This window comes from Blennius ocellaris, assembly GCF_963422515.1.
Source record: "Blennius ocellaris genome assembly, chromosome: 14".
Lineage (NCBI taxonomy): Eukaryota > Metazoa > Chordata > Actinopteri > Blenniiformes > Blenniidae > Blennius > Blennius ocellaris.
Window position 1 is genome coordinate 8924379 of NC_137663.1, and position 142114 is coordinate 9066492.

The window sequence follows — 142114 nt, forward strand, 5'->3', positions numbered from 1 at the left end:
GGAGGTGGGTGTGGCGCCTTTGTTTCTACCTGAGGATGGAGGGGAGGTGGTGCCCAAGCAGAAGTCCTTAAATTGCACAGTCCTTAATGTAGAAATGAGGATGATGTAAGGTCAACTCGTTCTGTCAGAGATTATTTAGAGAGCAGTTTTTCTCCACACTTTACAAGAAAGCACTGACAGGAGAGGATGAGCACTCTTTAGTTTCAAAGGGACGACGTATTGTTTTAATTGATTCTGACGCTGTCAGGATGTAGATCATCTTTGTCAAGCAGAAAGAAGGCCTCTCACACAGGTTGCACACACACTCATTCAGCTAAATGTGTCACACCCCAGATGGGACTCAAACCCACAATCCCTGGCTTAGGAGGCCAGTGCCTTATCCATTAGGCCACTGGGGCTTGACACTCTGCTGCTGACCGATGCCGAAGAGACCCTTCATTGATAAGGCCTTGCATCTTTGGGCTATGCACATGAAGGAGCACACCGATTCTAAATACCGTACCCATAGGTAGACCATGGCCTTGCTCAAGAAAGACAAGTATTCTTTCTTGATGTTACCACAGAACTGGAGGGCTGGACTGACAAGTTCTCCCTGGATGCTGACGTCCTTGTCCCGGTGGCAAACTCTTGAGTCCACTTTGATGCAGAAGGAGAAATCCTTCTTTCCCCAAAGTCAACGAAAGGCTCTCTTGTCCCAACATTTATATCCTGAACAAGCTGTACGTCACTACATCAACTGACAGTCACTGACTGAACAGGCCAGACCTTTATTCTTTCATATTCACGGTGGAGGGAGAGGTAAGACAACAGACAAGCAGAGACACAATAAAGCAGGCTTCCCCAATTCTGGTCCTCGAGGTCCGGTGTCCTGCATGTTTTAGGTTTCTTCCAGTTGCAACACATAATAAGGGCCTCATCACTTGTCTTGTTTACATTCTTGACGATGACGTGAACATCAGATTGAGGTGTGCTGAAGCTGGGAGAGAGCGAAAACCTGCAGGACTCTACAGCAGCAGCAGAAGCTGCTGTAGAGTCATTGAATTATGCACACACCTTTGAAAAGTTGAAAGAAGAAACTTGCACATAGTAGTGGAAGTTTCCCTTTTTTAACATGCTTGTCGGATAGTTGGGTTGTTTTTGCAAATAATACACTTTGCAGTGTATATCGTTTTGTTTTGTGCACAACATAGACAGTCTTATGACTCAGTCAACCATGAATGAAATAGTTTAAGTGATAAATACTAAAAGTAAGAATGATTACCGGAGGATTCAGACAAACGTTGGGGAGATTGGACTAATCAGGAGGAGGTTGAGGAGGAGGTGGGTGTGGCGCCTTTGTTTCTACCTGAGGATGGAGGGGAGGTGGTACCCAAGCAGAAGTCCTTAAATTGCACAGTCCTTAATGTAGAAGTGAGGATGATGTAAGGTCAACTAGTTCTGCCAGAGATTATTTAGAGAGCAGTTTTTCTCCACATTTTACAAGAAAGCACTGACAGGAGAGGACGGGCACTCTTCAGTTTCAAAGGGACGACGTATTGTTTTCATTGATTCTGACGCTGTCAGGATGTAGATCATCTTTGTCAAGCAGAAAGAAGACCTCTCACACAAGTTGCACACACACTCATTCAGCTAAATGTGTCCCACCCCAGATGGGACTCGAACCCACAATCCCTGGCTTAGGAGGCCAGTGCCTTATCCATTAGGCCACTGGGGCTTGACATTCTGCTGCTGACCGATGCCGAAGAGACCCTTCATTGACGAGGCCTTGCGTCTTTGAAGGAGCACCCCGATTCTAAATACCGTACCCACAGGTAGACCAAGGCCTTGCTCAAGAAAGACAAGTATTCTTTCTTGATGTTACCACAGAACTGGAGGGCTGGACTGACAAGTTCTCCCTGGATGCTGACGTCCTTGTCCCGGTGGCAAACTCTTGAGTCCACTTTGATGCAGAAGGAGAAATCCTTCTTTCACCAAAGTCAACGAAAGGCTCTCTTGTCCCAACATTTATATCCTGAACAAGCTGTACATCACTACATCAACTGACAGTCACTGACTGAACAGGCCAGACCTTTATTCTTTCATATTCACGGTGGAGGGAGAGGTAAGACAACAGACAAGCAGAGATACAATAAAGCAGGCTTCCCCAAATCCGGGCCTCGAGGTCTGGTGTCCTGCATGTTTTAGGTTTCTCCCAGTTGCAACACATATAATAAGGGCCTCATTACTTGTCTTGTTTACAAGCTTGACGATGACGTGAACATCAGATTGAGGTGTGCTGAAGCTGGGAGAGAGCGAAAACCTGTCATTGAATTATGCACTCACCTTTGAAAAGTTGAAAGAAGAAACTTGGACATAGCAGTGGAAGTTTCCCTTTTTTAACATGCTTGTCGGGTAGTTAGGTTGTTTTTGCAAATAATACACTTTGCAGTGTATATCGTCTTGTTTTGTGCCCAACATAGACAGTCTTATGACTCAGTCAACCATGAATGAAATAGTTTAAGTGATAAATACTAAAAGTAAGAATGATTACCGGAGGATTGAGACAAACGTTGGGGAGATTGGACTAATCAGGAGGAGGTTGAGGAGGAGGTGGGTGTGGCGCCTTTGTTTCTACCTGAGGATGGAGGGGAGGTGGTACCCAAGCAGAAGTCCTTAAATTGCACAGTCCTTAATGTAGAAGTGAGGATGATGTAAGGTCAACTAGTTCTGCCAGAGATTATTTAGAGAGCAGTTTTTCTCCACATTTTACAAGAAAGCACTGACAGGAGAGGACGGGCACTCTTCAGTTTCAAAGGGACGACGTATTGTTTTCATTGATTCTGACGCTGTCAGGATGTAGATCATCTTTGTCAAGCAGAAAGAAGACCTCTCACACAAGTTGCACACACACTCATTCAGCTAAATGTGTCCCACCCCAGATGGGACTCGAACCCACAATCCCTGGCTTAGGAGGCCAGTGCCTTATCCATTAGGCCACTGGGGCTTGACATTCTGCTGCTGACCGATGCCGAAGAGACCCTTCATTGACGAGGCCTTGCGTCTTTGAAGGAGCACCCCGATTCTAAATACCGTACCCACAGGTAGACCAAGGCCTTGCTCAAGAAAGACAAGTATTCTTTCTTGATGTTACCACAGAACTGGAGGGCTGGACTGACAAGTTCTCCCTGGATGCTGACGTCCTTGTCCCGGTGGCAAACTCTTGAGTCCACTTTGATGCAGAAGGAGAAATCCTTCTTTCACCAAAGTCAACGAAAGGCTCTCTTGTCCCAACATTTATATCCTGAACAAGCTGTACATCACTACATCAACTGACAGTCACTGACTGAACAGGCCAGACCTTTATTCTTTCATATTCACGGTGGAGGGAGAGGTAAGACAACAGACAAGCAGAGATACAATAAAGCAGGCTTCCCCAAATCCGGGCCTCGAGGTCTGGTGTCCTGCATGTTTTAGGTTTCTCCCAGTTGCAACACATATAATAAGGGCCTCATTACTTGTCTTGTTTACAAGCTTGACGATGACGTGAACATCAGATTGAGGTGTGCTGAAGCTGGGAGAGAGCGAAAACCTGTCATTGAATTATGCACTCACCTTTGAAAAGTTGAAAGAAGAAACTTGGACATAGCAGTGGAAGTTTCCCTTTTTTAACATGCTTGTCGGGTAGTTAGGTTGTTTTTGCAAATAATACACTTTGCAGTGTATATCGTCTTGTTTTGTGCCCAACATAGACAGTCTTATGACTCAGTCAACCATGAATGAAATAGTTTAAGTGATAAATACTAAAAGTAAGAATGATTACCGGAGGATTGAGACAAACGTTGGGGAGATTGGACTAATCAGGAGGAGGTTGAGGAGGAGGTGGGTGTGGCGCCTTTGTTTCTACCTGAGGATGGAGGGGAGGTGGTGCCCAAGCAGAAGTCCTTAAATTGCACAGTCCTTAATGTAGAAATGAGGATGATGTAAGGTCAACTAGTTCTGTCAGAGATTATTTAGAGAGCAGTTTTTCTCCACACTTTACAAGAAAGCACTGACAGGATGAGGATGAGCACTCTTTAGTTTCAAAGGGACGACGTATTGTTTTAATTGATTCTGATGCTGTCAGGATGTAGATCATCTTTGTCAAGCAGAAAGAAGGCCTCTCACACAGGTTGCACACACACTCATTCAGCTAAATGTGTCACACCCCAGATGGGACTCGAACCCACAATCCCTGGCTTAGGAGGCCAGTGCCTTATCCATTAGGCCACTGGGGCTTGACACTCTGCTGCTGACCGATGCCGAAGAGACCCTTCATTGATAAGGCCTTGCGTCTTTGGGCTATGCACGTGAAGGAGCACACCGATTCTAAATACCGTACCCATAGGTAGACCATGGCCTTGCTCAAGAAAGACAAGTATTCTTTCTCGATGTTACCACAGAACTGGATGGCTGGACTGACAAGTTCTCCCTAGATGCTGACGTCCTTGTCCCGGTGGCAAACTCTTGAGTCCACTTTGATGCAGAAGGAGAAATCCTTCTTTCCCCAAAGTCAACGAAAGGCTCTCTTGTCCCAACATTTATATCCTGAACAAGCTGTACGTCACTACATCAACTGACAGCCACTGACTGAACAGGCCAGACCTTTATTCTTTCATATTCACGGTGGAGGGAGAGGTAAGACAACAGACAAGCAGAGACACAATAAAGCAGGCTTCCCCAATTCCGGGCCTCGAGGTCCGGTGTCCTGCATGTTTTAGGTTTCTCCCAGTTGCAACACATATAATAAGGGCATCATCACTTGTCTTGTTCACATTCTTGACGATGACGTGAACATCAGATTGAGGTGTGCTGAAGCTGGGAGAGAGCGAAAACCTGCAGGACTCTACAGCAGCTGTTTTCAGAAAGAAGGCCTCTCACACAGGTTGCACACACACTCATTCAGCTAAATGTGTCACACCCCAGATGGGACTTGAACCCACAATCCCTGGCTTAGGAGGCCAGTGCCTTATCCATTAGGCCACTGGGGCTTGACACTCTGCTGCTGACCGATGCCGAAGAGACCCTTCATTGATTGTTTGATTATAAATACCGTACCCACAGGTAGACCAAGGCCTTGTTCAAGAAAGACAAGTATTCTTTCTTGATGTTACCACAGAACTGGAAGGCTGGACTGACAAGTTCTGCCTGGACGCTGACGTCCTTGTCCCGGTGGCAAACTCTGAGTCCACTTTGATGCAGAAGGAGAAATCCTTCTTTCATCAAAGTCAACGAAAGGCTCTCTTGTCCCAACATTTATATCCTGAACAAGCTGTACGTCACTACATAAACTGACATGGTGGAGGGAGAGGAAAAAAACGATGTGAACATCACAGACATATAAATACTGTGCACCAGTAACAACAGACAAGGAGAGATACAATAAAGCAGGCTTCCCCAATTCTGGGCCTCGAGGTCTGGTGTCCTGCAAGTTTTAGGTTTCTCCCAGTTGCAACACATATAAAAAGGGCCTCATTACTTGTCTACAAGCTTGATCATGACGTCAACATCAGATTGAGGTGTGCTGAAGCTGGAGGAGAGCGAAAACCTGCAGGACGCCGGACCTCGGGGCACCAACAAAGCATCACTATCGATGAAATAACGAAAGAAGTGCTGTCTATGTGTACAATGGTGAATTTCCATTTTACATTTGTCCAGAAGAGGGCACTGTTGCGAATGATGCTGACATGTATGATGTTGCATTGAAGAGAATTGATCAAATACTGGTCAGGTGGAAGACTGGCCTCTGACAAATTAACAACTCACCCCAGATGGGACTTGAACCCACAATCCCTGGCTTAGGAGGCCAGTGCCTTATCCATTAGGCCACTGGGGCTTGTCACAATGGCAGGCCAGTGCCTTATCACGGAAACATGGACCAGGCAGGTGGTGGCTGCTGGTGCTAGTATCCTTGGTACTAGTATCCTTCGTACTTGTATCCTTGGTGCTAGTATCCTTGGTACTAGTATCCTTGGAAGAAAGACACAGTCATTAGAAATGATGCCTGGACACATGTGATTACTTTGTGTCTCACTTCATGTCATCTGATGACCAGAATGAACAGGGTTCACTATGCTGAACATCAATAATCCCCTCTTTGGTACTGTTTCTAATTCACAAAGTTAGCAGCTGAAACTCTGGCAATGACTGATTTGATCAGTTGTATTCTTATTCTGTAGTTTTTTTTTTCAGTGCATGGTGCTTAAAAATGCGGTACAAATTGCTCCTGGAAACTCTGAAACATTCTGTAAGGAGTTATTCACAGCATGTACAAATGAATGATGTTTAGTGTAAAACATTCTTGTTCAATCCTTCATTACCTGACAATGATGGATGAGTGGAGTCACCATGGCGAGAGGGATTGTGAGGAGGGGAAGTGTCCATGGTGTCCCACAGTGGGCTGCTTCAGGCGGTCTCTCACAGAGATCAGCTGATCATTTATTGTGACATCAGGACATTCCTCCTCATCCCACACTTCAACCTGCAGATCTGGTCCAATGATGTCCAGTTCACTGTCCTGTTTGGGGAGCAGGTCTCCCTGTTGGACTGTGTGAGAAAGTGTTCCACAGCGATGGTTCGCCTGTTGTAAAAAAAACAAAAACAAACAAACAAACAACACATAGAGAAGAGCAAAGAAAAGGGAAGAATGTTTTTGTGAATGAGCAGAATACACTTTTTTTTTCACCAAGTCTATCTCTGTCTTTCCTCTCCTATCCTCTCCTTTATCCTCTCCTCTCCTCTCCTCTCCTCTCCTCTCCTCTCCTCTCCTCTCCTCCATCCTCCACCTCTGAGTCTGATTTCTACAAAGTTTCTCCCTGTTGGGGGAGTTTTTCTTTCCACAGTCGTAAACAAACCTGCTTGCTCATGTGGATCTGTTGGGCTTTTCTATTTTCTCTATAAAAGCACGTTGGAATGACTGTAATGTATTTAAAAATGTCTTCTCTTTAATAATAAAAAACAAAATACACATGGTTGAACCCAGCCCAGAAGACACACTGGGCTGTCAGAGAAGAAAGAGTTACGTGCCTGGTGATGCTTCCTGCAGTAACTTACCAGTAGACCTACCAGGAGGCGTAAATTCTGGCACAAGAGAACCACCAAGGACTCTTATGAAACCATTTGCATATAAGTACAGAATGAAATAAAAGACAATGCTACAAAAACAATCAGCGGGGGATTTTATTTTTTATTAAAGAAATAAGGTCTGTCTTTGAGATTTATCATGTTTTATTATTATAAAATATATTATATATTATTATTGAGTATAATAATATTATTATTAATAATAAGAAGAAGAAGAAGTAGAGGTAAAACTGAAGTAGAAGAAGAAGAAGAAAAAGAAGTTATTTATATTATATTAAAATAATAACTATAACGATAACGATAATGTAACCATCTATCACCCTGTGACAAGATAAGGCCCTGAGCTCTTTCGTATTATTTTAGAAAACTCAGTAAATCATCATGATATTAGTTCTGATTAACTAAAAACTGAAAACACAATGAAACAATAGCAATGAATTGCGTATAAGTGATTAATGTTTCTGGACTTTCAACTCTTGAAAAGCCAGTTCCATCAAACAATGTCACACAGGAATCATTTTAAAAGTCACCAAATAATGTCTTACTTTATTATGAACAAAAACAAACATTATTGTCACCAATAAACAACACAAAAGGCTCGGCTAAGCCGGCATAATAAAAGTTCTTTAAATCAAAATAACCCGTTGCGGGCCTGTGACTCTTCATAGAGAAAAAACAAACGCGTATGGATCGTAATAACAATAATAATGGTAATGATAATACACGATAATATGCAATATTACTATGAAATCCATACACTATATAATTCATATACATTACACATACTATATACACATACGAAATATTACACGAGATATACCGGTAAGTACATATATAAATTTTATATTACATTGATAATATAACCTATTTTTATTTTTTGAGTACAGTCGTCATAATAAAAGAGCAAATTAACGTAACCTATTGTTGCATATCATATTGCACATGCACGCACCAATAAAAAGAGTATAGAAGTCTTCTATGGAGTGGGCACATTGCGATCGGAGAATAAATAATGCTCATTAAACCGTAATCCACCGACGGTTCGTGATAACGTCCCGCGAGCAGAATGAAAAGCGAAGGGAATTCAGTTAAATGTTCCTCGTACAGTCCAAGACATAATATACATGTTTGCATACGAGTATATATATATATGCATACAGGACATATCGATAAAGATGTCTACTTATAGATATATACATTTATATTTAAAAGTGAACCACCTCCGATTTTTTTCGGGATTCATAATCGCGCAATTATGAATGATGAAGCAGTTATATTAGGAGCGACTATGACGGTAGTATGACAACACGAAATGGAATTAGACTTAGGGAAAAGAACAATAATTAACTCACTGGACGTACCTTTTAGTTTTCTTCCCTTTTCCTCTCCTCCTGGAATGTTCTGCAGGCACGTCTCAGGGAGGCGGAGTTTTGATGACGTGACGTATTGTACCACGTGACCCGTTAGGACCTGCTAGGACTGCGTTCGGATATGTTAGGATTTGTTAGGACTTTGTTAGGACTTGGTTAGGATATGGTTAGGACGTGTTAGGACTTCATTGGCAGTCCGATCGGTGGAAGTGGCCACTGGGGCTTGACACTGCTGCTGACCGATGCCGAAGAGACCCTTCATTGACGAGGCCTGGCGTTTTCATGTTATGCACATGAAGGAGCACCCGGATTCTAAATACCGTACCCACAGGTAGACCAAGGCCTTGTTCAAGAAAGACAAGTATTCTTTCTTGATGTTACCACAGAACTGGACGGCTGGACTGACAAGTTCTCCCTGGACGCTGACGTCCTTGTCCTGGTGGCAAACTCTTGAGTCCACTTTGATGCAGAAGGAGAAATCCTTCTTTCACCAAAGTCAAAAGGCTCTCTTGTCCCAACATTTCTATCCTGAACAAGCTGTATGTCACTACATAAACTGACAGTATGTCACTACATAAACTGACAGTCACTGACTGAACAGGCCAGACCTTTATTCTTTCATATTCACGGTGGAGGGAGAGGTAAGACAACAGACAAGCAGAGATACAATAAAGCAGGCTTCCCCAATTCTGGGCCTCGAGGTCCGGTGTCTTGCATGTTTTAGGTTTCTCCCAGTTGCAGCACATATAAAAAGGGCCTCATTACTTGTCTTGTTTACAAGCTTGATCATGACGTCAACATCAGATTGAGGTGTGCTGAAGCTGGAGGAGAGCGAAAACCTGCAGGACGCCGGACCTCGGGGCCTGGAATTGGGGAACCCTGCAACAAAGCATCACTATCGATGAAATAACAACGAAAGAAGTGCTGTCTTGTGACTTTTTGGATGTGTACAATGGTGAATTATCCATCCACTCTTTAAATTTTACATTTGTCCAGAAGAGGGCGCCGTTGCACAATTGTGAATGATGCTGACCTGTATGACCTTTCATGGAAATGCATTGTTCAAAAAGTGGTCAGGTGGAAGGCTGGCCTCTGACAAAACAACAACTCACCCCAGATGGGACTCGAACCCACAATCCCTGGCTTAGGAGGCCAGTGCCTTATCCATTAGGCCACTGGGGCTTGTCACAGTGGGAGGCCAGGGTCCAAATCCTGGACATCTTTTCAATAAGTCTCTATTAAATGTGCAGATAGAAAAATGACATCAAGTTTACTGCATATAAGAAATTAAAAAAACAAAACAAACACTTGATCTATTACACCCTAGCTTAAGCTCAATGTGCATATCTTGATGTGAGTGACAACCCACATGATAAAAAGCTGTATGAATACAAACTGCAAATTGGAGACATATTACAAGCTTATCTATTTATCCATCTATTTGAATGGATTGTAATAAGGAACTGAAATATCAATTGGTATTATTAATCAATTGTCTTCTCATTGACAAAAGGTATATAAACCATATGCGGAAGATGTGTGATACCAGTTCAGAAGAGAAGTGAAAACATATAATAGGAGGTTCGTTACATCATTGATATCCTTTCAATTTTTTTACATTTCAGAGGTCAAATGTGTTGTACGACTTGATTTCAAACACTGCTGATTCATGAAGAAAACAAACAACAAACATAACATCCATCATGTGCGCAGGGGTTTCCTCCAGATACCCCAGTTTCCTGCCACAGTCCCTTTGGCTGTTACTGCTGGGTCAGTTATTTAAACAGTTGTTTAAATAAATAAATCTCCCCCAACCCCCGATTGGTCAAATCTTGAAGAAATATTGAACAGGAGGCGCCATGATTGGTTCAATGTCGGAGCAAAGGGATCAAGACTTTGGTGTGAGTGCACACTAAGCATTCACAATCACAATGATAGGACACCAAACATGCATATGATTAAAATTTTGGTGTGTGCGTGCGAGAAAGTCCGTCTGATTTTTCACGCTCCACCTGTTACAAAATCTTCGAATTTTGCCTGCTATTTTACTATTGGTCAAAGCGAGCGTCAATCACATTCACCCGAGCTGTGATTGGTTAAGGGGCGGGGCGACCTCTGAATGAATACAGGAAGTGGTCAGCGTGAGACTGCAGTTTGACGTTCGCCGGAGCCGCTCACAAAATCAAGGTAACGGGATTGTTGAGTTCAGTTTTACCTCTACTCTTTCAAGACTGTGTAATTGTAAAGGGACAGCAGTGCAGTCGAGATTCTCGGAAGAGATTTCCCGCCTACACGTTTTGCTTCCAGAAGTTGCAGCGGTCTCAGCAGCTGTTGTAGCCACGGTTGTAGCATGCACGCTAAAGGAGCTAACGGTGCTCTTGTTAGCTGGAGCCACTAAATAAAACAAGTCCTCCGTGAACTTTAACGTCTCCGTTGACTCTCTGTCGTCCTGCTGTGAGAGCAGATCTGATTTAACAGGTGCACGAAGCACGTTCCACCTCGCAGCTGAGTTGTGGAAAGACAAAGTGAAACCAAACCAGTATCGTGCTTAACTCGTATCAACTGACTGGACCTGAATCTGAGCCACAGTCTTACTGTTCAAATGTTCCACCTCTGAGTCACTGACATCTGAACTGCTTTTGTTGTTTTATTACCCTGAAATAACCTTTTAAATGATCGCTCTTTTTCTGAGTGCTTCTCAGTGCTTTAAGGAAATCCCTAAAAATAATAAATGGCCTGATTACTCTTAGCACTTTAAAGTGGACATTTTCCATTTTTCCCTTTATAATCTCTGATTTCAAAGAATATTCCTCCTCCCCCTATTCTGCTTTTGTTTAAAATGCCTTTTCACCTGGTCATCATGGTCAGTAACTAATTGTATGTATATGTGTAGCAGCTCCTTTTGAAAATGAGCTTGTCTTAATGAGAGAACCAAATAAACTACGGTTTAATTGTCCATTTACAGCAAATCTCATCAAGGTTAACCCAAACCGTCTTGGTGCCATCCATCCGGCTATTTATTCTGATTGGTTAAGTAATGTAACTGTCTGTGTAAGGGGATAATTTCTGTATTAATCCATGGTGGTTGATAAGACATTGTAAGAGTAGTGTTATAAAAAGTGAATCATTAAGTTAAAACCGCTTTGGCCATCTTGACTGAAGGGTTCAAAAGGCAAAACAATGATTGATCGTTTGCTAAGTAACATAGGAAGCTAAGGAGTAACGACTTGATAAATGTATATCAGGCAGTCATTTTTGTCATCTTACGAACTATTAACAAAAAAGCCTGTAATCGTGTGTTTGGAAAGAACTCTGACTCTATTTATCTTTGCCGAAGCAGGCAGGTGTGTAAATACTTTCCAGAGCCCACGGTTTAACAGACTACACCAATGTTCGTTCTGACTTGCGGTTTCATTTTTCTGTTTTTGATACTTTGTGGGGGGGGGGGTTTTTGGGTTTTTTTTAAATCAGTTTCATCTCATTTAACTTTCCTCCCCCTCTTCTGCTTTGCCCTTCTTCCTCTTAGCCCAGTACCTCATTTCCCGTCTTCAATCCCAGACCCAAGATGGTGGACTCCCAGTACTACCTCCCAAATGACATTGGCATCTCTGCTCTCGACTGTGGCGAGGCCTTTCGGTTGCTTTCACCTCAGGAGAAGCTGTACGCCCACTATCTGTCACGCGCCGCTTGGTATGTAACACAACCTGGTTTGTCGCCAAGTAGAATAAGCCCCATTGTAATCGGCAGAAATGCTGCATCTAATGTTGACGAATAAATAGTTCATCGAACTCTCCTAGGTATGGCGGTCTGGCAGTGCTGCTACAGACGTCCCCTGAGTCTGCAAACATCTTTGTGATGCTGCAGAAGATCTTCAGGAAGCAGACGCCTGCACAGCTGGAACAGGTTGCGACGGAAGCTGGACTGAGCTCTGAGGAGTACCAGGTGCACACCTTACCTTTTTTTTTTCTTTTTCTTTAAGTCTTCCTTTTTGCTATTTGGATGCATGTCTTTATGCCTTATTTTGTCCTCTGTGTGATTATTTAGGCCTTCTTGGTGTATGCAGCCGGTCTTTATGCAAACATGGGGAACTACAAGTCGTTTGGAGACACAAAGTTTATCCCAAATCTACCCAAGGTAGGAGAGCCTGTGATGTTACGCAACGCTGGTGCAGTGTATCACACTACAGTTGAATAATAGCAGCTACAAATTGTAACATTATTCTCTTAATAACTCTGTAGTTTAGACCGAATAAGGGCTCAAACTATCTGCCGCAGCGATGCACTGACATTTCCGTACCTGTGGTGTTTTCGTCCAGGATAAGCTGCAAGCTCTGGTGAAGGCCAGCCAGGCGTTTCAGGATCAGCCTGCTGAGATGGAGGCTCTGTGGGACAGCTGCTCGTGTCTTCTCTACTCGCTGGAGGACAAACAGAAGCAGCTTGGACTCGGTGACAAGGTGCAATCTTGCTTCATTTGACGCAGATTTTGGGCCATCTTTGACCAAACGTGCCGTCTTTTTCATGAAATAGTCACTGATTGTTAGAGGCTGTTTTGCAGCAGAGACTTGGAAGTTTTGTAACGTCTGCGAGAGCTTTGGGAAAGTAAACCTTCAGGAGACTGTGACCGCTGTCAGAGGATGCATGGCGAATAAAGTATTTCTCCTTTTGTTTTCGTCAGGGAATTACGACCTATTTCTCTGGAAACTGCTGTCTGGAGGACGCTGAGCTGGCTCAGAAGTTTCTTGACTCAAAAGTAAGCAGTCCCGACTTGAAATAAGTATTTTTCCATCATTTGAAGTTTCTCTTGTCGTGTATATTCAGTATTCTGACCTCTTCCTTGTTACAATAAAATATATATATAATTACAAATGGATTTTTCACCTCTGTTCTTCCGTTTGAATTTCAATGTTATGTTTTTTTTAAGAGTGTTTCAGCTTTTTCCTCCTCATATTGTCCTTGTAGAAACTGTCTGCTTATAACACCCGCCTGTTTAAGAAGGATAATGGAGAGAAAGCCTGCTACGAGGTGCGCTTGGCTTCGGCTGTGCAGAAAGGTCAGGGCTGTTATATTGTGAGCACTGTTGCTTTTCACCCACAATACTTGATTATCGCTGACGAGTAGAGGTGGAGTGTCTCTGTTATTAATGACTTTGGCGATTAAGTCGGGGGGGTAAAATGTGCATTGGCGCCCCACAGACTGTGCGGTGGACGGGGAATGCGAGTCTTGCTGCGGCAGCTTCCACTTCGAAGACAAAGAGTTCACGGTGAAGAGAGGAGACTACGGTCCTCTCATGGAGAAAGTTTCCCATTACCTTCAGGAAGCGCAGGTGAGACGGAAGACTGCAGCGCAAAAATGTTAGATTATCATTCAACAGGTTTCACACTTTTCACTTCACATTATTACAGTTTTCAAAATATCGTTTGGGTTTCTATGTGATTCGTGTAGATTTTTAAGTCCCATGAAGTGAGACATCGAAGCCTTCTTTCTTTTCAGTGGATTGTATTGGTGACTCACCTTTGTGATAACCAGAAATTAATTGCTTCCTTGATTGGTTTAAAAATCCTGATTTTAAACGTGTTTACCAAAGAAACAATAAGGCACAAATGTGAGGGACAAAAAGCCACCAGAGATGCAGCAGATGAATTTTATTTTCACTTCTACTTCACTGGATTCATTCTTGATAGGAGTTCTTCTTTCTGATCTTTGACAGGCGTACGCTGCCAATGAGAACCAGCGGAAGATGCTGGAAGAGTACAGACGCAGCTTCACCTTGGGCTCCATCGACGCCCACAAAGAGGGCTCCCGGTACTGGATCAAAGACAAGGGTCCCATTGTGGAGAGGTAAGACCTGCGGCACAGCGTCGGAATCATCTCATCAATATAGTCACTGTCCACATCACCACATCGGTTCCAAACATATTGGTGGAAGAATTGTCATTTAAACCAGATGCTTGTAATTACTATATCAAATGGCTTTAAGGTTAATAAAATATGTGGATAAAAAATCTCATTAAGATTATGAGGTTTTCTGTCACTGGTTCACAATGAAGGTCACTGTTTTTCCTGACATTTGGAAAAGTGACTTTAAAATGTGGTTATGCGCATCACTCAGACCGGGAGTCGTTTCTATTGCATCATAAAAGTGATGAATTCCCATTTTAGTTGTCGGCAACCGCTAATTCTCAGTCATCCACTTCCTCGTAAGGGATATTCTGACCTTTGCACTGACTGTTCTCTGTTATTAACCCCTGTCTCTCTGCTCATTCCTCCTTCACTTCCTCCTCTTGCTCGCCTTCTTTTAGCTATATAGGCTTCATTGAGAGCTACAGAGACCCATTTGGCTCCAGGGGAGAGTTTGAAGGTTCGTAGAAACATTTGAAGACATTAATAAACTACTTTCACATAAGACTTCACATGTAAAACGACTCCCAACTAAAGTGAAAACTGTATTTTTATTTTTTAGCCTCTTCTTTTTTCTTTGTTCTTTTTTAATCATTTTGTTGTCTGGCTTTATGGTTTGCTCCTGTCTGTCCAGGTTTTGTTGCGGTCGTGAACAAGGCGATGAGCGAGCGCTTCGCCAAGCTGGTGAGCTCGGCAGAAGTGCTGCTGCCCGAGCTGCCTTGGCCCCGAGAGTTTGAGAAAGACACATTCCTGAAGCCAGACTTCACCTCGCTGGACGTCCTCACCTTCGCTGGCAGTGGCATACCGGCCGGCATCAACATCCCCAACTGTACGTACACCCAGGTGTTGGTCTGATGATGTGCAGAGCTTCCTGAATGCATATCAGTTGGAATGGCATGTTCAGGGTTTAGAGCCACTGCAGAAGACCACTGTGATTTCCAACTTGCGACTTGCCAGTTGTGACTGAGGGCTAAGGCTGCGTCTCAATTCTACCCCTTAGCCCTTAATCTTACCCCTACCCCTTTGAAATGTGCGTTCACGAGAGTCTGAGGGGTGTCCCATTTCACTACTGTGCAGAGGCGGAGGGGTGAGGGGAAGGGCTATTCACCCCTCGAAACGAAGCGTTTCCAGATGCACACTTTAAACCGAGGGGTAGGAGGACATGGCGCCGAAGGACTCGCATTTCACATGTATACGCTTCTAAAGTTATATAAACCTGTTGTGTTTTATGCTAGTAAGAACGGTAGTAGCACTGCCATATGTAGCTTCTGTGTGTATTTGTTTCATAGAGACCGTGTTTATAACATTTTATTATTACACTGTATAGTTCCAAAGTCTTCTAATATGGGTGTTTTGAAACCAGGGGCCCCCGAGCAAACAAGGAAGCTCATCCGCTTTCGCATGGTGAATGAGGAAATATTTCTGAAGTCCAAATACAGCGCAAAAACTGAAGTAATCCATGTCTCCGTCTATTTCTTCGCCTTGATGGTGGAAAGGTGGAAAACGAAACAAAGCAGCCAAGCTACTGCAACGCGTTGAATTTTGGACGGCATGACGATGCTCCTGCTGGAAAATCAACAAACATCCGTGGCTCAGCTCTGCTGATATAACGGCGCCGTATTATGACGTCAAAACTGTGAGACAGAGCGAGAGGGACGGGGCTGAGCAGAGGGAGAGGGGTACCTTTGCCCTCGTTTTGGAGGTGAAGGCGGAGGCGGAGGGCTAAGGGGTAGGCAGAGGGGTACAAAATAGAATTGGGATTGGGCATAAGAGTATTTGATATTATGAATTTTCATCGCAACAGGAGAGCAAAACCTGTTTACTGCTATTTTGAGTGGACCCTTACGCAAGTGAAAACGGAAAACTATGCATTTTCACAAGTACCACCCTTGTGCAACTCAGAGTTTCCCTTTGGAGTAGAGACACTGTAACTTCTCACCTGATGCAGTTTATGTTCTACATGTTGTGTTTCTTGCTTGCAATAGATGTTTGGGGGTTCTTGTTTTTTTCAGATGATGACATCAGACAGTCGGAGGGCTTTAAAAATGTCTCGCTGGGTAACGTTCTCGCTGTCGCCTACGCCACGCAAAAAGAAAAGCTCACTTTCCTGAAGGAGGACGACAAGGTACTGAATCTTGTCCTGTCACACACCAGCTGTCTTCCAGTCCCTTGATCTGACACGCTGTCTCCTTCTGTGCGTTTATTCTTTTCTCCTCAGGATTTGTTCATCAAGTGGAAGGGCCCGTCATTCGAGGTGCAGGTCGGACTTCACGAGCTGCTCGGCCACGGAAGCGGCAAACTGTTTGTGCAGGTGACAGCTGCTGAGCCCTCTGGCTGCTTTTATTGTAATGATGGTAAAACGTATTGTTTTAACGGTGTGTGGTCATTCAGTTTGATTTTTCTGAGTTGTCAAAATGAATTTTGATTTCTACTCATAGGATGACTCGGGCAAGTTCAACTTTGACCAGACGAAAGTGATCAACCCAGAGACCAAAGAGCCGGTGAGTTTTGTTTACCTCCGTCCTGCTTATTTCATTCACTATGTACAAAGTCGCTGAAGGTCTGTTTCTATCTTAAGGTGTCCACTTGGTATCGGGGCAGCGAGACTTGGGACAGTAAATTCTCCACCATCGCGTCCTCGTACGAGGAATGTCGAGCCGAATGTGTCGGACTTTATCTGTGTCTCAAGAAGGAAGTGCTCAGGTCTGTCACGTTGATTCTTATCGATTGGCATCACAATACACTGCGCTGCAGTTGTTTATGGGCCTCCAAAATATATGTCAACTGTTGCACTAAGACCTCAAAAAGATTTCGAAAGCAGTTGTTGAGCTTTTTCCAAGCCACGATTGTATCGATAATATTTAAAAACCTCTGCCGTTGTAATGTAGTTGGTATTAAGTCTTTTTAAGAGAGAGATGCCTGATTGGCTGTTGATGATCAGTGTGTTGACGTGTTTTGGGTTTTTTTATTCTCAGTATCTTTGGCCACGAGGCTCCGGAGGCTGAGGATGTGGTGTACATCAACTGGCTCAGCATGGTCCGAGCCGGACTGCTGGGCTTGGAGTTTTACACACCTGAGAGCAAGAGCTGGAGACAGGTAGATCCATTTTCTCCAGGATTTGTTTCCTCAGCATCTCATTAATGGGGAAACCTCAGGAATCCGTAGTGTCCTGCGCTTATTGTTCATAAGAGCAGCCGACATGCATTTTGAGTAAAGTTTCTCTTCCAAGCTGCAGACATGATGTACCTGTGTGTGTGTGTGCCGGGTTTCCTCCAGGCTCACATGCAGGCTCGTTTCGTGATCCTGCGGGTTCTGCTGGAGGCCGGAGAGGGGCTGGTGGGCCTGGAGGAGGTGACCGGACAGGACGGCAAGCCAGACGCTCGGATCACACTGGACCGCAGCAAGATCCACACCGTGGGAAAGAACGCCATCCACAGGTTCCTTTGTAAACTGCAGGTATATCCACACTGAACCAGCGCATTGGAAAATGCATCACTGGTCTATTAACATTAAGATAACTGCAACGTTAAGATAACTGCAAATGTTAAAAGCCACTAAATAGCAAACGAGTCTCCAATAATTGATAGGTAAGTTAAGCCATTTATATGGAAAACAGTGGAGACGTGGTTGGTTTCATAGTGAAACCAATCAATTACTGTTAAGGTCCTGTAATTAAACCACAAAAGAAAATGTACATTGAGTTAACTTGGGAAATTCTGACCTTATTTTTTTTAATATATTTGAGGTTTTAATGTCTGAAGATTTTCTGTCCTAGAAGTCTCTGCAAGCCTGCTGATGTCACTGTAGCAACTCCTCTTCAAGTCCTTCATGGCTTTGTGGGTTAATCAAAGATATTTATGTGAAAAGTGATCGGTTTTATCCAAAGTTCAAAGAAAATGATTCAACACTAGCTAATTACACAATACCGACCTGAACAGAATCTCGATTCACTGATTAGAACAGTTGCAGAATAATCATGTTAACCTAACCTGTAAGATGATGGGAACATGTGATATCCATTCATTCTCAGTCATCTGCAGGTGAAATTCATGACCCCCCCCCCCCCCGTCATCGAGCCTCCCTATAGCGTGTCATTATGACTCCACAGGTGCTGAAGTCCACGGCGGATGTAGAAGGAGGCCGAGCTCTCTACGAGGGCTACTCCGCCGTCGGTGACAGCGGCGCTCACAATTTCCTGCGCCTGCGGGAGACGGTGCTGCTGAGGAAGGAAGCCCGCAAGATGTTTGTTCAGGCCAACACCAGAGTCAGCGGTAAGGAGCACGAGATGTTCTCCAGCTTGAGGGACAGAGTTTGACTGCACATATCCTCTCCGTTACTGCATTTATTGCAAATTGTCTTGACTTTTACCAGCACAGACCGGCGTGAGAGAGTGTGTGTGTAAAGTCGTCCTAATACTCATTATTGTACGTGTGTTTTCCAGGTGACTCCGTAGAGCTGGTGGAATACGAGGGCAGCGCGGCCGGCTTGATCCGCTCCTTCACCGACCGTTTCCTGGACGACGCGGAGCAGCTGGAGGCAGACCTCTTGGCGCTGAACAAAAGCGATGCCCCCTGCTGGTGTTGATGAATAATCTACACTCCAATAATCAAACTCCATTGTCAGATTTTTTTTTTTTTTGTCTTTAAGACTTTGTGTATGTAAACTGATTTCAAATAAACAAATGATTTGCGACACCTTCTGAAGTGATTACATTTAAGTTTTATACATCAAAGCCATAACTCTTTCACGTGGAGGTTGTGGAGTTTCAGGTCAAGGATTACTGGATCAAATGCAATTACAAATAAATGGATTTTTACTACAACAGTCATTCTTGAGCCTTTTTTTTTTTATTGAGCAGTACCAAAAACTTCCCTTTGAGTGGAGACATTACTGCCAGGTTTAGTATGGTGGGGAATTTCTTTTATTGCCATTTCAGGAAAACCTAAAACTCCAAAGGAAATGTGCTTAATCTACACAATTAAAACGTTAAACATTCTGTTGGTCATTATTTGTGACTGGGTTTGTTTGCTGGAGGCTCTTATTGTGCCTGACGGAGGAAGGAGGGGCCGCTTCTCCAGAGCTGGAGCCCTCGCAGTCTAAAGACGCAGCACCCATCTGCAAAGCCAAACCATCTTCCTGATCCTCACGTCTTCTTTCCCGCACGGCTTTTATCTCTCCTTCTTGACCCTCGTTTTCGTCCACACCTGCTTCCTCCTCGGCTCTCTTTTGTCCCGGCCTTGTAGGAGCGGCGTACGTACAGTCATCCTGCTCTGTCAGCTGAGTCAAGGCTTCAGCGGTGAAGGGGGAGATGGGCGGCATGGGAGAAGTCGGGGGGGACTGTTGAGGGGAACATAAGGGTGAGAGGTTGGGCGAGTCGTACGGAGAGAGAGAAAAAGGAGCCCTGTGAGGCAGAGATGGAGATTGGTACGGCGACAGGGAGGGAGACGCACTGGGGGAGTTGTGAGGAGAGCGGCAGGGAGTCATTTTGGGAAGGAGTGGTGGCGGCATGGGAGCAGCGGCCGGAGACATGTATGGAGAGAGTGAGAGAGGGAGGGAGGCATTCACTGCCGGAGGGGGCGTCAGGTAGTCACAGTCACGGGGGAAAAGCTCCAATCCTGTTGGAAGTTGATCTGTCGCCTCTTCTCCTCGGCACTCGGCTCGACTCCGGCCCGGCCCGGTCTGCGCCTGGACCGGCTCCGGCCTCGCCGGCGGCTGGACTTCCTCACAGAGCTCGGCTTCGTCTTGCCTTTCTTTCTGGGCCTTACATGTCCTTTTCCTCTTCGGTATCAGAGGGGGAGGAGGAGGGGCAGCGAGCGGGGGCGACAGCAGACTTGACGTCTCGGTGGAAATCCGAATCTTGAGGCTGCGTTTCAACATGCGCTGTCGGGACAAGGCGCTCTGGGACTGCAGGAACAGCGGGTTGATGAAACAGAGGGCGCCCAGCCCGGCGCCACAGTCCAGCTCCTGGGGGCTGCGCGTCGTGATCGGACAGAACTCCTGGAACAAAGTATTACCGGGACCAGGTTGTCTGGTGGTGGTGGTGGTGGATGACTCCGGTTCGGGCGCAACGCCGGCGAGCTGGTTGTCCAAGTCGAGCTGCGCGGCGGCGTTAGACGCAAGTGCAGCAACCGGCTGAGGTGCAGGAGAGGCTGAAGGCACAGCGTCTGACTTCTTCTCCTCCTCCTCGCCTGTCAGAGATTTCGGAGCTTCACGTGGACCCCGGACATTCAGATGGGAATTCCAGAATTCTATAAAATGACAAAGGAAATGAAGTTTTTTGAAGCGTCAACAATTTTATTCAGATTCTGTGAAGAGACTCAGTCAGCAAAGGTGTTATTTTTGGGGGGCTTTTTGTCGAAAAAGGCAACCGCAGTTGCTTTAGGTTTCGAAAGAAGTGAAGAAGACATGGATGAAAGAGGGGAAGAATGCATACAAGTGATTTGTGATCCCAGTAAGTGTTGAAATATCTTCAAAACCTAAAGCAAGTGCGATTAATTACTGAGGCAAAAATAAATAAATAAATCAAGCATTTCATAAAATGTGCAGAAAAATACTCCAGAATGCTGCTGAAAAATAGAGGTATTAATGGTTGTATTTAGTAGTAATAGTTTATTCCGTCAACCAAATACACAATGCAAATACAAAATTTAAAAGAAAAAAAACAGGAAGAAACTATTTCTCCCACCTTATTCTATCAACATCATTACTCGTAATTTGTGACCGAAGAGTTTAGGCTGAAATTATTATAATTAGACTGTACACCCTGCTTTAATGAACACAATGCAAAGATGAATACAGATGAAACTGCGGCTGTTAGAAACACACTGTAGAGCAAACCGCAGACATTCTGTTGATATAAGCTTGATGGAAACCCTCCTGTCTCTTCCTCCAACCACCAGACAGACTCCACCCTGCTGAAATAAACCCTCTTCACACTCAAGACAGTCCTTCACGACACCGGCGCTATAGGGTTGGGTTCCTCTGTTGCAGAAGCTTAACAGATGTCTTCTCAGATTGTATTTCTCACAGACCGAGTCGCACTTTTACAACATATACAATACACCTACGCGTATTACACAAACGCATACATTGCCACCATTTAAATAACAGCTTCTGTTTCACGGGAGCGACTTTACTCAGCTTAGTTTTAACCTGCAGTTCTTAGACGTATTATTATTTCATAACTTGGTTGATTGAGTAAAAGAGGAAAAACGCACGCGGTTACACGTTTCCCCCCTGTGTTTGTTAAACCAGAGGGTGGGAGGTCGTTATGAAGGTATAATTAAATTATTCATTTAATGAAAGGGGGGTCACAAAACTCTGCTGTCGGGGAAACAAGAGATTCACCAACCTATTCCCATGTGCGAGATGGACTCCAGCTCTTTGTGCGACGTTGCTCTTGCAATGGCTTCAGGGAGCTCCAGAGGAAACGGCAACACATCCCTGACACACAGTACATATCCATAACGCTCACATCAGTCATTGCAGATAATGAAGGATGGACGGAAGGAAATGGAAATAGATCAGCTTGGAAAGTGGAATAGATTACTTTACCTGCTGACGCAGTAAAAGGCAATCAGTCTTGGGAGATCTGGGAAGCTGATGGCCGAAGTCTCGAGGCACAAAGCTGGGGAAGGAATTCCAAAAGGGACGATTATGTAGGGTTCAGAGTGAAGAGGCATTTTACTTCTTCAGAGGGATTAATGGGAATAATCAGAAGAGTAACTGTTAGAGAAATGTTGTTTTGTCTCATAAAGAATGACGTGTAATTTGCGCTCCGTGTTCAAGGATGAGCGGTGTCAGCACTTTTAGAGCCTCTGCGCTACTTTTGGCGTCCTTCACTTGCAGACCCAAAACAATTCAGCCTTCAAGAAGGAGCTGTGCGACTTCATTGTCAGACAAATTCCTGGACAATCATGTAAAAGTTGAACTGTGACTTTGTCTCTTCTTGCAAGAATAATGTAATAAAATTGTCCTAAACTTTTTCAAATCTCTCTCCGTCTGGTTCCTGTGTATTCTGCCTTCCTGAGGTTTTCCTTACTAGGAAAATTCTCCGGACGGTGACCTTAAACACAACCTTATTTTTTTACAGAGTTTCCCAAGGGGAAAAGTATTTAAGTTGCATTTTCCTTCATCTTCAAGGTGGGTGTAATTAGGTATAAACCCTACTTGATCCATGGATTTATTTTAAATCCACCCTAAATGACTGTTAACGTGAAAATGATGCAGAATTAACTTTACTTTAAAGTGTAAGGGAGACTTAAAATTAGGTAATTTCCTTACCAGGACAGCCATCAATATTTTAAAAAGACACGCATTTTGATCACTGAATTCAATTTCTAGAATTAAGCTCAAGTTTACATGCTGCAATAACCCATGAAATATATTTATTAAAACTAAAACAACACAGTGTGAGAAACTGAGAACACTTTAACTACAGCTCAATATTGGCTTCTATGTCAAACTGCTGTGGTAATGTGTGCGTATGCCGATACAACTATAGCAAGAAAGTCCAATATTATTGAAATACCAAACTGCAGAATGTCATCTGATGATATTTCAAATCTTCTATGTCAGTGAATAACACCCATATGTGCCATTTATACATGATAACACACTGAACTGACTAAAATCAAACCTTTTCTTGCTTAAAAATTCTCAAAATAGAACACTCGTCTCACTGCTATAAGATTGGCTAAATGCTCCTGAGTACCACTGTCCTACTGTTTGTTTTTGGTAATAGAAAATCCTGACCAGGAAAAAAAGAAAAAGCAAAAGTAATGAAATATGGTCACTTGCCAGGTTTAGACAAATTCATCTCTTACTTTTACTGGATTGTTCCTCCTTGATGCCAAACTGCCGGACGAAGGAAGGCACGCTGTCGTCCGCCAATCGGACACACAGCACATTTCTCTGGGAAGTACGAGACTTGCGGATGATGAACGTCTGCAGGACAAACACGACTGATTACGAAGAGAAAAGGCCAGTGTGTGAACAGAGAAGATATGTGCAGCCTGATTTAAAAAAAAAAAACGTATGGTGTGTATAGTGTGTCAGACCCCGGGGGGCTCCCTCCGCAGTATGTGCAGTGCTGTGGCGGGGTTGATGGACAGCTGAAGCCAGACGGGAACAGTGAGCAGGAGACGGTCCAGGACACTGATGCTCCTGAGGGAGCCCCGTCCCCTCTGGTGAGCCAGAGCCTTCTGCTGGGACGGCTGGGTGGGCTCGGGGAAGTCATAGAGAGGCTCCTCTTGTTGTGCCATCTAAAAACCCACAACAAAAACAAATGTGGTGGTTAATGATTGCACTTCACATGCAGTCCCATAATGCCACGGGTGGTTATTTAGAGGGCCATGTTACTGGCTCCAGTGCACACACACACACACACACACACCTGCCCTAGTAAACCTGACTCGATTGAGACAGCAAGTCCAGACATGGTAAAGTGCAGCAGCTCAGACACGGCTTCAATGAAATGGTAAACTTTAGTGAACAGATCTTTTAATTATAAACACGTTTACGCAATAGACAATCGCCACAATTAAAGTTAAAAAAAAAAAAGGCGAATGACACTTAAACCTTTATACCTCTATCCAATTGTTATCGGAACACATAGAATAGTTTACAGGTCATTATCTGTCTGGATCTGTACAGAGCATTCCGACTAAAAGCTGCACATTTCCTCCTGGAACCGTCTTCCAGATCCACAGCCGCACCACTTTTTTCTATCGAAATACTCTCTTTTTGACATTTACCAGTTCCGCGTTTCACTGCCTGTTCACCTCCGATGCCTCTCTATTCTTCATCCCCTCCGGCTGCGCGTTGTGAAGGCATGCTCCTTGTTCTTTCCACCAACTCTACCTCGATAAAACACTTTAACTTCCCCGAGCCGCGGCCTGTCATGACGTGCGCCTCTCGCTCCGCGGCCCCGCCTCCCCGCCCACCTTACCGCACCTGGAGGCCTCGCGTCATCACGTCGTGCGTCTGACGTCACACCGACCTGCCCTTCGTTCAAATTAACTGGGTGCCGGAAAACACATTTAACCTTGAAAAATGAAGCAGACGCAGCTTCTAAAGTTTCTTCAGGGAGCCACTACAGAGGGGCCAAATACCCCTGGACCAATGTTGGTTTGATTTTGATAACCATAAGGAGATTAAATATTTAATTCTAGTTCGTGTTAAGGAGGACGTGATTATCATAAGCCTGTACTCATCTTTAATTTATATCACTTTATCCAACTTGGAGCCCATCAGAGCTAACTACGGGCACAAGTAGGTTACATCATGGGTAAGAGGCCAGTCCATCGCAGGACAAACACAGTGAGAAGGACATTTACACTGAACAAAAATATAAATGCAAAACTTTTGCGATTGCTCCTATTATTCAAGAGCTGAACTAAGACATCCAAGACTTGTTTTATGTACACAAAAGGCATATTTCTCTTAAATGTTGTTCATACATGCTCCTTGGCACATAATCCATCCACCTGCATGGCATATCAGAGTATTGAACAGGTGGACAATGACAGTGCCCATTGTAAGCTGGAATTAGATCCAGTGCATTGCAACCCTGAATTGTATAAAGCAATACATACAAGATTACAACTCAAATTACCTGCTTTATTTAGCTGGTAATATTTGAAACAAATGTACTCCAGTAAGAAATGGATCACACTTTAGCTCATTTCAACTTTCTAGCTTCTAAACAGGTGTAATTGCACAACTGGGTTATAACTGATGTAAAAAGTGCTGTCATAACAGAGATGAAGCGCCGATTGCACACCAATCTGCTTATGTCATAATTATGACATGTGGCTCCAGCCCAACAAACAGTTCCCAAAACTAATAAATTATTGGTTGTATGTGACAAGATGATGTCCATTTGAAACAGGTATTAATCAAAATGACTCCAAATGAACTGGTTGTTTAAAAAAATACTTGCGATAGAATTGTGTTTCACAACTTGCCTCTATGGTATCAAAGAGAATGTTACAGTTTTTGACTTATGATGACAAGCTTTGTGAGTTTGTAAAAATTATCAAACATAAATGTTGCGTGTTGCACATTGTGGATGGTGTTATTGTGACATGGTCCTCAAAGATAAATAGATAAATGCATTCACCTCAGCCATGGGTAGAGGGGGGAAGATGTGTGCCGTTTTTTATTTGATGGAGAGACACAGCAGAATAGATGATAACCAAAACAACAGTGGTGCAACTGCTTTTTGTATTCAAAGCAGCCTTTTTTTCTCACCTGCCTGCTACTTTGACACTGTACTATTAAATTGGAAATGTTAACTCAGCAAATAGCAACTCAGTGAGGAATTCAAACAATGCTCCTCATCCTCAGGAACATTTCATTGTGAGAACCCAGTCCTGCGGTGAAACTGCGCCCGTGCCTGTCTCAAAGCGGAGCCGGAAGTGACGTAACAAATACAACGGCTCCAGGACCGCGTTGGGTAAGACATCTGTCCACTCTGTCGGCCTATATAAAGATTTTCACGGTCTTCGGAGAACTTTACAATACAAAATGATCATTCAGCGCACGTCACATTTTTATCCGAGCGGCAGACAAGATTCACTTTGGCCCTAACTTTCGCGACCACTCTGATGGAAACGTCTGCGTTAGCTTTCGCTGCTAACTCGGCTAACGCTAGCCGAAGCTACACGGCTAATGTTCAACAAGATGGCCCGAAGCGGCAGAAGCTTACAGCGAGCTGGAGGGCGCATCTCAAACCTCAGCATATGGAGAGTTCAGTTTTATTAAATTGTAATAACGAAGCGTTTTTCACGCATTCAAAAAATATTACAGACAGACTCCTAACTTCGGTCAATCGATTTTCCACCGCGATCGTTAACGGTTTCGTGTTAGCCGAGCTAATAACGCCGGCTAGTGTGTGTGTGCATTTCCTAACCATCGCTGTTTTAGCAATTTAACCCCCCCGATTATCCATTAAAACATGTCTATATTTCCAGGAAGTGAAGAATCGATTTCAGAGTCTTCCCATTAGCCGGCGTCGTGATGAGAAGACGAACTAACCGCGGCCTGCATGTTGTGTGCATTATTCCGCAGATGCCTGGTTGTTACAGAGATGAGTGGTGAGAACGTGAAGCTGTTCGTGGGGAATCTTCCTTTAGATGCGACACACGACGAGATCACGAAGCTGTTCTCTCCGTATGGAGAGATCAACACCTGCTCCCTGCTCAGGCAGTATGCCTTCGTTACCCTAAAAGGAGAGGGGGCGGCAGACAGGTATGCAACTCTTATGACAGTTTCGATCAAATAGTTCCAAACACATTATATATATCGATTATATAAATATATTCGAAGGTGGTGCTGCAACAAACGACCAGTCAGTCCAAATCAATACACATTTGCTATTATTCAGATAGCAGCTTTAAATCAAAATACACAGAGATGAATTATTTTTCCCCCAAAATATATATTTTTTTTAATCTGTTTTCTTGCAGACACAAATTTAAATGTACCATAAAAATCCCTCATTTTAATCAACCAGAAGACCCTTACGCTAAAGGCAAGGCAAATTTATTTATTTAGCATTATTCAGACATAATTTAATTCAGTGTTTTACAAGGAAATAAAGGGAAAGCATTATTAATTAAGAAAGGCATAAATATCACAAAAAGTAAAAGGGTAATGAATTAGATTAAAGTCTATTGTTTAATGGAAAGTCTGAGCAAATTACTGTTTTAAGTCCTGATTTAAAATAAGTCAGCGTGTCAGCAGTGTTCAGGAAATTGGTTCAATAAATGAGGAGCATAGGAACCAAAAAATTCACCTAATTTATTCTGACTAATTTATTCACTTAGTTCCAACATGATGGCTTGCTAAATATTGCCACTATTTTCTTTGTTGACGAATCATATCTTTAATTCATAGATGGGGGGTGTTTGTATGCAAAATGTGAGTACTGTCTTTATGCATAACCAACTTGACACCCAGAGGATTGTTGTATTGTAATTGAATGTAAAATTGTAGCTGCAGCGTCTTAAAAAAAGTTTACGGTACTTCACGTCTGGACTACACTATTTTTAAGAGGGTTATTGTGGGGTAATGAGTTGGGGCCTTGTGATTGTTAGGGCTGCACTGCTGTAAAGTCGGCACCTTTCACCCCAGCGAGGCACTTCATTCCCAGCTTTACTGCCGGCGACACATGGACTCAATGAAAACAGTTTCTTGTAACATTTGCAAAGTGGATAGAGTGTGTCACAGATGTGCATCACAAGCATTTGAAGAGGAGACACATTGGGAGTTTATTATACATTCCCACAAAGCTTTTTAGTGTTTAGACTAGTAATGTTCCTGACGTGCCATTAATTAGTTTAGCAAATATATAGTCTAAAGAAGACCAAGAGAACATCTGCATATTTTAAGAAAGAAAGACATTTTATTTTCAGATTGTATTAAGGCTGTTAAAATGAATTTCAGGAGTTTGACATTGAGCAAATGAAAACTGATCAAGTCCCGACATTACTATTATAGTCTTTAAAAATTAAATAATGTGTTGAATGGGTGGCTCCAGCTCACTGTTTAAACCCATGTTACACATGGAATTACAAGATACTATAATATGCAGGCTCCAACTGAAATAACACTGCGCAAAAGGCAACCAAGAGGACACACCTACTACTACTATAAGCTGGCTGGGTGATGATTGAGCGCATTTTATTTCCTGAGCATCACGCGGCTCACCTGCAACCTGATGGAATGACTTAATGGAAAATGTTTATTGTTGCAGCAGCAAGTGGACAGTAATAAAAAAGGATAGCAAAAGAATGCAAACAATAATAATGAATATTAAAAGCAATAATGCTAACGATGATATAAAAACAAGACAATAACCATGACAATACTTTACATTCTTGTATTACTACACAAGACTAGATGGATGAATAATGTTTAATACACAGAGAGAGAACAGTGATGGCCATTAAAAAGTGCAGTGTGTCTAATGGTCCTGGGTGCGGGTTGTGTGAGGTGGTGTTGGTGTTTTGTGTCGGTCGATCTCATTTCAAACTGTAGAACACAAAATGTACCAGACAGTTAATACCTGAATAATACCCATATAATTGGTGATACATAGTAGAAGACTATCATAATACTGATCATAGGTTCAGATTATAGGAAAAATCTGAAAGCACTTGGCAGTTTAAAAAAAATTGTTTTTTTCTTGCGTTGTGTTGGTCTCTCAGGGCCATTCGGCATCTCGATGGCAAAGAGTACAGAGGCAGACCCCTGGTGGTGGAGGAGTCGCGCGCTCGCCCCCCCAACTCCACTAAAGTGTTTGTGGGGAACCTGAGCGCCACGTGTTCAGCAGATGACCTGCACGGGCTGTTCTCGACCTTCGGAAGGGTTTTAGACTGTGATAAAGTAAAAGGTAACGGCCGCGGTAGAGATACGATGGTTGTGTCATTAGCGCTCAGCCCACGCTCATCGTTCTTCTCCCCCTGTGCGCTCCACAGCCAGATTGTGTTCCAACGTTGGCTACGCATTCGTGCACATGGAGCGGAAGGAGGAGGCCATGGCGGCGATCGACGCGCTCAACGGGACCATGTATAAAGGCCGTCAGCTGGCGGTGGAGCTGTCCAAAGCTCAGCCACTGGTCAACCAGCTCCTGTCTTCAGGAAACGCAGGTGGTGTGAAGCGACACGAGGAGACGTGTACAATATCCACCCTTCTCGTGTTCACCGACTCATGGCTTCTGTTGACATGTTGCCTGTAGGCGGCAGAGAGGGTCTTCTCCCCCGACCTCCCCCATCACTAGAGCATCACCAGAGCCAGGCGGCTGTGCTCGCGGCGGCCGCAGCCGCTGCTGCCGGACTTCCTATTCAAGTGAGTTGTTCCTTCAGCCCCTATTTAGCAGCGTGAGGTAAACTGCACACCTTTCCTCCCGAGTTCTAAAAAAAATGCTCCTATTCCTTTGCAGGTTCAACAAAGTGTCCATAACTCCTTCTACAATACCACATCCTTTGACCCCACCTACGCGGCCCTAAAGGGCATTACAAGTGCTAAAGGTGCAGACGGTGTCATATATGGGGCTCTTGCCAGTCAAGTGTACGGCACCGTCGCCGACCAGGTATACCAAGAAATCGCCAATCACAATCCAGGGCCTGCGGTGCCAGCCGAGGAAATCGATCCGCAGACGACCCCGGATCCAACGACGCTTTTTGAAGCGGCAAGAGCCAAGTTCTTTCAAGAGGGCCAGAAGGTGTGTCCACACACAAGTGGCTTGCTTCACTCGGTGTCGGTGACATGTTTATATTTACATGCGTGTCTGAAACATAAAGGTCCTGGCGGAGCAGCAGGCGGGAAGAAAGGCGGCAACCACAGAAACGGAGCGGGACCGCAGCCCCATAAGAGGAAATCGAGCCCCCCTCCTCCCCGACCCGGTTCCAGGTTCCTTCGCTCAGATCCGAACCAAACGGCGAGCCCTTCTGCCAACGCCGCCAGGAGTGTCTGAAGACTCCCCGCCGCCACCAGCCACCACCACCACCACCACCACATCTGAAGGCTCAGATCCTGTTACAAGGTGCTGCGACACATGATGCAGTTGCTCCTCTGTGTTGGTTTTTTTTGTTTGTTTTTACAGCTCATACTAGTACAGCCTTTTTCGATGGTCGTTTACTGAACTATACTTTTGTGAAATGTGCTTGTTTCAAGAATTAGCTTCCCTTTCAGGGAATTCTGGTGACGTATTATGGGGTGAGAAGGAGCTGAAGCATTCTGCTAACAGCCATATCATGGAAATAGCTGATTCACTGGCATTAGCAAAAGCAGCTATTTCAAAGAACTAAAATAAGATGTGATTTTTTTTATTAATATATCTCAATCTGCTTTTCTCCCGATACAATCCAGGTCCTACGCAGAGTACTATCAACAAATGCATCAATACCAACAGTATCAGCAGTACCAGCAACAGTACCAATACCTCCAGTACGCCTACACCAATCCTCCGCCGCCCCCTCCGGCTCCACCAGCCACCACACAGACGGACGCCTCCAGCACGACCCCTGCACCCCCAGGGACATACTCGGCGCCCCCGACCTATGCCTCGGGCGCCTACCCACCCCCGGGCACGTACGACACGTCGGGCAGCTACGACGCCTCGACCGGGAGCTACGGCGCTTCAGCCGGGAGCTACGACGCCTCGACGGGGAGCTACGACGCCTCCGCCGGCTATGACACATCCGCAGCCTACGGGGCGTCGGGAGCATATGATTCATCTGGAGCTTACGCGGCAGCGGGAAGCTACTCCACATCCACACCGTATGAGCAGACACCCGCACACGGGCAACCCATGCCCCAGCGCCATGATTACCCTTACCACACGCCAGAACCCCCTTACCGATAGGTCCACCCCCCCACACACTCCTTACACACTGCAGGTGTGTGTGTGTGTGTGTGTGTGCGTGTGCGTGTGCGTGTATGCGTGTGTGTGTGTGTGTCTGTGTAAGTGTGTGTGCATGTGTATTTACATAAGGGACAGTTCAAAATCTGAGAAGGAGCAAGGTTGTAATTTAAATTTGCTTTGAATTTGAAGCCCCGCCCCTTTCTCCACACCGGCTAACGTCATCTCCATTGAGTTTGTCTATCATTGGGTGTCGAGTCGAGGGGGAAATCTTGAGTTCGCAAAGTCTTTGGACAAAAGGGCCAGAGAAGTTTGTCAAATGTTTGTAGTTTGTGTTTAGATGTTAGAGAGGCGCAGCTGGTTTCTGGTCGAACGTCGAAGCAGCTTCTCAGTTGCCGGGGAGAAAGTTAAGACTTTAAAGTCAGAGTTGAATCTCTTCACACACGGTTCTGTTTGAGGCCGAGTCGAGGGCTTTTCTATACTCCACACAAAGAAGAGAGATTTTTTCTTTTTCTTTCAAAAATTTTTTTTCTGTTCTGCCGCAGTCGAGCACACGTTACAGCAGCACATCGTTAACTGCACCACCACACGTCGTAGGTAAGCCGCAGCATGACGCACAGGCCTGAGACCATGGCAAATAAACTGTTAGCTTGATCTCCAGGTGAATTGGCCTCCTCCAAAAACAAGACGGTGTTTTCTCTTTTTTTTTTGGAAGTTGTATTTCTTGACAGCCACAGTTAATGAAGACCAAATTGCATGTTTTAGACCACATGTTGCTTTAATGACCATTTAGCTGGCAGCTGGTTGTGTCATGGTTTATCTCACGCGTTTTATTAAAAAAAATTTTGCAGTTTATGTAATGAACACTGGATGCTTTGAAGCAGAAACGGCAGCTTCACATTACAACGATGAAGGTTGGATTTATTGCTGCACTGTTGTATTAGTCTTCTTTTTTCTTTTTCTTTTTTTTTTTTTTTTAGCTTGGAGCATCAATAAAGTTTTAACTGTATTCAAGGTCACCGTCGTTTGTGGCTGAAAAAACGTCTTTTGTGGAGTATATAACAGACCTTGGCTTGAATTCAGTCGCCGTGGCCATTTTGTAAGAGTCGGCCCGTCGCTGCCGACATTTAACTGATGTGCGTTTGACAGCGAGGGAAAGCAACACTGAAGTAAAAGTAGTTTTGAGAAATGTCGGCGAGGCTTGTGCTTCTACTGACGAGTCACCACGAACGGCGTGCCGGTGAACCGACCAGCTCTAGTTACAGTAATGGTCCAGGCTGATTTGACCCGGGGCTTCAAGGTCAACGGTCGAGAGGGGAGACGGTGCGACGTCTTCATTTATGTCTGCGGCGACTCATCGGTCACACCGATCTGTTGGATTTTCTCCACCGAGCGACTTGCGTTTGTCCTGAAGTCAAAACCTGAGACGACTTCGGGGTTTGAGGTGTGACTTTTGGAGTGGAGCCGCCACTTGTTTAGCGTCACATTTCTCTTGATTTATCGACAGATGTTCCCAGGGTGTATTGAAGCACGCTTGTAGTCTGAACGTTTATGAGGGAGAGGGTTCTTTTTCTTTTCTTTTTTTCTTTTTGTGTACATTTGATAACAGGAAAAACTGAGCGTGTGTTTTCAGACTGAAGTATATGATTGTTTCCAGTAGCTCCTAATTCACCTTGCTTGTTTTCCTGTGTATCTACCTGAATGCATCGTAATAGAACAAACATCTCAGGAGTTTAGTATCTTTACACCGTTTCTGGTCGGAGGTTTGTTTGTTGGTTTTTCTTTTTTGTTTTGTTTTGTTTTTAAACCTCTCAAAATGAAAACAATTTTGACATAAACGGTTTCCTTTCTTCAGTTTTGTGTTAAATTGTCGTCTTAATTTGAGGCGATCCCGTTGAACTCGGTCTGAAAGAAGCTGTGTGTTTGGTCAGTTTTGGATGTGTGTGTGTGTGTGTGTGTGTGTGTGTGTGTGTGTGTGTGTGTGTGTGTGTGTGTGTGTGTGTGTGTGTGTGTGTGTGTGTGTGTGTGTGTGTGTGTGTGTGTGTGTGTGTGTGTGTGTGTGTGTGTGTGTTTGAGAGCCAGGAAGAGCGTTTGAGAGTGAAGCTTGGCCGTTTGACTTCCTCTACCTTCAGCGCTTTGGCCACATTTCTGATCCGTTCCGAACATGTTTGATCAGGAGCTTTTCAGTCTCGTCAGCGGTTCTATGTAAACGCCTTTAAACGCTTTGGATTATTTTACACATAATATTCCTACACTAAAAAAACAAAAAACAAACCTACAATTTGGTACTTTTTGTAAATATTTAAAATTGAAAAAGCGATGCCAACCAACATTTCAGTCAGAGTTGTGACTGATCGATTGATTGTATTTCTTACTCGCAATTTGGCGGCCAGAGGCATCGGGTTCTGAAAAGAAAGGGAGCGCGTGAACTAAACCTGCAGGTCATTCCGTGGTGTTTTGCTGCGGGGATGATGAATCTTGCGGTCTGAGCGGCGGCGAAGGACCAGTGAGCGCAGAACGCGGTGGCGTGTGGCAGATTGGAGGCGACAGCCTCGGTGCTGCAGGTGATTGGAAAAAGTTTTTTTAGTTTTTTTTTTCCCGTGGTTCTGGAAAGGCCGCTCATTTTCCCGGGCAGCGTTTAGAAAAGCCGACGGACCTTCCTTCCTTTCCTTCTTTCGCTCTCACCACAAACATCATTTTGTTGCATGGCTAGAATTGTTTGTCACGCCCCGATACGTTCTCCAACTCCACACTTACAGGCAGATTCACATTAACTAAAGTCCATTGCATTTTACTCATGGGAATCAAGACCACAAGTGCAAATGAATCTAATGCGCAACTAATCTAAATCTCTATCTCCTGCCATATAGTACTCTGATGCGAGTGTACCACATCCTTCTTTTGCTGACTCGGCACCTCAACTTGATTGTCCTGTGTTAGGTTTAAGTGACACATAGCCTCTCCACATTATTCCACCTTCTCCATGTGAACTGTTAGTTGCATGCCTTGTTGTTGCTGCTGCTCCAGCCACCTTCTTCCTCTTGCTGATTATTGCAGCTAGAGTGGGAGGGAGCCAAACTGAGCCCTTGCCCTGGACGTACGCCACACGCAGCTGTAGCGTGGAATGGGGAAAACAGCAGCGTTAGGCCTGAAAACTGCTGTGGACGATGGGGTGTCCCCCCACTAAGGTAAACACTCAGACCACACACTCCTGCCCCCCCCCGAAACACACGCACACAAACGACACGCATCCACTGCACAGATCCCGCCCACGTCCATACTTCTGCTTCCTTTAGGGGTATTGGTTTGTCAGGATTCTACATTTTTGGAGATTCTTTTTCTTTTCTTTTTTTTTTTTTTAATTTAACAGGTGATTTATTAGAAGAAGAAAAAAAAGCCCTTCTTTATAGTTTTCAGTTCTTATGCCCCAGACATACTCTGCTCATACATTCCTGCTCACAACGTGGCCACACACACACACACACACACACACGCACACAACCTTTCGAGGACGTCTGCACCACCACCAGTGTAAGTCCGCACGCTTTCCGCAGCAGGGAGTCGGTCATGAATGCGTCTCGCCGCTGAGGAGCGCCAGGCAAAACGACCACAGCTGGATTCGGGACACTTGAGGGAGGCCGAGTTGCTTTAGTTTTTGTAAATTGTGCCCTGCGGCCACTTCGGGATTAAGTGCCTTGCTTAAGAGCACACTGGTAGGCCCTCCATTTGCAGAGTTGAATAACCTGGCTCAGGATCGGTTGCTGGTTCAACGCTCGACTCCCTTTTCTCCCCCCCCCTCCAAAAAAAAAAGATTTTTGAGACCACGTTCAACTTGTATGAATGACAATAAACACAAATATTATCATGTTGTTTTAAATTACATTTTGTCCTATGTTCTTTGAAATGTTTAATTATCAATAAATAAATTTCAAAAAGACTTCTGTTGTGTTCTCTCTGTGTGTCTGTATGTTTGTCTGTGTGTGTGTGTGTGTGTCTGTGTGTGTGTGTGTCACCAAAAAAAACTTGCAGAGCTCAGCATCAGATGACGTTTTATTCCATTTTTCTTTCAAAAACATCAATCTATGCTTTTAAAATTAAAAACCAGTAATTTGATAACAATTCCGACCTGATGATAATTCAGTTTAATATACAAAAAAAGAAGAAATCGAAGACATGGAACCTCACTCCCTGCTAACAAGACTTTCAGTGACACTGCAGAGATTCATGCCCTCAACAACGATGGACAGTTTTACAGATGGACACTTGGGAGTGCTGGGTGAGCGTGGCGAATGCAGTATACACAAATATACTGAGGTAATGCGATAAACTGGCTTGTTCATGTCGGGAGACAAAGAGCGGAGCGTGAAACTGCAGAGACATCATGCGCAGTCAGCTGTCGTGTAACGACCTGGAAATGCAGCAGTTTCTACTCCGGTGACGTTCTGGTTTCCAGCAGCCAGATTAGCCTGAAGTAGGTTCAATGGTTAAGTGCAAACATTTTGATTTCTCTGGGTTCAGGAGTAACTGTGTTCAGTGAGGAATTGTTTTTCACTAAATACTACGATCAACCGACTTGTTGATTGAGGTTGGCCTCCTATGTGCTTTAGTGAAGTAGTATACAGATATTAGAGGACACCGTGTCCTTTTGTGTGGGACACGTACAGAGAGGAGCGTCTCGCTTTTGAATTCGTCTGAAGACACTTTTCAAAGTGGGACTTGTTTTGTCCGAGAAACGTGAAGTTTCCCTGTACTGATAAAGAACTCCGTCACGTTTCAGCCGGGTTAAGTTGAGGAATATTTACTTCTTTCTATTGCTACAAAAATGTACAGACATTGGGATGGCAAACACATTGTTCGTATTACCCGTCTGCACTCGGCACAGTGGGACTGAAAGTCATGGTTTTTTTTATTACAACCCCCCCCCCCCCCCCGGTTCCAGGTCTGTACACTTTCTGGCCTGGTTTGAAGAGAGATGAAGCTTTTGGTGAGATCAAGCTTTTGATTTCAGGAAACCAGTCTGTGCTTTTTGAGGGTGGCTTGGAAACTATTTAAATCTAGTTCATGGCAACAGACAGGACGAGACTGGGCAAACACATTTAAGAACACCACACAGTGTGGACCAGACCAAACACGTATTACAGTACTTAAGACTTTCAATCACAACCTCTCATGATGCTGCTGGCATAGTATGAAAGAGGAGCGAGCATTCAAACACACGTATTGAAAATAGCAACGCTTTAATAAAGAGCGATTTTACAAGACTGCAATGTTTTAAGATAGCTAGGTGAAAACCGGCATTGACATCCACGGTGTTTTACAAGAGATGCGGTTGTGGTGACTGCGTTTGAAGTTCGATGGGAGGGGGGGGGGGTTTCTACTTGCAAGTTTGCATTTCTGCATGCGAGCCAGCCTTCAAACAGTTACGGATCCCCGCATTGTAAAACAGTTTGGATTATGAATGTCAATGGACGTTCATGTCAAGAGGTAAGTAAAAAATCTCGTGGAGAAGTTTCCTTAAACATTTTTCCAAACACACCGGTAAAGTGAAAGTTCACACAATGGTCATGCTTTTACCGGGCACACAAGCCAATAAAAAGACGACACTTAATCATGCAAAACAAAACAAAAAAAAACCAAAAGGAAAGAAAAAAAACAAACAAAGAAAAAAGAAAAAAAAGACAGTTTCTTTGTCTCTTAAAAATAAAAGCCCAAAAAAATCCTTTTTGAGTTCTGATAGCATCCATCCATAGTGACCTTGAATAAGAAGAAGCTGCGCTTTGATGATGACTTTGGTGCAAAAAAATGTTCCTGTTTTGAAGAGGACAGACCCTGTCCTGTCCACTTCCTTGATGAAGACACTCTTGGTATAGACCAGTTGTGATAGTTTACCCGTGACCCCCACCCCCAGCCCCCGGATCCCAAGCCCCCCTTTCCTCCTCCAGATGGACACAAACATCACAAACATTGACCCTACACCCACCCACCCATCCCTGGATGATTACACCTTCAAAGTACAACCATTCAAACACAGATACAGCAATAAATTGTCCCACGTACAGTACGTCATCCAATGGGGCTTCGATCACTTCACAGAGAGCACGTCTAAAAACACATGAACGGCATTACCTATATACAGAGGACACAGTAACAGTCAGGTTGGCCCAGGATGAATAGAGCTGTGGTTCGTGAGAGTGAGGTGGACAATGAAAAGAGCGTTTCGCCGACGGACAAAGGACAAAACCACTGGAACGAGGAGCGGTGGTGGAGAGTGACACAGCAGTTTTCCCAGGGAGGTACCCAAACGCCGGCTGACTTCCTGTTTAGGTCTTCGTTTAAAAAGGCGCAACCATGGAAAATCTCTCCCTGCTTGGTGATGATTTCTAACAAGAGTCTCTGCTGGTAGTCGAGTGGTCGCTGTGGGTCGATTGTTGGTTGTTTTGTTTGTTGTTGGGGTTTTTTTTTGTTTTGTTGTGATTCTCTGATTTTGTAAGAAATCAGTGGCCCCGCGCGGCTCCAGCTGTCTGGAGAGGGTCGCCTCACAACTCTGCTTTTTTTGTTGTTGAGATTTTTCAGATCTGATTATTCGGGGTAATTCTTTCTCTTTTTTTCCGCGTTTTTTTTTTTTTTTTGTAATCCGATGAGTGATCCGAGAGAGCCACCTTGAATTGATGTTGTACAGACTGCGACACGGTCACAATAACACTCATTGCTATGTTAGTACATGCTGCCGGCTCGCCAGAGATTCTCCATCTCTGACCGAGGAACATGACCCTGTTTATCTCTATGGGAAGGCATGTGCACACAAACACACATACGGTACATGTACATAGAACAGACACAATCAATAGAAAATGACTTCATCCCCAATCAATTATTGCCCCTTTCGACTGTACATCCCAGCATTGATTTTAGGTTTTTGTGCAGCAGAGCATTGTCCCCTTTTGACTGTTTGTGCTATATATATGTATATATATTTATATTAATATCTACTTAACATCTGACTGTGGATCTTTGCTTGACCTTGGGTCTGCTCGGACATCCACGCCAACGTTTAACGTCTCGTTGAAGCCTGTTCCGAATTAATCTGCACACCCTGCGCGTGGTCGGGGCCCGCGACCCGCAGACGTTCTGCAACCGTCTGGCGTGAGCTCGACTCCTTCCGCTGACCTTTCGCTGTCCTGTCCGCACACGTTAAACACCACCTTAACAAAACCTCTCTGCGATAGCGACGTCTTGAATTCCTCCAGCTGGAGGTGCGACATCTGCTATGGTAATTAATAATTAGCCTAAACCAGTGACAAGGGGGTTTGTCGGGAGACTAATTTTGGACAGGACAAATGCTCAGACCGGAGGTCATAAACACAGCTGGGTATTAAACCACACCCGCTGCCATCCTCTCACCTCGCTGTCTGGCTCTTAGTGCATTTTTCACCACTTTTAGAGCAGTACAGGTACACCAGAACGACAAAATAAAAACAAACGTCTGGACTGAAACCCGATGTGGACACACTGTACAACGCTACAGCAGAATCAAAGCTCCTAGAGAGGCTACGGGTGAATGAAAAAGACAGTAATGAGGTTGCATGATATTGCACAGCTGTAGAACAGGGGAACAGGAAATACAGTGTACAGCACGTCCCCCAAGTAACAAAGTTAGTATGAGAGGTTTGTTTACATCCAAATGCGACGCCTGGGTCTGGCTCAGTGCTTTCATTAGTTAGTTCCAGTGCAGTAACACATTGGTACCTGGCAACGCAGTAATGACATTAGGTACCAAAAGAGAAACGCGCAGTACGCACCTGACGCAGCTATGGCCATCCAGTCACACTGAGCGTGCTCACAAATCACCGGTGCACGCTGGGTTCTCGAAAGAAGTTGGCAATTAAGAACAAATGGAGCTCATAAAAGATTGTAATGTCGATGCAGCACGCTGAAAATGTAGAAAAAGGGACACACGCACACACGCACATACATACATACATACATACACACGCACATGCATTCAAATCAATGAACTTCTGACATCAGGTGATGGATGAAAACGCCACCGGGAACCAATCTGAACAAGATGCTGAAATCACCAACATAGAAACACACCCTTGGCAAAGTTCACATTGAATAAAGTGCCAGCAAACGATCCGATCCGAGAAAGAGACGTGTGCCCTCCGAGTTTGATTCGGTTGCGGGATGGAAAGAGACGCGGGAAAGCCTTTGTACAAGAAAATTATAACGACGAGGGGAGGGAGGGGGGTGTCGGTCGGGGGGGAGGAGGAGAGGGGGGGGGGGGGGGGCGGCCGGGCGTCTCTGTGCTCCCACAGAGCTGTCAGTCTTCGTAGCGTCATCACAGGACATACCTGCCATTTGAAATGGCGACTCAAACAGAGGATGAGTGGGACAGATGCGGAGCCTCTGGCGCTCCTACAATAAGGATTCGAAGACAGATCAGTAGCCATGTTTGGAGAGAGGACGGGAGATTGGAGGGTCAGGTAACATGGGAACTGACATCAGCATTGCATCTTTTCTCCATCATCTTGGTCCTTTCTCTCTCTTCTCTCTCCTCTCCCCGCCGTCTCACTCTCTGTCCTCTTCTTCTTCTTCCTCCTGCGCTGGATTTGGTACTGGTATTTGTGTTCTTTCTCTCCATCTCTTTTCCTCTCGTCGTCTCTCTCTCTCTCTCTCTCTCTCTCTCTCTCTCTCTCTCGCTCTCTCTCTCGTTCAGCTTTGCTGCCATGGTTACAACATCCTCTCTACATGAAGTGCATCTGCAGAGGACGGGTGGGGGGGGAGGGGGGGTAGAATCGAGAGTAATTTAGTTCAACAAAACACCTCATCAAGTGTTCAGGCATCTATTGACAAGCGTATTACCTGCCACCGTGCCAGAAAACAGCTTCTTAGGGGCGTACGCGCTCAGCGAGCAATTATATTGCTCCGTAATGTTTTGAATAATTGGCCAGAATATATTTGATTGTTTGTTCTTCGGAGGCTCTTGTAGCCCGAACAGCTGGTTACTTTAAATGGCTCCTTTTCCACATTTCCTGGTCAATTTCAACATTATCTGATGGCATGATTAACGCTGCTTCTTGATCATTATGTTTTCAATCTTTCAGCAGTCGTGACCGACTACATCAATTATTGCAGGAGACTTGCAGACACGAGGCATCCAATTATTCCGGAACATTCCAACCCTATTCCAACCTCCAAGCTTTTTTTTTTTTTTTTTTTCCCCCCTCTTAAACTGTTTTATCTGTGTGGCGCCTCAGACATGTAATAAAGTATTTAAAACCTCCACTTCCGCCTCTAAGAGCAATTTACATATCTCAGAAGTGCGTTCAGTAACTTCAAGCTTTTTTGGCTGTACAGCGACTACCTCCCCCAGAGCTACAAAGTACCGAGCATAAAAACACGAGCTGCTCAATATTCAGTCAAGTTTTTCCGTCTGGATTGTTTCCCCCTCACAGCCTGCTTATTGCCCACTAAACAGATTGTCATGTTAAAAGGAAGAGAGAGAGAGAGAGACAGAGAGAGAGAGAAAGCCACATCGAAGCTTTCACAGTAACTTGGGGGGAAAAAAAAATAATTATTGACTCGGTCTGGGATTACATGATGAGACAGGAGGATTTACACTGGCCTACATCCACAAAAGATCCGTGATTAGTTCTCCGGGTGGCTTCAAATATTGTGTGCAAGTGTTCCTGCAAGAATCGGTGCTGTTTTTGAAGGCAAGCGGCGATCACACTAATTACAGGTTGAGAAAAGAAAAATACATTGAGAATATGAACAAGTCAGGCAGCATTATTGTCGTCCCCTTTTAAAAATTATTATTATTTTTTTTTATAATTATCTCCTTGCAGAAAAAATCTCTGACAAAGATCCACTTCAAGGTTGAGTGTGTGTTACCTGTGTTCCCGGGATGGGTCCAAAAGGATTGGTGGGTCTCAGGACAGGCTGGTTGTACATGACAGGCTGTGGGGGCATCATGGGAACACCCCCCATCTGATGAGTCATCTGAGGAGGGAGCTGGTCGGCGCACAGGCAGAAAAAAAAGGAGAAAAGATGATCATCTCAGCATGATAATAATGCATCATGTCAGTCTGTCGCGTGAATTTGCATTTGGTGCGACATCAATGTATGTATGGAATGCGTCCTTCATTACCATTCCATACACAGGCACTTGGGGTGTCGTCATAGGAAAAGCCACTGGTGCTGGAGCCTGGCCACAAAAAACAAAAACAAAATGAAAAACCGGGACAAACCATTGTTAATCCCACTTAAATGATGATTCTTGACACGATATTGATGCTTTGAGCCTAGTGGCCGACCCAGCATTTCCATTTGTTTGCCCCTTACATGACCCTTCAACCCGGCATAACAGAACGTAACATCCACACTCGTGCAGCATCAGCATTAGAAACAAGTAGAATCAAATATCACAGGTGTAAATCCTACAAAAGGCTGAGCCAGGGACTGACATGCAGGTACTTACATAGCCAGTATAGATCATCCCGTTCTGTGGAGGACAGAGGGGAAAAATAGGTAAACAAATATATAGACTTCTCAAAACAAAAATTGCTTGTTCTTCTTCAGATGAGCCAGACTGCCGCAGATAGATGACGTCTTTCTGCTCTCCATTCAAGTCGTGTCACCGGCTTTCCGAACCATTTGCTGCCAAAATGAGCAGTTTGAGTTGAGAGGTCAATCAGTCCAAAATTAAGAGATGAGGACAGATTGAATGGAAGAGACGTGCGGGTAATTAGAGCGCCGCACAAAAGGGCAGAAAGACCTTTTCAAAAGCCTTGAATGCAGCGTGAAGTTACATTTAGCCTAAGGTGTACTTTGGTGAATTTCACACTAAAGTAAAGTGTGTCATTAAGAGAAACCCGAGTTCATTGACAGAATAATGGATGGCCACAAATTAAAACGCATTATAAGACATTTTTCCAAAGATTCCTGCGACACTCGTGCCTCATAGATAAACTGGCTCAACGGGACGTGAAAGGAAAGGACGACTTTCCAACTTGGGTTTCACTAATCTTTAACACAGGGACAGGAAATACACCATTTTCCAGCTCCACCAATGTAAACTTAATGTTGGCCTCAAGTCTTTTGGAGGAGGAGAGAAAACAGCAGCCTCAATGTCATCTCTAAGACATTTTTGTGATATACATAAAATATTCAGCACATTATCCAACCTGCCCGAGACCATTCAGCTTCACAGCGGAGGTATGGCGTCACAAGAAGCAGCTTGGAGGGATAGGTGAAACAATGGGCGCAGCTCTTGGCTACAACGCAGCGGATCGTTTATGTGATGATCAGGTTATCATTTACCCACTGAACTCAATTTGGACCACTGGCCTATAAGGAGAGCCAAAAAAAAAAAAAAGTGAAAGTCAGGCAAAGGACAGACTGACGCTAAAGTGACTCCACACCGCGACACTATTTACAAGAGTGGCAGGAGTTCTATTTCACACAGTGCCTCTTCAATCAATGTGGTCATTAACAAGATGATAAATGACTCGACAAAGACCCTTGAGATCGAGGTCAAGGATGTCAAACATAAGGTTTGTGGGCCCCCCCAAAAAAAAGGAAATTGTAAAAACATAATTTTTTTTCAACAAATTGACTCCCCTGGACTCCAGCTTTTTGTTTGTATGACCTTTCCAAACTATTCTGATTTAAATGTTCCAGTTTTGCAGGCTTATTGGTCTGGAGGTTTGTTCAAGGTCTGACTGTCAGACGGATTGATAAGCAGTGTGAAAACTACATTTATTCTTAAAATCTCTGCCAAACATGGTCAAATTCTGCACTTAAGTGTAAAAATGTCCTGACCAGAATTTGCTCTTTCAGTATGAGGAAGCACAATTTTCTGCTCTGTTGGAGTTTGTATCCACGTTTAGAGTCAACATGTAACATTTTATTGAACACAGTTCAAAATGGTTCACAGTTAAGAAAAATATAAGTCATCGGTTATGAAGGAAATTACTTCACTTGGTTAGTTTTGCTCGATCGTTGACTCTGAAAAGGTTTTTTAGTCAAATACAGCTTTAAAGGGTTTGGATACACTCCTAGGAAATTGAATTGCACACTTACAGTCTCACTATACATAACTGTCTGTGTTTTATTTAACATCTGCTCGTAGGAACAATTATTTAAAGTTAGTAATTCTTCAGATTCTCAGTGAACGTGCAGGTAAACCGACATATTGTGGAGGTAAAGTGGAAAGTGAAAACAGAAATCAAAGCACCACGCAACAACAAAGATAAAAAGATAATGATAATTTGGTTGTTATTCTTTCATTTAAATGAGCTTTATAGATTCCCATGTCACATAACATGACCTGCTTTCCCCTCTGTTAATGCCAGCGGAGGTTTTCTGATCATCGAGAAAGCTTCACGCTTCAAAAGACGTCTTGTACACATGTCTGTAAGGTCACTGGCTGCAGACGTGACGTTCTTTGCCTGAAGACATTTAAAAAAAAGAATCCAGCCAATTTGAAGCTCCCTGCGGTCTGCAGAGATTTAGACTTGGTAATATAAACCAGACCCTTTGCTCGTTTAATTTAACTGAACCAACAGGAGAACGAAGACGCTGTCAATCACGCGCGGCTCCTCACACCGGCGCCGTCATGAGCGGAGGGCTAATCAGGCTGCGGGAGTGAAAGAAGCTGCGTGGAGGGACTTGACAGCTTTTGAATTTACCATCTGGGGAACGGGCATGGGTGCAGGTGCCATGGGATGGGTGCTGTGGGTCCAGTTGGTGCTGGTGCACATGGTCTTCGACTGCCAGCCGTTTCCTCCCGTGGGCTTCTTCTCTACGAGCTGACTCCACTGGAGCTCCGGTCTAACACACACACACACACACACACACACACACACACACACACACACACACACACACACACACACACACACACACACACACACACACACACACACACACACACACACACACACACACACACACACACACACACACACACACAAAGCATTTGCAGGTGCACAGATGTGAAATCATAGGAGATAAAGGAGAGCAATAAACAGACAGCAGAGTCAATCGCTTGCGGCTCAGCTCTGATGTCAACCAAACCCACTCACTTCTTAGCTGGCGTCCCCCCAAACTGCAGGTCTGAGAGACGGGAAAGAAAAACATCCGTTAAAAGTAGGCGTCTCAGCAAGAGACAAGGATTGGAAAAAATAAATAAAATATATATATATATATAGAAGTGATGAGAGAGACACGCTGCAAACTCACTGCCAACGAGGTTGGCTAACGAAGAGTCCAAATCATTGGGCAGCATTTTCCCAGAGTGCAACGGGGCTCCAGGGCTGTGGATTTGAGTGGGTGGGGATGGCTTTAACAGATCACCTGAAGTCCAAGGGTAACCATGGTAACGAGAGAGGGGGGGGGGGGGGGGGGATGAGTCAAAAGCATGAAGCAACTGATCGTCACTGTCTGTCACGACGTATCCTGTTCTTAGAGTGAACTTGCGAGTGAGAATTTTATTTCCATATTTATATTTGCATAATTGTATGTGTGTGTGTGTGTGTGTGTGTGTGTGTGTGTGTGTGTGTGTGTGTGTGCTGCTGTGCAGTCCTACCTCCCCAGGCATTGTTATTGTTGGGCACAGTGTGTGTGGTCTGGATGGGGGTGAAGCTGGGCTGAAGGGTGAACAGCTCACTGGTCAGGTTTGGCACACTGCAGGGAGGAAAATAGAGCAGATAATGCAGATATAGTCTCTCAATCTGCCGCCAATGTTTAATTTATGACCGCGGCCAAAGCCAAAGACTTTGATTTAAAGAGCTTGGCGTGACAACGGCAGCTCCGAAACGACTGTGGCGTTGAAAGATCTTCACTGTTTGAGCCGCTCAGAGAGGCAGCTTCTCCTCGGGGCTTCGACTCACTGGTTGTTTACTGGTACGATGGGTGAGTTGGAGAAAAGGTCTGCGGCTCCTCCGCTGCTGTTGGCACTGCCCACGGACTGGGTGCTGGGCGACACGTTTGGCGTCTGAATGTCGATTACTTTATGACCGTCCTCCTGCGTTGAAAGGAAACCGACAGCAAGTGATTATAACCTTTCCCGGATGTGGTTTCACATCAAAATATCTGTGCCGCTGCAGAGGCGCAGTGCTCAGGGTTGGGGCTTCATTTCTATTCTCCGTGCATCCCTGTACGCCACGGACCAGCAGCCAGAGACAGACCCTGTATTTCACTGTACTGCAGGACCGATGCACTTTGTCCGTTTGAATTTAACAACAGTCTGCGGGACAAGAAGCACCGGAGGTTCCTCATGTGCTCGAGTTGGATAAAAGCAAACAGTAACAATTTTGAAGTTGAATTCGGGGAAGTGTCGCTTGTGTGTTGGACTAAGTGCATTAAACCGCTCGGCTGCGTCTGCAGGTGCAAGTCGACGTCTAAGACGCGTCCTGCCTTGTGTTGCTGCAGTCTGTTGTCCTCCGTCTTGTCGTCCATACGGCTGAGAGAGATTCCAGTGCTGGAGAGGGACGACACTGCGCTGGATAAGGTGCTGGATCTAAAGGGGACACACACACACACACACACACCAACACGGCCGCTTTATTACTTTATATTCGGTGTCTTTGCTCTTTAAAACTGACTGAGAAAGAACTTTACAGAGATATTAAAGTCGTGAGGGAAACCAACCTGATGTGAACAGATCGATATATTGGCACAATGATAAAACTAAAGGTCTGAGGAAACATTTGATTAAGATTCATTATGCAAAGAGCATGCCTTCACTTCATTTCAGTGCGATCTATTCCACAGGCTGATGGATATTGACATAAATGTGCTGGACGCATAGAGCAAATGTTTTCTATCAGCATCGTGTCGTTATAAAGTAATAGAACCAGAAGAACCAGTCATCAAGGTGTCGTCGCAGTAAAACCTGGAGCGAACGTTTGGATTTCACGAGGATCCGGTGGGGAATGTGTGCGTTTTAAAATGTGGGTTTGTGATTCAAAGCGCAGTGTCTCCTTCTCCCTGGTCTTTCGGTTGCTTCCGCCTCATCCTATTCCCCTACTGCCTCTCCTCCTGGGTGTCCTTCACTACACACCCACAAATCTTCTCTGAGATCTTCCTCTTCTCAGCACATATTGAAATCGTCTCAGCCTTTATCGTCGCACAGCTCAACCTGAGCTGTCTCTCTGGTCTGTTTATTTTTAATCACACCCATCCTGATCACTCCCAAAGGAAACCTCGGCGCCGTCGTCTCCAAGCAAGGAGATCGCGGCCAGCCCAGCGTCTCCATAAATCCTTCCTTTCACTCTCTCGCTGCGATCTTTTCTGTCACACGCCAGCCCTGACGCTCATCCCCACTCAATCCATCCTGCCGGCACGCTCATCTCCTCCTCGTTTTGCACACCGCCCTTTGCTCTGGATGGTTGATCACAGTTATTTGAACTCATCCACCTTTACGCCCTCTCCACCACAGCATCCTGACCTTTCTCCCCGCCTCCCAATCCTTCACACACATGCCTTCTGTCTTGACCTTGGTTCCTCTCCCGGCCCTTCCACCTGCTCGCTGGTCTCACCACAGTCACGTTCAAAGAGGTGAGCTGAGAGCTCAACTCTGAAGTAACCGGACTCTTTTACCTGCATCCACTTGTCAGTTCGACTGTCCTCCTCATCAGTGTCCTCATCAAGCTACAACCAAGTTACAACCGTCATTTTGGCTTTGTGAGAAGAGTTGCAAAACTACTGATTGTGGATTGTTTTGACAGACAAGCGTTCCGTACTTGACATTTCTCTTTTACTCTAAAATATTGGCTCATTTTATGTCAAGAAGTGTAACTTTAATTTCAAATTGCATCGTCTTCCAAACTCAAGACACAAAAACATCAATCTATGTACGTATTCTTTAGTACACGACATTCAAAAAAACAAAAAAAAAACAACTGTGTGAAAGAGAAAAGGCTCTTAATGAATTTAGTGTTGAATGGAACCACTATGCATATAAGTGAAAGAGAAGCAGGTGCCACTGATGATACAGCAGAGCCAGAGCAGGAGCACTCCTCATCGGAATTAAGTAACTTTTACTTTTATACTCTGAGAATCAGTACCTTTACTTCACCAAAGAGGCTCGATCAGTATTTTTGCTTGAGAGGTGAAACAGACATGGCGGCAGCAACCTTCCTTCTATTAATGTTATGTAATCGTGAGCACGTTCGCCTGCTGAGCGTTCACATGTACATCAGCTTAATGCTCCCCATGGCGCGAGGTTTCTTACACACAACTATGTTTGTGATCGTGCTTTCAGTCTCGGTGACAACAGGCTAAAGTAATGCTGCAGTGGTATGAGTTGTGGTATTGGTGATAGTTGTACAGGAAACAGCAATCGTTTTGAGGTTACTGGAGCAGATCGAGTAGCTTCTGTTCGGTTTCTGGTCGTACCTGCTGGCTGTGGAGAGGTCTTTGAGCTTCCTGCCCTCCAAAGAGGCTAGGTGCTGCTCCAAAGCCTCCAGGAGAGAGCTGGGGGCCTGAGGGGGGGGGGATAAATGGGGCCGGGGGTTGAGGGGATAACGTTAGTACCACGGCCCTGTAGGCAAAGCAGGGCACACAGCTTTCTCTCACACCTTCTCCTTACTTCTTCCAACACACACACACACACACACACACACACACACACACACACACACACACACACACACACACACACACACACACGCACACACGCGCGCGCACACACACACGCACACACACACGCACGCACGCACGCACACGCACACGCACACACACACACACAAGAAAAGCAGCAGCAAAAATAAAAGACATCACCCTCAGAATCACTATCTACTCTATGACAGCTTTTTGTTCTGCTTTTTTTTTTTTTTTTTTTTTTTTTGCGTTTGGTTTCATCAGGTTTGGTTGACCAGCATGCACACATTAGCCTTGGATCATGCAAGCGAGTCCGCAGCAGGACTGACAGTTCAGGACAGGGCGGAGCTTCGTGGTTTGCGAGTCTCCAGCGTGAAAAAAAACAACAAAACAAAAACAAAAAAAACCACAGCAAACACATCTGTGAGCCATCTAAAGGAGCCCATGCAGAGGCCAGCAGTGCACAAAAGAAAACCGCTCTCGTAAACAAACACACACGTACACACGCATACACGTAAAAGGAAAAAAAATAAAATAAATCACAATCCTCTAAAAAAGAATTTACGAGTTAACTAATGGATTCCGCTTCAGGTTAAAAGGTCAGATCGACATGTGGTTGCTTTGATTGGGTCTATTGAAGCATGTAGCCGAAAAGGACCTGAGCGAGCGCCGGACCTGCGTCCCACTGGAAGCCAGAGAAGTTAACTCAGTAAAATGTAAACATCTGGTGAAAAGCCAAGGTATACACATTGACAAGCAGGCCGGCAATTTGTATCGGAAATTAAAGAAAAAGGATGGATGGGTTCACGTCGCCCACATGTGATCCCGTGGTTTTCACCCAGAGCTTTACATTTCCACACCAGAGAACACAATGCAAACACAACAGGCAAAGAAAAGATTTCTCATATACTTATTTTAAGGGGGGGAAAGAGAGTAAATTGCGAATTCTGGATATCCTTCTTCAGAGAAATCTAGAATATGCTAAAATTTTTAAAGTAAAACAGACACATATCTAGAGCTCAGTAGAGGCATGGCTCACTATGTTGTTGAATAAGGGCATATAAGGTCTTCATAAGCACTACAAACATGGCACGGAGTTCAACAAGAAAAATCTGCCCTTTTCAGTTTGTTTGTGTAATTTGTCACATTGTAAACAGCCAATTATGCTTCCGCTGAAAGAGATAAGCTGCATTTTGAGGTTTTTAGCATGATATGCAGTGCTTATGATGACATTATGCACTCCTATCCAAGTCATATTTGCAGAAACCTACTTAATAAAAAAAACCATTCGCTGCTCTCCCCACAGCTAATGCAAAGGGACGTAATCTTTTAAGAAAGATGATTTGAACACTGCCCATGAGAGCAGAAACCTATTTCGTGAAGTGGTGCTGACTTATTTGGATGATAAGCCTGTGAATCAACAGATAAGCCTTGATATTTACACTGGGAAAATGCCAGAACAACTGCTTGTAAAAATGGAGGGGGGGGGGGGAGAAAAAAAACTAAACACTTGATAGATGCTAAGCCCCAGTCATGGACATCTAAGATGAGTCTATCTGCAAAAAATAAATAAATAAAATCTGAATGCATTTGCTTTAAAAAAAAAATCTTACCTGTGAGTAAATTTTGCTCTGCAATAATTCAGATAAGAAAAATAAATACATAAATAAAACATTGTGCTTAAAAATTGTCGGGGAAAAAAACCCAAATGTTGCTTCAAAGGCTATTTGCAGGTCTTCATTTATTGTTTCCTCTCTATTCTAGACTCTGTTCAGACAGAAAAAAAAGAGACAAAGCGAAGGAGTTAAGGTGAGTGAAGAAGAGAGGAGGACGGGGCAGCTGCAGTGTGGGCAGGTCTGTAGGGTGAGTAGGGAACGGGAGCGTCTAGAATGAAGCATTATGGGACTGACTGGACGGATTGAAATACTGGTTGACTGACTGGTTGATTGACTGATTGAGATGAGATGTAGACTGACCTGTGTGAGATCGGGGCTGTCGCCCTGATCTATCCCAACTCGCTGTGTCACAAAAAAGGAGGGAGGGGTAGGGGAGGGAGGAGGGAGGCAAAATAAAAAAAAAATAAACCAAATGTAAAAAACATAACAAGGAATAAACCAAAAGACCCAACAGACCACAGATTTAAATGAAATCAAAAAAGAAGGGAAGAGGCATGAGGAGAAGGAAGAGGAGGAAGAGGAGGAGGTGGAGGAGGAGGAGGAGGAGGGAGAAAGAAGAATCAAACCCAAGCATCCATTACTTCATGCAGTGGCTGGAAAGGAAAACAAATAAAGAACAGAGGAAGAGGGGAGACGGGCGCATGCACACACATACAAACACCTATAAAATACATGTACTGTACACACATACACACTTATAAACACACACACACATACACACACACACTGAGATCTGGAGACTGGTTGGAAATGAATGCTGAGCACAGCGACTGATCGGACAGGCAGGGCGGAGAGGGCAGACAACAGGTCACGTGACTGCGACGTAAGAAGACATCCAAAAGGAAGACACACTCAACTAATGTTGACTTTGAACAGAAAGAGAAGGGAGGGACACGGATGACACACAAACAGACAAACACACATTTTGTTAGACAGGTAAAATGAATGGGTCCTTAAAGTCAACGTTAGTCTGCTGTTGTTTAGTTTTGGTTCTTTGGATCAAGCGGCCGCACCCCAAACCTTCTTCCAAATGGGATCGAAACCAAGCAGTGAGAAAGCCCTTGACGACGCTACGCAGCCTACCGAGGATCGAACTGTTTATAGTCGCTGTGAAGCCTGGCAGAGGACGGCAACTGTTAACTGGATAACAGCCATTATGGAGAAACAAAAGAGCTTTCTTTTTTCCTTTTTTTTTTTTTTTCAAGAAAAGGGAGGAAATCAAAGAGCAGAACAGGAGACAGAGATAGTGAAAGAAGAAGAAGAAGAAGAAGAAGAAGAGCTTGCTTGGGCATGCAGTGCAGGCATGTGAACAGGCAGCACGCGGGGCGGGCGGGCGGGGGGGTAAGGGGGGGGTAGGGGGGAGGGTCCCTTAAGTGGAAGCTGTACATGAGTGGCTTTCTGATAGGCTAAGATTCAGCCAATTATGGCTGCATCGGTGTTAAACCCCCCCCATCCCCAGGTCAGGGCAAGAGGTGGACAGAATCGGGAGGACAATCTAGATGCAGAAAGAGACTTGGAGGATTAAGGAACAGACACTCCTGGACGCTGATCTGCGGTTATTGACCGAAAATCAGATCCCCGGGGGGTTTAACAGGAGTCTGGAGCAAATGTCAACAAGTTGGAAGTGGATTTTTTTTTTTTTTTTTCTGCGGCTTGAATTCTTCCGACTGACAGGAGAGAAATGAGACGAGAACATCGAATATATATATTCATGTGGAACCAGAGGGGAGGAAGCCGTTGAGATTCGCTCCAGACACGGTCGTCTACCGGCGCTCTAGCTCTTTGTGCTTCCCCTCCTCCTCCTCCTCTGAGGAGGCGGAGGAGCGTCGGGACAAACAGACGTTACCTCTGCCACTTTGAGAAACTCAGACAGTTTGGTCATCCTGTTGAGGAAGGTCTTGTAGATCTCCAAGGCCTCTTTGCACTGGTTCTTCTTCATGTCAAAGTATTTTTCTGTGTAGGAGATGGGGAATCATGATCACAATGTACTCGTGAAGAATAAAAAAAAAAAAGAAAAAGTTTGCAAACGTGACTATTTATCCTCCGACTCCTGCCTATTTCTCAACTGCAAAGTGTCCCAGGAACGACATAGCATTAGTTAAGGCCAGCCGATCATTTAATGAACAGTGTGAAGAGTCCGAGGGTCTGTTTCTCGGCCCCTTTGCACCTCACCGCCTTAATAATTGATGGATGAAAGGGAGGTGATCATTACAGTCTTTAATTGGACTTTGAGAGACTGTAGAAGGAGAAGAATTGATTTTCTCCAAAGGAAGGATTAAATGGAGTTAAATGGAGTCGCGGTGCCGCGATCTCCACGGCGGGGCGTTCGACGTCGGCCGTGATTTACCCAACATGTTGATGACGCCCTCGTTGTACGCCGCAAACAACCGTATGGAGTCTTTGAACAGCAGCATGAAGGCGGTGTTGATCACTCCGTTGGTCAGCTCGTTGGAGTTGGGCTGCAAAGAGACATATTTGTTTGTTTGCTTTTTAAAAAATTATTTATTTAGTTTTTAATGTTTCGATGTTTGAGTTTTACCTGGAAATCCAGCAGTGCATCCAGCTGGTTCTGGATGACGGGCAGAGTCTTAATCAGCTTGTCTGTGTTCATGGTGCGCATCACGCCGTCGGCACTGAAATCACCACAACAGGGACACACATCAAGGCCGCAGACCTGAGACGAGTCAGTAAATTCTTATTTCACGCTTTGAATACAGAGTATATAAGTTTGAAAAGTGACTTTCCTTCTCCAATAAGCTGTGAAACCAATAATGTCATTATTTTCAGGCTTCCTGCTGTTTAGGCAGATTTTCTTTCTCTTTACTCTGATGGTTTCTATTCTATTATGTGATTGTATTCAGGTTTTGTTTACTTTCTAGCCTTTTTTAAGCTTATTTTATCTCACGAGATGAGTTTTTATTCATTCTCATTCTATTTTATTCTCTAACTTCTAGAAATCGTTATAATGTTACAATTTATCAACGTGTTATGTATATTTTACTTCTCGGGGAACTTTTCTACAAATATTGACATGTTTTTACCTCTTAGAAATATTTGTACATAAATATTTCCCTTTCCCTTTTAACAGTTTGAGTTGAATTGTTATATACAACAGGATTTACTGTTTTACCAGCTTTCACTGTTGGATTTTATCCAACTCTTTCTAGAGATTCTTAGTCTTTCAGTTTAACTTTACTTCATTTTATAACTCGGAATATTTGCACGTGTGTGTGTGTGTGTTTTGTTTGTGTAGGAATATGTTTGTAAATACTTTTCTTTTTAATGTTGTCATTCAATCATTTGTGAAGCACTTTGAGTTGCCTTTTATTGTCAGATTGTTGATTAACTGATGTTTTATTGGTTCTCGCTCCGTTTCCCCTCATCTCTCATTGTCTTTAGTGTTCCTTAATTAAACTTATTTTGCTTGTTTGTTTATCGCTGTTTTATAGGATTTGCCTTGAAACTATATTTAGTGCTGAAATAATTAGTATTTTTTTTTTTTTATAAGAAATGATGTAGCTTCAAGAGATGAGAGACATTCAGAATAAAACAATAACATTTAGTCATTAAGGCACTTTTTCTTCTAATAAAGTTCACAAAATAATAAAAATACATCTAAATTCGTTCTGGTCTTTTGGATGCAAATGTTAACAAACCACTTGATGGAGGTAGAAATGATTGACTGCTACACATTTAACATTTTTTGTCACTGGTGTCCAATCATTAAATCTATTTTTTTCATGTTATAGCACCATCCAGACAGTGAAAGATACTTCGAAGTGCTGCACATGCAAGATTGACAAAATACTAAGATATAAAAATGACACAGGAAAACCATATATACTCCCGTGTTTATGCGTACGTGCTCTCATGAATTTCTACTGCATGCAAATATACAGACATACAAAGTCCCGCAATTATAGTTACTGTGTGGAGACAGTCTGGAGAGAGTGAATAGAAACATTCACACTATAATAGCTACTGCGCAGAAAGAGTAAAAAAAAAAAAATCAATTCACTGTGTATGTGTGTGTGTGTGTGTGTGTGTGTGTGTGTGTGTGTGTGTGTGTGTGTGTGTGTGTGTGTGTGTGTGTGTTTGTGTGTGTGTGTGCGTGTTACCCTCTCTTCATCTTGGTGAAGTCCACCGCTGCTAGTCTATAAGACATGGCTTTTTCATTTAGGTAGCGGCTGTATCGTCTGATGAAGGTCGACATGTTGTATCCTGGAGGGCAGAGAGGAGGCGCTGCAGTTAGAGCCCTGATCCGCTTAGTTTATTTCCCAAATCGGGTTAGGAAGCCATAATACCTCTCATATGAACTGCATTACTTTCATTGTGACTTGACGTGTCAAACTAGGTCTGCGCACTTTATTGCCTTGAGATTTTTCTCTCTCTCTCATTTTTTTTACCTGTTTAATTACTGAGCAGCTTCTTGTGCCAAAAAAAAAAAAAAAGAAGAAACACATTTTTCAGCATCCTTTTTGAATCCTTGGATATAAACTGTGAATAGCGGCTTATTGATGGTATTACAGATCCAGGGAGAGTCCCGACGTGAAGTCATTTTGTGAGATGTACAGCACTGCTGAGTCCACAAACAGCCAAATAGCATTAAATTACCTTGTAGTGCAGCCTTATCGAGAAAGTTGTTGAGGTTGAAGAGTGTGTTTCTGGAGGCAAGATACTGCATCAATCTCTGAGGAGGGGAAAAAAAATAAAATAGAAGGAAAAAGTTAGCGTTATCTTTTTCTGACAATATGGAGTCACGTCCCCGCTGACACGCTCCAAGTCTGTGAGTCGGGCAGTTCGTTTGGAGCTGCAGCTTTGTAAACGGCTTAAAATGACTTTCAAAACCAGTTTTATTCATTGGACTAGCAGCTTACAGTGGCTAATGTTAGAGAGGTTTAACGCCGGCACCTCTTGACTCCTCTGTATTTGCAATCATTTCTCGCAACACTTTTCTTTTCTTTTTTTCCCTTCTTTTTTCCGCCTATCATCTGACAAGGCCGCTGTGATGCAACGTTCCTTTAAATTTAATAAATGGACACTTTGACATCCTTGAAAGCCTCCGCCGCATTCATTATGTGTGTCAAGGACTGGTGTAGGCGGTGTAGGTGGAACAAACCAATACAAATATTTCCACAATAACCAGAACATGCAGGAAAAAAAGCCAAACAAAAAAAAAAAAAAAAATGCCGCTGCTGCGGCGTTGAGAGGAGAGAATTACAAACTGGCGCAGTATTGTAGTGAGATGATGTTTGACTGTCTGTGAGTTCAGTTTTCACAGAGCAGTGTGTCTTGTGGGTTTTGTTTTGTAAAACGGTTCAATTATGTGCTCATAGTGTTGTGGAGCTCTTCTGGTTGTAGAAACACGACACATTTGAAGAATCCAGTGTTTAGTCTGTTGTGAAGAATGCATATTCTCTTCTTTCTCTTCTGTGATTATACATATATTACAGCCAAATGCCAAAGCCAGAGAACGAGATGGTGAAAACATTGTGATATTCTCATTTGGTGGATTATTATGAGCACAAGACGTCCTACATTGGACCTACGGAAACGGACAAAAGGTAGAAAATGCTAGATTACTGATTTTTCCTTAATCATTGCTTATTGTTTCAGGGGTGGTATTTATTCATCAAATTTTTTTTTATCAGAAAATGAACACAATATTAATTTAGGAGAGAAAGCAAGCCTTCAAATAAGGTTTAATATGCGAATAGTGAAAAAATATAAAAATGTAGATTTGTTAAACTCAGAGGTTTCAAACAGCCCAAAGTTGTTGTTTTTTTCCGATTCTTGTTTGAAGATTGTACGTCATGAAGCAAAAAAAAATAGAAGTCAGGTATAATATTAAGAGTAAAGTCCAGTAGGACTTTTTTTGAAGATTGCAGCTCTAAAACTAAAATGTCCGTATGGATGTCATGGATTGTGTGTAAAGTGTTAAAGAGGATGGATGAATCCAATCGCCGGCTCTTTCCACTGGAAGCTTCCTGGTTAGTTCAAATGAGAATGAATTGCACCTTCAGGGAGCGATTACTTAAAGAACCACATTTAATAAAGTAATGAGCAGTGTTATGAAGGATGCATCTTAAAGTAACACACCCCTACTTCTGGCAGTAAACTGATTACTACTTAGAAATGTAGTCTCAATTACTGCAGTGTGAGTGTCGCCATTACTTAGCGTTGTTGAATGTGAAGACGGTCGCTGCTGCGGAGCTCCTCTGGTACGAAGTCACTGTTCAGTGGAGGAGAAGCTCTTCATCGACTCTGACCATTTTTATTGATACGCGCTATGAAATATGTCTGACTTTGAGAAATACTAACTGTGATTAGCCCCGGCAGCTGTTTTCACTGTCATTTGTTGAATTTCCATTCGTTGGAAAAAAACCCCAGCGGTCGACACAAACACAACGTCGTCGTCGTCTCACATATATAACTTGGCTCATTTTCAACACGTCACTAAAGCCTTCGTTGTCCCGGTGCTTTCAGAGGGTCATCATCCCCGCAGCGACCGGCCCTCCCTTTTCTACTGCGAGGCGCTTATCATTTAACATGTTTGATGTTGCGCTTGTTGCTCCCGCTGGAGCCGAGCCGTTTGTCATGGCAGCCATCGAAATGTCAGCGGGGGAGCTCATCGGTCATCGTCGGACAACGAAGACGAAGCGACTTCAAAGAACCCGACTGTGAAGAGGAATCACTACGACCTGGTGAGAAATATGCACATTCTCTTCCCCCATATATCAATAACTGCATCCGGGCGATTTGAACAGCAACATCAGTGTCTATCTTTCACGTTTGTTTACTGAACAGGACGTTTCTGTCCTTCTGGGGTCTCGGTGGATATTTTGAAAAAGAACATGACATTATAATTTAGTCTTTTTTTTCTGCATGATTGTTTGCATTTATACCTGATAAATCAGAATATATTGATTTGTGAGATGACACATTCTCAACTGATTGAATTAAAGAACCACAGTTTACATATAATTTGAGGTTTAGTGGTTTTGCGCAGAGGAAATGACGCATTCATAAGCGTTCAGAACCAATTTCAGCAAACATGCTTTAACTAGGACGCTGTGTGGTGGGACAGTGGCTATAATTCTCACCGCACTCTGAGAAAATCCCTGGTTTGAGCCCAGGCTTTAGGGAACCTCGTCCAAGGATCTTTGAATTGATTGATTTTTAGTTTTATTCATCGGGATAAGTCAATACTCTTGATAACAATGACGACCTGGCAGAAGGCAAGGCCCTCTGAGGGAAAGCGGGGCTAAAAGAGATAATAGATGAGGAGTTAAGATTTAATGAAGGGTGAATGTGAGTGCGTCTGTCTCTGTGATGGACTGGCGACCTGTCCGGGTCGTTCGCTGCCTTCACACCCACCCTCTGACCCGGACTTGGATAAAAAAAAAAAAAACTTCTTTTTTTTTCTCTCTCCTCCTATTACCGGTAATTAAATGGAGCCCGTTATGCCGTTATGTCGGTGTGACTCGCTGCTCTGAACGACGCAGAGGCCGACATCTTTCATACTCACCTCGTTGCCGTACATCATGAGGTGGTGTGTGGTGATGAGCGCTTTGAAAACCACGATCCAGCTGTTGCTGGCCGTGCGCTCCAGCAGCGTGTCTGCCAGGTGGGGGATGCTGACGTTCAGCTCATTGGTGCAGTGGATCAGGTCTGGGGGGGTGGGGGGGGGGCGAAGAGAAACTGGCATGAGGCAAACGAGTTGAGTAAACTGAACACAAAGGAGGTGATTATTTTAAAAAAAAAAGGCGTGTAGATTTGATTCCTGTGTTTATAAACCACATATTGATCTGACATGCAGACAACACAAAGCTGTCCGAGCACCACAAAAAGTTGAAGTCGTCTTTCTTTTTTGCGATCAATAGTCAAGATTGAGATGTTCTTGCCATTTCAATGGTCTTTCGTAAGATTGTACTTTTTTTTACAGTTCAATTTTAAACACCGGTTGTTGTGACATTGCATGAAAATGGATTCACTACTCCATCGATAAATACATCCTGGCCTTACCAAGTCATGCAGTGCAAGTTACATTGAATAACAGCAGCAGCATTAAAGCGAAGCGCTGATATCTGTCCTCAGAGAGTTCGCCAGAGTTTAGTTATTCTAATTTGATGGAACAAGTGGACAGCCGTCACCAGTGAAGCTGCATTGATCGGTACATCCATTTCACCTGACTCAGTGACAAATCTATGAACGAGCGATCGCTTAAAGATAGACCCTCACACAGACAGAGGAAGAAGAGCCAAGGCTACAGTAATTCTGGGGCGTTCCCCACCTGTTCCACTGAAATGCCGACACGGCGTCAACCCAGAGGACGGACACGGACTTTGCAAGGTCAACTCTCATCCAGAGCACTCAATTAAAAAAGGAACAGATTGTTTCTACAACACGTGTCAAATGAATATAGATGAGAGTTAATGACACTGACTTTGGTTCTGAAGCGGGAGCATCAAACATGCGGCCTGGATGAACCTACATGCAAAGTGTAAAAACCACAAAGATGTCAACTTTGGATAATCAAGGGGACTAACTGCCGTCCCTGATGTGTTTACCGAGGATCACATGGTTTTAGTCAGTGCAGCGGAGTAAACTGTGTTTCATTTCAAATGGAACTCGCTGTTTAAAACGTTCCACGGGGTGCTTTAAATGGAGAAAAAGCCCCAGTAAACTGACACGGGTTCAATTCATCAGTCTTATAAGATAACAAAATGATTCCATGCAGATATAGTGTGATAGCGATCTCAGCGGCAAACACGCGGTGTAACTGGGGCAGAACGTGAAAACAATGCCTTGAATTCTATAGGGATTTTGGCTAAAGATCAAAATGGGAAGTATGTACGGCATCTGTTTAATCTCACAGATTTGCTGACTTTCAGTATAAGGAGGCACAAACATGCTCCTTCTTATGTGCCGTGGTACACAGAGTACATCTTGTACTGCGTGGTCTGCAAATCCATGAATATAAATCCAGCAGCTTCCATAAAGAGCATTTTTAAAGTCCTCGCAGACAAAGATCGGTTGCTTGGCCTGACCTTGGGCATTTTTCACATTAGATTCCTCCATTGAATGAATTACAATGTGCAATGACTTGATGAACGCTCCGTGTTATCTGTTCCGTTAACGTTTATCAGCAATTTCAAGATCTTTTTCTGGGATAAAATCGTCACATTCATATTCCCTTCGCCCTGTAATGCTGTCAAAACTGAGGCTGTGCTGCTAATGTTGGTAATAATCACATGTCATTTAACGAAGGATGACTGGAAGAACGTGTTAAAGACAGAGAAAGTGGATTTAGTCTGGATGGAGGAAATACAGAGCCTCCAGGAAATATTCACACCGGTGCCGATCCCAGGGTGCTATGGGTGAGGGCAGGATGCACCCTGTGACATGAATGACGTTTGGAGGAAACCGGGCAGCGCTCACCACCAGGCCAGTAGCATCCCTACAGTGAAAGCATGGCGAACTGAAGGACTCGGGATAGAAGGAAAGATGAATGCATTAATGTTCAGAGACATCCTGCATGAAAACCTTGAAAGGAGGCTTCGGGACGTCCCTGAGGGTTCCGGCCAGAGGGCGGACTCCCGACGCTTCTCATCCAACCTGATGGAGCCTGAGAAGTCGTGCGAAGAGGAATCGACCAAACTGCCCAAAGATTCATCTTCAAAATGCCAAAGTTTTACTCACTTTGGCCACGTATGTTAAAGAAGTGCACGTCAGCGACAAATACGATACGAGAGGAGGCGATTTGAAAAGGGGCCTGATGCAGTCGTTATCCACGAGTTCCTGAGAGAAAACTTCGAGGGGTTTGGTCTTCTGAAGCAAAGCTCTTGGTCGGCTTCTTCCACCGGATCAGAGGTTATCGGGGTTTATTGCAAAGCTCTCTCATGTCTTCTACTCCCACTAAAATGCGGGACGCCGCACAGTCCCAGACGGTGAAACGTTTAAAGGCACACGATGCGCCAACGTCTCACCGCGGCAGGAGCCCTTGTTCATGTATCCCGGACTTGATGTTATTTTAGAGCCAAACGCCTCCACGGGAGCGGCACAGCCAATAATAAGTGTAACAGTACGAATTGTTGTTTGTCGACTCATCCGGCTTCTGCTGACATGAATTATAATGCAGTCGGGCTGTCAGACTGTCTCTACGCTGCATTAATGTCATGACATTTTGGTCCTTTGCTTTAGGGCCAAATATTAGTCAAAGGTCTGTTTGTTGCCAATATCTCAAAGTGGAACGTAAAACATGGGGAGGATTAAACAATTAAATGATTTCCAAACACAGGCTCTATGAATAGAATGATGTGTTGAGGTTTTCTATATTTATTTTCCCTTGCTGCCTTCATGAAACACCATCCAAGGCCCTCAGAGGTTCGCAAACTGCACCCTTCTGTTAGAAAGCACAGCTCCCAACAGGAATTCATTAATACGTTTTAGCATTTGAAGCATGCACCCATGATGTTTAACTCCAGTTATACAATACTCAGGCTGACAGCAATCATTTGCTGAGAAGCTCTAAAATCCCTCTGTACACTCCCTCTGTCTCGCAGCGCAGACAGAAATGAAGCACTGACGGAATCGCTTCAACATACGAGCCCCAGGAGCTGGTTGAGACCAAAAATAGAGCAAAAAACTATGAATAAACATCTATTCTTCAAAGACAAAGAATTTAAACACCGCTGTGTTTGTGGTCTGAATCAAGAATCAACATACAAAATGATGCACTTTTAACATGCTGCAGACAACCAATTAACCCTTTCCTCAGATTACCTTCTGCCACCCCCATGCACTGAACTGCCACTACTTCAAACTCTAATTAAACTCTTGCTTAGAACTGCAACCTCCGCAGAGCTCCACTTTCAGCTTCACACACCAGCTGAAGACCCTCAGTGACAGATTTCCACTCTACGTCCACATCAGAAAAGGGTTTAATCATCAGCGTATGACAGCGCAGATAGCCTGGGCCATGAGATGAAGTATCGATTGTATGACCGCCAGCTGGGATTATTGATAAGCTGCACGCCAACGTTGCAAATAACGTAGATCAATAAGACAACTAAACTAAGATTCATGTTGTCACTGTGCCTGATTTATATAATTAAATGACACCAGTTTTCTAAAAGGAAGGAATTTAATCCAGGAGCAAAACAGAGTTTTGTAAATGGCAATAAAAACGTTTGATTCAGATTAGATTGGGAATATTCAGGGTGTGTGAGTGCGTTGCAACATAGGGGCTGTTAAAATACCACGATATGTGTGTGTGTGTGTGTGTGTGTGTGAGTACAATCCAATGTTTGCCGGTGCCCATTCATGAGCCGAATGAGGCGTCGCTTTGTCATCTGTTGTATTTTTGTTCAAATGTTGTCCTCTTCCACTTTCCCTCAGCGTTTTATCTCTCACTTAAATCTGGCTGCGGGGCTTAAAGGGTTGTGACAAGAGGAAGCGAAAAGCTGATTTTTCAACATAAACCGTTGATTTAGACGCCGTGCACAACGCGTCACGTTCACAGCCACGGCGTACAAGCGAATGCACGAAGTACTGAATGACGCAGCCGGCTGTGGTTTACAGGCAGAAGGTCATTTCTGGCCTGATTACGAGGCCAATGGTTCATTAAACTGTTTTGTTGAATAATCAACAGTTGTCATTGATTTCACCCACCAGACTAACAAGGTCGGTATGAACTAAAGGCACAGCTAATGGTCTCGGCATCATATTTATGTTCGCCGCATGTACATAAATGGAACACCAGTTCAGGCTTTTTTGTACGTCGCATCTGCTGTTGTGTTGGCGTGATTCCAAACCTGATAGAAAATAAACTATATTAACTCAAATGTCAGACTAAATCCCACCGAGGGAAACATTTTCACAGGTATTTTTACTTTCAGACAGATTTACTGACTCATGGCACAGAACCAAAAGGGTTTTTCTTTCTTTTTTTTTTTTTTTTTTTACCTCGGCTCTATATTCTGTTACCTGCATTGATTTTGCTCCGTTTGCCAGGTTTATTCCTGCTGAGGGCTTTTACAACCGTTTCTATTATCTCCAAACACAAACCAAGTCTGTGTCACTTTTGGGTGGCCCGTTTGCCTGGAAAGTCCAACGGCAAAAGACGAAACGACAGTGTGGGACTCGCACACGGCCATAACAGCTGACTCATGACAATTCCCTTTCTCTTGCATCTTGCATCATTTCCTCACCAAGGTGGAGGGATGAGACCCACTGACCTCCTGATCACAGACAACCTCCAGTCCTATATCCTTCCCTCACCCTGACATGCTCTCTGAATACCAGTGGATTTTGTCTTGGGTGGAGACGAGGGGCCCGCTCAACAGGAAGTGCGTCATGATTTAATTGTAAAAGCTAGCTGGTTGTCTATCGGGACAGCTGCATCTGCATGTACAAAACACTTATTCAACGAAGAGAAAAAAAAACAAAAAAGAAGAAGCCATTCTGGCTTCCTGATGGGGTGAATTGAGCTATGCCAAAAAGGATTGAGCCTTTATTGCACCGATGATCAGAATAAGAGCCAGATCAATTCAAGCAGGAGAATGGACTGACCCATTCTGAGAGAAACTTTGTCCTTGAGAGTGGCGCTATAAACCATTTTATAATCCATGTAACAGATGGAAATCTGTCATGTAAATGCCCCCGCTTCTATTTCGAGGATGTCGGATGCTCTCACCCTTGAGTGAGGTGACATTTACTAGTTTCTGAGAGACTCCCACTCGTCGCCGGTGCTGAAGGTGAACGACCTTCTGCCATTTAATATCTGCAGGGGGTGCAATGTTCTTGTTAAAAAAAAATCTGGGTTTTCAGTCGTGAGAACAATAACACTGATCATAATGGTGCCAGTACTTTATTAGAATTTAAAAAAACATATATATTTTGGCACTTGCATTAGCACTATACATGGAGTCATGAATGGGCCGGATTTTCTTTGGAGCGTCAAAAAGTAATCATGCAGTTTCCCCATCTGTACCATTCAAAATGTAAACATCAGAGCGACGGAGCGGTGATCCAGCTGCAAACCTAAACATACTGTACATATACTGCTAATCAGCATTAGAATCAGATTGATAAGAAGTCAAAGCCGTGGTAATTACCTACTGCTGCATTTCAAGAGTCACAAAAGGGTTGAGGGTTGTTTTGTTTTTTTTTCATCAGAAATTCACTCCTAAAAACTTGCATGTAAACCTTTTGAGACGCCCCCATGAGTGTTTTCTCCTCAGAGCCTTTTGAGGAGAGCAAAGCGATACAGCACTATTTAGATGAGTTATGCCGAAGCGCCTGGTGGCATATCTTGTGAGGGAGCCCAGAATCCCCAGTGTCACCTCTGCTGTGGACATGACTGACTAATCCACTGCCAAACTTGCTGGCTGACTGACGGGGTGCATATCTGGATGGCTGCTCTCGCGCTGCCTGGCTCCTTGCCTTGTTTATTTCTCTCGGACTGATTCATCCACAGTTTCTCTCATCTTGCCATAGTTTGCCCGTCTGTCGGTCCGTCTCGGCTGACCTGCGAGTCTGACTGGCAGCCGTATGGATTGGCCGTGCTCTCTATTGATCATGTCAAGTAATTATGGTGAGGCAGAAAAGCCACCCTGCCTAACAACAGCCTTATAATCACTGGTGAAATCTGCATGTGGAAGAACCCTCCTTCTCACGTGATTGCCACTGATTGCACAGGTAATTAGCAGCATGTGGAGACAGGGTGCCTGTATGTGGATGTGTAAGGGGGGGGGGGGGGGGCATCAGTTTAAACCGCCTCAGTGTAGCACCCACCAGAGGAGCTACAGTAAGCACACTATGACTCTCCTCTCCCTCCTCCCAGCCCCACCTCGGACTGACAGCAGGTGCATTCGTTAATGATAATGCATCAGAGGACGTGACAGTGAACTTGAATGGGAAGAACGCAGAAATAAAGAGGAAATGTTGGTGATGCTGCACAATAACGCACAATCTGTACTGAAGTATCTCCGGGGGATATAGTGCTGCTGCTGCTGCTGCTGCTGCTGCCGCTGCCGCTGCTGCTGATAGTGGCGTTAATAATGAATAGGCCTACACTGTAAAGCGGCTGGTTGCAATATGATTAGCCCATACCAGAGTGGCCTATTTCCCCTGAATGACATGCACAGATAGTGCCTGCTGTTTGCCCCCCCCCCCCCCACCCCCCCCCCCGCGCCTCGTATTAAAATGTACTGCTTGCAGTAATAGTCGGACAACACTGAAAGCGCCCAGTGGTTTGCTTTGCTGCGTAAAACACGTTTTTAATCCAAGGGAATGTAACGGTGCCTTAATTAAAGGGGCTGCAGGATGAGAGGAGCGAGGAAGAGAGAAAGAAAGAGAGAGAGAGAGAGAGAGAGACGTAACAGATGCCTGTTTATACAAGCTGTCCTTTGTGAGGAGAGATGCATACATGCAGGCGATCGACACAGTAAAGCAGTGATGGTATGCTTAACCTACAGTCAAGGTGCTTCTTCTTGGGTCCGCTGACTTCGTGCGTCGTGGCCTTGCAGACGGCTTTGCTGATGGCAGACCCGGTCATGCCTGTGCTGCGCGGCGGCGATCCGGTCCGTCAAAGACTGTCCCGACATGTTCCGGAGGAGGAGGAGGAGGAGGAGGAGGAGGAGGAGGTGGTGGTGGTGGATGAGGAGGAGGCAGGCGGAGTGAGGATGGTCGAGTCCGGGTAGCGTTGGTGGTGGTGGTGGTGGAGGAGGAGGAGGAGGAGGAGGTGGTGGTGGTGGAGGGGGGAACCGGGGAGGACGATCAAAATGTCTTTAGCGGCAGGGAGGAGGGTAGTGACCTCTGCGAGGATCGGCAGGAGGAAGAGGAGGAGGAGGAGGAGGAGGTGAAGGAGGAGGACAGCAGTGAACACCGACGAGGATCCGGTGGGAGAATTCATGCGGCGGCCAAATGCAACGTAAAGTCGGTCACATCCAGAGAAGGCGAGGGATCAGAGCGTCAAAAATGAAAACAGTATCGCAGGCCGGTGTATAATGTATCCCTGAAATAGCGGTGCCGCTGCCAGAGGTGAGGAGCCGGCGGGTGCGTCTGTACGCGCGCTGAATCCCAAATCAATGACCGAAGGACCGCCGGTGATTATGAGGCTGTTAAATCTATGCGGCATCCCCCCCTCCTCCTCTACGACCGGAGACTCATTTTTTTTTCTTTTTTTTTCCAAGACGACGGGAAGCACAGTTGTCCTTTGCACCTTGTTCTTCCTCCTCTTCAGCCGGTTCGTCCGTGAACGTGCGCACTAACACCTCAGTGGTCCTCTCGGCAGCGCGCGCAGGCTGCACCCAGCAGCTCCGCTTTCATACACTGGTTTCTTTTTTTTTCTTTTTTTCTTTTTTTTTTAATCTTCCCACAAAAGGGTGGGTTTCTCTGCTGGGCCAATTCCGATTTTCCTTTTTTTTTTTTTTTTTTCTTTCTTTTTTTTCCCCCTCTCTCGTCCTTTTCTTTTTTTCTTTTTTTTTTTTTTTTGTCAGTCAAACTTGTGTGTAAAATGGCAGTACATGAATCAGGTGACTGAGAAAGGAGGGCGATTGGGCCACTTCTCGGGTCTGGGGAGGGCATCTTAAAGCAGAAGGATGCCCCGGGTTTTCAAAGCGAGGGGAGGAGGCATCAGCTGGTTTGTCACCTTGGTGCATATGGACGACTCAAGCGTGTGATGTAAAAAAAAAAAAAGAAAAAAAAAGAAAACCTCTGATTATCTGCCGTCCAATGAAACGCAGACACACATTCAGAGCCACAATAACAAGAAAAGGGTGTTTGATTAGTGTGATGCTGGTTTCCAGCCACACTGTTACTGTGTCCTATAAAATTACCTCTGACCCTCCATGTTGCAGTCAAGATTTATAGTCCTTTTAATAGGATCAGTGTGTGTGTGTGTGTGTGTGTGTGTGTGTGTGTGTGTGTGTGTGTGTGTGTGTGTGTGTGTGTGTGTGTGTGTGTGTGTGTGTGTGTGTGTGTGTGTGTGTGTGTGTGTGTGTGTGTGTGTGTGTGTGTGTGTGTGTGAACCAGAGGTAGAAAGAGTACAAGAAATGGGTACGACATCGCATAAAGACACACTGAGTACTATTTTAGTCAAATGGCGAGCAAAATATATCGAAGCAAAATAACAATCACAAGAAAAAAATGTTTTTATGTGCTTTTAATAAAATCAGCAAGTTATCCAACTGGACGTTTTTTTTTAAGACCACTAGATGGTGTTTTGAGTCACTGAAATAAGTTATTTAACCAGAAGCATTGAGTATGTACTCCATATGCTCTTGAGTCAATCTGAGCCAGTTTGACAAGGTGATTGGGTTGTTGTTGATTCTCATGACCTTAGTCTTGCTCACTCTAATTAGCAGTTGGAAAAAACAAGTGCAACATGGACTGCAAGGCCTATATACAGGTCTGCATCGCTTTGTAATCAAAAAGCAGTGTTGGCAGAGGAGCGAGATTCTAATCGGGAATAAGCTTAGAACTGAACAAGGGCCTTCAACCACCACACGCTCTGGTTGTGTCAGGAGGGCCATCTGGTGTGAAACCTGATCTGAGATCTGCTGTGGTGAGACACAGGGGGATAGGAACGATAATCAAAAAATAAAACATCATTAAGAAATGGGCACAATCTGGACTCACTGCAAGTTATTATAACAAAGAATAAGAGCCAAAGAGACAAAAATCAAAAAAATCCAGTCAAACCACTGACAGAACAGAGGCATGGCATGTAAATAAATGTCGGCAGGAAGCAGGAATTTTCACTGTTGATAAATAGATGCTAAGGGGGTTCCCTAAACGATTGGTCCAACACCAATATGGCCACTTATGAATATTTACATTAATGTAATCAAATAGTATTGTTGGGCTAAATGGTAAAATAACATTATCTCTACAGCTCTTCTTTCAACCCCTCCACCACTGCCGGGCTCTCAGCTCATTTATTCCTAATAAACTTCAGCAAAAATAAGAAGAGGATGTGATATGATGAAATCATGATGTGATAAGACTCATTATTAACTCACATGCTAATAACTTTCTCTATGCACTCTCTGCTCATGGTGAGTTTGTATGTTGCTTGTTTCCCAGATACTAATCACACAATGCAAAGGTGAAATGATGAGGCTAAATCGCCCGTACAGGTGTAAACGTGAGGGTCCTCGGTCTAGAGGATAGAGTGCATGATTTGTCTCTGCATGTGCTGGTTTCCTGCCACAGTAGGTGCGAGATTGTTTGACCGCCGGCCTCAGTGTGTGTGTTTTTTTTTCTCTCTGTAAAGAAGCAGATCATTAATGGACAGATAGATAGATATAGGACTCCTTCTGGGTCTTTCACCCTGTTAAACAAAGTTAATCATCTACTGAGTAAATGCAACGAGCTGCAGGAATTCCCGGAACTGTACGTAAAAGCTCTATAAAGGAGTGTTAATCACAGTTACAAGAGGTTCACTGGGTTATTTTTAACAGTCAATCCTCCACAATGATCCCATCGCTGAACATTGTTACAGCAGGGATTTCTGTTCCAGCTGTGATACTCAGCACAGATTTCTTTTAATGGTGATTTCACTGTTGTTTTTTTTCTTCTTTGCAGCTTTTTCTGCTCAATATATTTGATTTATGAAATAACCAAAATGTTAAAACTTGTTTAAATCGTCCCATTGAAACACACGTTTCTACTCCTTGGCTTTTACTATTCATATTAAACAACAATTCAGTCAACAGCTGCTTTACGAATATAAAGTACTTCATTTGTTTTGAGTTTAAATGCTTTTTTTTTGTTTGTTTTTTTAATAGTCTACAATGATACAAATCTGCAAAAAGCCAAAGTTGGTGTTGTGTTTTTGAAATGCTAATTAACAGGAGAACTCTAACTAAATGGTTTTCATATATTCAAGGTAAAACGTTTCTCTCTGAGTGACATTCCCATTTATTTATGCACAGATTGCGAATGAGGGTTTGCTGGAGTCAAACATGGAACTATATAAAAAAACATGCTTTTTTTTTTCTTTTCCTTTTTCTCGCATGTCGTCCACTCCACAGAGAATATAGTCACAATCATGTTGCATTACAAGGCCGGGCTTGTACACATCAAAGGGGAGCGAAGTTAAATATAAAGCAGATGCCTAATTTGAAAACATGGAATTTCAAATAACACTTGAGGCAGAGCCGACAAAAGCGGGCAGCGCCATCGCCGGCGTGCAGGAAAGAAAAAAAAAAGAGGAGCACACGCTGCCTCTTTGAAAGGCTAGAAATTGATTTTTAGGGTTTGAGGAAATGCCTCACATCGACAATGGAGCCAGCAGTTTGACAGAGAGTGTGGACTGAATGGGAAGGGTGGGGGGGGGGGGGGGGGAAATCACTTTATATAGGGAGAAATATTCCCTTTTTGAGGATGTTCACAGTGATATTTGAATGGGAATGTGAGTTATTATGAAGAAAAAAATACACACTTATTTAACTAAATGGAAATTAATATGTGACATGATGGGAAGAAGGATCAGCACTGAAGGAAACACACACACACACACACACACACACACACACACACACAAACACACACATTGTTTTTTTTTTTAGCGTTATTTCCAATTACCAGAACCTTCACTCCAGTAAGAGCCGTTAGCTCTGATCAACTCATCGAATGGTGCGTTTAATGGACACATATATCAGCCTCGCTCCCATTATCTGTGTAACATTCTTGTTTATGTCTCACAGAGAAGGAAGCCTGTCTCTCTGTAGTGCGTAAGGATGAGTGTTCTGGTCCATCACTTCATTGGATGATGCAAAAAAAATTTTTTTTTTACAGGCACAGACTCATGTTACAGTGTGGTCGTGTTACTCTGCCCATCAAGTCGTCCACTAAGCAAGATGACTGCTGATAATAAACATTGTGATTCGCCATGCGTTGCAGGCCTCCCCCAGGGGGCGCCACAGAGCTTCAAGAGGCAGTAGTGATGGGGGGGTCAGGGGTCAGCCTTTTCCTGGCAGGATTTTCAACTTTGAAATAAAGTTAAGCAATTATTTATTTGAGTAAAACACACAAATGTGCTGTTTGTGCAAGTGTCGGGACATGAAAATGCTGAAATAAGCTTAAGAGCAAAAACACAAGTGTAATTACAGGAGCAGACTATATATAAAGACACATTAAAAAAAAAACTAACACAGGAAGCTTTTCTTTCCCGACAGGTGTAAACAACCATTATTAGTATTATTATTATTACGTTATAACGTGATGGAGGTGAGAAAATCTGGCATTTAAATATAAACTAGAACTTGGTGGGAAAAGGAAATGTGCAGCATACTATCAGACTGGAATTCCTCCCGGATCACTGATGGAAATCAACTAATAGCTTTTCCCAGAACTCCACCGCTGCACCGTTACACCCAGAGAACGTCCTCATTTAATGCTCAACTGACACACATATATCAACTGAGACCAGCCAGCATCCAACATGTCACTTAAGGTGACGTAAAAGATGCGAGATGCCACATAAATGTTCACACTGCTTCTGTGTTAGTACGTCTTAAGGTCATTTCTATATGATCAGTGCGTCGTCTTATGCTGTTTGTCTAATAAGTGCTGGTGAAGCGCTTGTTTTTAAAGGCATGAAAACATCAACAACAACAAAAAAACATCAATCTGTGTAAACTCTGCAGGGTGCGATTGTCCTGCAAACGAGTCGAATTTAATTTTGACTAGAAAATTGTTGAAAAAAAACAAAACGTTGACAACAATTATTCTAATTTACGGTCTTTTTTAAAACTGATGCACTTGAATATTGATATGAAATTGGATGTTCCCAGTGACAGAGAAGTGCAAATATTGCTGTAAAGATTTACTACTGTGTGGGAAGTCCGACCACGACGCCAAGCGTACCAAAGCGCGTAAGAAGACGTGCACATCTTGCGCTTTGTCCACTATCTGTTGATTTACGACACCATTTTAATCATCCAGTGGCGGGAAAATATTTACTCTCTGTGTTGAAAAGGACGGCGTAAATAATCTTGGCTCGTTGCACCATTTTCAGACTATAAATTGCGACGACCCAACGTGACTTCCTGTATCTGTCCCGACATTCACCGCCGTCGCTACTTTCAACCGCTACGCCAACATACATGTCGTCCACCTACTGAGCATGTGCATAAGAACTATTCACTCCTTTGGTGTGTGGCAACATTTCAGAAAAGTTGTGTTTTCCACTGTTTCCATGGAGACGGGAGTGTTTTCAAGACATTTATATATATATATATATATATAGGCCTAAATGTTTACAAATATTCCTAAAAAATCTCACTTCAGTTTAATATATTTTAAGTTTAAATAATAAAAAGACTTCAGCCTTGTGTGTTTTATGTGCGAGCGCCGCCCAGTTGGACATTCCTCTTCGCTCATCACTGCGAGGAGAAACACAGACATGTTCCTGTACAAACAGTCCCGGGGCGAAGCGTATCTGTCGGCCGTGACGCTCCGGTCCGCTGTGACCTGGTCACCACTTCGCACACGACGAGCAGTTGAGGTGGTCCTTTGTGCCGCCGGCGAATCCGGACAGGACGAGGGAGCCGGGGTCTCGCTCCACCACCGGACACTCCTCGTTGTTCAGGATGTGCTCCACCAGGCAGCGGGCCGCCTCCTCGATGTTGGAGTTTTCCTGAAAAGGCAGATAGATAGATAAATAAAAGGTGAAGTAATTTAGCTGTGTTTGTTTTGAGTCAATCTGTTGGTGGAAAACTGAAAAAAAAAAAAGATATAACCATGAGTGCCAATCAGCTTCACAGAAAAAAAATAATAATTCAGCTTTAAAATTAAACGTTGCAGTGTAAACACAAAACGTTTCTAAAAACCTGACTTGACCCAGTATTTAAATTTGCAGGGAAAAAAAGTGGGTAAAATGCCACTGGATTTTTTTTGTTTTTTTTCCAGTAACTTACTTTAGAGAGTGATGGTTAATTTATTATCTGTACACAACTAGAACTGCTTCCTACAGGTAATTAAAGTGATGCGATACATTAAACTGAACTCAATCTGAGTTAAACTCAACTTAGGCTGACTAAACTTGGTTCAATTTAACTAATCCTGATCCAGCCTGACTTAGCTTAAGTTCACTTAGCTCTTCTCAGTTAAGCCGAACTTAGTTTAACGTGACCGAGCATCACTGGACTTGACTTAATTCAACGTTGTGCTACTTAACACGACTAAAGGTTTGATTTCAGCTTAAAGCAGCCTTCATAAGACGTCAGGACTTTACAGTTCCTTTCATTAAATGTACGGTGGAGTAGAAACAGTAGAAACAGGTTTCTACGTTGTACGTTTACATTGCTGTTTATATTGACGCCTGACAGCAAAAAAGGCCCAAAGCTTCACGTTTGCATAGAAATAGATTTATGGAAATATCACTTCTGTTCTGCTTCTACAGGCACGTTTCCTGCCGTACCTTGGCGGAGGTCTCGAACCAGCCCACGAAGCCGTTCTCCCTGCAGAAGGAGTCCAGTTTGGGCTGCTGGGACGCCAGCTGGTCCGACTTGTTGGCCAGGAGCACGGTGGGAACCGGCCTCCCGTGGTTCAGGGTGACCTGCAAGGAGGGGAGACGAGACGGCGGCGTCAGGCCGCTTTCTTTTTTCCAGGTGAAAACCCGAAGTGCAAAGTCAGTCGGGTGTGTCGTGGAGCCGGGTTGAGCAGCTCAGTGTTCCCACACTCATGCTTTTTTATTTTCCCGGTGTGGAAGCGCAGAGTTTGGCTGTATGTTATTAGCCGTGGAAATGTAAATCAAAGAAAGACAAAAAAAAGGACATTCTTGATTTGTCATTAAAGTTGCAGGATCTAAATTTTAAATATCCAACAGTGGATGTGCTACAATGATCAGACGTGAAACAAACCGTCTTTCTGCTCACTATAGAAACAAATGTATTTCGCGTTTATATTTTTGATTTATTTGTACGTTTTCGGGCAAATGCATTCTAATTTCACTCGGACTCTGGCTAATATATTTGTGCTTGACTTGACCTCTTTAAGCTAAATGTGTATTCTTCACCTCAGACCTGGACGACCTAAACTAAACCCACGCTCTTTAAACAGAAGCCTGAATTATTTACACCTGATAGCTTTAAACAACATCCTGCTGGAACAGAAACACAAAATCTAAAGTCTAAATCAAAGTTTATTCTGTAGTAGTGCTTCATCCAGCGTTGGATTTCAGGGGCTCAAATTTAAGTGGCGCCGCGAAACATGTTTAACTTTAAAATGAGGCTAACGCAGCTTCAAAGTGTTAGTTTTGAGATATTAAATGCAGAAATTATAATCCAGGAGGGGAAACATTTCATTACGTTTTCAGCAGTTTTTGGATCTGATTTTAGGGTTTGTTTGTTTCCAATTTGAACATTTTAGCTTCTTTTTTTTTTAAACCATTATGGCTCCGCTCGGTTGTGTTTTCCTCTCATATATAAGTTCTAATAAAAAATTTTAAACTCTTGTATAATTTTTTCCATTCTTGATATTTGTTTTTATTTTTTTTTTTTTTTGCCAAGAGGCATGGGTTCTTTTAAAAAATGACTGGTGAGTAAATACATTGAAATTCTGACATATTTACATGTAGACTGCTGTTGCCACCACTGACAATTCTAAATGTTGTAAAGGACAGTCCCGTGAGTCAAAGTTTGTACGGCGACCGCCGGCGCGCCGACCTTGGAGTCCAGGTCGTCCTTCCACTTCAGCACGGCGTCGAACGTGGAGGCCCTCGTCACGTCGAACACCACCAGCGCTCCCACCGCCTCCCGGTAGTAGACCCGAGTCATGTTCCCGTAGCGCTCCTGTCCTGGACAGACACACAGACACACCGGTCAAACGCATGAAACCACATCAGCTGTGGTCCATCTGAAAGAAGCACACAAGGGTGTGTGTGTGTGTGTGTGTGTGTGTGTGTGTGTGTGTGTGTGTGTGTGTGTGTGTGTGTGTGTGTGTGTGTGTGTGTGTGTGTGTGTGTGTGTGTGTGTGTGTGTGTGTGTGTTGGTTCTACAGTGGCCACCATCATGTGACTAATATTATGAGCATGGGATCACTGGAGTCACAGTCAAGCACAAGATCTACATTCCTCAAGCAGGCATCAAATGGCAGGGCGAGACACAGGCATCCGGCGGTCGGACACGCGTTAACTGGGAGGAAAGACTGTTTTATTATGTTTTAGTTTTTTGGTTTTTAGATAAAGGGTGTTGATCCTGGTCCTGCTCCACCTTTCTGATGACACATTGGAGTGTGTTGGAGCTAAAACATGTTCAAACTCCTTTTTAATTTAGCCTGTGTTATCCAGCATTGGTTATTAATCTCGTTATTCATTAATATAGCACAAGCCAACGTGTTTGCTGAGGATATTTAAATATTTTAAAGCTTTATGTGACATTTTTGACATAATTATACTCGCCAAAAAGGCACATATTTCACCATTTTCAGCTCAGAAAGGCTCTGAATTAGACACATTTCTTAGATTTCTGGGAAAACATTACAAACCGCTGTCCTGCTATTTCATGCACATTTGTCTCAGACAATGTTTGTAAGTTAAAAGTGTCAATGAGATGAATTAACTGGAAGGAAAATATGCTCATTGACAAACCAGCAGCAGCTCAGATCTTGATAAGAACAACTTCGTCACGGAAGTGTGGACCAATAACAAAACACTTAAGATACTTTATTTCATTGTCGGTCATTCATTTATACTTTTTCACTATTACTGTTACTTTACTGATACTTTGCTACTTTTATCGGTACTTTACTGATACTTTTTCCACTAATACTGGTACTTTACTGATACTTTTTTTCCACTATTAATTGTAATTGACACTTTTCCAGTATTACTTAGTAGTTCATTTCAATTCAGTTCAACTTTATAGAGTACTATTTCTCCAGAATTTGCAACATAAATATTCGCGTTTTCAACTCTTCTCCAGATCTGCTCTATAATCAAGCTGCAGAGCTTATTTCCAGAAGCAGCTTAAGCAGGAACAATGAAGTGTTGTGCGTCTCATCCAGGCTGAGTCCTGGATCACCTGATAAGAAGAGATGAAGTTGGGGTTTTTGTTTGTTTGTTTTTCCCCCCCCCACCGACCTGCGATGTCCCACAGCTGCAGGCGGACCACGGTGTCGGTGTCCCACTGCAGCACCTTCAGGGCGAAGTCCACCCCGATGGTGGCCCGGTAGTGCTGGGAGAAGATCTGGTGCACGTAGCGCTTGATGATGGAGGTCTTGCCCACCCCAAGGTCCCCGATCACCAGCACTTTGAAGAGAAGCTCCTGCTGCATGGCGACAGCTCTGCGAGGCGAGGAAACCTTAAGAAAATTAATTAAAGCAAAAACCAAAAAGAAAAAAAAAACTCAAGGTACTTCAGGATGCAACTCTCATGAAATCCAGGTGTTATTTAAAATAAAATAAAGTTATAATAGAGAAAGAAGTGCGACCCTGCAGACTTCACAACTTCACTTACTCTGGAACTGTGTGTGTGTGTGTGTGTGACCCAAACAGCGACTCCCCCGTGCTGCGTTCAAAGACATCGTGGAAACTCCTAAATCACTCTCAAATCACTGATACAACTCGAATCTACATTTATTGTAATCCTATCCAAGCCAACTTTATATTTTTAGGCTCATCTCGTGACACCACGGTGGAAGAAAGTCCTGCACAAATAATATATAATATGTTATCGTGTCCAGGTCACAAGTTAATATAGAATAGATAAAAGGTACCGGAAGTACAATAAAACAAATGCGGTGAATTAAAATAGATGAAACCATAGGTAATATAGACATTAAAGACATTAAAAGAAAAAAAATTGAAAAAATGTATAGCATATAAAGTCAACAGCCTGTCAAGTCATTCCATAGCACAAAGACATTTTACTATAAAGTTGATTCTATTAGAATTGTTTGCCTAAATTGGTACAATTAAAACGAATTGATTGAATTAAGTTTTCGTCCCTTAACCCTTACAACAATCACCGAATACATGATAAACTAGTGGTGTTTTGCTTTGAAATAGATGTATAACTCAATTTACGCTTCTCATAATCACACAAAGACTTTTGTGTTTTATATTTACTTTCACAGTATTCTCTCTTACATGTTTTTAAAAATGTGCACGTATAGAATCAAAGTAGTAAATCATATATTGCAAGATCAGTCTTGCAAATAACATACAATTTTTGGTTTCACATACAGAGATCGTTTTCATGCTGCTGCACTCCACTGATATACTGCCCGATATAGAGAGTTCCACAGTTTTTTGCAGCATCAACGTTTGTCCAGGATAAACTATAATAATAACAACCACTCCCTGCATATCATGTATAAGAGGCTTATACACTGAGTGCCACTATTTGATTAGGATTGTTCTGGGTCCTCTCTGGGTACTCACCCTCAAAATCGCTTTGTTCCTGCGGTCTTTGAACGCAGCACGCCAGTGCGCCGCTGCGCCCGCATTTACGGTAAAACGGTGCTGATGAGGGAGGAGGATGAGGAGGAGACGCGTGTGATGCTGCTGTTGTGTCCTGCTGCCATTTCATCAGCGGATCATCACGGAAATACAAAGAGTCGTAGCTCGGACCCTCGTCCCCCCCCCCTCTCCTCCCCTCCTCAGACCCCCTCCTCCTCCCCCCCTCTGCTCTTCCTCAGCTCCTCCTCTTCCTCAGCCTCTGGAGGTCTGGGACGCTGCGGGTCCGCTTCACGCTGCGTCTGAGCCACAACACAGCCTCTGCTGGTCCGAGGGCTCGCTTCTAGAAGTCACAGTCAAAGACATGGGGCTTGTTTCTTCTTCCTGCTGCTGAGCTCTTCAACTCCAGGTAATTTCTCACTATTTGGTTTTTGCTTCCCTAATTTGTTTTCTGTCCTGAATCTGAGTGGATCAGACTAACAGAGCAGGGCCTCATAATAAAAGCAAACCACTCTTTATCTGTTGCGGGGTTTTTTGTTTGTTTTTTGTTTTCCTCATGATTGGCACCCGCCTCGTTTCACTTTTTCCCTCATTGCTCATTGTTATCTGGCTCCAAGGCCTCGCTGCTGTACAACAGCCACTCTGCTCTCCACATGGGGGGGTGACTACGCCACTGTTTATTGAGTTGGAGAGGAGTGGCCTCACCCCCCCTTCCCCTCAAATTAGATCACCCAACTGTAAATCACATGGACACTGCTGGGATTGTCCCAGCCGATTAGCCCTCCATCATGATCACTCAGATCACTATTACAATCTGTATTTATGTGTATATATGATTCAGATTTAACCGAGGGAGTGTTTTTGGCTGCTTTTTTAAAGGTTTATATAAAATGACTTTTATTCTCTCGATGTTGATTAGAGTTTCTCTCGTTTGCTGTCGGTTTCTGTTTTCTTGTTGTGCTCCTTGATCGTCGTTGCTCACTGCACCTATTTTTTTTTCTCATTTAATTTCAATCCTCGCTTCCAAAACAAAATACATCTATAAAACCAATAAATGCAATAGAATAGAGCTTTATTGATCCTTAATAAGAAGAAGCACAAACAAAAAAAACAAAAAATAGCAGAAATGTTATTGAATTGCTAAACGGGTGTCTTGAAACCTTTATTATTTCTTTAAAATCTTTACGATGTACAACAATGAAGTGGATTTATTCATGCCGTACTGATTGAGGAGTTTGCATGTTCTCTTTGCCAAACAAACGCTTCAAGGAAATACAAACTCCACAAATAAAGGCTCAGTGAGCTTCATCGTCTCAGCGCTTCACCTCCGTCTTTCCATTTTTCGGAGCAGAGGTTAGAGGACTTGAGGCAGCTCAGTACTCCCAGCATGCATCGTTCAGGTGAACGGGTTAAATTTCCACCAGATGCATCAATAAATCACAATTTCTTCCCTTTCTGCTTGCCGATTTAGTTTTCACGAAGACATGGACACGATATGGCTCTACCAGTTCCGTCTGATTGTCATCGGAGACTCCACCGTGGGCAAGTCGTGTTTGATCCGCAGGTTCACCGAGGGCCGCTTCGCCCAGGTGTCGGACCCCACGGTGGGGGTGGACTTCTTCTCCCGCCTGGTGGAGATCGAGCCGGGGAAAAGGATCAAACTCCAGATCTGGGACACGGCGGGACAGGAGAGGTTCAGGTGACAAAGTCATTACGGCAAACGTTTCGCCGCCGCCGTCTGTCCGCGCCGCTCACGCTCTCCCCCCGCCTCCAGGTCCATCACCAGGGCGTACTACCGTAACTCCGTGGGCGGCCTCCTGCTCTTTGACATCACCAACCACCGCTCCTTCCAAAACGTCCACAACTGGCTGGAGGAGGCCCAGAGCCACGTGCAGCCGCACAGCATCGTCTTCCTGCTGGTCGGACACAAGTGCGACCTGGACGCCCAGCGGCAGGTGGCCCAGCAGGAGGCCGAGAAGCTGGCGCAGGCTTACGGGATGCGCTACGTGGAGACGTCGGCGCGGGAAGCCATCAACGTGGAGAAGGTGTCGTCTCGCCGTCACTGTCGACCACTAGGCTAAACACATTCCACACCAAAGAGCAGTTCCAGAGTAGGGGGGGAGACCAGAGCACTTTGAGAAAAGTCATGCAGGCACACCGGTAGCATGGAAACATTCTCAACGGAAAGGCAATAGAACTCTCAAACTCACTATGAGGCAAAAAGGCAAACCCATAAATGTGTAAGTGTCATTATCAAGTGATATAGTGTGTAAAAACGAGTACTTCTGGTGAAAAGGTGAAGGTAACATTTATATTTCGGAAGCTAACGTCTATGTATTTATGTGATAAACAGAAGAGACGTCTTAAAAGGAGAATGAATCAAAGTTGACGAAAGGAGGACGGTCAAACAGAGGAGGAACCCGCTACACCAAGACAAACCCAGAATGACGAGCGCGAGAAGAGCAGAAAGAACAACACCTCAGGCGACGGGACGCCTGAAAGAGGAAGCAGAGACGAAACAACAAATCTAATTCGAATGACTTAGAACGCAACACTGACACAGTCCACTCATATTAAAGCCTAAATTGAACCATATCGCGAGCAACACCAGAACAATTTCCCCCTTCAAGAAGCATGTCAGGCTGATTCTCTTCTCCTCGCCCTCATTTGGTTCCTGCCCGCTCTGTAACCCTCTCCCATTCGGTTTGTGCTTCAGGCGTTCGTGGACCTGACGAAGGACATCTTCGAGCTGGTTCGCGGCGGCGACATCAAGATCCAGGACGGCTGGGAGGGCGTCAAGAGTGGCTTTGTCCCCAACACGGTCCACTCCTCCGAAGAGGTCACCAAGAGCGGCCGGCAGTGCTTCTGCTGATGGACTTCTTTTCTTCTTCTTTCTTTTTTTTTTATAAGAAAGTCTCTTTCTCTCTCTGTCTCGCCATGGCCTCCTGTTGGGGACTTTTAAAGTACAGGTTTACTTCTCTATATAAAAACCACGTTCTCGTTCTGGTGCCTGTTTATGGATCTTTCAAACATTCGTCGAAGCACAAGAAGAAGCAACTTCTCACTTTTCTTTGTGCATGCACGTGGCTGTCGCCGTAATATATCCCTGCTGTCTTCGCAGCCTCCTCAGCTTTACTCTCCTGGTGTGTATTCGTCACGTATATCCAGTCGGCCGGGCGTTTTGTCGACACACATCTCAGAAAGACCGGAGCTGCCAGTAGGGAAGTTAGACCTGATCTCCAGGTGAACCAAAGTCTGGGAAACTTTTCATTTAACGGACTGATGACGAACCAGTTTGCGCCGAGTACGTGCATCACTGATGGCCTTTATACCTTGATGACAGGAAGTCATTTAACCGCTTCCTGTGCACCGCTCTGAGTGGGTGAGACGTGTAAGGTCAACTCAGTTTGGGTTGAGAAGAATATTTTAGCAGGGCAGGAGAAGAACACATTAAATTGCATTTGTTTTTAATCAATTTTAGAGCCATCACGTATTCTCTGAACCACCCGGAAGAAGAAATATACAACCTCACCACTAGATGTCACCAATCCTCCACACTGGTACTTTAATCAGATTTAGAGTTTAGATTAAATAACTCATCATGTGAATAAACAGTGCTCGATACTAAACCAACGGACTGGGAAGTTGTTTGGATATACTTTTTAATCAAGTTTCTTTCAAGCTGTTTATTGTGGTTTTTTAATCTGATTTTATTTTATGTCTCATTTTAACTTAAAATATATCTTGACTCCATATTGGTATCTCCTGGCCAGTTGATTTTTATTCCTATGTACAATTTAGAGTGTGAAGTTCACCTAAAATGCATGTTTTTACACAGTTTATGGATAAACTGGAGTACCAGAAGAATTAGGGAGAACATGCAAAATCCACCTGGATTTAAACCGGGGATCCCCTCACTGGGATACAAGAGGTCCAACCACTGCATCATCATGTAGGGTTTTATTCTAGGTCGCATACTGCCAAATGTATATGTCATCTCGAAGGAACTCGCTGTCACAGTTTAAATGTTGTTAAGAGGGTTGCCAGATTTCCAGAGACTTCCAGTGGAAAACCCGGCTGAAGCACATGGTAAAAGTGCATTAACATGTAGTCATGTGAAAACACCCAATCTGGCAACAGCAGCCACCACAAAAACAAATAGAAGACAACAGCACTGCCTGGTACTCTGCCGCCATGATTAATACTTCATCTTCGTATGATTACTTAAAAGAATTTTATGAAAATGTCGTTGATGATCCAATGTGGAAACATCTTAACTTTTTGTGTAAACTTTAGCCGCGGGGTTTCAAATAGCAACTCCGGACATCAATAACATGAACAGCAAACCTGAGACGGCACATTGAACTGAAGCACCCAGTGAGACTTTCAAGGTATGTGAAGTAACTACAAAATCAAAAGACGACGGCGATGGCGAGTCAATAATGGGCTGAATATTCCTCTTTTATGTCTCAAGTTCTAGAACTTTTCTTTTGTCAAAACAAGTCAGGAAACAATCGATTCAGTAAAAACTGAAATGTGACATAGAGAAATAATGTTTAAATGTTTTACACTTTGACGTACATGTTAAGTTTCTAACCTCAGCCTGGTTCCTATCTCAGATTGTGTTTGCGTTTGTGCAACAATTATGTCGACACATCTTCTGGACTTTATTGTTAACAGTATACCGCAGTTCACAATGATCTCCTGGAGGGTTTTACTATTTCTTTTTTCTTTATAGTATCTTTATTCTATCACCACGCTAGTTTTCATGCCATCGAGAATAAAAATAAAAATCGAGAATGGCCCCCTCAGACGAGTTCTCTCAAGAAAATCCAATCTGTTCTGGGAGTTATTTGATCGCAACGTGAAGCATTGCCTTTCTCCCGCTTACTCGGGTGGTTCAGCCAATCAGGTCTTCGGAATGGCGCAGCTCATTTGCATATTAACCAGGCGCAGTGATAGGGCTTAAACTACAAATAACATTTTAGTTCTATTCAATAGGCTTGGTGACTCAATGCGTTATTGGATTGGATAGTAACACCAATCAGTGGAATTACTTTTCTACAATCAAGTTGCTTTTTTTTCTAGCTTATCTGTCCAGAACTGCGTTGATCTGAGAGGATGAATATCAGTTTAGAACGTTTTGGGACGTGCACGGTGTTGTGTTTCATCAGCCTGACAGGACGAGGCAGCTTATTATCTTTTTTTGAGTGAAGCTCGACATGTTCAGTTTCCCCTGACAGGAAACGAGCTTCATCATGATCACCGAGACGACCACACGCAGCACAAACCTTCCTCTCCGTGTTCCGCGAGCTATTTGACCGCAACATGAAACGTTGTCTTTCTCCCGCCTCCTCAGGCGGTTCAGCCAATCAGGTCTTCGGAACGGCGCAGCTCATTTGCATATTAATCAGGCGCAGGGAGAAATCCAGATCAGACCTCAGTCATGACGGAGAAGCAGAGTCGCTGATATTGAAAGTTTCCCTTCAGAACGCCGCGATGACAACAAGACTATTTCTACTCCTCGGACTGTTTGGATGTGCGCTTGGCAACGAATTACCCAGTAAGAGTGTTTATTCTTCACTCTTTTTAACTTGTGACTTTCACTCCATATAGTGATTTATGTTAAGTCTTCTTTAAATCAACCAAAGTCTCGAATTTATTGAGCACTACTGTATCTAAAATGTATAACATAATATATAATATATAAAACAATCGTTTTTATACATTTGGTATCACGAGTTTGACTGAAACCTTCACTTCCTCCTGTTATGCACGTGTTTTTTTTTTGGTTTGTGAATTTCCCTTCATGAGCACTTCCGTGTTTGTGCATCTTTGTGCACTTTTTTTTTCTCATTATTATTACCATCACAAACCTGATCGTCGTGATCCAAACTGTGCTGGTGTTTTTGACAGATGTGGACTGTAAGGTCATACATCTGAAATATGTTTCCTGCGTCTGGAGTCAAGAGGGCGCCTCAGAGGTCAACTACACCTTAATCAGCTGGTCAGTATTTCATATCATTCATCTCAAATATTCAAGTGTCTTCATAGTAGATTACAAATGTAAATCTATTTTATATAATATTAGTTTAAGCGATGTATTCGTCCCAAGCTATTCTGTACCTGCACACGTTGTTTTGCACAGAAGATGCTTTAAAGTTGATTCCACACAGGTTCAGCAGTGAGAACACGAAACACGTGTGCACCAATGTGAAGACTGAATGTGTCCGGCCGTACAAGGAAACACAGAGATTCCACCCATTTACCACCACACTGGTTCATGGAAACATCAGTGTTCCAAAGACACATGATCTCAAAACCAAAGGTACGCATTTTCTATTTAAGGTAAAACATTGCAGAGACCTTTAGTTTAGCCAATGAGAAGCCATCAAGGTAAACTGTGATCCACTATTGCTTTTCTGTGATCTCTGTTCATCCTGCTGGAATAATTAAACATCCAGCATTTATTACAACCAGCAGGGTAGAAGACCTAAACAATGTAATAACGAAAAGCACACATTTATCTGAAACAAAAACAAGTAAACATCAATATTCTAACATGAGAATCCAGCCAAAAGGAGACGTGTGTGGAAGTATTGGTGTCACCCTGAATGTCCCACTGGCACATTTCCTTGTCAGGAACAAAATTATATTCTGACATTGGAACACAAAGAATTATCATGCATGTCTGCTTTCTTCACACATTTTCCATCGTGTTGCTTCCAGTCTTGTTAAATCCACCAACCAATGTGACGGTCCAGTTTGGCGAGGACAAGAACTTGTGGTTTTATTGGAACCAGACTTTCACCAGTTGTGTGAAGAGTGAAGTTCGCTACCGGACAAACAAGAAAAACTGGAGGGTAAAGGCAACTTGAATCAGAATGATTTGTTGTACCGTCCTTTCAGTTCTTTTAACCATTTAATTGTTTTTGTTTCTTCCATATTTTGTTGTAGTCCTACAGTCTTGTATTAGACAGGCAAAGCTACTGCCTCAACTTGCCCCCGCCCACTCGCCACGTGCTGCAAGTACGGAGTAAAGTGGATCAATCTTGTGGGGGGTCAGAATTCTGGAGCGACTGGAGTGAACCGGTGGAATGGGGGTCCAACAACAGCACGGGTAAGAGTGGACGTTGTCTGCAGCGTCACACTTCTATGATCTTCCACCACGACGTTCATAGAAACAGCAATATTATGTGCAGCAACACAGAACGTCAACACTGAGCAGATGTTGGATATAAACTGCTGCAGTCGTTATCCGAGGTCACCACTGCATGACACGTATAAAATATTGCTCAACTTCAGGATTCCTTTTTTTTTTTAGTAAGAGGCTTTGAAACAACTGCGATCATAAATTCACAATCTGAAACACAATTCTTACTAGAACATGAAGTATCAACATTTTGTTTTATTGATTTTTTTAATAACAAAATGTCAATTTTTTTTCACCATTTATATTTTTTTCCTTTATAAGACACACTTGTATTTTAAAACCACCGTCTTAAACAATTGCTGTTTGTCACATATAGTTATAAATATGACTCCAAAGCTCACGTCATTATATTTCAATACTGACTGCCTCAACACTGAAACGTTAAACCTTCTTTCTCATAATCATCATAATAACCCAATAATAATTGGGTCTAAGAAGTTTGCAGCCTCGGTGTAGTTTTTGATGCTGGAGATCAGTTTCCCACAACAGAGGCTTTTATTAAAATTACATCATTTCTCAGCTCTGCATAATGTTGCCACAAGACCTTTGCTGCTCTTTTTGAGAATAATTCTGACATGGAAAAGTCAATTTCCTCTATAAAATGTAATCTAATGATTCACTTTTCTCATGTGTGAGCATCATAGTTTAATGTGTTCTCTTGTGTTTGTGTACAACACTTTGGCTCACTGTGGTTGTTTTAAGAATATGTAAACATAAAGGCCGTTTAGATTGATTAGGCTTTAATTGATTGATCTTTTTCATGTTTTAATCTGTTTTAAAGTAACTTGTTTTTTGATTGTGGTGTCCATTGGAAAGCACTTTGTACCCAAAAAGTCCTATCTAAAGAAAGTTTGCATTATTACACTGCAAAAGAAGCCATAAACTGTTTCACCATGCTTCCTATTAAGTCGTCCAAAGCCTCTCAGGCCATGCAGCCAGTCCGTCCAGTCACAAGTCTCTCTTCCTGCCAGATCCTCATCTTCCACCTGATTCAGGGTTGGTGTGGACACCGTTGCTGTCTGCGGTGTGCGCCGTCACCCTCATCATCCTGGTCGTCATGTTACTGCACCATGAACGGTGGGTCGGGTCTTACCTGCTGAGATAACAGCAGTGTTGGTTTTTATTCATTCACGCTCTTATTGAATATCAGTCTAAATATGAGGGACGCCAGTGGTTTTTCATCTCTGCGTCACTAGAGGGTGTCAGTGTCGTCCGTCCAGACCCTCTTGTGAACACTTCTTATGTGTATAAATCTCAACCTCACTAAATCACTATGCCGAGGAGCGACAACAGACGTTAAGCCAGATGAGCCTCTGATCTTTGAGAGTGAACATGTTTCTCCCTCCCTCACAGACTCAGAGTCATCCCTGTGCTTCCCAAGCCGGCGCTGATCTTTCACGAAGAGGTGAGTTGGCTCCTCTCAGAAGACTTTCAACATTCTGATGGGATCCTTCCAACAGACAGTCGAGACTTCACGGCCTTCCAAAGTGCGACGCGCTGCTGTACAGAGGCAGTAAAAGTTCACTTAAATTCAAGACTGGACGAAATAATTTGTTGTTTCAATGAAAGCGTTTTAATATTTAGAGACGAGGGGACGAAGCAAAGGTCGCTGCCTCTTTTCAGTGTGATCCAGATGGAAACTAATCACTTCTTTTATTCAGGAAAAACAAACATGGTGGAATTCATAAAGATAAGCTAAAATGTTCTGGAAACATCCGTCTATCTTCTACGTCTGAACATCTACCAGGGCGATCACAAGAAACGATCACACACACACACACACACACACACACACACACACACACACACACACACACACACACACAAAGGCCCACCAATGAGTAGTAGAATGAGCACAAATATAGAAACAGTCATCCTTGAGTAACATATTTGCAAAAAGCTGCAATGTGCTAAAGACTTCTTGGCAGAATGATGGAATCAATTCCTGCTTTCTTGCCCTTTTCTTTCAAAGGACTGGCTTCAATTCTCCAAAGGCTTGAAAGAGAGTTTCAAGACGACCTACAACGAGCGCGCCTGCCCGGTCCGTGAGTACTGCCATGTGTCCCAGTCTGACAGCGAGAGCTCCAGCAGCTCCACGTCCTCACTCACCACCGACCAAACCCACTGCTCCGTCTCCTTCCCCGGGAACGAACCGGAGAGTCTGTCTGAGCCCGCCGCCTCCTCTGCTTCCACCGTGTGCTGTGAGGAGAAGGAGCTGCAGGAATCTGTTTAAAAACATAACCATCCAGACTTTGTGAGGCTGACATTTCCGCTCTCGACGGCAACGTGTTAAATGTGTTTTATAAAGCTGCTGAAAATGATCCGGTGTGCCGGGGAAATCTGTGTTGATCCCGAATCGCCACGTTCCCTTCATTCCCTCAAACTGCAAAGCATGATGAAGTAAGTCTGAGTTCAGGAAACAGTGCAGAGTGTCATACCAGATCACTGCAAAGTGACCATAAAGGGATGTAAAGGAACCAAAGTAGAGAAGGAAAGGGTTGCAACTCAACCACCAACATGCCAAAGAACCACAAAATGATCAGAGATGTCGCCTCGTTACCAAACATGTTTACAAGAAAAAAGTACAAGAAGAATCCACTCAAAGTCGGGGATTCACAGATGCCTGTCATGTAAACAGTATTTTATTTGAATTCACTGACGTGGAAGCCTCATGCTAATTTGCAAAAAAAAAAAAAAAAAAAAAGCTTTTGAAACATGAATCTCTTTTTTGGGTTGTCGATCTCCAGGAAACTCTGGACTGACTTAAAACATAATTTTCCCCTGCACACCAACACTTTAAGTAGTTTTATGTTTTGTACAAACCTGGAAAATCTACCTTATTAACTTTTGACAAATCATATATTTTTATATCGGTTTTTTGTTTCATTCATAGGTAAAAATATCCACTCATTTCTTTTGAGGTTGAAATTGCTGCTGAAATGTTTTAACATGTAGCCACAGTTTTCCGTAAGCCTCGGATTCAAATATACATTTATTTTATATATCTTGCTTTGAGTCTATTTTATCTTGTGTTTTGTGTATGACCATGTAACTACATATATTGGATTGATAAAGATTAAAAATGAGTCATGTGATGTTTTGATTGTTGTTGACAATGTTGTCTGTCGTTGGAAATTGTTAAATGGGGTGATACTTTCTGAAATACTGAAGCTGAATCCTTAAGTCATCTATTTTTTCATTCAACCACCTTATGGGCTCAAACAATGTTGGCGTTGATTGGAAAAGTGTAATCATGTTCTCTGCTTAAGTGCTCTATTGTATTTGAAGAACACAAAACAAAAAGAAGCATTCAACCTGTCAAAATGTTGAAAGAACAACACTCTCTGCTCTCCGTGTATTTCTACTGTGCTGTTTATTCTCAAAATATGTATCTCATCCTCATTTATTTTTATATTTGGTATGGTGTATCTTTTAACGTATTTTAAATAAAAAATAAAAGACAATAAAACAACATGCTCATACTAATATGAGAATAGAAAAAATTTCACTAAATACAATAATAGTGCGAGAATTAATCAGCACAACAATCATAACCAAATGACATTAATAATAATGTTAATAAATCAATATTAATTCATCAATAATAATAATAGTGTATATTTTGCTGTTTGAAAAGAAATATGGAGAAGCAACTTGCTTATCCAGCCCGACCCCAATGCTATCCGAATTATCCATCTTATTAAAACTTTACAACAATTCCTGTCAGAGAAGTTGAGATTTTCGGAATTGAGTCATTATTGTGAGCACTTGTCTGTTAAAGTGGTTATGTAGTTTTGTTTTGCGTTGTGTTGTCACCTCAGGATTTCCTGGGATTTCGACTGCAGATTCTCCTTCACCAGTAGAGGGGGATACTGAACAATCCTGGTCATACATTCAAGTTTCATACCAGGGCAGTCACACTGATTTCAGCTTGGTTGATCTTAGGCAGGCTGGACTGGTACAGAAAGAGCAAAATAACCTTTACATTTATGGTTTTTTTTTATCTGTTTTGGTTGCAGAGGACACATTTTGAAAGAGTCTATATTTCAAAACCAAATAATTGGTACAGAAAATGACAACAATCTCTACAGAAAGCCGATTTAGAATTAAAGCTGCATGCAACGTTGAATGAACGTGGTGCATGTTGGTGCACGTCAGAGTGCCATGGAAACGTGGGACCACAATACTGCGTCAGTGTTAAAAAAATGTTTTTGTTTTGTTGTTCATTCTGAACATTTCATTCAGGGGAGGGGAAAAAAAGGGAATTTGGATGATGGTTTCTTTGTTTTAACAATTTTTCTTTTTGGCATAAAAAGACTTTGATTACTAATGAAAACCCATTTACGTCCTTCCGCACAATAACGCAAGCATTTGCACTTGTGCGATTATGAAAATCATGCTAGTACGGTTTGCAACCTCTGCAAAGACACAAAGATCTCATGTAAGGACGAATCACTTTTATTTAAAAAAAGAAAAGAAAAACATTGAAAATACAGTTCATTTTATACATGACAGCCATATGTACAGGATACAAAACAAGGAGATAAAGGTTGTAGCTGCTGCTGAGACGGCGTGGGGATGGGGAGATGATCAGATTGATTATTGAAAGGCACGAGGGCTGAGGACACGTAAAACCTCCCGACGAGCACGTTTCACGTGTCAAAAGTTGACTTTTGATCCTGAATAGCAGCTCAAACACACACAGAAGGTATCGAAAGGCAGCTGGACTCCCAACAAATCCAGATCTCGCCTCCTCTCCTGCGCACAAACACACTGCAGGAGGTGTGTGGACTGAAACTGGGGGGGGGGGGGGGGGGGGGGGGGGGGGGGGGCGAGTTCCTCAATTTTGCCTCCATCGAAACCGTTTTATCTTAAGAGAAGGAAGTTTACTTTCATGTGTAATTTACAAATAACCCCTCTAATCAAATTATACTGAATCATTTGTATAATTTACAGCACTATGCAAATGAAGATACAATTTTTAAAACAAATACTGTACACTCTACAGTCAATCACTTGATTAGGACAACAGAAAGAAAAACAAAACTATTAGCAATAAGTTAAATTGACTTCACAGGACTGAGTTAAAATAGTTCAATTCAATGTTACAATTTAGAGACCGACTTTCAGCGGTCGTTATTTGCTTTGGAAAGGGAAACTTTCCGACATGATAAAAAGCATTTGGTCGGGATGGATCACGAGTGATCACCGTGATGAGAAAAGGGCTGAAAAGAAGAAACCATCAGCACTCTACAAACTGTACATGTGATCATTAAAAGACATCTAAAAGAAGCTGATTGTAGTGATATGAAGGCAAAACAAACGCTAAAACCCAAACAGAACAATGCGAGCAACGTATAAATATTAACAGTTCTATCTGCAATAAAAGGGTGAATAAAAAAAGAAAAGGGATGGGTCCTCAACAGGCAGAGCTGCCAAGAAGTTTCAATTGAAACTAAACGAAGAACCTTGGTGGGAAAAAAAGACAAGCTACTTTTCCACAAGGATGTAAAAAAGAAAACCTTTTAGTGGTGTTGGGCCCCGTCTTTTTCAGAAGCCCCTCCCCCCTTTCAGCTCCCACACAACCTGACGAGGACGCATGGTACAGATCACGACGAGACTGAATAATGAACATCTGTGGAGATGTAATCCGGAAACGTAATGTTTTAATCGTAGTCCAAGTACGTGTTAAACTACAGTAAACCTCCTTCCTTTCCTTTGCTGTCGGAAGCCTTTTGTCAGCTACTGCTAGGAAAATGAATCAAAAAACGCCAATGTTTCATAGAAGTTCCACGGTGGGAACAAGACAAATAATCCACAATGATGAATTATTTCATGCCTTTGATTAATGCAAAGTGGGGGCCTTAAGGTCAGGGAACCAGCGGTGCTGGTTTGAATCTCTGGACCCTTGCAGCAGCAGGAAGATCATATCCCACGTAACAAAACATGTTCCACTCGAGCAATTCCTGATTTCATGTCTCGACTTCACTGTTGTGGAAACTCCACATGCTGTGTTGCAGTTATCTTGGGGGGGGGGGGGGGTGTCAGCAGGACGATAATGTATCTAAACAAACTTGTTCGAACAGTAAAGTTCGACCTTCAGTTGCAGTCTCTCAACCACAGTGTGGACGACATCTGTGCTACTGACCTACCAGCACTGAGGACTTGTCTCGACACGACCTCAGCGCGACCCTGTTAACACGCCGACAAGCCTTAGAACTGTGAGAGGCGACCTCCGACGGCTTCAATTTGTAGAAAGTCTCACAGTTTGACGATTGATCTCGGCGCCGTGACATTCGTAAACCGACTCCAGTCATAATTGCTGATTTTACACCGCGGCTTCCCCCAATTCACCTCGAATGGAGAGGAAGTAGAAAAAAAAAGAGAACAACATCTGAAAAGTAACATTCTTCCATTTAACGGCTTGCAAAGAAAAAAGAAAGAAAGAACGGAAACAGAATTGTCGCGAGTGCCTCGGCACTCGGTGTTAGTTAGGTCCATGTAAAGCGTGTGTTATAGGCAGATACATGTCTCAGAAGGGCTAAGGCTACGTTCAAACGGATTGAATCGGGACACACTGGCCAGAAAGCGGCTCGGTCACAGTGTCTAACCACCACCAAGCTATCCAGCCTCCCACTCAAGAGGTAAGATGTGTGTGCGCTGTATTTCTTTCCTCTCCTCCACCCGACCGACCCACGGGACCGCGCTCCCGGCCGCCTACACCGCGACGGCTGGATGCCACTGTGAGGGTGGCCGCCGCAGCACGCGTGTAGACGCGCCGCGACGCCCCGCCCCCCCGGGGGCCCCCCCACGCCGGGCCGCCATCAGGGGCTGCTGCCGCCTTCCACGTCGCTGTCGTCGGGGGCGCCCTTGTAAATGGGGCTGGGGTTCTGCGGCGTGGGCTCGTATTTGCGCGCCGACGACTTGCCGCCGGCTTCGGTGCTGTTCCAAATGCCGTAGCAGAAGTAGATGATGAAGCCTGTTGGGAGTGGAAACGGGACGCCGTTAAACAGTCGCTTTGAGGAGGAGCAGCAGACATGAAGGGGGGGGGGAACAAAAAACAACAACAACAAAAAAATGGAAAAAGTGACAGCCGAACGCACCGATAACCATCCAGACGGTGAATCGGCACCACGTCCCCCAGTCCAGCTGCATCATGAGGTAGATGTTGACGAAGATGCTGAAGAGGGGCAGCCAGGGGAGCAGCGGGACCTGAGGGAGGGGGGGGCGTCAGAACAACGTCTTCCAGGTGGGGAGCGAGGACACGCTGTGCTCCCTTCTGCAGAGTTCCGCACTTACCTTGAACGTCAGCGCCTCTTTGCTCTGCGGCTGCCTCCAGATGATGACGACGCAGACGGCGCACAGCAGCGTCAGAATGACGCAGGGCACGATCACCGAGGCGTGGCCGGCCAGGAGCCCCGTCAGAGCGTTGGCCAGGATGACGCACAGGATCGTCATGAAGACGGCTGCAGACGGACGAGGGCACAGAGTTACTCAGCGTGAAGCACAAATGGTACTTATTACTCCTTTTTCTTTTCCTTTTTTCTTTTTTTTGGAAATTCCTCTACGGCGCACTCACAGACGATAGCGGTGGTGGCGTAGACGATGGTTCCGGAGGTGTGCGTCGGGGTCTTCCCGCTGGGGCAGAAGAGCAGCTTGGCGGAGAAGGCCTCCCGGAGCGGCCTCTCCTCCGTCTCCATGCCGTACTCGTCTCCACTCTCCCCGCTGCTGACGGCGACCTTTTCCCCTTCCACCAGCTCCACCAGCTTCTCCGTCTGGCTCGAGGAATTCAGGGTTCCCGGCTGATACCTGCGAGAGGAAGAAGAGAAATCCCCGTTAACGCGGAGGGAGAAGAAACGTGCAACTGTGGTCGAAATCCAGCCCTTTGTTTTTGTTTTTTTTATTTAATCCCAAAATGAAATGAGTGCATCTTCACAAAACCAGAATCTTGTCTTGACAAAAAGCTGCTTTACATTTTTAGAAGCTGCTGTTGGTCAGCATGAGGACAAAAAAAATATAACACCATTGCAATTTTAAGAATCTTATTTTGGTGTTTAAAAAAGGTGCCGACCTGAGGATGAGGACACACACGGCCACTAAAGAGTACGCCAACAGGGTGCCGATGGACATGAGGTCCACCAGAGCAGCCAGGTCGAACAGGAAGGCCATCAGAGCTGGAAGGAGAGGAGAAAAAAAAAAGAAAAAAAAAAAAGGGATTTTTGCAAACTTATTCCGGAGTGGTATTGATGAGGGAGGTACTGATGCAGCACAGACATAAAGTAAAGACTTAACTGTTCCAGAAAGATACACAAATGACGTTGTGGCGGCTCAAGCCAAAATATCAATATTTGACCGATTCAGCACGAGAGAAAAAAAAAGGGAGGGGTGCAGCTCCGGTACCTGCAACGATGCCAGAAGCAATGGTGGCCAGGAGGGGAGTCCTGGTGCGAGGGTTCATCCTGGACAGCACGCGGAACAGCAGCCCGTCCTCGGCCATGGCGTAAATCACACGGGGCATCGGGAACATGGAGCCTAAAAGGCTGAGGGGACGACACAACGTACCGTCAGTGGCAAAACATTCACAGTTGTGATCCACTGGTCCAAGTCATTGACGCCCTCGAGGCACAACGAAGGCACACGTCGATTTTACGACGCAGCCTCACCTGGTGGACAGGGCGCAGAGCGAGCCCACGGCCACGATGTATCTGGCCGGAGCCCAGCCGACGTGGCTGAAGGCCTCGGGCAGAGGACTCTGCATGTTGAGCTGGTAGTACGGCATCATGAGGGTCAGAGCGGCAGACACGCCGAAGTAGGCGAAGAAGCAGATGAGGAGCGACGCCACGATGCCGATGGGGATGGACCGCATGGGGTTCTTGGCCTCCTCGCCTGAGGACGGCGGGGGGGTGGGGGGTGGAAGAACAGGATGAGCGGGTCACATCAGTGTGGTGCGGTGTCGAATGACAGACCCCCCTCCCCCCTCCCTCTCCCCAGGACAGTGGGGGTATTTCTCACATCTGTCGGATTTCGGGACGGACTTACGAAAGACTCCTTCCACTAGTGCGAGTGCCGTTCAAACATTTGTGTGACGGGCTGACCAAACGCAAATACCCTCAAAATTATTTCTTTTGTTTTATCAGCGAGGGAAGTTAAACGACGGCACTCAAGAGGAACCGAGCAAACACAAAACCTTAAGATAGAACCAGCGAAGGCTCTGTGCAAGCACAACGACACCGAGGTTAAACATCAGTATGGAACACGATTTGGCATTTCAGGTAACTTCAACATTTGTCTTTACAGCAAAACTTTTCTGTTCAAATATTGGTGTTTAAAATAATTACTCTTTTTTTTTTTTCTTTCAACCTTCTGCAAAGAATTTCTAAAAAGCAGTTTTTTTTTTCTTCTTTTGCTCACAAAATTCTTAAAAAAAAAAAAATTCTTCAACAAAACGGCTCCACCCTGTAATGCTGAGTCGTCGTTGCACCTCTCCTCTGCCATGTTTGTAATGTGAAGTGTCACTCACTCGTCGTTGCGATGCAGTCGAAGCCCACAAAGGCGTAGAAGCAGGTGGCCGCACCAGACAGGACGCCATTGAGGCCGAACGGCGCAAAACCGCCGACGCCAAACTCTTCTTCCATTCTGAGTGACAGAAGGAAAGAAACAAACAAAATCAAAACCCACACGAACATTAAAAAAACGAAAAAAACAAATGCTCCTAAACCATTAATGGATTTTTTTCCCCCCTCCAGTACTGACTTGCTGCTGTTCGTTTCATTCCTGAAGCTGAAGTAGTCCTCCTTCGTGAGGTTCCAGTTGGCCGTATCTCCTTTAACAAAGCCAGAGATGATGACAAACCCCAGAACTACCAGGTTGATGCCCGTGAAGATCTTATTCACAAGTGCTGACTCGCTCACACCGAAGGCCAGAAGTCCTGAGGAGGAGGAGGAGGAGGGTTCAATTTCTAGCATCAGTAACAACATGTCCTGCTATGTGGGTGGACGAGTTTGTACTTCATCACATCCAACAAACCATCAGTCAGCGACACCCATGCTCCAGCCATTTATAACACCACTACTGGCACGCTGCACGGGCTGCAATGTCAGTGTGACAACAGTTGTCGGTTATGCAACCGCTAATGCAAGTGCAAACCACGGCGACGTTTGCGCGCTTTCGTTGGAAATAACTTTTGTGCCTCGCGGACCACTGGCGAAGTGTCGTTCGGTTGTGAGCAGGATGAGACTCACCGGTGAGCAGCAGGACCAGGATGAGGGCGAACAGGTCGGGGTACTCTGCCAGGACGCCGCCCGGTACCTTCATCGACATGGAGGCTTTGAAGAAGTCGGAGATCTTCTGTTCCACCAGGCTGTCGAACGTGGAGCTCCAGGCCCGGGCCACGCTGGCCGTACCTGAGAGAGCGGACGGACACAGAAGCCGCGTGAGCCTGCGAGCGAACGCGTCTTGGTGTGTGTGGTGGCGTACTCCACTCGGTCGGTGTCACTCACCGATCACGTAGGAGAGGATGAGGTTCCAGCCCGTGATGAAGGCCCAGATTTCGCCCACCGTCACGTAGCTGTAAAGGTACGCCGAGCCCGTCTTGGGGACGCGGGCCCCAAATTCGGCGTAGCACAGGCCAGCCAGCATGGAGGACAGCGCCGCGATCAGGAAGCAGAGGACGATGGCGGGTCCGGCCTTCTCGCGGGCGACCTCACCCGCCAGGACGTAGACGCCGGCGCCCAGCGTGGAGCCCACTCCCAGGGCGATGAGGTCCAGCGTGGACAGGCAGCGGGCGAATCGGGTCTCTTCACCGGAACAGTCTAATGCCCGGCGACGCAGGAGGGATTTGCCGAAGCTGGACAGCTTGCTGGCCATGTTTACTGTGAGAGTGTGGGCGAGTGACCAGGCTGTTTGTCTTAAATCCTCCCGAGCGTGGGCGTTTGTGATTGACGCCGCTCACGAAAAAATAAAACTGGTGCGACTTGACTGTGCAAAAGCACCGAAAGTGAAGCAAAAGCGGCCCTTTTTCCAAAGAGATGTTGACTCAAGCAGCGACCACTTCGTCAAAGTGAATAGGATGCAGAGGGTGTGAGCTCAACGTACTTGGAAGCAGCAGATCTGGACCTGTGAGGAAACACAAAAAAGAAAACAAGGGCTCAAAAAGGGCATTCGGTAATCCCCAAAGCTTACAGTCCTCACAACTCTGTCAGGAATCAGAAAGTGGGAAGAATGCCACTTATTCCTGACAAAGGTAACTTATTTTTGCCAAAAGTATGTTTCCGGATTACCTCCAAAACGGACTCTTCCACGGCTTAATCTTTGGTAAACAGATTGACAAAATCCGCGCAGTAGTTTTGACGTAATCTTGCATTTATTACATCCTTGGTGGACAGAACCCATTCGCTTTGTATGGGATTTTTTTTTGCAGTATTTTTGGAAACGGCTATCCAAATTGTAAAACCATCACAAAATAATAATGATAATAATAATTCATAGCACACCATTACCAAACCCTTTCGTACATTTTGATGTGCTTTTGGTGTCCGTGCTCCCAATGGTGCAGGACGAGTTGCACATCAACAGCAGAAGAAGAAGAATATTAAAGTTAAACAACTATCTATGGTGGTAATCTTGCTCCTTGCCTCTCAAGCAACCACGAGAATAAACCAGTATCACAAATTCCACACTTCCTTGGCAGTGCCTGTCCACTTCGTGAAAATCTAGACTATCATCCAGTTCAGCAGGTTTCAGGTCACTGTACAATAACCTGACTACCTAGGAATTCGCACGATCAACGGTTACACAACCGTTTTGGAATTCATACCTCCACCTTTTGCAGCTTAGCGAGACACCACGAGACCCAGCGGGGCACCGAGAGCCCCCACAGGGACAAAAGAAAACCCGGAGCCCGCCTGCCCGCACCAAAGCCCGTCTTAAATCTGCTTTGATAAATAAAGCTGAAACAGTACGCGCCCTATAAAAACAAAAGAGAAAACCCCGCCTAAACCATCGCCACTCCCTAACTGCGAGAGACTGGTGCTGTTGTGTTTTTTCAGCAGATAGGAGAAGCCTGGGAAAAGCCGAGAGGCTGGCTGGTTGAATTCGAGCTAATATCAACACGAGAGGAGATACCAGCCGCACGTGTGCACACAGCAGCTCACTACATGGGAAGGAACAGGCTCACATCGAGTGGTAGAAAAGGATTTAACGGTTACACTGTGGTCTGTGCATAACTGAAAAAAAGTGAATGTGTTGCATGCAAAAAAAAAAAAAAGAAATCAGGATTCCCACAAGCTGGTCTGACAGCGAAAGCCTGAATCTGTCTCATCTTGAAGTGTCATTTTGTGAATTCAGCAGGAAAACAGTGAGCTTAACAACGTCGAGTAATTTATAAGCAATTCAAAACCTTTGCTTTGAGAACGCGGCTGTATAGACAATGTGTGTGTTACGACTCGCTTGATTTAAAGGTCGCAACCACAACTGGCGGTGGTGAAACTCGGGACGGAGTGAATAAACCCCATTTTCGTGAAAAACACCCGTGTTCGCACATGTCAAGGACACTGCGACTCGCGTCTGACGGCGGCAGATGTTTTTCGTCTGTGTCTGGGGGTCATCACGCGTCACATTAAGCAATAATCAAATACATCCTCGGAAATATGCAAATGGGTGTTGAGCAAAACAGTGAGGCGTACGGGGTTAATAACCTCTATCCGTACACGTTGCTCTGGCACATCCCAGGTTAACAACCTTTTTGCTATGCTACGAGCATACAATGTACACACTCCTGACAGTCACACCTCACAGAAGCATACCATAACATAAAGATCATCTCGGGAACGATCTACTGTCAATTTGTTGATGTTTTTGTGAGAGCTTGTTAAATCACCACAAAGTCAGAAGTTTCGACAGCAAGGAAATACCCCAGGTATCATTTTTCCCCCCACCTTGATGGCAAGTCCTGATTCGGCTTTTCTGCTTCTGCTCAGCAGAAATAATAAAATGACACGGTGACTCATTGGGCAGCGTCGCTGTGAGGGTAAATCGCGCGAGTCAGGAAATGGCGGTTTAACATTTCTCCTGGGTGAAGTGGTGCAACGTTATCTTACCGACTTTGTTCCTCCTGGCTTCGTGCATGAACAGCAGAGGGTGAGACGAGATCCCCATGAGCAAGCGATGGTGGCGCTCGTAGTGCAACCCTCTTGTTGTCACGGGTCGGAGCAATCACCAAACTCGGAGCAGGTTTATCTTATCTTTAAATACTACACTAGCCGGCCACTTACACATCCATGAACGGCCTGGCAGGCTAAACTTTAACAAGGATTATCTCATATACCCCCCCCCCCCACTACTCCATTGAGATAGTACAGCAGCCTGAAGTAAACTCTTGCTTTATAGAGGCAGAAGACTTCATATAGGAAATACTCATGTTTGATTGTAACTTTTGAAACTGCCAAAAATCCCGGAATAAGCCTCAAATAACCACCGGATATTTTTAACGAGAAGGTTGACGACGGTGTCAAAAGTGGCACGGCACCATGCTCGAGGCTATTAATGCAGCGACACCTGATTCCCCCGAAGAGGAGAAGTGAAACACGAACCCGGCCGCACAGACCTGGCCGCTTGTGTGGCAGAGTATGGAAGGACCGGTCAGTTCGTCCACTTGGATCAAAAGTCGAAGGCGAAAATTTCCGCACCCCATAGACACGTGAGAAGAAGCTGGACGGGGCGCAGTGGGAACATACTACACTGGACCGTTTGTCACAAAGAAGCTGAGAACTTGAAACACGACAGGGCATTGTTAAGTAAATTAAAAAACAACAACAAAAAACGTGAAGCGCGGCGGTTGAACGAGTTCACATTACAGACGTTTTAGGTCAATAAATAAAGCTATAGATGATCTTATGGTCTAATTGTGGCCTTTTTCATAGTACACAGGATACACGCTCTGACAATGTTACAGTACAATGACAATATCCTAATAATACCACAAAAGCAACATAACCTACTTGTGAAAGCCTTTCAAGTCACATTATTTCAAAAGAGAATATCCGGCCGAGTACAGTTTAAGTGTTGAGAGAAAAAGACAAACACAGTCGAACAATGAAATAAAAACAGCACAGAAAGCACCAGACGACCAACATAATAAACACCCAGCCCTCTGAAGACTGATGGGAAACTGGTACATGATGGAAATGCTCCCGCTCCCCGCTTGGTGTGACATTCCAGTAGCATTTTCTACTCGCACACACCAGGAACCCAGACCGGCGGGTGTCGGTGCCGTGTCAATAAACCGCTATTAGCAAACTGGCATGCCAGGCGGGCTGTGATCTCCGCAGGGGGTCCGGCCAACACACCACGAGCCTTAACCGGGAGACTGACGTACGCAAGCCCGCCGGAAAGAGAGATGATTAAAAAAGAAGCAAGGGCTTTCGAGGAATGTCGCAGTTGCCGAAGTTTCCATTTGGAAAAATGTGCCAAATTACCTGATTTAAGGGTGGTCTTAAGATTGCCTCGCCGCTGCTGCCGTCACGTCGCTAATCTTTTCCTTGTGGTTTTCACGAGGAGGCCCGCTCTTCTGAGAGGGGCAGGTTTGTGACAGGTAGTTTTGTGGGCTAATGAATACACCATCTACAAACTCTAAAAGCTCACACACCCACACAAAAAAAAAAAGAAAGAAAGAAAGAGTGGTCTGATGCAAGCAGTAACCTTTACGACAAACACACAAGGTCTTCACACGGACACAAAATATTTAAATGCAAACATGGGAGGGAAATCCATTTCATTTATACTTTTGTTTACACTCCAGCCACGTTAAACACGAGGCCTAAGCTGACCGGCAAACAGACCCGGGTCAACACTGCTCCAGTTACAACAGGTTTCAGGGATAACGGAAGGGTTACTTGACGGCAGCCACCGACTCTAAGAGGATTATCAGGAGGTGTAGCAAACCAGCTAACCTCATTATGGCATGTTCCTGTTTCGAGTCCGGGCCACATAAGTAAAGCATGGCTTTGTTTTGACTGCCCGGGTTGATAAAAACAACGAGAAACAATGTTCGCTTGTCAAAATGTCGTCCGATAACGTCGCCTTTAAATGACCCAGTTCAAAAATGAAAGAAAGTTAGCTAGAGTGATTGTATTCTGAGATCTAAACTGTCCCCACAGAAAGTCTTGAAGTCTAGGGAAACTGCTCGACGGCGTGGTTCCTCAATATTTAGCTTGAATATAAATATGCCATGCCTAAATAAATAGGTAAACGCCACCTTATTGAGCTGGTAAAATAATCTGCTTCGCATTTGCACAGCCGAAATCTCGAGCTGACGCACCCCTAATAATACTGCCTACATCAGAGGGTGTAACGCAGCCGTGCTCCCATGTGTGGTACCCGACAGCTGCACCCGGAGCTCAGCTCTCTGCATCCGCTGGCAGAAGCTCATGTGACCTTGCACAACCCTGGAACGTATACGTGAAGCGTTCTCCAGACAGCACACGACGGGTTTGCAGGTGTTTGAAGTTGTGGGCAGCATTTTTTTTTTTTTTTTTTTTTTTAGAGCCAAGAATTAATATTTGTGTACATACGCACACATAACCGCTTCAGATAGTCGTGTGAGGTTTCCGTGAACATACGTGTTGGACAGACTGAACTGCGTGACCCCCCCCACCCCCACCCCCCCAAGTCACCCCCACCCAGGCAAAAAACTGCCGTCGCTGTGAAGAGGAATGCAGACGACGAAGACCTTCTTCACTTTCCCATGACCAATGCCAACACTGTCAATATCAACACATGCAGTGCAGGGAGGGACAAGCACCCACCTTAGCACATCTGACAAACATGAGACACAACACAAGTCAGAACAACTGGTTCACTTCACACAGAACCTCTGAGGCCTTTGCACACCATCTCATACTCAGCAATCTAAAGCACCACAACCGTTTAACTGGGATGCCACAAATTCTCAACAGATTATTCACAGACTCACTGATGGTAAATGGTAATAAAGTTTGACGCTTGAACAATTAAGGCCCAAACAGTCTGTGTTTAAAAGCGAACCAGTCATTACCAACATTAACTTTTAACAAAGTTTCCAAGGTCACACTGAATTTTAAAGGGAAAAAAAAATGTTGTGTGGGCGTACCGGAGGGGTGGGCTGGCTTCGTTTTTGATAAGAACTTGTATTAGCAGTTACATTTTGCAGATAATGTGTTCAACGTTTGTAGACAAATCCCTGATGGAAATGTTTAATTCCAAATGCTGATGTGTCATTGCTCTCATGAGAAGGTAACGTGGCATGCAGCTGGCTGGTCAGTCTGCAAACCCCACCCCACCCCACCTAACCACCTGATCCCCCGCCCCCCCAACCCCCCCACAGCTGAGCAGGTTGGCATCTGCACCTTCACAATCTCTCACTCTTATCACCCCTTGAATGTCACATTTTGATGTGCAGCCCGGCTGATGCAACACAGCCATGGTGGCTGTCTGCAGGAAGCCATGTCGGTTCGTCGCCCGGAAAGAGGAGTCGCGATGATGCCAACTCGTTTGGCGTCGAAGCCACGGGCAAAACAAACTTTTAACGAATCGAGAGTTTTACTGCAATCGCTGCAAGCCATGCCGCCCCGTACGGAGGGATGTGGTCCGGATGTAGACTCTCTGCCAGCGGCTACAACGCCAGCGAGCGACGTGGCTCCGGTGATGCGTTCACTTCGCCGAAAACATAGTAATCCCCAAGAACGCGGCGGAAACAATCATTATCGCTGCGCTTTTTTAATCTCAATCCTTTTTTTGTTTTTTCTCAGATTCAGGATTTGGAAGTTTGCTTGTGAAATATCAATCCACTCGGGTGACTATTAAAACTAAAACGCACCCCCCCCCCCAAAAAAAAAAAAACCCTAAGCATTTTATGAGTCGGCTTCTTGTTCTATTGCATCAGTTTCTGCAGGTACACATGTGAGATTGTGATACACACTCCGACAACAGCCGGGTGTATTTCCGTCAGCAAACTAAAAGAGAGGGAGAGTACTCATGATACTACTACATAATTAGGAATTCTGTGTTTTTTCCCAAAGTCTTTGAAAGCAGCATCAGTGTCCGCTCCACGCCTTAGCAGCAAGATGTGCTAACCTGTTCACACTAAAACAATCAATGAAAGCCCGCGCTGTGGCTTATCAAACTTTGCATTTAGGACGAAGGGAATATTGTCAGCTCGTTTTCGAGCCGTCTGATCACGTTTCAGTTGGATTACACGCCGTTTTCCGGGATAATGTTACGATGGACTGCCTCCATCAGCTGATTCCGCGCTCAAATGACAAAGTAACTCCGCTGTAATAACGCAAACGTACCGCTAATAAACACACGATTATGGAAACCCCGACGACCAACTAATGTATACACACAAATGGCCGAGGGAAACAGACATACGCTCCGCTGGTTTTGAAGTGTGCGCTAATACAACAGACAACACGCGGACTATTGCATCAGTCCGCCCGTGCGTTTGGTTCGCGTTACATTCGAGTGGAAATTACACGAAAACGCGGCGTGGACGCGTCAGACGTCGTGATAAAAATAAACGTCAGTATCGTTACCTGTGATGACCTTCTGTCGAGGGAAGTAAAATGAATGGGACAAGAGTGATGCTGGAGTCGGTTGCTCGCTGCCGTGGTCGCTGATGAAATATCCCGCCCGGGTTGAGCTCTGTGCGGTTTTGACGACTGGCTCGAGACTGAAGGGGGGGGGGGGCGAGGCGTTTACAAACACAGAGACTCAGCAGGAGGGGGCGGTGCTTTGCGCACATGAATGGAATATCATTCGCGTAAGAGAAACGTGTGTTTCCATCGAGCTTGGGCAACAGTGCTAATCCATACAGGTATGCAGCGAGGTGTGAGCTTGATCCACAAACAATAATATAAGTCCAAAGATGTAAAATATTTTAAAAGACAGTAAAGTTGATCGTGTGGTTCCAGCCCACTTGGTTTCCTGTAGTAGTAACGATGCCCATATATGGGAACTAAGCGTACTTCCTACTCTGGCAGCTACTATGTATAGACTCCACACCATTATATCCTCTGGCGCTTTGTTCCTCAGATTAAAAGAAAAGGAGGGAAACTAAACAATTCTATTGTGTGTCTGCATACTCAGTAACCCCAGCTCTATGAAGAGTTAATAATAGTTCATTTTTTTCCGAGAATATATTCAACTTGATGCAGAATCAAACGATGCCTTGTTTCCTTGAAATGTTATCAAACCCTGTAAAATAAAGTAAAGCAAAAATACATTCGCTTAAACTGGGTCAATCTTTTAACTGCTAAAATAGACTCCTGCATTCTTGAATCCAGGGGTGTGGCACACAGTTTACAGCCCTTCAGACTGGTTAAATAATGCCACGGGGGTTTTGTTATGATGCAGAGTATATGTGATGAAAATCTCTATATTGATGCAAAACCAAACAACATGGAAAATGACTACAATCTCAATATGAAGCTGATTTGGGTGAAAGTTTCTGGTGTGAAATGTATAGTGAAATGTGCAAAAAACACTTCAGATCACTATCTTTCAAGACAGGATCACTGATATGTCAGCTCGGGTCAGTGTTGTCTTGAGTCCACTACTCTTAAAACATTTGTTAAAAAATTTTTTTTTTTAAATCTATATTTTCTTTAAAAAAAACATTTTATCCTTTGCTTGGTGGTTTGGTGGGCAGGGTTGGAGAATCTTGCGGGTTGGTTTTGGTCCACAGACCTTATGTTTGACATCCCTGGTACTAAAGTCATTCAAACAATTTGGAATCTTCAGACCGGACTTCTGTCTGTCTGTCTGTCTGTCTGTCTGTCTGTCTGTCTGTCTGTCTGTCTGATTCTCTCCTATAGTGTGGAAGCGACACGCAACCAGTCCACTCATACCCTGCGTTTTTGTGATTTCTGTGCCGTCACACATCTTCAGTGGTGATTTTTCTGCCACTCAAATTTGCAGTATGGCCTTCTTCTCATGACCTCGGGTGGGGACATTTCTTAATGACATATTAAAGCTTAGTGATTAGCCAGCTGCCGTTCAGCGGGCACTCTGGTTTTGTGTCCACAGGTACGTGTTTGAAGTTAACGAGTCACTTTCAATTCAGTGTTCGATTCTGTGTGACTGATTGTGTCTCAGTGTTCTGACGGAACGGCGACGTGTCCAGGTTCTTCACTGCCTTCACCCAGAGGGGTGATTGCTGGTTCAAAGTCATGACAGCACTGAGAAGTTCTGTACCAGCTACTGAAAATAACAATTTGATCGAGGTTACTAATCATTTCCCTTAACAGAAATCGAGCTATTAAATTATTATTGTCAATAAAAACTAAACTTTATGCTCCCCACAGTTCAACATCCTTCATGTTGCCTTAGTTAGTTCAGGGTCAATAATATAATTACCCCTCTCCTTCAGTTAACAGCAGTTTAATGAAATACTGGAACTTTAAAAATGCCTTGCTCAATGAGAACGCAAATAAATACGTATCACTCTGAAACCTCTGTTGCAAATGGTTTTCTAATTGTGTAATAGTTGTCAGTTTTTCACTGCCGAAAGTCACTTTTTTTTTCTCAAACCATTATTTAGCTTTAATTGGTTTTATTGTAGGTTTCTGTGGCTACACGGTGTAAACACCACACACACTGTGAAAGGTGGAATACACTGTTCCTGATGACATGGGCAACAAGGAGAGTCTTTAAATAAATGATTTAGTAAATTGCTTTTTCTCCCGCCGTGCCTGTCGCTCTTTGTTCAGATGTACTGCTCGTCTCACCTTTTGTCCCTGCCCAGTCACACTGCTTTAAGTTGCTCTTTCAATTTACTTCCACTTTATCAAGCTCGCCCAACTCTGTGCCTCAGCAAACACAACAAGCGTCACGGCTCCACACTGGGCTCCAGAGTCAAAACGCCTAACAAAACACTTCCTAATCTGCCGTGGCCCTCTTCGCCAACACCCGTCTGCCCACGTTCATTCCTCGGGACGAGGCTCCACACATCAAAGCTCACCAGTTATATAGGTCAGCTATAGCCTCACACACGGGGAAGGTCACAGTGAGTGTCCCAAGATACCTGGCAGTTCTAAGCTCCACATGGTCCATTCAACCAGCTCAGTGAAAAGCTGTTTAACATATGAAACTTTATCGATGCACAATTTTAGAGTCACAGATCAACATCAAGCACTTTTTTTTTTCTGGACTGTGTGAGGAAAGCTACAGGCAAGGATGACGAACTCGCAAACTCAGTACAGAATATCCAAGAGCCAACATTCAGGGATGATTCGCATGCGCCTGAAACTTTGTATTTCTTTCAGGAATCGAGCCGTCGTACTGTTGTTCCATGTCGGGGTGGTCCACCTCGGACAGGTCGCCCACACAAATACACACTTAATACACACATTGTCTGTCACGCCTACCGGCATTTTGGTACAAATGAAGCTCTTGATTATTTTGTTATCCAAGAATCCACAAACTTATTTTCCCAGTAGGGGACTTTTTAAATGCAAGTCATGGTGTACATTATCTACTGCTCCTAGTTTAACAAAAAATAAAAAAAAAATAAAAAAAACCCATCCATGTGGAAAGTTTAGTTGTGACCAATTACTGTCCTTCCTGCTTTGGATCACCTGCAGTTCAAGGGCTACATCACAAGATCACTATTCCAGGAGAACTTTAATCCACTTGTGGTGAGAATTTCCCTTCTCCTCTTAATCCCTCCGTTTCTCGAGGAGCAGCCACAGCAGAGGGAAGTCATGTTCAGTGAAACACTGGCAGCGCGGCCATAACGTGAACCCATCATGCTGTGAGCGAGGTCATTTCAGACAACTGCAGAGCTCCCGCTTAACCCCGAATGTTAGTAAAGCTCAAAACTGAAGTCATGTTTTGTATTTCCGAGGAGAATATTGGTACGCAGAAATATGAGGCTACTTAAATAAAAAAAAAACAAAAAAACAAATATGATCCCATTTTATTTTCATCCATCAAAGTGGAAAATAAAGACAATTTACAAGCAAGAATTTCTGACATTTCCACCAATACAGCCATCATTAGGGTTTAAGTCAGATGAGGAAGTGAGCCGCATCAAGTTTCTGTCATCTTGAAAGCCATGCTGGAGGACTTAGTTGCATTTGATGGATCATCGCCCTGCATCAATATCACGGCCTTCTTGAAAGTTGCAGGCTTGTTTCTGTACCACTGCTTAAACAAAGTATCCGCTGAACACTGGCATTAGTTCTGGGAGTTGATTTTTGACGTCCACCTTCCGGTATTTCTTGACCCACTATTGACGTTTTTTCTTGGATGGTGGTGAGAATTCATCCTTCCGTGCGTCGGCCACGTCTCTAAGCTCTGAACACCCTTGTAGCTTTTTCTTTCTCAATTAATTTCTTGCAACAGTGTTGACTATTTGTCATCCCATGGTTTTTGTCATTTCAATCAAGCTGCACACATTGAATCTTTTTTTCTTTATTCATTTTGCTTGAATAAAAGAATCTGCACACTTTGATGCTCTCCCTAAGACACACACTCCCTCAGACATCTCCTGATATGCTGGAATTAAACACACTCATGTTTATACAGACTGGAGTTGGAAAATATGCATAAAAATGATAGGGTCAAAACACAGCGCAGTGTGCAATTGGTTAAAGTAAGTGTATAATTGTATTTAACATGTGAGAAGTAATTAATTAATCACCATCTACAGATTTTTAGGTCATATAGACACAATATTGAAGCTTTTGAAGTCAAAAGTGAATGGGTTGCATAGTAGGAAGTGACCCCCTGCCTGTTTGCATGCTCTGCTGTGGGTGTGGCTCTCCTCTCTTCACTTCCCCAAAACACACATTCCAGGTTAATTAGTAGCTCTAAATCAGTGGTTTGCCACCTTTATGAACAAAGAGACATTTTTTTTCTACCAAAGCATATTTATAAGGAGCCATAAAACACATTTAACCTTAAAACCTCATAGGTTTCAGTGTTCAATATATAAAGTTTGAATTACATTTTCTTTGTATAATATGTGGAATAGAATGAAAATACTTTTTTTAATCCCAAAGAGAAGCTCCTTCAAGGGTTGCTCCCTACAAGATAAATAGAAAGTTGAATGTTAAATATGACAGGCGAGTCAAGGAGCAATTTTAAATAGTATGTACAGAGCAAATACTACGGACAAGAAGACATTATAGTCTTATGGCCTTGGGAAAGAAGGACATTTCAGCATGTTTATCTTTTCTAAGCTGTTTTTCTTTCTTTTTTTTTCTTCTACAACCACACCAACAACGTGCAGAATGAATGAAACTTTTGGCCAATCGGGTTAAAAATGCTTTAAATCTTGTAGGTTTTCTTTCTTTCTGTTGGACTTCGACGGTAAATAAAGTCACAGAAACGAGTGCAGCCGTCCAAACTCTCCCAGCCTCATGCCTTCGCAACCCGACGGGCGAGTTTCTGGTCGGTTGGCTTTCACTTCTTACTCCACCACAACTGAAAGGACACGTGACACAGCAGGCAGCAGGAAATTTATTTGTTGGACACAATTAACAAGGTCGTTCCTTGTTACCCATAGTGGAACTGCAATGACAGCATGTATTAATACACTTCACAATAATATAGAGAAAGAATTAAACAGCAGGAAATAAGCACGAAAAAAGAAGCCTCATTTTTATAGATCAATAAACCAGATGCTGAAGTATTGTTCATATAATGAACCTCTTGTCACAGTGCTTAGATATGGTTATTGGCCTAACATAACATGCCCGATAGACGATTTGATCCCATTAGATGCAACTGAGACAGCAGCGTTTTCCAGAACGTAACACTCGAGGGGAAAATAATAATCTGACTGGAAACACGACTGTCGTTTTTCATGTTGCTACATGTTGCTTGACTTTGGGAGGCTGTCACAGAAATGGTTATCTCTGCAAGCTATAGCAAAATAAAAACAAACAAACAAAAAAAACCCACCCATCAAAGCGGAAAATTACTAAAAAAAAACAAACAAAAAAAAACCTGATCAATTAAAACATTCAGAAAAAAACATGTAACAAATTGTATAAAGAATCTCTAACATGGCTAAAAAAAAAAAGAGAAAAAAAATGAAATATGATTACTTGGAAAAAAATTATGAAAGTTTGTGGAATGACTGGATGAAGATACAACATCAAACAATTTATACATTGGGTCATTTTTGTGTTTTGTCCAGGAGCCGCTAGCAGTGTTTCGTTTTGTTTCCCCACACCGTAGATACTCATCAGTTCGGACATTCCCATCAGCTTTAATGGTGTGATGCAGAAATAAATGTACATGGTTGGGGTGGGGTGGGGCAGGTGCAGCGGTCAGTACTGTCTTTGCAACAAGAAGGAGAAACAAAAACAAAGAGAAGAACACATGAGAAATGAGGTACAACCACGCTGGAGCGACAGAGATTCAGTCGGCGCTCGCCGTCTTTAAAACAGACTGACAAGACTACCGACTGATGCCATTATTCACAGACAGCGTCACAGGATGAGCGGAATAGGGCGGGTCCGTGTCGTACGGCATTTCTTTTCACAATGTCTGATCAGAATCTCGACACATATTCTATAGGACGACTTTGGTTCTGCGGGGGGAAGGGGTTGGGGCTCCAGTCTACACACACACACACACATGGGGAACCAAGCTGCTGCACCGGCATGACCTTTCAAAACCCTCCACATTTATTTTCTTTAAGTACCATACATATTATGCAAGCGTGACCGGCTCCCGGACATGCTGACTCCTAGCGTTTAAAAACACGTCCAAAAAACAAAAAAACAAAAAGGTTGCGTGATCATCGGCCAAGTCATATAAAAACCAGATGATGTGTCTTTTTAGGTTCGACACTTTCGGGACTGAAAATACAGAACAAAAGGGAAGGAAAAAAAAAAAAAAAAGAGTTTGTGATGGCGGCTCTGACATGAGCGAAACACGGTATATTACACAGGACTGCATGCAGTGTTCGTGGCGGGGAGTCGCGGCTCGAGCTGAGGGGGGGGGTTACAATGCAGCGGGCTTCGTGCAATGCGGCAGGTTTTTGGGGCCGTGATGCTTCCCCGCCCCTTTTCCAGGAACATGCATGTGATCACACGTGGCGGGAGAACGTCTTCTTCTCGCCGCTACATGTATGGACATTAAATTCAACCAATTGAGTTCATTAGAGACCCCCCCCCCCCCACCATCCAATGAACTGTTAGTGTTGATATTTAATGTTGAACTAGTGGACTCAGACTCCAACATAATCATGTGAACTCTATCAAGGATTTTTCAGGATGGCAGAATTAGCTGCAGTGGTTTTCTTTGGGTTTTTTTGTTTTTTTTCCCCCCACCAGGCACTACAGCGATGCCTGGAACAAAAGGAATAAAAAAAAAAAGAAGAAGATCTGAATCGACAAACTGAGCAACATTAATGATGAAATAGAATTGATTGACTAACACAAATGTATTGCAAAGAATGCGTGCAGCAAGTGTGCCATGCAGCCAGTGATTAGTGCGGTGGATCATGATCAGGTCTTGGTGTTAAGTGTGAGGGAGAACCGGCTGGAGTCATGGGTGACGTACGGTGCTTATTCCCCCTCTCAACAATAGTTCACGTAACTCAAAACACAAGTGGTGGGGTGACTCTCCCCTTGCTTGAAACAAGAGAACCTTCTGCAAGCCAGTTCAAGATTGTAAACTGATAGAAATTGTGTGGATTATCCAGTTATTTACAGAAATTGAAACGTCAGAAGATCAAATCAGACCTGGCTTGCAGAATGTTTGAGACACCATTTTTACCCCAAGTGTTTTTTTAAAATAAGCACTGGCTGTTCTTAATTTAACAACCAAGTGCCGTGTGGCCAGATCTCCAATATCAGTGACATGATATTATCAATAACATTATACCTGTTTTACTGAGGTAAAACAGTTGTGAACTATCGCCTTTGGTCTTTGCAGTGCCCATGCAACCACCTTAAGTCCCTGAAAGCTCTTAAGTATAAAATAAAGCAAACTTACTTCATTCATACCTAAAAAAAAAGAAAAAAAAGAAAATCAAAACAAAAGAAAAGAGAACAAAACAGAGTCAGAACTTTCAGTTACAATACGTATGCATATTTAGCACCAGCACACACATTTAGACACTATTCTACTATATTCACATTATATTACAATCATGACTATATGACACTCAATAGGGGAGAGACTGGAAATATTTCCAATCGCTGAAATAAATGTGATTAAAAGCCAAATGGTCACAATACAACGACAGCTACTGGCCGAGTCGTGCTTTTCTTATTCTACATTTATGAAACAAACACACAGGGGAGACATGAATCACTGGCTGCTCTGAAACATGGCCAACATGTCCTTAAGTAACGCAGAAGAACATAATCCCGACTCCAGGATACGAGTGAATCGGACCCCGGAGTGAGAGAAAGAGAGGCAGACAGGCCATCAAAGCGTAGAGATTAAGAGGTTGTGAGGGAAGAGAAAGGCAAGAGACAGTCCGGTCCAGTTCTGCATCCCTACAGTTTACCCCCCCCCCCCCCCCCCCCCCCACCCCCCACCTGCCCACTGCCCTCAGTAACCCTAGTGTCGTACTTTTCCAGGAATGTAGTTGCGGTCAATGCATTCCTCCTGCAGAAACATGTGAAGACAGCGCTCGTTCTGGGCCAGGGGATGACCTGCAATTCTACAGAGCAAAGCACAAAGTTCACTCTCGCTTGTTTTGACACCGTTTTAAATGGAGGCCGACGAAACGCAGCGGCGGAAGAATTCATGCGCGTTCACCAGGATTATACAGAACTTCAGTGAATACGTGGGTTAAGATTTTACAAGAGGAAAATGTGGCAGAACATGGTCACATACCTGATGAAATTAAACATTCGATCAGGACACAGGTGCAGAAGGATTCAATCACTGAATATTCAATACAGAATAACACAAAACTGCACTTGCTTATTTTTCTCAACTCCAAATGCACATGTTCCACAGTAACACCTCTAAACGTGTCAAGAATGTTTACCGCCGACTGAAAAAGATGATGTTTAGCATGTTGACGTGGCGATGCGGCAGTGGCTGACCTGTTGATGAACTGCTCCAAGCCCAATCGCCGCTGCTCAATGAAAGCCTCGTCGAAGAGGCCGTCATCTGCACGAAATGGCAACTGTCTCTTCAGGGCTTTGCCCGGCAGAGGCGGTACTACAATCTGTTGGAGGTGGCACAAAACACAAACAACACACACACACAAAATAATCCACTCACTGTGCTAGCCAATCAAAACTGCAAACACGTTCAGTTGCATATCTGAATTCACAGACGTTCATATCAAATCCAACACATTTCTTCAGATGACACCCCTTCACCTGGTTAAATTGAGGGGTGCATATGTTTCCTCGTATAACACCGACATCCACACTAATCACATCATTACGAGCATCGTCTCTTGTTGGAATTGTCAGTCACTCACCTTGCTGTCTCTTTCCAGCTCATTCTTTAGCCACTCAAAGTCACTGTATCTTCTTCTCACACAGGAGTCCTTCAGTTTGAAAATAGGCAGGTTTGTCTGCATAAAGGAGAAATCAAACATTAAACACAAATCAGAAAATAAAGGAATTACATTTTTTCAATCACTTGGATAAAGAACTGAAATGGTATTATTCTAACCTTTACACTTATATCAATAACCATAATGGAGCATTTCATTCTTTACAAAACAGAGAAATAAATAATCACAACTGAACACAAAGTGTCATCTTCAAGCTTTTAATCATTCTTAATTTGACAACCTATTCACAATGTACACAAGTTCTGATATCAGAGATGTAAATCTGTTGAACTTCTTTACTGTATAGGTGATTTAAATCATTTTAATCACCACACAGTTATGAAAGCTTAATTGATGAGAAATTATATCAGTGAAGAGAAATAAACGCCAGAACTGTCCATGCTTGTCAAGTTAATGATTCTGGATTCAAAGCAGCCAAAAGACTTCCCAGTGTCTTCTATGGATTAACTGGTGTAGATCGTGTAGAGACAAAGGGTGAAAGCTAATGAGTTCCACTGAGAAGTCATGTTTATTGTTTGGGTCTGTTTACAGATGCACATTATCGACGTGTAATGAGCAGCTTGTGTCACGTGCTGGTGTTATGGTTGGAAAGGTCTCCCAGGAGATAGATGGCTGCACCACCAAATAAAGGGAGGCTTTCTGAGGTAAGGCAGACCTTGTAAATACCACTTACTGGGAGTATTGTGTCAGATTGGGCTTCCTCAAACACACGATCTGTGAAATTAGCTGTGCTAAGAGGTTTTCTCTGCATACAATAGGAAGTTATACTGTTGTAGCTGCTCTCATTTGTCATACTTCAATAATAAACTTTATGAACTCTAATATGAAGAGATATTCCTTGAAACAAATGTAGCATGTTTAACACCATCTGACTTAATACTGCTGCTAACTGAGGGTATATGTACACTTTTAGTTCAATTCGTTGAGGACATTTACTACATTTCTTCTTACAGTTGTGCTTCATTCGGGTTGAATTGGTACAAACGAGTTCGCCTTTAGCTTAAAAGATCAGCAAGCATTATGTTTTCATCGTGAAACTTCTTCGAGACAGCCGTGCTAACAGGCCGCAGCCAATCCCCGGTGCTCGAGTTGTGCTTGCATTCCACCGTGAGTCACTCCGTGCGGCTGACGTCAAGCGCCGCGTCGCGTGCGAACACAAGCTAAGTGGCTACAAATAGCAGCTAACGCCGCAGCTACGGTTGTTTTCATGGCCGCGGCTCGACACCTACCTTCATGCGAACTTCGTAAGTTGTGTACCGGTTCCGTCCGACTCCGGTGATCTGTGGGTCGAAAACGTCTATTTCCAGGAAATTACTGGGGGGCCCGTAAGCGTCGTTGAGGTCCTGGGGCCTGGAGAGCAACCGGCGAGTGTCGGCCACCACAGAATCTGACATCTTGTCGGCTTGTATGCTGCTCTGAATCCGCGTCAAACCAACTGGACACACCGCGAAGTCCTAACTCTCCTCCGAAGGCATTAATCGGTCGCAGCAGCCGGTCGGTGCGAGCTGGGGAAGTCTCTGACGGGAGTCGCTGTCTGGTTGCGGGGGCCCGCCGCCCTGCGCCCTTCCCTTCCACAATCCGGAGAATGCGTTGACTCAGTTCCGTACTACGGACGTTGCGGGACACTCCGCGCTCCCTCTAACGGACACCGAGATAACTGGACTCATGTTCCCGAACAGATGGAACTTTTTTAGCTCTATAAAATATACCCATCTATTGTACAATTGAATTGATTATTTTACCCCCCCAAAAAATAAAACAAAGCAAAAGTCGCAACCGGGACTCGAACCCGCGCCTCAAAGAAGGAAATTGCTTCTCCATGTTTCTTTTCGGACAGCACAATATACACTATTATTATTATTATTGATGAATTAATATTGATTTATTAACATTATTATTACTGTTATTATTATGGTTATGATTGTTGTGCGGATTAATTCTCATACTATTATTGTATTTAGTGACATTTTTTCTATTCTCATATTATTAGTATGAGCATGTTGTTTTATTGTCTTGTATTTTTTATTTAAAATCCGTTAAAACATATACCATACCAAATACAAAAAATAAATGAAGATAAGATACATATTTTGAGAATAAACAGCACAGTAGAAATACACGGAGAGCAGAGAGTGTTGTTCTTTCAACATTTTGACAGGTTGAATGCTTCTTTTTGTTTTGTGTTCTTCAAATACAATAGAGCACTTAAGCAGAGAACATGATTACACTTTTCCAATCAATGCCAACATTGTTTGAGCCCATAAGGTGGTTGAATGAAAAAATAGATGACTTAAGGATTCAGCTTCACTATTTCAGAAAGTATCACCCCATTTAACAATTTCCAACGACAGACAACATTGTCAACAACAATCAAAACATCACATGACTCATTTTTAATCTTTATTATCGATCCAATATATGTAGTTACATGGTCATACACAAAACACAAGATAAAATAGACTCAAAGCAAGATATATAAAATAAATGTATATTTGAATCCGAGGCTTACAGAAAACTGTGGCTACATGTTAAAACATTTCAGCAGCAATTTCAACCTCAAAAGAAATGAGTGGATATTTTTGCCTATGAATGAAAAAAACAACTATATAAAAATATATGATTTGTCAAAAGTTAATAAGGTAGATTTTCCAGGTTTGTGCAAAACATAAAACTACTTAAAGTGTTGGTGTGCAGGGGAAAATTATGTTTTAAGTCAGTCCAGAGTTTCCTGGAGATCGACAACCCAAAAAAGAGATTCATGTTTCAAAGGCTTTTTTTTTTTTTTTTTTGCAAATTAGCATGAGGCTTCCACGTCAGTGAATTCAAATAAAATACTGTTTACATGACAGGCATCTGTGAATCCCCGACTTTGAGTGGATTCTTCTTGTACTTTTTTCTTGTAAACATGTTTGGTAACGAGGCGACATCTCTGATCATTTTGTGGTTCTTTGGCATGTTGGTGGTTGAGTTGCAACCCTTTCCTTCTCTACTTTGGTTCCTTTACATCCCTTTATGGTCACTTTACAGTGATCTGGTATGACACTCTGCGCCGTTTCCTGAACTCAGACTTACTTCATCATGCTTTGCAGTTTGAGGGAATGAAGGGAACGTGGCGATTCGGGATCAACACAGATTTCCCCGGCACACCAGATCATTTTCAGCAGCTTTATAAAACACATTTAACAGGTTGCCGTCGAGAGCGGAAATGTCAGCCTCACAAAGTCTGGATGGTTATGTTTTTAAACAGATTCCTGCAGCTCCTTCTCCTCACAGCACACGGTGGAAGCAGAGGAGGCGGCGGGCTCAGACAGACTCTCCGGTTCGTTCCCGGGGAAGGAGACGGAGCAGTGGGTTTGGTCGGTGGTGAGTGAGGACGTGGAGCTGCTGGAGCTCTCGCTGTCAGACTGGGACACATGGCAGTACTCACGGACCGGGCAGGCGCGCTCGTTGTAGGTCGTCTTGAAACTCTCTTTCAAGCCTTTGGAGAATTGAAGCCAGTCCTTTGAAAGAAAAGGGCAAGAAAGCAGGAATTGATTCCATCATTCTGCCAAGAAGTCTTTAGCACATTGCAGCTTTTTTGCAAATATGTTACTCCGGGATGACTGTTTCTATATTTGTGCTCATTCTACTACTCATTGGTGTGCCTTCTTGTGTAGAGTTTGTGTGTGTGTGTGTGTGTGTGTGTGTGTGTGTGTGTGTGTGTGTGTGTGTGTGTGTGTGATCGTTTCTCTGTGATCGCCCTGGTAGATGTTCAGACATAGAAGATAGACGGATGTTTCCAGAACATTTTAGCTTATCTTTATGAATTCCACCATGTTTGTTTTTCCTGAATAAAAGAAGTGATTAGTTTCCATCTGGATCACACTGAAAAGAGGCAGCGACCTTTGCTTCGTCCCCTCGTCTCTAAATATTGAAACACTTTCATCGAAACAACAAATAATTTCGTCCAGTCTTGAATTTAAATGAACTTTTACTGCCTCTGTACAGCAGCGCGTCGCACTTTGGAAGGCCGTGAAGTCTCGACTGTCTGTTGGAAGGATCCCATCAGAATGTTGAAAGTCTTCTGAGAGGAGCCAACTCACCTCTTCGTGAAAGATCAGCGCCGGCTTGGGAAGCACAGGGATGACTCTGAGTCTGTGAGGGAGGGAGAAACATGTTCACTCTCAAAGATCAGAGGCTCATCTGGCTTAACGTCTGTTGTTGCTCCTCGGCATAGTGATTTAGTGAGGTTGAGATTTATACACATAAGAAGTGTTCTGTGTTCACAAGAGGGTCTGGACGGACGACCCTCTAGTGATGCAGAGATGAAAAACCACTGGCGTCCCTCATATTTAGACTGATATTCAATAAGAGCGGGAATGAATAAAAACCAACACTGCTGTTATCTCAGCAGGTAAGACCCGACCCACCGTTCATGGTGCAGTAACATGACGACCAGGATGATGAGGGTGACGGCGCACACCGCAGACAGCAACGGTGTCCACACCAACCCTGAATCAGGTGGAGGATGAGGATCTGGCAGGAAGAGAGACTTGTGACTGGACGGACTGGCTGCATGGCCTGAGAGGCTTTGGACGACTTAATAGGAAGCATGGTGAAACAGTTTATGGCTTCTTTTGCAGTGTAATAATGCAAACTTTCTTTAGATAGGACTTTTTGGGTACAAAGTGCTTTCCAATGGACACCACAATCAAAAAACAAGTTACTTTAAAACAGATTAAAACATGAAAAAGATCAATCAATTAAAGCCTAATCAATCTAAACGGCCTTTATGTTTACATATTCTTAAAACAACCACAGTGAGCCAAAGTGTTGTACACAAACACAAGAGAACACATTAAACTATGACGCTCACACATGAGAAAAGTGAATCCTTAGATTACATTTTATAGAGGAAATTGACTTTTCCATGTCAGAATTATTCTCAAAAAGAGCAGCAAAGGCCTTGTGGCAACATTATGCAGAGCTGAGAAATGATGTAATTTTAATAAAAGCCTCTGTTGTGAGAAACTGATCTCCAGCATCAAAAACTACACGGAGGCTGCAAACTTCTTAGACCCAATTATTATTGGGTTATTATGATGATTATGAGAAAGAAGGTTTAACGTTTCAGTGTTGAGGCAGTCAGTATTGAAATATAATGACGTGAGCTTTGGAGTCATATTTATAACTATATGTGACAAACAGCAATTGTTTAAGACGGTGGTTTTAAAATACAAGTGTGTCTTATAAAGGAAAAAAATATAAATGGTGAAAAAAAATTGACATTTTGTTATTAAAAAAATCAATAAAACAAAATGTTGATACTTCATGTTCTAGTAAGAATTGTGTTTCAGATTGTGAATTTATGATCGCAGTTGTTTCAAAGCCTCTTACTAAAAAAAAAAAGGAATCCTGAAGTTGAGCAACATTTTATACGTGTCATGCAGTGGTGACCTCGGATAACGACTGCAGCAGTTTATATCCAACATCTGCTCAGTGTTGACGTTCTGTGTTGCTGCACATAATATTGCTGTTTCTATGAACGTCGTGGTGGAAGATCATAGAAGTGTGACGCTGCAGACAACGTCCACTCTTACCCGTGCTGTTGTTGGACCCCCATTCCACCGGTTCACTCCAGTCGCTCCAGAATTCTGACCCCCCACAAGATTGATCCACTTTACTCCGTACTTGCAGCACGTGGCGAGTGGGCGGGGGCAAGTTGAGGCAGTAGCTTTGCCTGTCTAATACAAGACTGTAGGACTACAACAAAATATGGAAGAAACAAAAACAATTAAATGGTTAAAAGAACTGAAAGGACGGTACAACAAATCATTCTGATTCAAGTTGCCTTTACCCTCCAGTTTTTCTTGTTTGTCCGGTAGCGAACTTCACTCTTCACACAACTGGTGAAAGTCTGGTTCCAATAAAACCACAAGTTCTTGTCCTCGCCAAACTGGACCGTCACATTGGTTGGTGGATTTAACAAGACTGGAAGCAACACGATGGAAAATGTGTGAAGAAAGCAGACATGCATGATAATTCTTTGTGTTCCAATGTCAGAATATAATTTTGTTCCTGACAAGGAGATGTGCCAGTGGGACATTCAGGGTGACACCAATACTTCCACACACGTCTCCTTTTGGCTGGATTCTCATGTTAGAATATTGATGTTTACTTGTTTTTGTTTCAGATAAATGTGTGCTTTTCATCCGAGTTGAACGTTATTACATTGTTTAGGTCTTCTACCCTGCTGGTTGTAGTAAATGCTGGATGTTTAATTATTCCAGCAGGATGAACAGAGATCACAGAAAAGCAATAGTGGATCACAGTTTACCTTGATGGCTTCTCATTGGCTAAACTAAAGGTCTCTGCAATGTTTTACCTTAAATAGAAAATGCGTACCTTTGGTTTTGAGATCATGTGTCTTTGGAACACTGATGTTTCCATGAACCAGTGTGGTGGTAAATGGGTGGAATCTCTGTGTTTCCTTGTACGGCCGGACACATTCAGTCTTCACATTGGTGCACACGTGTTTCGTGTTCTCACTGCTGAACCTGTGTGGAATCAACTTTAAAGCATCTTCTGTGCAAAACAACGTGTGCAGGTACAGAATAGCTTGCGACGAATACATCGCTTAAACTAATGTTATATAAAATAGATTTACAATTGTAATCTACTATGAAGACACTTGAATATTTGAGATGAATGATATGAAATACTGACCAGCTGATTAAGGTGTAGTTGACCTCTGAGGCGCCCTCTTGACTCCAGACGCAGGAAACATATTTCAGATGTATGACCTTACAGTCCACATCTGTCAAAAACACCAGCACAGTTTGGATCACGACGATCAGGTTTGTGATGGTAATAATAATGAGGAAAAAAAAGTGCACAAAGATGCACAAACACGGAAGTGCTCATGAAGGGAAATTCACAAATCCAAAAAAAAAACGTGCATAACACGAGGAAGTGAAGGTTTCAGTCCAACTCGTGATACCAAATGTATAAAAACGATTGTTTTATATATTATATATTATGTTATACATTTTAGCTACAGTAGTGCTCAATAAATTCGAGACTTTGGTTGATTTAAAGAAGACTTAACATAAATCACTATATGGAGTGAAAGTCACAAGTTAAAAAGAGTGAAGAATAAACACTCTTACTGGGTAATTCGTTGCCAAGCGCACATCCAAACAGTCCGAGGAGTAGAAATAGTCTTGTTGTCATCGCGGCGCTCTGAAGGGAAACTTTCAATATCAGCGACTCTGCTTCTCCGTCATGACTGAGGTCTGATCTGGATTTCTCCCTGCGCCTGATTAATATGCAAATGAGCTGCGCCGTTCCGAAGACCTGATTGGCTGAACCGCCTGAGGAGGCGGGAGAAAGACAACGCTTCATGTTGCGGTCAAATAGCTCGCGGAACACGGAGAGGAAGGTTTGTGCTGCGTGTGGTCGTCTCGGTGATCATGATGAAGCTCGTTTCCTGTCAGGGGAAACTGAACATGTCGAGCTTCACTCAAAAAAAGATAATAAGCTGCCTCGTCCTGTCAGGCTGATGAAACACAACACCGTGCACGTCCCAAAACGTTCTAAACTGATGTTCATCCTCACAGATCAACGCAGTTCTGGACAGATAAGCTAGAAAAAAAAAGCTACTTTATTGTAGAAAAGTAATTCCACTGATTGGTGTTACTATCCAATCCAATAACGCATTGAGTCACCAAGCCTATTTAATAGAACTAAAATGTTATTTGTAGTTTAATTCCTCTTACTACTGTGTAGTTGGCGTGGAATCAAACTGGGCTTTTGTACATAATTAATCCTCAGTAATGTTAAATACGTGCGATCTGTGAATTCTGTTGAACAGAAAATGAATAATAAACAATATTGACAGAGATTTGAATGCAATACATTAGTAGCACTAAAACTCTTGAGAAGAGTTTCTCGCTGCGGTTATACTGTGTTTTTGAGATATCTGCTCAGTGTTGCTTTCTATTCATGAAAAAAAGGCCCAAACTGAGTTTTGTGGGTTTTGTTTCCTGTGAGAGGAAGCCATTTAACAAAAAATAACATTTACAGGCTGTACATCTTCATCTGAGGAAGGACTTTTGATGTGCAGTGACATTTCTATCTATATTACAACATAAAAACATATAGCTATATATAAAACTGTTTTAAAAAAAATATCAGTATTTAATGGCATATCCACAACCTTGATGATAGAACGCTTCATCAAATTCTTACAAACTTATGGCTACATTTACTTTTTCAACAATTGGCCATAAGATTGGAAGTATAACTTGTGAATAAAGAGCACAAGTTTACATTATAGCCCTTTGTTTGGTTGATTTAACGTATGTGCTGATATTTCACAGATATAATTCAAAGTTGCTTGTTTGGTTTGCCAGACTAATTGTACACAAGTCAGAATTTTAATTGTTATATTCAGAATACAAATAAACAAAGAAAATAAAAACAATTCATGTTTTCAAACGTAGTTACAGAATGTATCACCGTGATATAATAATGTGATCAAACAGAACTGCTGATCTCTCAAATGAGACAGAGGGTTAACGTGACATTTCTTCTTTGTGGCAGCGGTCATTTCCAACGAATTGATATTGTCTCCGTTTTCCTGTTTTCAAAGAACGATTGACACTTTTCACCCAATTGTGAAAATTGGTGGAAAACGTGTGGTTGATCTATGTAATCAACCACACGTCGTCTGTTATAAAAAAAAAAAAAAAAAAAACATTTTCAAATGCTTAAAAATCAGGTCATAAAATATACTTGTGAGAATAACTCACACTATAACAAAAAAAGCACAAACATCTTCATAATAATAAGGTTGTGGGTCTGATGCAAGATGGTACATAAAGTGTAGCGACAACATTACAAGAATTAAAGGAGTTCTGACCAAACTTGATTCAGAGAAACTTCATGCATTTATTTTCAGTAGGCTGGATTATTGTAACGGTGTGTTTATAGATCTCAGTAAAAACATTAATGTTTGACAGCTGCAGCTCCTCCAGAGTCCTCACCGACACAAAGAGGTCTCCAGTCTCTGCACTGCCTGTGTGTCAAAGGATTGAGTTCAAAGTCTGACTTTTTATCAATAAAACTTAGAATGGCCTTGGGCCGAAATACATTTCAGTTTTACTTGCAGAATATTAAATGCACCGACACCCTGAGGTTCTCAGTGTTTCCAGAGTGTTTCCTCAGTCGTTCCTATGCTTCTTGTCTGTGGAACAAACTTCCCGAACATTTGAGGACTGCAGACACACCCACTTCTTCTAAATCAGGCCTCCTAACATTTGCTCAGGCTTTCAATTAAATAATAGAGTTCAACTTATTTGATTACCTCAATATTAATCAGGTTTTTACTTGATTTATTCTCTTTTTTTTATACTTTTCTTACTCCCATTTTCTTATAGATTTCCGTGTAAAGCACAGGGAATTGCCTTGTGTCTGAATGATGCTGTATAAATAAAATGCCCCTGCCTTTACAGTCACTGACAAAGTCATCAAGTTATTAATTGTGATTTAGCCTTTGTCTTTTCAAGCTAATTTATCAGAATGAGTCCAGTTTTAATTGGCTTTTTAATATTCATTAGATATTATTAATGACCCCATAAACATGCCAGGTCAAATCAGTATTTGTATATCCAACTGTAAAATTCCAGAGAAATGTTTGTGTGCCTGCCTCTTGCTGCTCATTTGATCTCAGTCTCAATCTTCTTCTCCTTGTTCTTCTTTTGTGTTTCACAGTGGTTTGCGTCCATAAAGCTGCATTACCTCCATATTCTGGGTTTATCTATCTGGATTGTTTCCTATCAATCTCTTCCAAACAGACGCTGATCTCTTCTGATGTTCTGCCATCTCCTCCATGAGGTGCCTCTCCCATCCGCTTTCTATGAGACACTTTTTCTGTGATTTTTGTTCAACAAATCTTTAACAAAAGTCGGAGCAATATATGACTGAACTTTCTACACGTTTCAATGTGCTTTTTGTTCCCGTGTTCTCAACGGTGCGTAACAAGTTACTATTAAAATAAATTAAATGACATTGAATGACCTGCGAGGATAGTAACCTTTGTGACTTACCACTAAGGCACAGGATCATTTTTCGCAATTTTTTTCAAAACATTAGCCAAATCATTAACACAAGTCGGAGCAACCTATTCCTGAATGTTGCACATGACTCAGGAATAGTTAATCGCAGAAAAAACAAATAATAAAATTAACCCTAAGGCAGTTTAATTTACAAGGGGGCCAAACCACTGTGAAGCATGTGCGGGTAGGATGTACAATATTTTTAAACTGGAAACGCACATTGTTTTGAATTAATAAGAGCACCATCTCTCAATGCTTATCATTACATTCGTCAACATAATTTAGCAATGCTCAGTATTTTTTCCCCCGGGAAAAAAACAACTTAAATCTCCTTTTCACGTCGGACGGGTGCGGAGTTGGTACGTCCCTCCGCGAAGCAGGTGTGGTGTCGCTGTTGTTCAGGCAGAGCGGAAGTGACGCCGTGTTTTGATCACGGCGGCGGAAGAAGCTGTCATTTACGACTCCCCTCACCAGTCCCTCCCCTCCAGCAGCGGTCCAGCAGCCGTAAAACCACGACAGTCGAACGACAAATGTAATTTCGTGACTCGACGCCACAATGGGATTCCCACCGAGGCGCTGTCTCGGTGTCGGGCCGTCGAAGGCGCCCCTTCTGCTGCCGTTCATGCTCGCGGTGCTGCTCGTCGGGAGCCGAGGCGACGGAAACCCGATGGACAACGTCGCCACGGAGAGGCTGGCCGAGGAGAGCCACCGGCAGGACAGTGCCAATCTGCTCATATTCATAATGCTCCTGACGCTCACCATCCTCACCATATGGCTCTTCAAACACCGGCGCTTCAGATTCCTGCACGAGACGGGGCTTGCTATGATTTACGGTAAGAGCTCGAGCGCGAGCCGCCCGCCAGCCCGTCCACTCAGCAGCAGTGATGCTAACTGCCCGTTAGCCTCCTAATCACAGCCCGAAAGATCACCGGGTAGGCGGTTACACATGCCAAGGTTAAGGGACCGCAACATGGACGGATGTTTAGCCAGAGGATAGTGGGCACAGACATGTGGGGGACCCCCCCCCCAAAAAAAAAAAAAAACATGAAGATCAGCACCCTGATCTCAGGGTACACCATAAACAAGTTGCCCATCAGTCCATCCATACATCGGGCAAACAATCACACGCGCTACAGGCGGTTTGTCACCAAAATGTCTTGAAATGCACGTTGTTGGACGAAACCTAGAGAAACCCATACACAGGGAGAACATGCAAGCTCAACACAAAAAAATCCCTACACCCAGAGCATGCTCACCACTATTACCACCACGTGGATCCAAAACGTTTGTACATATTAGACAGTTTCGGGGCTGCGGTCCTATAATTTAGTGGCTGGACACTTGAACTGAAATACTTGCATGCTGTTGTAGCATATTGTATAATATATTGTTGTTGTGATTTCCCTCACACGCTATTTGCATATCGTGGAAGACTGACTCAACTGTTTCCGTCGACTTTGCATTCATGCAGTGCCAATTCAAAATTATTCAATGCCAATTCAAAACTAAAAAGAAGCTTAGGTATGATTAAAGTGCTATTATTCACAATTAACTCGCATAATTGACATTCCATTGATAGCCCTTGTCATGTAATTGTCTACCATCAACAAAGACTGATCAAACACGCCAACGTCACCAACGCGTTTACTTTTCCATCCCCCGAAGGCCTGTTGGTGGGTGTGATCCTGCGGTTTGGCATCCACGTGCCCCAAAGCATGAGCGACGTGACGCTCAGCTGTGCCGTCAATGCCAGTCCCGCCACGCTGCTGGTCAACGTCAGCGGCCGGTTCTACGAGTACACCCTGAAGGGAGAAGTCAGCCGGAGCAAAGGCCACCAAGTTCAGGACGACGAGATGCTCCGAAAGGCAAGGAGGGAGTTGTTGTTGTTTTTTTTCTTCTTTGCTCTCTGTTCGACTTACCAAGTTTATTAATATGGCAACTTCCGTAAATAATAACACCCGGGACTCATTTGCTTGTTGCAGAAAAACGTCACACTGACCTAAAACTTCCTTCTGCCTTTAGGTGACCTTTGACCCCGAGGTGTTTTTCAACATTTTGCTGCCTCCCATCATTTTCCATGCAGGTTACAGCCTGAAAAGGGTAAGAATATGCAGCTCGAGCTCAAGAGACATTTTTTTTTTTTTTTCAAATTCTCGCACTATTTTTAACTATTATATTTGATATTAGCCCATAGTGGTTTTCATTACTCGTGTCCACGTCTGTCGCAGAGACATTTTTTCAGAAACATCGGTTCCATCCTGGCGTACGCCTTCGTGGGGACGGTCATATCCTGCTTCGTGATCGGGTGAGCGAGTCACCGAGCCGCTGCGGCTTTCGTCCCGATTCAGCCGCGTGGCGGCCCAACGGTAGTTTCCGCGTTTCGTCAGTTTACGACTTCCTCTCACCTCCGCAGGCTCATCATGTACGGCTTCGTGTCCTTCATGAAAGTGGTGGGTCAGCTCGGGGGGGATTTCTTCTTCACCGACTGCCTCTTCTTTGGGGCCATCGTCTCCGCCACCGACCCTGGTGAGTTCAACGCCGCCATGGCGTCCATTGCAGCGTGTCTGCCCTGACGCGGTTTACCTTTTTTTTTTTTGTTTGTTTGCTCTTTCCTCAGTGACGGTGCTGGCTATTTTCAACGAGTTGAAGGTCGACGTGGACCTCTACGCTTTACTCTTCGGAGAGAGCGTCCTCAATGACGCCGTGGCCATCGTCCTCTCCTCGTAAGTTTGGGTTGAATTCTCACATGTTCAAGGTAGCATCACAACAGGTTGTCCTTTTTGTTTTTATGGTAAATCGCTGCTTTAAAGTTTCTTCTTGCCCATGTTAGCTGTAATGTGATCTGTTATGGTGAACGTTTTCTGTGAAACATTTCAGTTTGACATTCAACCTGTGTTTTTGACAAAGCTACTTAAGAGGCAGCCGTATTTTCAAAAGCACCTCATTCTTTAGTGGCCGAACCAGAACGTTGAATGTTCTCTTCCAATAATTTCCGGAGTGTGTTCATTTCTCCCGTCTCAACAGTTAAAGCCGCTTGCTATCCTTAAAAAAAACGACGAGCATCGGTAGCGTTCCCAGTTCTGTGCTATTGGCCCGCTCTGTGTGGGACTGACTTGTGGGGGAAGAAGTAGTCTGTCTGTGTTTTTTTTACCTTCCGCAACAGTGCACAATATTCATACTAACATCCGTCCCTGTCATTTCATTGCCTGCGTTCCTTCACCCACTTGTGTCGCTCATCGCCTGCCTCTACGTATGTATGTATGTAGCGTTCTCCTCCGCTTGGAAAAGCAGGGTAGGCAGGGGGCTGGAGTTGTACGCTCCGCAGGCGCTGAAGGCCGGGTCTGGCCTGAGGGAGTGGACGAAATGTCGGGAGGAAACCAGACAGTTGCTCCTCGGTGGGTGGCTGGCTGGCTGGCTGGGTGGGTGGGTGGGTGGCTGGGTGGGACTGCGTGGCTTTGCTGCTAGTGTTAGAACCTCTCAGGTGACGCCATGCATATCCTTCACTGAGGATATTCATTGCCTTGATTGAACCCCCCCCGCCGCCGCCGCAGCAGCCGCATCCTTTCCCCTGTATTATTTCCAGTTTTTGCCCCCCCCCCCCCCCCCCCCCCCCCCCCCTTATCCGTAGACCCGGCAAAATATCCATAAAATCATCCTAACGTAGACGCATAAAGGGAGTCTCTCACCAAAAGTGTCAAACGGTGTCGCGACACCCAGCATGCAAAGCCTCCTCCCTTCGAACCCGACTCCAGTCTCTTGACTTGTGTGTGTGAAACCACCCCTGGGTTAAAAAAACAAAACACTTCGGCTGCTGCAGGTTTGACTTGATGCTTGGATTTCTGTTGACAACATCTCAGTTACTGTCTTTTTTCTTTTTTGAGCATGAGTTTGACATTTGAGCAGTTTCCCTTATTTCTTTTTTTTTTTTTTTTATTCTTAGTAATTTAACCCCTCCCCCCCTTTTTCATCGTCTAAATCTTCCCTCTGGCGTCCAGCTCCATCGTGGCGTACCAGCCTGCGGGAGACAACAGTCACAGCTTCGAGGCCATGGCCATGCTGAAGTCCTTCGGCATCTTCCTGGGGGTGTTCAGCGGCTCCTTCGCTCTCGGAGTGGCCACGGGAGTCATGACGGCCTTCATATCCTTCCGACATTTTAAAACACGCTTCTGTTATTCGGAATGTCTTTGTTTCTTGGCCGAGCGTTCCTTAACTCATGGCTTCCCCCCCCCCCCCCCTCACGTGACCAAGTTCACCAAGCTGAGAGACTTCCCCTTACTGGAGACGGCTCTGTTTTTCCTCATGTCCTGGAGCACCTTCCTGCTGGCCGAGGCCTGCGGCTTCACAGGTACGTCTCGTCCCGCCGCTCGCGCAGTTTGAATCACAAACAAAGTCTCATTTCTTTCATCTTTTTGTTTTCTCATTCTTGCAATTCCTTCTTCAGTATTAATATTACAGCCGTGCATGAAACGCCCACATATGTTCCACTTTAAAATGCTGCAGTGCCTGATGCACTGAGAAGAAATTTGAAGCTGCTCAACCAGTCCAAAGACGATAATTGCTTGTTACGTTGGGAATGTTGCTTCAGATATTGTTAAGTCTCTGAAACAGAACGCGGCCTTCGTTAACGCGTGTGAACTTATTGCAGGCGTCGTCGCCGTGCTCTTCTGCGGGATTACTCAGGCTCACTACACCTACAACAATCTCTCCCCCGAGTCTCAGGACAGGACCAAGCAGGTGAATTGCAATCGCACGGCATTCTTTTTTTTCTTTTTTTGCACATATTTCTATTATTTTATCATAGGTGTTGAGATTATAATGGTTCCCCTGTGTTAATATAACGAGACATAAACACTAAACTATACTATTACTATTGGTATTATCATTATTATTATTATTATTACTGATATATATATATATATATATATATATAGTTGTTATTGCTATCATATTGTTAGTTATATTATTGCTACCATTATTAGTAGTACTATACACGAGTATTATACACTATTTCACACTGTTATTATCTGTATTATTATTTTTATATAATGCCTACTTCTAATGGCTCTGCCACTGCACCTTACTATCTATTTATTTATCTTGCTTTTATCTTGTGCTTATTTCTAAGTGCCCATGTTCCGTTCTGTGCTTTACTTTATGTCTTATACCCAGATATTTTTATATTTTTATTTCCTATCTATCTATCTATCTATCTATCTATCTATCTATCTATCTATCTATCTATCTATCTATCTATCTATCTATCTATCTATCTATCTATCTATCTATCTATCTATCTATCTATCTATCTATCTATCTATCTATCTATCTATCTATCTATCTATCTATATTCAGTGAATGATAAAAGATGTGACGCCACAAGTCTGTCACGTGATGATATCCGACATCGTGTAAACTAAATTGTATATTTGTGTCTTTTATTTCCCCCCCAACAGTTGTTTGAGTTGCTGAACTTCCTGGCAGAAAACTTTATCTTCTCTTACATGGGTCTGACACTTTTCTCCTTCCAATCGCACGTCTTCAACCCGCTGTTCATCATCGGAGCCTTTGTATCCTTTCCCCGGTTCTGTTTCACGGGCAAACCGACGTGACCGGTGACGCACTACATTCAAAGTCCTTCATTAGATTTCTATAGCGATTGGAACGACGAGACAAGAAAAAGCATTGAAATGACGAAAACTGACAGGAAACAGATTCAACTCGATTTAAAGCACAGTTAAACAAAGACAATTCATTCTAATCATTTAAACAATGGATAATAAATTAAATATTTCGATAAATACATGTAAAGTAAAGTGTAGTGGGTCGTGTGTGTTTATTCAGTTAGAAGACCATGAAGAACTTAAAAGAACAAAATGATAATTATGAAATAAATCCAAAATTAACGTGTAACTAGCATTTGTGAACCTTGACAAGCATTGCAATGTTCTTCGCTGCTTCACCGAATCCAGATCGAGCCGTGCCAGATAATAGAAACGGAGAAAAACAATACGGTCGACGGGAGTTTCCAGAGTGCCGTCTACCCACTTGCTATGTTCCGTCCCGGCGCGTCTGCGCTGTGTCATGACTTCACGGCGTTATCTCCTTGACCTTTCGCCGTGGCGTAGGTGGCGGTGTTTCTGGGCAGGGCTGCAAACATCTACCCGCTGTCGTTCCTCCTCAACCTGGGCCGCAAGAACAAGATCGGGTCCAACCGCCAGCATGTGATGATGTTTGCAGGTACAAAGTGAAGAGATGGCGGAGCTCCAACTCATTTAAAGAAGATTAGCAACACTGACTTCGGCTGTTGGCTTTGATTCCCTGAAGAATCTTACTGCCACACACACACACACACACACACACACACACACACACACACACACACACACACACACACACACACACACACACACACACACACACACACACACACACACACACACACACACACACACACACACACACACACACACACACACACACACACGTGTCACATTTAATCTTCCGTCTCCTCCAGGTCTGCGTGGGGCGATGACCTTTGCACTTTCTATCAGAGACACGGCGACGTACGCCCGCCAGATGATGTTCTCAACCACCCTGCTCATCGTGTTCTTCACCGTCTGGATCTGCGGCGGCGGCACCATGCCCATGCTCTCTTTCATGAGCATCCCGTAAGGCTGTGCATGAATCTGCGCACGCTTGTTTTTTTTTTTGTATTGATAAATTTTTATGGTCGAAGTGACTTTAATTTTCTCGGTCCTCTTACAGGGTGGGAGTGGATTCTGATCAGGAGTGCTCTGTAAGTGGTGAAAGTGAACTGATTGGGCCTATTGCCGGTGCAGATGTGAGTGTAAAGTTGTCCAGTGACTTCCACGTGTTCTTGTCTCGACAGAGCTCGGCGGCGCTGGACGGCTCGCAGCATAGAAACACCAAACACGAGAGTGCCTGGCCCTTCAGGATCTGGTACAACTTTGACCACAAGTATCCTTTCAGCCAAACTTGACAGAGATTTTATTCTTTCAAATCGGAATTTTCTATTCGAGGTGCTGTTATTCCAACTTGTGTACTACTTTGATCCTATACATTAAAACTTCTTACTTTTCTCTTTGTACTTCTCAAGGCAGTGCGTCTGGGGTATTTTATGAACACCAGATGGCGCTCTTTATAAATGTCATAATCAAGCAACTTGCTATTTATGAACCAACTGCCACAAACTTTATTCTCAAAGAGCTCGCCATCTGCGCTTCCTCCTTAAACGTTTACAGATTTAGCCAGGAGGGATCAAGTTGCACAATGAGGCCTTCTCAAGATCTCGCATTTATTGTGTGTCAGAAGTGATTGTTTTCAGTTTTTGGTAGTCGTCTGAGGCAACGTGTCCCTTGCCGGTGAGCAAGTATGGTTTAAATCCTTGACCGAAGCTTGTTCTCCAGCTACTTGAAGCCCCTCCTGACTCACAGCGGTCCTCCTCTCACCGCCACTCTGCCTGCTTGTTGTGGCCCGCTGGCCCGCTGCCTCACCAGCCCTCAGGCCTACGAGGTTTGGAAAAAACTAAACTAAATTAAAAAAAAAGCATTTATTACCTCGAAACTTCAAAGTCTGCTTGTAAACTTTGGTCTTTTCTTTTGGTTTCTATAGCTAAATATATATCTTTTATTTGCTTGTTTTGCCCCCTCGCTTTCCTTCCACCAGAACGAAGGTCAGCTCCACGACGACGACGACGACTTCGTCCTGAACGACGCCGGCGTGAGCTCCATGTACGCCGACGTCACCGTCAGCACCGACGCCTCCGGCTCCCACACCGTCAAGCCGGCGCGCTCCGCCGGCGGCGGCCCGCCGGACGACGGCCTGGAGCGCGAGCTGGCCCAGGCCGAGCACGAGGTGGCCATCCGCGGCACGCGCCTGGTCCTGCCCATGGACGGCCCCGCGGAGCAGCCCACCACCGTCACCCTGCCGCCGCCGCCCTCCCCGCCGCGCTCCGACCCCCGCAGGCACAGACTGTAAAGAAGCAGTTTGGACCACGACTCTGGTGGAATGTCTGATCAACCTGCTCTTGTGGTATGGCGGCGGCGAGCCGGCAGGGACTTCCTCTCTGTCTCACGCAAGTCGGAAACTCTTTCTTCAACCTGTGACATGCTAGATTTACATTGGGTTTTGTTTTTGTTTTTTCCCATTTGATTTTTTTATCTTGAATGTGAATGCACCACGTCTAAGTTAAGGTACTTTAAATTTAAGAGCGCCTGAAGTTGATGGCTTATTGGAAGAGCCACCGGGGGCGGTGGTTCCATCCCCTGACGCTAAAGCAGGTGGAATTTGCACTTCAACCGTTTCTGCGTTTGTCCCGCTCCCCTCCAGTGTTTGTTCCTTGAAGATCACAATCACCTCAACACTTGTTTATTTTCGAGAAGGGTCGGATTAGCAGATACAAACGGGGAGCAAAGGGACAAAGACGGGAGGCGTCTGGACGCGAGCGCTTACAAGAACGTGACGACATAGAAGCTCCGCGTCCAGGACCGCCGCTTCTCGGTTTTACCACTGCCTGCTTTCACCTAATGAGCTATTTATAGCGCAAATAGTTTTATTTATTCCTTAATTTATTGATTCTTTTGTGAAGGAGGTATTGGTGAGAAGTGCAGCGTTGGGGTTACCTTCACTATGCGCCGGGCCTGGGTTTGAATCCGTGTGAACGGATCAGTTGAATTGATTCTCTTTCGCAGACGAGAGAGAGGGAGAGAGAGAGAGAGAGAGAGAGGGAGGAAAAAAAAAAGCACTACATCTTTTCCCATACGGTACACTGTACAGTCATGAAGGAGATGGAGATTTCATTCCAGGAGTTTTTATGCATGTTTACCAATATATCTCACATCCTCACTGTAGCAGATGCGTTTGACTTTATACTTGGAAATTAGAGCTTCCCTCTGTGCATATTTTAACTTTTATTGCGCGCGTGTGTGTGTGTGTGTGTATGTGTGATCTGGCCAAGTCTGTCGCAGTTTATTAGGGCTAACGTTGGTTTCTGGGTTTTCCCTGCCTCCGACTGACTCAACCTGCTCTTTCTTTGAAGAAAACTAAAAAGTACCTGCCGTATTTTTGTCATTTTGTATCATCAGAGTTGGCTGAGGGCTGGCTGAACTGTTTCCAATTAAAGTGCCTATTCAGAAATGACTTCATGTAGATTTGTAAATACCTTCATTTTTGCTTTTTGTGCAGTAACATGATCTTTTGTTGTTGTTTTTTTTTTTTTATATATAGGACATTAAAGCTTTTTGATTGATCCGACGCTGAGGGTAACTGTTGAGTAGAGCACAAACTGAAGCCGCGTACCCAACAAGAATTACAGCAAGATTTTGGCTTGAATGGCCGTTCTGTTGAACCGTGTACCTCTGGGAATTCTGTGTATGTCCTCAGTGTCGAGTAGAAGGTACAACCACACAGGTGGATATTTTCAACATTTAACTCATGTTGTGCTCATATTTGCTTTTCTTTCTTTCTTTAATCTTTCGAAAATCGAGCCTGTTCTCATAAGTTGCACTGAGATGCTTCCTTAAGATAACCTCCATGTCGTTCTTTGAGCGGATCTGACTCACCCAACCAGGTGGATGGAAGCGGGATCCCGTTTAAAAAAATGTTGTGTGTGCGCGTGTCTCAAGCTGCCCGTGTGTTGTTATTCAGATCTTCAAGCAGTATTCTTAATATGATGCGTGTGTTTCTGCATATTTGTCCAGTGATATGGACACGAGCGGATGTGCATCTCTGTCCTGGTTTAAATGCATTTGAACCGTTTAAAAGAAGGAGAAGAAAAAAAAAAGATGATTTATCTAGAAATCTTAAAATAGCAATTTCACTGAAAAGTAATGGGTACCGGTATGTCTCATGATGTTTCTAATGTTTATGGAAACTGTATTTGTGAAAAGTGACCCAGCCACAGGTCTATAAGTGAATGTTTTTAAAATATTTGAGGAGGAAATAATCCCTAAATGAATTCGTTTTCTCCCTTGTTCAGTCCTGAAGTTAATAAAAGTGTGTCTTCAGTCTGACCTCTTGCAAATGTTCTGAAAAATAAAAAAAAACCTTTGAAACTGAATCTTTTCATAGTTTTTTTTTTTTTTACAAACACAAATGGAAAACGACATTGTGATTGCTTTGATAACCTGTTTAAACAGTCAAAAGTTTCCAGGGTTGTTACTGAAGGTTCCACGACCTCCAAACTAACTCACCCAGTAAGTATCATATTTTCAGTCTGAAGCAGCGCCGTATCCAGATGTGCTCTTTCTTTTAAACGCTTAAATCCAGTCAAGTGTGATTTTTGACTCCTTTCTGGCGGCGCAGTCCGTGCACTCTTATTTTGAAGGCGTGTTTCCAGTGGCCGGCAGTATTTAAACCGTGGGAGGGAGTCTGAGACGGAGGAGAGCCGTCCGCTGCCGGCAGACAGCCGCCCAGAGACGCAGAGAGACTCGGAGAAGCGCTCGCCGCCCCGCTGATCCCGGTAAGCAGGCTGAGGATTCCCGCTGCGTCTGAAGCCCCGTTTCCTCCCTCTGCATGGATCAGACGGTTTATGACATTCACACACACACACACACACACACACACACACACACACACACACACACACACACACTGGTGTGTGTTGTAGAAGGTCTGCTGCTGCAAACATGTGACTTGTGTGAAGTTCCAGATTGAGCCCAGCTCTCCTCTTGCACTTCACACACACACATTATCATTCCACAACCGCTTCATGTGCAAAAGCAGCATTTTGAAATCGGGAGAGGAAACTAGTACAGCAGTTTGTCTGGGCGTTGGCTGGCTGTCTGTCTCTACGTGTGTGTGTGTGTGTGTGTGTGTGTGTGTGTGTGTGTGTGTGTGTGTGTGTGTGTGTGTGTGTGTGTGTGTGTGTGTGTGTGTGTGTGTGTGTGAGCTACAGTTACATGCTGACTTGTGCTGCTTCTGAAATCTGGTTCCATTTAGGAAGTTCCTTTTTTTTTTTTTTTCTCGCCCGCTGATGGAACCACTGAGGCTAAAAAACGCTTCACAGAGGTCAATTAAAATTCCTGTCCTGCTATTTTTCATTGTCCCGTGTCTGATGCACATATGTTTTTCTCTACCAGTCCTATTTACACTGAGTCTTACTGTTTGGATTCCACCGAAAACGTTCTTCAGCGTTTACTCCTAGAGAAAGCGACAGGGCATTGAAACGGTGTCTTCAGCGATGTTGCAGGTGGGGGAGTCTCCTGCAGCGAGATGTTTCTTTATGCCGCCAGATGTTGAGGGAAACATACAGTCATACACAGACGCTACGTACAACCACGTCTGACCTTCTGTTGCCTGCCTGGCCTGTCTCTCTCTCTCTCTCTCTCACACACACACACACACACACACACACACACACACACACACACACACACACACACACACACACACACACACACACACACACACACACACACACACACACACACACACACACGAACAGCGGGGGGCCGTAGGGACTTCTGAAGCCGTGGGTTGAAGCATGTTAAAGAAATCACCATGAGCTCAGTCCTATAAAATCCATCAGAGCCTCATAAAACTTTATGTCGCTGGTCTGAGTTCTCGTCACGCCAGCTCCCTGTTGTGTTTCGCCTGTTGTGATTTTAATAAAACCCAATGCAAAATAGGATCCCGACACTGTTTTTCCCTTCTTTTTTTTTTAATTGAGCCGCCATCGGGAAAGTCCATTTTGTAGTGGAGGAGTTGACAAGAGTTTAATGGACTTGGGGATGGTACAGACGCACGGGTGCGATACGACCTGTGTGATCTTTAAAAACCCAGTTGTGACGTGATTAAAAGGTTGTAAAGAGTGTCGTTAACGGACACGGTGGTGTGCTGGTTGGCATTCGGGCCTCGCAGTGTGAAGGTTCCCAGTCGGAGACTGAAGCCGTGTTCACATGAGCAAACCGCCCGTCTCTCCGTTGTTCTGAAAAAGTTTCATGTACACACAAGAAACATCCGTCGTGTGGATCGGGCCTGAGACCCGAGCTGAGAAATCGGTGATGCTGACATGAAAGATGGGCGAGATCCTTCATTGTTATCAAACTTGCTTCAAAGTTATGCTGTCAGGGTGAGAAAAAAACACGTGTAGAAGATTTTTTGGGGGATATTTCACTGTATTTTGTACCGTAAAGTATCAGTAAAATTGACTTTATGCTGGATTACTATAATCTTAACATGAAGCCAATTTTAATGATACATTCTGATGCAAAATATAGTGAAATATAAAAAAAACAACACAATCCGAAGTCCAAAAATTGATGTTTTCTTGGAAATATCCACAATTTGTTTGGCCGGATGGGAGCCTACTTCGAACAAAACACAGATCATTCAACAAATCTGGCTTTCAAAGAGCATCGAAAAAGATTCATGTCATTTTCAGCAAATTTTATGACTTTACTTTTGAAAGTTTCCCTAAAAGTCTCAATCCAGTTTTTTCTTTTTGCTTCTCAGTTTGTAGTAAAAATCAACGGAAAGTCTGAAGAAACAAGAGAAGAAACGGCATAAATGTTCTAGAACATCAGGAAAAAAACCCCCCCAAAGTGAGGTCATGTTGTTTCAAAGGCTTGTGGTTTCATCCGTCCCGTTATAAAGCCTACGTCATGACTTTAAGTTCTTTAATGAAATACCTTTAATGTTCTTCTCAATTGCGGTTCGGCGCGGCGTCGACCTTTTTGAATGGAGAGTAGATGAAGTGACGTTTGGAAACTGCTGGTTTGGAATCTGGAGGAACGGTTAGGAACGGGGGGGGGGGGACTTAGAGGGATTTTGCGCGGTTGGAGATTTATGAGTGGGATCTGGAACACTTTTGGAAAGCAAGTGGAGATCATTTTAGCGTACGTTTCTACCAGAGCCTCGGTCCTCCCAGCAGGACGGCGGCGGTGCCAGAGAGTGGAGGGTCGCACTGTTGGGGGAAACGGTAATGTGTCGAGAGTTGGCGGCGGCCTCGCTCTGACACGCGTCTCGGTTAACAGGCGGAGAGGGGAAAAAAAAAAAGCTTCTGCTGAAGCCATCATGCGCGTCCTGTTGTAGCGAGACGGGCTGTTTGGACACGACCCGGGCTCTGATGTCTCAGCTTTATTCCACCGTGAGGAATGCGGCTCGCCCAACGCCAGATAAAATAAGTGTTCGATGTTTCAGCGCGGAGGAGCAAATGTTCAGCCCGGGTTCAAACCCGGAGGTGTTATTTATTTTTCTTGACAGAGTGATTGGTGCTGAGAAGATCAAATGTCCCGGGATTGATTACGACATTCTCCTACACGCCATGTCTGTACAACAGAGAGATTAATCTTCAAGGGTGCAAATCAGTCCATGGAATATCATCTGCTTTACATTTGCCATTTTTCCACGCTCCAAACAAGGTCCTGCACAATACTAGTTAAACAGGCAATAATGAGAATGTTGTGACACGCAAGTATGACTTGTAATGAAACAGAACCTCTTAATCTCTGTGGTTCTTCCAAATAACGGGCTGGTTCTCGGGCCGGGCTTTAAAGGGTTAAAGAGGTTTAGCGGGAGCAGCCAGCAGCAGTGAGGTCACACCTGCACCCAATGACGCCAGTCCGGACGGGTTCAGACCGACGTGAGTCTGCATTAATCACCTCGGCTCCATAATTGTGCCGCATTAAACAATTCACTGCGAGCGTGTGTGTGTGTGTGTGTGTGTGTGTGTGCGTGCCAGCTTCACTCTTCTCAATGAGGCTTCCTGTTTCTCAGTTTTCCTCTACATTCTTCAGTGATAAGCTCATGCCAGGACGCAGACACACACACACACACACACACACACACACACACACACACACACACACACACACACACACACACACACACACACACACACACACACACACACACACACACACACAGATGCTCTACAATAATACACACCGATTCGGTCGGTCGGTTCTCGCCTGGCCTGCTCGGTTTCTTCTCACTCTGCTTTATTCTGCAGCCCATCATTACCATTTAAATGTGTTTCCTGTCACACAGACGACATGATGTCACTTAGTCCTTTTTTTTTTTTTTTTCTCCTCCCTAACTTACGTAACGGACCTCTGACCGCCATGTGGTGGAAATCGCCTCCAGTCGTGGCTGTTTGAGTCAGGTGGCTGAAGAGGACGGAGGAAGGCGCCAAGGGTTGAGGATTTAAAACCTGATTTACCTTAAATACACACACGTTCGTCCTCTGACGGCTTAACCCAGACTTATGAGCCGAGGGTTTTCCTCATTGTTTCGAAAAGGGCAGCAAATCCGAACCCTAATGCTCCATGAACAGAGTTTCTTCACACCGTCCAACCACACCAGCCTCACACATGCTGCGCCGCATTTACCGAACCAGCAACCAGTTCCAAGAATGTGCAATTTGCCGCTTGGAGCCGAATTGAAAAACAACAAACTAACTGGATTTTTTACGACGTCTTACCCTGACGTCAACCAAATGCCTCAGCCATAAAAAGCTGCATTTAGCACAAAGCAATGCCACTTTATGCACACGGGGGGGGGGGGAGGAGGAGAGGAGGAGGAGTGAGGTACGTCTGCAGGACGAATTTTTCTCGAATGGAAAGAAGCCGATGTGGCTCTGCTGCGTTGCCGTGCCTCAGCAAGACTATTTACTGCAGAGAAAACATGCAGAAACAAAGTCCTGGGCGCCGCCTGACGTCAGCGAGGACCTCATTTATTTTACTCCGACCTGCGTGTGGATACTGGCGCGCTTCCTGTCGGCCATTGTCTGGCTCCCATCAGATAAAATGTTGGCCCGCCGAGCTTTATTATCGCCTGTATCGTAGCCAAACAGGACTTTGTGTGGTCGTGTGTGTTTACAGAGTGTTTCTCAGCTGCTTTGGTGACGGAGAGCCAAACAGTGAGGAAAGGTCAAAACCACCTCCATCAGGTAGAACTTACTGCTTCCTCGTGGATGAGTAACCAAGTTAACAAAGGCGCTTCTGTCTTTTTGCGTGAATAAGTGATAAATTAAAGGAAGACGTCGGTCCCCTCTGTGTGTTTGTGGGCCTCAGGTGGCGGCTCTATTGTCTGCTGATGAGACAGGAGCACAAAAGAAGGTTTTTAATGAGCTTTACGAGCAGCAGAACCTTTGACCTGGTCTACATACCGCTGTCAAAAAGGAGCCAGGATGATGGATTAAGAAAAGAAAAAATCAGACGACTGGTCAGATCAGGGTTCTGCAAGCTTTTTCCCATCAACGGAGCCGTTTGTCATTTTTACACCAAAGAAAATTCTCCCGGAGACACAAAACACGTTTCATCAGGAAAGATCACACAGGTTATAAAGCTATTTATTTTGATTTGCTCAACGTACAGTCGTGATGTTTCACAATTTAGAATTCGGCTTGCCGTTTCAGCAGTTTTAATGTTTTTAGTCGACTTTAACTGCTTCACCTGGCCTCATTTGATCCATTTTGACATTTTTTTTTCTCCGAGCATTTCAACTATTTTAACCGTTGCACCTGTTTTTGCTTCAAGTTCAAACTTTTTGTCTAATTTCTGTTTTTTAACAAATCCCCCTAACACTTTTTTTGGGTTAGTTTTCCATCCTGCATTTGTACAAAACACACCCTTGTTTCTGTTAATGGCGGAACTTGTTTCAAGTGTAAATAGACTGGAAATACCAGCATCCACACCTTTTAAAAAGCAGCTGAGATACACGGGGACCAAAGACAGTGAATTAGACACCAGTAACCCAGAGGAGGAGACACCACAGCCAGAAGCAGGCAGAGTGTGTGGGTACCTGGGTGTCTCTCTGCGATGACGCCTTTCACCCGTCTGCTCCACCTGCAAACCTTTTATTAGCTGGACAGTTTGGATACATCCGGTGGAAGGTCTTTGCACCAGCAAATTGGAGCTGAACTCCTCACGCCAGGCATGAACAAGAAAAAAAAAAAAAGAATCCCTGAAATCATAAAACTTTCACTTCGAGGTCACGAGGAGGTGAATTCAAGCCCAAAGGTGTGGTAACGCTACCAAACACCAGAAACTTCCTCTGTGCCGGCATGCCACTGCATCCAGGAGGCCAACGCTGCAGTTTGTGGTTTCCTAGGGAGTGGCTGGCGTACGAAGTGGAGTGTGTGTGTGTGTGTGTGTGTGTGTGTGTGTGTGTGTGCGTGCGCGCAGGTTCTGTCAAAGAGTTGTCAACTATCCAGATCTTGCCACATTCGTCATACCAGGCATTCCTTCATGTGTTCACATCTCTGTACACACACACACACACACACACACACACACACACACACACACACACACACACACACACACACACACACACACACACACACACACACACACACACACACACCCTGAGTTTTGGAGAATTCCTGGTGGTCAGCCAGCATGAACCTGATGTGGGAAAATATGAGTGAACAAACTGCGCTGGTATTGTGCATTATTCACTCTCCGGGATTCTTCCCCTGTAATCATGCCTCTGTGATCACAGCGGAGTGAGGTCAGCTCAGTGTCTAGGAAGTTTATTTGTGTTGTATTTTTGTTTTTGGACTCTTTGTGTGGTGAGAAATCACGTCGGCTGAAAGGACAGCGGGACGTTTGGACCGTTTCACAGGAAATCCCAAAGATCATTACTGATTTCTAGGTGACATTAGTAGAGGCGCTTGTCCAACAAAAAAACAAAACAACGCCCTACTTTTTAATTGGGAGCAAAAGAAAAGGCAGTGATTGGTGTGGAGGTAGAGAAAGGGGGATGAAGAGCTCACCGATGTTACTCGTGCCAACGTCAGTTTCGTGCTTCACTGGCATCCAGTGAAAAAGGGGGCCGGCCCGGGGTGGATCTGATCACACCGCTACAGGCCGGGGATCCTGCTCGCCGCTGCACTTTGCAGCCAGTTGCAAACGAGACGAGGCCGTCTGACTGGTTTCCTCCTCGGGGCGGCGGGCGGCGCTAATCAGAAGCAGAGGGAATAAAAGAAGCCACCGGCTGCAATCTGCAAATCTCTGATACACCGGGATGATCTGAGAAATCCTTTTCCCCCTGAAGATACCATCGGTTGTTTGAGCTGCTTCATCGTGGAGGAGATAAGATGTGTGACTGAGCGAGAACGAGCTGCGCAAATGGAGTGATGAATGAGAGAAACGTGTGCGGACATAAAGACACACTGAAATGTACACTCAGTCTGTAGAGACACAGAGCAAATACTGGGAGTTTTGAAACCTTTTCCCCTCTCTTTACTTACAAAGTGTATCAACAGCATCCCTCTGTGGCAGGTTTAGGTACTGCTCTCCAAAAGTACTGAGCAAACAGTCCAAAACCTGCATAATGCCACAGCAATATGACATTTTTTGGACATTTCACTGTATTTTACACTTGAAAGTATCACTAAAATTGGCTTTATGTTGAGATTGCTTGGTTTGTGTGAAAATATATTTTCCTCTCGCACACTACGCCACAACAAAGAAAAACTTTTAAAGTTTACAACTAAAGGTTATTATGACTCTAGTTTGCTGATTCACGCTCGAGATTAAATTGGACTGAATGCGGAACGTGAACTAAAAAGTGTTAAATACCCCCGCCCTGAGCAGCTCCTAGAAAAAGAACCTCAAATCTAATATTTTTGAATGTTTATTCAGTTACGTCATCTTATTAATGTGCACATACTGTAGTGGAGCTGTCCGTGTCAGCCCGGTGACTGAGTCAATCACTAAGAGGACACACAGAATATTATTCCTTGTGGTTCTTATCTGCGGCAACTTGTTTCTCTTCACGCAGGTTCGATTGTACCTCGATGTGACGATGGCAGACAGCTCGCACTGCTTCTACTGTCGCGATGACCTCGGTGGGAAGCGCTTCGTCCGCAGCGAGGGGAAGCCGGTGTGCGTCCGCTGCCACACAAAGTTCTGCGCCAACTCCTGCGCCGAGTGCCGTCGGCCCATCTCGGTGGAGACCAAGGTTTGTCGGCAGGCTCCGCCTCCCGCGCCCCGGGATTCGCTCCGCTTTCGTCTCTGAGATCTTGAGACGGTCTCACTCTCTTCCTCCGCCGCCAGGAGCTGAGCCACAAGGGCCGCCACTGGCACGAGGAGTGCTTCCGCTGCGTCAAGTGTTACAAGCCTCTGGCCAAGGAGCCCTTCAACATGAAGGACGACCGCATCATGTGCAGCAAGTGCTGCTCCAGAGAGGACGCCCCGCGCTGCCACGGCTGCTACAAACCCATACTGGCAGGTAATCGCCTCCGCACCCTGCTCCCGCAGCACAAACAAACACAAGTGAGGCGCAATAGTAGAAAATACTGACATAATTTAAAAAAAAACAACATTTAAGATCTTGGGTCTCTTCCCATGTTCCTCTGCGATTGATAAAGTATTTCTATTCCACAACGTTGCATGCTGTATGATTGAATGGGTTGAACTTAATTGAGCACTTTGACAAGAGTCCAGGTCCATCTTTAACTGCAGAGCAGCACTGGATCAAGTCTCAGACTCAATGCAGCGTATTCAATTGATATTTGATAACCTATACCACTTTTTACTTGTACATTAATTTTCTTTTTAAAAGGTGTCATATTATACAGTCAACTATTTCACATAGATATCAGCAGCCCAACAACATTGTATTCAAAGTGTATTTCCCAAAATTCCGCCTTGCTCCTGAATGTCAGCCAGTCTAAAAGTCCCTCCAGAGCTCTACAGAGAACAGGTCGTTTCCGTGTCTGTACCTTTAAATGTTAATGAGCTGTGTTTGACCGCACTGGAGGGAAAAAAAAAATCTTCACCCACTTGTCATTTTTGAGGTCAAAGCTCATCCACCTGTGCGAGGGTCAAGGGGAGTATCCACTACAAGAGGGAGGAGTTTCCCTACATGACATCATCAAGGGAAAATCTCTGAATGGCCACTTTCTTCATACACAGGCTTTTGGGAGGGAGGGGGGGGGGGGGACCATTATATCTTGAATATGGGACCTTTAAGCCCCACGTTTTTCTTGAGGAATCCAAATTTCTCCCTTCGTAGCCTTCACCCCGTCGTCAAGGATCACACGATATGTGAAATCCAGCTTATTATATTCTGTAACGGTGACTTTTCGTTAAACCCTTTGGTTGTTTGGTGGTCTGGCGAACAGTCACCACTGAAGTATTCAGCTCCAATTCTGTCCATTGCGTCTGTGACTCCGTCTTCAATGCAACTCTCTTGGTCCACTCTTTATTCTTGACCGATTCTGACTCTGCACCAGCCGTTTACTTTGCGAAGGTTTCCGTCGTGTACCTTTGGGAGACAGGATGTTCACGTGCAACACGCCCCATATCCTCACAAAACTTTTCAAATATTTTTAAATGAATGATACTCTCGAAAAGTAAATGGTTATTTTGTAATGTAAATGAATTCAATGCGGACTCGACTATTTCTAAAAAAAAAAAAAAAAGGTAATATCCCTTAAAATCATTTTTTTTTTTTTATCCCCTGTGAATCTTTGTCGACGCCCCGACATGGAATCAGTGATTTAAGCCGGATCCGAATCCCGCACTTCTATTGAGATATCACACTCCATATCTTACGCTCTCCATATCCTCCAGGAAATTTAAAGCTTTTGTGGCGATTGCAGCCGTTGGCCAGGGTCGATCCCTTCCTGGTTAATTAAAATGTTTTACAAGTACACTCTTTGTGTTTGCAGACATCACGAGTTAATACCTTTTGACCCACTGACCCCTTCCTCTTTGTGTGCTGCAGGCACAGAGAGCGTGGAGTACAAAGGGAACTCGTGGCACGACGAATGCTTCACCTGCTACGACTGTAAACGTCCAATCGGATCGCAGAGTTTCCTTTCGAAAGGAAGCGACACCTACTGCAGCCCTTGCTACGACAAGAAATTTGCCAAACACTGTGTCGGCTGCAAAAAGGTGATTCATCTGGAATGGTTGCAGCCAAACGCGTGAAAGTAAAATCTTTCTGTCCCCTGAGCATCAGTGACGCATGACCTCCGTCCAATCGCTGCACTGCTCATTGTTTCTGCAGCCCATCACCTCTGGAGGGGTGAACTACCAGGACCAGCCGTGGCACGGACACTGCTTCGTGTGCAGCTGCTGCTCCAAACCTCTGGCGGGCTCCAGCTTCACCAAACACCAGGACGACGTCTTCTGTGTCGACTGCTACAAGACGTCGGTGGCAAAGAAATGCGGCGGCTGCCACAACCCCATCACAGGTCAGCGCAGATCCAACACGGCTGACAAGATTTCCACTTCCGGGGAATTGTAGCCAGAAATGCAGCGATTTGTTGGTTTTTCTTTTCTTTTTTTGTTGTTGTTAAAAGTTAAATGTGTAAATTAATTATTCCTTTATTTCCATATATATATATATTTAAATGTGTGTAAAGTATACATACGATGCAGTTTGTTGGTTTTCTTTGTTCCCAACCAGGATGAAGGACGGCCCCAGAGGTCACTGCAATGTTACATAGACCATCTTAAAAAAAAGTTTAGAACTACTTTAAAGGCACAGTGCCATCTAGTGAATAAGATGAGGATTGCAACTGTTTCAATCTCGCCATCATCTCTTACCCATGCTTGGTTTAGTGACACTTCAGGATTCTTTGTGGTCGAGTATATATGATGAAAATAACTATTTTTTGCTAAATCAAATGCATAATACGGAAAATTACTACAATCCTGACATAAAATCAATTTAACTGATACAATAAGAAATTTGTAAAAAAAAATTTTTTACATTTTTTTTTATACTTTTGACAATTTGTCCCATGTGCCTTATGTTTGGCACCCATGCACAAGATTTTTTCTACTTAAACCCTGCACACTGAATGCCAAACAGTCAAAGTTCATGGTTCACCTCTGTAAATTAATAGTTGTGACTCTGTTTGGATTGTCCATCATTTCATTGATTGTGGCCGAAACATACATGTCCACGCTGGTGTTTTTGTTAAACTGCTGTAATACTGAGCCATGCCAGCAGGTGGCACTGATCTCTTGTGTGTCTCTGCTCTCCCCCCCCCCCCCCCCCCCCCCCTGCAGGTTTCGGTAAAGGAGTGAACGTGGTGAACTATGAGGGCAGCTCCTGGCACGAATACTGCTTCAACTGCAAGCGCTGCTCCCTCAGCTTGTCCAACAAGCGCTTCGTGGCCAAAGGGAAAGACATCCTGTGCAGCGACTGCAGCGACAAGGAGTGACCAACCGATTCCATCACAGTTTCTATATATATAGATATACATATATATATATTATTGCTTTCAAAGCATTGCCTCCATTTCAATATACTGTTTATTCTGTGTTCCAAATAGTGGGAGGTTACCTAATGACCTGATGGGAATATCAAAACCGAAATGTTTTGTTGTTGTTGTTTGCTGTGATGACAGAGGTTGAGAGAGAGGAATGAAAGAAGTCTGGGAAGAGATGCCTATGAGGCCGATGTTTGACGCCCCTGATTTACATGATACAGCAAAAAATTTTTTAAAAATACTCGTTAATCGGTGACTGAATGCAAGTGTCTGTAACAGACGGTCTGGACTGGCGAGCTCTCCTCGCCATCAGGTGGACGCATATATGATGCTTTTGGAAATTTAAAGAAAAATCGGAATTCCTCTATTGCACTCAGGAGACATTTTTTGCTGCATGTTTTTTTTTACAAACTTTAGCTCCGACCGCTGCATTGCTGCTGAGTTCTGTGTCTCATTACTGTGTTATGTGCTCTTCTCTTCTCTTTATTGAAGAACTGCAGGTCATTTCCTCCTTGTTATTTCTATATTTTGGTCCTCCTGCGGAAAGGAGGTGATCAAGATTAGAAACAGTTTTCTGAATCAGTTTAAAGTGGATTATTAAGTTTCTTCATGCCAGAAAAAAAAAAAGAAAAGAAAGAAGAATGGCTTCAATGTTTTCTTCTTGTCTTTCTACGATTGAATGTTTTTCTGGGACAAAATAGTCAAAATCATATTTGTATTTCTAAGGGATTACTCTGCCCAATGTATCAGTGAATTGCAAAAAAAAGCACTTTCTTTTATAACTGCTTTTACTCCATGGAAGGAGATAAATGAATATATGCAATCTGCATGCCTTGATGTGTTGCTGCAACTATATAAACCTTTCATGAACATGAGCTCTGCATTTGTTTCAATCATTTCACATTACGGTCCAGGTTAAAAGCCTGGTGGCATAAAGTAATTACACTTACTGTGTGTTTCTCAAAATAGTCGACATCTTCTGTTTGTTCCTCATTTTAAGCAGATAAGCGTATCGGGCACGTCGATACAGAAGGTCTTTTACGCTCGCTTCAGCTGATGTGAAGACGGTGTGTTTGCACAAAGCTCCTGTTTGTCAGAACTAATTACTCATTTTACGAATCGACTGGGAAAGAGGGCGTTCGATACGTCCGTGTGTGTTTTCTCGTTGGCCCCGCCACACGTGTTTAAAAAACCGAGCTGGGGGCCGAGCACGGCCAGACGACACCTCGCGTCAAACAATCACATCTGTTGACTGAGGACGGTTTGTGCTTCGCCGTGACTTGAGGGGAAAAAACAAAACAAAACACAACAAGCTGGTGAAGCACGTTGAAGAGCAGCGTTTGAAATATTCACCCACGGGTCCTCGGATTATTACACTGAAGGTGAGTGCTTCTCCCGGGGTTCAAAACACGAGGAATTTTTTTTTATAAACCCAAGAGCCAAAAAAAAGAAGAAACTTACTGATTTTCTTCTTCAGGTTTGGGATGAATTTTCTTCAAAAGTTGCTGAATGTGTTGGTCGTGGCGTCTCGGCTGTGCAGCCCGGCCTCCGCCACAGAGCGAGGTAGGATTCAGTCTGGAGCCGCACAAAGAAAGAAACACGAGATTAAATGCATCCGAGCGGTTTGTTGCCTGGGCTTTTTCTTCTTCTTTCTTTTGTTTTAATTTGATTATAGTTGTTTCATTCCACTTAAAAGCCTTGACCTTTCAGAGCAGAGAGAAATCCACCGCGCAGACTGTGAAGAAGTCAGGAATATCTAGAACAAAGACATAAACACATAATGGCAGTGCGATTACGCCACATGCAATCTGTGAGTAACAAACAAGATGAGAAGGTAAGAGAGCGGTAGAAGTCAAGTTTTACTGTTTTCCAGCATACACTGGCCGTATTTTATAACTTTTCCTATATTTTCTGGACGCTTCAATTATTTAAAGCAAATGGAGTCCACAAATACATAAGATGTCAAAACAAAGTTGTAATTAAAGAAACAATTACCGTTTTTATTTTAATCTTAAATGTTCCCAATCTATATCTTCTACACTGCCTCTTTGCCACTGGTGGTGGATCAGGCTACTTACTGTATATTCTGGATTTTCACACTTATGTGCATCTAAACTCTGCACTCCCTCCACCCTTTCATTACAAATAGGTCCAAGTGTCCATAACAATTGAATTTATGTAGAAAATGAACACAGTTGGGAGTTGATCCTCTCACCTCACTGTCCAAAAACATGCATTTATAGAAAAATCTTTTTTGTCTTTTGATTGCCTGTCTTTGTTTTTAGTCTTTGCTCACAGTCATTTGGAATCAACTCGCCCAAGTTTAACTTTTATAGACGGACGTAAAGTCTTCTTAGCTTTCAAAAGCTTATAAAACTTCCCGGGTTGCACCATCCCGAGTAAATGAAGTCCGTCTCAGCACTTGTGGTTTGAACGTGGGAGTGAATGAATGAGAGCGACAGCGTTCCTCATCCATCGCCCGTCCTTGTGTCAGCGCCTTGGCTCAGTCTCTGGGGGACGGCGGCTGAATTCACGTCTGGATGCAGCCACTGGAGACTAAAGCCACAAGTGTCCGTTCCCAGCCTGCAGCAGTTCACCGTCTGCTTCCACCTGCGGCTCAAGGTAGCAAACG

The 142114-nt window shown here is 44.0% G+C and overlaps 12 protein-coding genes across 14 annotated transcripts; 6 read left to right on the plus strand and 6 right to left on the minus strand.

Moving 5' to 3' along the window:
• The first annotated feature begins 10603 nt into the window (after positions 1-10603).
• On the plus strand, positions 10604-19159 carry dpp3 (dipeptidyl-peptidase 3). The gene is made up of 19 exons (XM_080509539.1): positions 10604-10655; positions 11995-12158; positions 12266-12410; positions 12513-12602; positions 12784-12921; positions 13143-13217; positions 13427-13517; positions 13660-13790; positions 14175-14305; positions 14767-14825; positions 15000-15194; positions 16378-16490; positions 16584-16676; positions 16804-16866; positions 16944-17068; positions 17341-17461; positions 17642-17821; positions 18474-18636; positions 18807-19159. Exons 2-19 carry the CDS (start codon positions 12034-12036, stop codon positions 18947-18949), a joined length of 2181 nt encoding a protein of 726 aa, XP_080365665.1. The 5' UTR covers positions 10604-10655; positions 11995-12033; the 3' UTR covers positions 18950-19159.
• Positions 19160-19351: 192 nt separating this feature from the next.
• LOC308139204 (uncharacterized protein) lies at positions 19352-24237 on the minus strand (the record flags this gene model as incomplete). Its single annotated transcript, XM_080508550.1, has 6 exons — positions 24148-24237; positions 23425-23628; positions 23191-23311; positions 21920-21992; positions 21717-21808; positions 19352-20613 (listed from the first exon to the last, which is right to left on the minus strand). The coding sequence occupies exons 1-6, from the start codon at positions 24169-24171 to the stop codon at positions 19352-19354; spliced, it is 1776 nt and encodes a 591-aa protein (XP_080364676.1). The 5' UTR covers positions 24172-24237.
• Positions 24238-25817: 1580 nt separating this feature from the next.
• Positions 25818-34617, plus strand: rbm14a (RNA binding motif protein 14a). Of its 2 annotated transcripts, XM_080509171.1 has the most exons (9): positions 25818-25823; positions 26438-26617; positions 28579-28763; positions 28849-29019; positions 29109-29218; positions 29313-29594; positions 29674-29915; positions 30242-30652; positions 33792-34617. In XM_080509171.1, exons 2-9 carry the CDS (start codon positions 26457-26459, stop codon positions 33793-33795), a joined length of 1566 nt encoding a protein of 521 aa, XP_080365297.1. In that variant the 5' UTR covers positions 25818-25823; positions 26438-26456; the 3' UTR covers positions 33796-34617. The 2 variants fall into 2 exon arrangements, with proteins under 2 accessions (XP_080365297.1, XP_080365296.1); XM_080509170.1 differs by having other exon boundaries at positions 30242-34617.
• Positions 34618-34964: 347 nt separating this feature from the next.
• LOC308139206 (phosphatidylinositol-binding clathrin assembly protein-like) lies at positions 34965-63630 on the minus strand (the record flags this gene model as incomplete). Its single annotated transcript, XM_080508552.1, is given in 22 exon segments — positions 34965-35102; positions 37827-37912; positions 39089-39152; positions 40632-40751; positions 40888-40944; positions 41218-41241; positions 43430-43571; positions 43826-43856; positions 43983-44096; positions 44329-44426; positions 44633-44766; positions 45159-45261; positions 47142-47227; positions 49322-49363; positions 50868-50974; positions 51369-51480; positions 51561-51654; positions 53140-53242; positions 53636-53711; positions 56550-56692; positions 63500-63584; positions 63586-63630. Coding segments are annotated over 22 exon segments (2004 nt in total).
• Positions 63631-69509: 5879 nt separating this feature from the next.
• rab38c (RAB38c, member of RAS oncogene family) lies at positions 69510-73308 on the minus strand (the record flags this gene model as incomplete). The annotated part of the gene is made up of 4 exons (XM_080508553.1): positions 69510-69671; positions 70455-70592; positions 71701-71831; positions 73116-73308. 4 exons carry the CDS (start codon positions 73306-73308, stop codon positions 69510-69512), a joined length of 624 nt encoding a protein of 207 aa, XP_080364679.1.
• Positions 73309-75915: 2607 nt separating this feature from the next.
• On the plus strand, positions 75916-77303 carry LOC308139290 (ras-related protein Rab-39B-like; the record flags this gene model as incomplete). Its single annotated transcript, XM_080508687.1, has 3 exons — positions 75916-76130; positions 76206-76476; positions 77148-77303. 3 exons carry the CDS (start codon positions 75916-75918, stop codon positions 77301-77303), a joined length of 642 nt encoding a protein of 213 aa, XP_080364813.1.
• Positions 77304-79892: 2589 nt separating this feature from the next.
• On the plus strand, positions 79893-84720 carry LOC308139208 (cytokine receptor common subunit gamma-like). Its single transcript, XM_080508554.1, has 8 exons — positions 79893-79994; positions 80348-80438; positions 80608-80759; positions 81161-81294; positions 81389-81551; positions 82616-82721; positions 82998-83049; positions 83617-84720. The coding sequence occupies exons 1-8, from the start codon at positions 79931-79933 to the stop codon at positions 83875-83877; spliced, it is 1023 nt and encodes a 340-aa protein (XP_080364680.1). The 5' UTR covers positions 79893-79930; the 3' UTR covers positions 83878-84720.
• Positions 84721-86095: 1375 nt separating this feature from the next.
• On the minus strand, positions 86096-99332 carry slc7a3a (solute carrier family 7 member 3a). Its single transcript, XM_080508882.1, has 12 exons — positions 99215-99332; positions 92144-92759; positions 91886-92047; positions 91398-91572; positions 91165-91280; positions 90308-90530; positions 90045-90184; positions 89716-89818; positions 89224-89453; positions 88944-89110; positions 88748-88856; positions 86096-88623 (listed from the first exon to the last, which is right to left on the minus strand). Exons 2-12 carry the CDS (start codon positions 92508-92510, stop codon positions 88469-88471), a joined length of 1947 nt encoding a protein of 648 aa, XP_080365008.1. The 5' UTR covers positions 92511-92759; positions 99215-99332; the 3' UTR covers positions 86096-88468.
• A 7087-nt stretch (positions 99333-106419) lies between these two features.
• LOC308139056 (sorting nexin-12) lies at positions 106420-109753 on the minus strand (the record flags this gene model as incomplete). Of its 2 annotated transcripts, XM_080508380.1 has the most annotated exons (5): positions 109416-109753; positions 108088-108183; positions 107702-107826; positions 107220-107310; positions 106420-106645 (listed from the first exon to the last, which is right to left on the minus strand). In XM_080508380.1, exons 1-5 carry the CDS (start codon positions 109578-109580, stop codon positions 106640-106642), a joined length of 483 nt encoding a protein of 160 aa, XP_080364506.1. In that variant the 5' UTR covers positions 109581-109753. The 2 variants fall into 2 exon arrangements, with proteins under 2 accessions (XP_080364506.1, XP_080364505.1); XM_080508379.1 differs by lacking the exon at positions 106420-106645 and having other exon boundaries at positions 107208-107310.
• Positions 109754-110614: 861 nt separating this feature from the next.
• LOC308139209 (cytokine receptor common subunit gamma-like) lies at positions 110615-118293 on the minus strand (the record flags this gene model as incomplete). The annotated part of the gene is made up of 8 exons (XM_080508555.1): positions 110615-111686; positions 112269-112320; positions 112596-112701; positions 113766-113928; positions 114023-114156; positions 114571-114722; positions 114892-115084; positions 118275-118293. The coding sequence occupies 8 exons, from the start codon at positions 118291-118293 to the stop codon at positions 111426-111428; spliced, it is 1080 nt and encodes a 359-aa protein (XP_080364681.1). The 3' UTR covers positions 110615-111425.
• Positions 118294-118762: 469 nt separating this feature from the next.
• On the plus strand, positions 118763-128341 carry LOC308139463 (sodium/hydrogen exchanger 6-like). Its single transcript, XM_080508923.1, has 15 exons — positions 118763-119116; positions 119949-120148; positions 120306-120383; positions 120512-120588; positions 120697-120809; positions 120901-121006; positions 122279-122628; positions 122929-123017; positions 123737-123850; positions 124409-124520; positions 124798-124951; positions 125049-125079; positions 125173-125261; positions 125711-125816; positions 125970-128341. The coding sequence occupies exons 1-15, from the start codon at positions 118840-118842 to the stop codon at positions 126279-126281; spliced, it is 2208 nt and encodes a 735-aa protein (XP_080365049.1). The 5' UTR covers positions 118763-118839; the 3' UTR covers positions 126282-128341.
• A 300-nt stretch (positions 128342-128641) lies between these two features.
• Positions 128642-140357, plus strand: LOC308139255 (four and a half LIM domains protein 1-like). Its single transcript, XM_080508630.1, has 6 exons — positions 128642-128763; positions 136035-136214; positions 136310-136484; positions 137985-138154; positions 138270-138456; positions 139280-140357. The coding sequence occupies exons 2-6, from the start codon at positions 136059-136061 to the stop codon at positions 139432-139434; spliced, it is 843 nt and encodes a 280-aa protein (XP_080364756.1). The 5' UTR covers positions 128642-128763; positions 136035-136058; the 3' UTR covers positions 139435-140357.
• The last annotated feature ends 1757 nt before the right edge of the window (positions 140358-142114 follow it).

Bases quoted from the DNA above. Each gene is read 5' to 3' on its own strand.
- rbm14a (XM_080509170.1), top strand. From the start codon at position 26,457: ATGAGTGGTGAGAACGTGAAGCTGTTCGTGGGGAATCTTCCTTTAGAT. The intron at 29,595-29,673 runs GTGTGTCCACAC...TGAAACATAAAG, and splicing joins TCTTTCAAGAGGGCCAGAAG to GTCCTGGCGGAGCAGCAGGC. The intron at 29,916-30,241 runs GTGCTGCGACAC...GATACAATCCAG, and splicing joins GGCTCAGATCCTGTTACAAG to GTCCTACGCAGAGTACTATC.
- slc7a3a (XM_080508882.1), bottom strand. From the start codon at position 92,510: ATGGCCAGCAAGCTGTCCAGCTTCGGCAAATCCCTCCTGCGTCGCCGG. The intron at 90,531-91,164 runs GTGAGTGACACT...CGCCGTCCTCAG, and splicing joins CGACTGCATCGCAACGACGA to GCGAGGAGGCCAAGAACCCC. The intron at 88,624-88,747 runs GTGCGTTCGGCT...CACTCCCAACAG, and splicing joins CACCGTCTGGATGGTTATCG to GCTTCATCATCTACTTCTGC.
- LOC308139463 (XM_080508923.1), top strand. From the start codon at position 118,840: ATGGGATTCCCACCGAGGCGCTGTCTCGGTGTCGGGCCGTCGAAGGCG. The intron at 123,851-124,408 runs GTATCCTTTCCC...GCCGTGGCGTAG, and splicing joins TGTTCATCATCGGAGCCTTT to GTGGCGGTGTTTCTGGGCAG. The intron at 125,262-125,710 runs GTATCCTTTCAG...CTTGTTCTCCAG, and splicing joins TGGTACAACTTTGACCACAA to CTACTTGAAGCCCCTCCTGA.
- LOC308139208 (XM_080508554.1), top strand. From the start codon at position 79,931: ATGACAACAAGACTATTTCTACTCCTCGGACTGTTTGGATGTGCGCTT. The intron at 81,552-82,615 runs GTAAGAGTGGAC...TCTTCCTGCCAG, and splicing joins GGGGTCCAACAACAGCACGG to ATCCTCATCTTCCACCTGAT. The intron at 82,722-82,997 runs GTGGGTCGGGTC...CCTCCCTCACAG, and splicing joins ATGTTACTGCACCATGAACG to ACTCAGAGTCATCCCTGTGC.
- dpp3 (XM_080509539.1), top strand. From the start codon at position 12,034: ATGGTGGACTCCCAGTACTACCTCCCAAATGACATTGGCATCTCTGCT. The intron at 14,306-14,766 runs GTAAGACCTGCG...GCCTTCTTTTAG, and splicing joins AAGGGTCCCATTGTGGAGAG to CTATATAGGCTTCATTGAGA. The intron at 18,637-18,806 runs GTAAGGAGCACG...TGTGTTTTCCAG, and splicing joins GGCCAACACCAGAGTCAGCG to GTGACTCCGTAGAGCTGGTG.
- LOC308139255 (XM_080508630.1), top strand. From the start codon at position 136,059: ATGGCAGACAGCTCGCACTGCTTCTACTGTCGCGATGACCTCGGTGGG. The intron at 136,215-136,309 runs GTTTGTCGGCAG...CTCCGCCGCCAG, and splicing joins CCATCTCGGTGGAGACCAAG to GAGCTGAGCCACAAGGGCCG. The intron at 138,155-138,269 runs GTGATTCATCTG...TTGTTTCTGCAG, and splicing joins ACTGTGTCGGCTGCAAAAAG to CCCATCACCTCTGGAGGGGT.